Source organism: Capricornis sumatraensis, chromosome 5 (assembly GCF_032405125.1).
Source record: "Capricornis sumatraensis isolate serow.1 chromosome 5, serow.2, whole genome shotgun sequence".
NCBI lineage: Eukaryota > Metazoa > Chordata > Mammalia > Artiodactyla > Bovidae > Capricornis > Capricornis sumatraensis.
In genome coordinates this window covers 106,731,770-106,840,520 of record NC_091073.1, presented here as the reverse complement: position 1 = coordinate 106,840,520, position 108,751 = coordinate 106,731,770, and the positions used below count along the sequence as shown (strand labels likewise).

General features: G+C 41.0%; 2 protein-coding genes across 2 annotated transcripts; both read left to right on the top strand.

The window, feature by feature from the left end:
- Positions 1-10,963: 10,963 nt before the first annotated feature.
- On the top strand, positions 10,964-108,130 carry SVOPL (SVOP like). Its single transcript, XM_068972426.1, has 15 exons — positions 10,964-11,045; positions 11,222-11,313; positions 13,060-13,158; positions 15,078-15,149; positions 16,913-17,037; positions 37,081-37,144; positions 41,717-41,842; positions 42,924-43,052; positions 50,818-50,891; positions 53,717-53,922; positions 54,723-54,834; positions 55,632-55,713; positions 57,788-57,877; positions 103,702-103,815; positions 107,963-108,130. The coding sequence occupies exons 1-15, from the start codon at positions 10,964-10,966 to the stop codon at positions 108,128-108,130; spliced, it is 1,635 nt and encodes a 544-aa protein (XP_068828527.1).
- Positions 32,249-32,719, top strand: LOC138080445 (NTF2-related export protein 2-like). Its single transcript, XM_068973447.1, has one exon. The coding sequence runs from the start codon at positions 32,294-32,296 to the stop codon at positions 32,717-32,719; it is 426 nt and encodes a 141-aa protein (XP_068829548.1). The 5' UTR covers positions 32,249-32,293.
- Positions 108,131-108,751: the final 621 nt, after the last annotated feature.

Sequence of the window (108,751 nt, the reverse complement as noted above, 5' to 3'; positions counted from 1 at the left end):
CTTTCTTTAAGATTTTTTTTTAAAGAAAACTATTCTGTAAAATTTAGCACTGATAATGATAGGCCAAAGCTAAACAATAGAGTTATACAAACAAATCCTAGGGAAGGATTATGTTTTTTTAATTCTTCATTTCCTCCTTCCTCAAACACCTTCTTTTCCTTGTCTGGGGCTAAACTTTATAGGATTAGGAACTTTCTCATGAATTTTCACTCCAGGTGAGGAAGAACAGATAATATTCTCTGCTGAGAGGGAGGGCTGGCCCCAGTGTGGCTCTCTGAATCATTAAATCCTGTGGAATGAAGTGTGACAAACTTCAACCGTGATTTTGTTTATTTTCAATGCACGTTATGCTGGGGTAACTGGGGAAAGGGATCCGTAGGCTTCAGCAGGTTCTGGAAAATGGCTTGCAGGGAAGGAGATGGCCGGACAGCCTGTCCTGATGCTTTCTGGGTCAGTCGGCCCCTGGGTCATTTCTTAGGCACCCACACTGGCAAACTTCCAAGAGCCAGGTGTAGAATAATATGTGTTCTGTCAACTAGTCTCAAGGGCCTTTATCCAGGTTCATTACCGTCTTTATGGTGACTATGGGGTTCTCAGGTAACTCAGTGGTAAAGAATCCGCTTGTGAATGCAGCAGACGCAGGAGGTGTGGGTTTGACCCCTGGGTTGGGAAGATCTACTGGAGAAAATGCCAACCCACTCCAGTATTCTTGCTTAGAGAATCCCATGGACAGAGGAGCCTTGAGGGCTACCGTCCACGGGGTCACAAAGAGTCAGACACGACGGAGCACATGGTAACTCTACGGGAAGAATTAAGTGTCATTAACATCGGTGTCATGCTTTATAGTCTGCAGAGCACTTTTACATAGCATCTAACTCATAATCAGGTTTCAGAGGATCTGATCAGATGCCAAATCGTCTTTTGGACAGACCTTTTTTTTAAGCTCCCATCGGCCTCTCTGCACTGTGGGGTTGACTGGTGCTCATGGAAGTGTCCATGTCACCGTCCATGCCAAGCGTCACGACTTGTCCAGCACAATTTAAGGCCCAGTTAGGTGCTCAACAAGTATTGCTTTAGTGATTAAAACAGGCTGAGCCCAGGAATAATAGTTGGAGTCAGAAGATGTATGTCTGAGCTCCCACTCTGGTACTTCATCAGGTGTGCTCTTGGGCAGGAAATGGAGTTGTTTCTCTCACCGCCAAACTGTAAATAGCACTCTCCACCCCTGTGGGTTGGGGAGGGAGGTGCGGTCATAGAGCACCAGGTATGGACGAGGTGTTCGGCCAATGGCACTGGTGGAAGGAAAGGACAGACTGAAGCTGTGTGTAAGTGGCAATTGTAAGTCCATAAATCCCCGTGCTGCCAAGGTCACCAGATGGTTTAAAGGTTCTCAGTTCATCACTGCCCTTCTCAATGGCTATCTAAAAATATGTGATGCTTAGGTGAATCACAGTCTTTTGCCCTGTAATTCTAAACAGTGATGACTGTGAGAACAGGCGTGAAGGAGCAAAGCTGTCTCTTCTGCCCCTTGCCTGGACCCTTGCTCTTTCAGAAATTTGCAGTGTCCCTGGGATTGACATAGCAGTTTCCTCCAAGGATTGGCAGTCTCTTTCTCAATGAGAGATGTAATTTCCTCTTTAAAAAGGGATTGGGTGAAAGGCTGCTGAGAAGAGGGTGTGACCTGAATGTCACTCATTAGCTCAGGACGCAGGGTTGTTCTCCAAAGAATCTGTTCACAGAACTGAGCCGAAAGGAGGAGAGATGATCTGAGAGCCGGGCTTCTTGGAAAGGGAAGTCCAAAAGCCCAAAAGAGGCCATGCATGGTCCAGCTTCTGTGTAAGACTTGGCTGCACTAAGGTAGAGAAAAAGAGCTCGAAACAGTAAAGTTTTCCAGGAAGTATACAGAGGTAAGAAACTCTGATGGGCAACATAGTTCTGGGTTTTTTTCTGCTCTGGGGGGCTGAGGGAATTTGACCATTAGTGCTTGGCTGAATACAGATGGAGTATAAAAATTTTGCTCTTCTTACTGATGATATTGCCAAACAAATTACAGCACACACACAAGTTCAGTTTTTAAAAGCTCTACATGGCTCAATCATCTCTGGCTAAAAAATTAAGCACAGCAAAATGCAATAAAATAGAATGTCCTGAACTCCTTTTTTAATGAAACCTGAACTCCTTCTGAGTCCTGGAGTTTCACAGTGAATCCCCGATGTGTCAGTTCTTTGAAGGTGGGCAATGGTTACTTTCCATTGAAATTTTTCAGGAGTGATAGTGAAGGATGTGGAGCGTCTTCCCCACGTTAATCTATATTCTTTGGAATTGGTCTGACGGGTTGTCCATCCACCATGCATCCACCAGTCCCTCCATCCATCACTCCATCTCTCCCTCTATCCATCCATCTGTCCAACCTCTTCCTAGGCTAGAAGGGATTTAGAATGACTTAGGGAGCCAAAGAACAGAAAATGCCAACTCAGCTCTTCCAAAGCTCCATTTCAGCATTAAGATTACAAGCTCTATCTCTCAGTAATATGTCTCACTCATATCCATCTCTGAAACATTTTGTCCTGTTTATGAAAGCTTATTTTATGAAACTGGTGGAAACTCAAGAAAACAGAGAATACTTTCTTTATCTGTTAACTTCAAGTTAGTATTTGAGTGTCCTCTTAATGACTTGGAATGTAAGCCCCTTTATAATTCACAAATGTGAATACCAAACTCCTAAAAATATCCAATCAACACCCCTGCACTCCTCCCCCCCAACCAGCATGCCCCCGCCAAAGGAATCTTGCTGTTGAAGGCCTTGTATAACTTACTAGGGCAGGAATGAGGACTTTTTCTGTTTCAGGTAGTTGGTATATTTGGCTTTCTTACCCCCCAACCCTTTAGCAACCTCCAGTGACATAGAGAATGCATCTGAGCCTTGATCATCTTCAAGGGCTGTTCTTGCATTTGAGTCAAGACATCTTCAAGAGAGACTGATATTACAGTCGGTGAAACTGAACAGGTTCACTCCTTTGAGTGAGTCACACGTGACCGCCCACTGTTTTGTCCACCATCTTACCCCTGCAGCAGCTAGTTTCTTCCGTTTTCAAAAGATCTTTCTGTAAAATACACTGATTTTATAACTGAAAGCAATGTACAACAAGATCATTTTTAGTGAAAATCAATCCATTCTGTTTTGCCCTTCATAAGTGTAAGGTGATTGAAAAGGGTGGATGTTGTGTTAAATATCTGATTGGAGTTTTTTTGGTCTTATTTTCCAATAGGCATATGGCACACGTGAGGTCTTCCTATCACCACTTAAGTTGACTCTTGAAGTGTAATCAATCTATTTTAGGAAGCAAGCTACCCCTCCCCTCCAATTTGGATAGTTTTCCATTTGAGTCCTAGGTGTTCTCATGTTGGCTGAATATTAGAAATAATTGCCTTTGGAGAAATACAGATTTGATAACTCTGTAGATGCTTAACTTACCCTGAGTGTATTTGACTTGTGATTGTGGTGAAATTTTAGAAATTTTGTTAATAGTTTGATGAGAAACAGTACTATCACGAGTGCTTGTGTTGCAGTGGGCACTGTGTCATGTTACACAAGCATCATTTCATTTAATCCTTATAATGCACTTAACGAAGTTTATCAGCTAAAAGTCACACGTACCTGGCTGGTCCGAGTATACTGGTGTTTACGATTAATCATAGCTGGTTACAGACTTCTTCATCCCTTCCCTACTCCACTGCTTCACTTGACTAGCCTAAAGAAAACACACGGACACACAGACACACAAACCAAAGCAAGCTTCCTTTCATCCCCATGGAAAACACGTCTGCAGGTGAACAGGTCAAAGCTGTAGAAGAGCTCCACATCATGGTCGTCAGGTCCCAGGCTCTTTTCTAGCTTATGCTCAGACTTGGCTGAGAGTTCCCATCTTTCCAACTTCATATTTGTATCACCACCCAAAATGGCTGCTGAAGCACCAGCCATCATGTCTCCGTGATCCAGGGAGGAGACAGAGAGGCAAAAGAGGACTTTCTCAGAAGCCTTCCCCAGCAACCTCAACCTGTATCTCAGTGGCCACCCCATCAGCAAGGTTCAGGGACGACTTGTCACTAGGAGGGCAGCAGGCTGCTTCTCCTGAAGGTAGAGGGTATTATTTTTATTTTCCGGTGAGGGAACAGAAGAGTTTCAGTCGCTATGTCACCATGCTGCTGACTTCCGTTTCTCCCCCCCGCTTCCTCTCACCCTTCCTTCTCCCTTCTTCCCTCCTTGTCACCTCTAATTCCTCTTCTCCCCTTTTCTTCCTTCTCTCCATCCCTTTCCCCCTTCCCTTCCCTCCTTTATCCTGCCTTTTCTTTCCTCCTTCCCCCTTCTCTCCTTCTTCCCTCTCTTCCTCTTCTCTTCCTCCTTCTTCCTACGTTTACTTTATGGCTCAGATGGTAAAGAATTCACCTGTGATGTGGGAGACGTGGCTTCGATCCCTGGGTTTGGAAGATCCCTGGAGGAGGGCATGGCAACTCACTACAATATTCTTGCCCAGAGAATCCCCATGGACAGAGGAGCCTGGTGGGCTATAGTCCGTGGAGTCACAAAGAGTCAAACCAGACTGAGCGACTAAGCAAACATGCATGCATGCACACACACACACACACACACACACACACACACACACACACACACACAGAGGATACCTAAAGATTTTAATTTCTATAACTTGGTCAGTTATTACAGGTGTGAACAATTTTCCAGTTTTATTTGCAATTTCTCTTGGGAATTGCCTGGTTATATAATGTGCTCATTATTCCACTAGGATCTTAACATTTTTTTCTTGAATTTATGGTTTGTATCAACTGCAGACGTCTACTACCTATATAATGGCTCTTCTTATTCTTTTAATTTTTGAAATTGTGCTAAAAATACACATAAAATTTACCTTTGCAGCAATTATAAAGCAAACAGTTCAGTGGCATTAATTTTATAATTTAGTTACACAAAATTGTGCAACCACCAGCACTAGCAATGGGGGCTTTCTGTGCCAGGCCACCCTCTAGACTTGTGGCCAGTCAATGACTTGATTGTTTCCAGGTCAAGAGCCTATCCTGACCCAGGAGGTTAAGGCCAGTGGTGGAGGGCAGGTGGGGCTCCTGGCACAGGTGTCAGTGACTTAGGGAGCCCTATGACACATCAACTGGGCATTTTCATTGGTTCATTTCTTCCAGAACTTTCATGGTAACAGGCATAGCCTTTCTAAAAATTAAACAATGCAGAAAAGTATAAAAGGAAGAAAGAAAAAGCCACCCTAAATTCTACCAGCCAGGTAATTTTTTCCTCACCTTTTCCTCTTGGCCAAATTCTCGTCCTTCAGACCTCCTCAGTCCTTTAAGACTGGCTGCCCTAGGTCCCAGGACTGGGCAGAGCAGGGCCTCCCTTACGTTGCCAAAGCAACCTCTGCCTACCACCCCTGGACCACGTGGCTCCCATCTGAATACTTGACTTTGTCCCCCGTTTGTAAGTGCTTTGGGGACAGGAACCCTTTTCACTATATTTTATTGTCTGATACATGGTGGTGTTCCATAAATATTTGTTGAAAGACAAAACACAGTTTCAGACATATCTCCTGAAATTTCTATATGAGTACATATTTAAATGAAATTTTATGAACTGGGATCATTGTATATACCCTTTCAATTCAGTTCAGTTTAGTTCAGTCACTCAGTCATGTCCGACTCTTTGAGACCCCCATGAATTGCAGCACGCCAGGCCTCCCTGTCCATCACCATCTCCTGAAGTTCACTCAAACCCACGTTCATCGAGTCGGTGATGCAATCCAGCCATCTCATCCTCCGCCGTCCCCTTTTCCTCCCGCCCCCAATCCCTCCCAGCATCAGAATCTTTTCCAATGAGTCAACTCTTTGCATGAGGTGGCCAAAGTACTGGAGCTTCAGCTTTAGCATCATTCCTTCCAAAGAAATCCCAGGGTTGATCTCCTTCAGAATGGACTGGTTGGATCTCCTTGCAGTCCAAGGGACTCTCAAGAGTCTTCTCCAACACCACAGTTCAAAAGCATCAATTCTTCGGCGCTCAGCCTTCTTCACAGTCCAACTCTCACATCCATACATGACCACAGGAAAAGCCATAGCCTTGACTAGACAGACCTTTGTTGGCAAAGCAATGTCTCTGCTTTTGAATATGCTGTCTAGGTTGGTCATAACTTTTCTTCCAAGGAGTAGGTGTCTTTTAATTTCATGGCTGCAGTCACCATCTGCAGTGATTTTGGAGCCCAAAAAGTAAAGTCTGATACTGTATATGCTTTAGGTACATATATTTTGGGAAATGCTGTTTAGCACCAAATAGACTTTCACCTAAGAGGTTTTAAATGGCATTCTAAGAGTGTATTGTAGTACAATTTGTTTGGTCACTCCTCGACAATCGTCATTAAAATAACAGTGTGCTGAGTTTTCATACACTATCTTCATCTACCTTTTTGATTATCTCATAGGATGAACTCGAGAAGTGAAACTGCTTAGTTGACATTCTTTCATCTTTGCCCAACTGCCTTCTGGAAAGGCTGTAGCCGTGTACTCTCCTATCAATATAAGTGCCTATTTCAGTTACACTGGGTAGTGTTGTTTTTTTGTTTATTCTGGTTGCACCGCACAGCATGTGGGATCTTAGTTCCCAACCAGAGAGGGAACCTGCGCGCCCTGCATTGGAAGCACAGAGCTGTAACCAGTGGACCACTAGGGGAGTTCCTACACTGGGTATAATTGATCTTTTGTATTTTTTCAAATTCAATAGAGGAGAATGGTAACTTGTTTTAATTTGAGGGCATAGTTCTTGCTATATCATGGAAAGCAAATATTACGATTCTCTTCTTCAGTCAAGAAATAGATGAGGACTCTCCTGGTCATCCAGTGGCCAAGACTCTGTGCTCCCAAAGCAGGGGTTCGGATTTGATTCCTGATCAGGGAACTAGATCCAACATGCCACAACTAAAGATCCTGTGTGCTCCAATGAAGGTTGAAGATCCAGTGTGCTGCAACTAAGACTTGGTGCAGCCAAATACATTTAAAAAAATACTAAAAAAAGAGAAACATGAAATCACAAATGTGAATCTCCTTTCCCGCGATCAGCTTTAATTCAAGAGATCCTGTGAAGCAATTATCATGGACCTGACAGCTTTTGCCAGGCCGTCTGTGATGAATCACTTTGCTGATAAGAGAAGGGAAGTTTGTAGGGTGTTTATGACCCACAGAGCTACCTAATCAGTTAAAATAAACACATTAAATTAAAACTCGTCTACTTGGTAGTAAGTGGTAGATTTCCTGGGTTTCTCTTCCTGCCACTCAATATTTTAGTGAGCAGACTCGCTGAAAGACCGCTTTATTACTCTTCTAAAATGTAAGACTTTATGATCTTTAAAATTGTGAAACATGTTTAGATTGGTATGAGAAGTCATAAAACTCGACTGGCAGAGATTAAGTGTTGATTGAAGATTGAATTTACTGTTAAGCATTTTAGTTGTAACTGAACTTAAGATGAACTTACTGGGGTTTAAAAAAAATTATTTCCCCACCAGACTAAATTGTTTTATTCTCTAACACTGTGCTGTGCTTAGTCTCTCAGTCATGTCTGACTCTTTGCAACCCTATGTATTGTAGCCTGCCAGACTCCTCTGTCCATGGGGATTCTCCAGGCAAGAGTACTGGAGCGGGTTGCCATGCCCTCCTCCAGGGGATCGTCCCAACCCAGGGACTGAACCCAGGTCTCCCACATTGCAGGTAGATTCTTCCCTGTCTGATCCACTCTAACACTATAAATGGCCATACTCACTCTCAGTTTTTAAGTCTGCTGTCATGATATGCATGCCTGTTCTTTAGAGGAAAAAAATTGGATATAATTGACATATAATAAAATTCACCATTTTAGAGTATATATAATTCAGTGATTTTTAGTATAGTCACAAGTTTGTACAGCCATCACCACCATCTAATTCTCACTGAGTAATCTCATTGTCATATTTTGGTTAAGTTAGTACTTCATTTCATCTGGAAACATGATATTCAGTCATAGCTAATTTTTAATGTGTACTGAAGTCCTTTTGATAATTAACCAAAGGTGACTTTTCTCAAAAGTTTTTTAAAAGTTACCAGGTAAAGAACACCCCTCCAAAAGGTATTTGGACAACATTTGGAAAGAGAGCATTAGGTATTTCTGGAACATTCCATCTTTGTGAATTTCAGCCTCTCAGATGGTCCAAGAGACCAATTATTTTTACTTTTTCCACTCTGTGAAAATAACAGCCTTTTGTACTTTTCATGATCTCCTTTGGGAGAGAGGATTTTGTGAACTCATTTCTGAGCATTATTGATTTCGCTTCCATCTGGAATATTTGTGTGTCTGTGACAGAGTTTTAAGGAAACAAATAATATCTACTTTACAGTATGGTTGTTTTTTTGTGTATCTTTGGTGTCCCCAGCTAGATTAAAAGCTCCTTAGGGCAGGGAGTGTGTTGGACGCTCCTACAAACCCTCCCCAGGAGCCCACACAAAGATACAGAGGTGGCACTTGGCAAACATTGATGACCTTGACTTGCTTCTCTGCAAATGCTCTGCAGCTATTTATGTTCTGGGAAAAGGGGGTCTTTGAGTTCTGCTTTTGCTACTTAACTAGTGGTCTGATATTGGAAAAGTTACATACAAATCTCAGAACCTCCTTTTTGGAACCATTTATTTTGAAAAACGTCACACATCTGCAAAAGCAGAGGACAGTCAAACCCCAATGTACTCACTACCCTTCTTAAATAATTTTTACTATAAGGCCATTCTTTTTTCATCTACACATCCATTTCCTTCTGCACTCTATTCCTAACCCACCATTGAATTATTTTAAAACAAATCCCAAACATTGTTGTATCTAAATATTTCAGCATATATCTCTAAAATATAAGGATTTTTTTCTACCATAGTCATAATGTCATTGTCCCACCTAATGATGTCATCAGTAATTCTTTAATATCATCAAACTTCCAAACTTAAATTTCCCTGATTTTCTGTCATCTTTGTCATCTCATTCTCTTGTTGTTGTTGTTTTATAGTTGATTTGTTTGACTGAAGATCCAGGCAAATTAACTCATTTATTTGGTTGGTTTGTCTCTTTTCTGTTAGTCTATAGGTTCTCCTCTCCTTTTTTTTCCTTTCCACTTATTTATTGAAGAAGTTGGGTCATTAACCTGTAGAACTTCTGGCATTTTGGATTTTTCTTTTTGCATCCATGTTGTGTAGTTCAGCATTGTTTCTTCATTCTCTGTATAAAATGGTGTGTGTGTGTTAGTCACTCAGTTGTGTCCGACTCCTTGTGACCCCATTGACTGTAGCCTGCCAGGCTTCTGTCTTCTCCAGGCAAGAATACTGGAGTGGATTGCCATTCTCTTCTCCAGGGAATCTTCCCGACCCAGGGATCAAACTCTGCTCTCCTGTATCACAGGCAGATTCTTTACCATTTGAGCTGCAAGGAAGTCCTGTACTTCTGAACTACAGGAAGTATAAAATGGTAGGTAGAGCTAGAGGCTTAATCAGACTCACGGTCAGTTTCTTTTTATGAGACTGCATCACAGGGAATGTTGTATATTCTCCTTTGGGCATCTCATCAGGAGCCATGTTGCCTCTGATCATCTTCAGTGGCATGAGGGGCCAATGTCAATGGGGTCAGGGGTGTTATCAATCTTATCTATTTGAATAAAGTTCTCTATCAGCTTTTTACCTAGTTTATCAGCCATTGATGATCATTACCTGGATCCTTTATTTTGTTAGGAGTTGCAAAATCATTAACTTTAATTCCATCCTTATTTCTGTATGTTTTAGCTGAAATGAAGAATACTTTTCTTTCACAGACTGTTTGGCTACTCTAAAATACAGACAATTTGTACAAGAAAGGCAAGATTCTTACTAGTTTTCAGAATGAGTTGTTTTCTTAGTATTCTCCAAAGATGATCAGTGAGATTACCATTTTAGTAATCCTATGAACATTGGATTTTTATATCTTTGGGCTTTAATTCTTTGCAGCAATTTTTCTTTTTTATATGTATATATATGTGTGTATATATGTATATATATATGTGTGTGTGTCTATAATACATAATGAATTCATGGATATTTCCAATTCAAAATTATAAGTAAAGTGTTCACATAACTTTTGATTTTTGTATATTTTTTCTCTTACACTGAAATCTTGGTTCCTAATAATAATAACATAATTGCTTTATCCTACAATATGTAGGTATCAAAATAATGATACCAACATTATTGCTAACAGTATAATTAGTGAGAATAGATTAGGGTGTCTGTTTATTCTACCAGGGCTGTAGAATGAAATTACTATTATAAACCTATTTAAAATTTTTCCCCACTAATTTCAGCTTTCCTTGTTTTATTCTTGTTTTGATGTTTAGGGTTAATTTTTTTTTTTTTAAGGATTAAATACCCAAGGTGAAGGGATAAAAAGGAACTCTATGGGTTTTTGTCAGAATTAAATGAAAATAAGGTGAGAAAGCACGCCATAATATCTGATTATACTGTAAACCATAGCATTTATGGAGCAGTAAAGCATTGGCTATTGTGCTTATTTCTCTTTAGCAAAGCCCACCCTCATTCCCAGTCAGAGAACACTACTGGTTAAACTGTCAAGAGCTCACCTGGCCCCTGACTCCAGGTTGATTACTAGCCGCTAGGACTCAATTCTTTCATTTGGCCATTCAACCTCTCCATGATTTAACTCCTCCATGTTGCAGGTTTTCCACTTGTAAAATGGTGATAAATTACAATGCCAACTGTACTGATTTTCTTTGAAGAGTAAAGGAGAATATGCACGCGATTTTATTTCTTTCCTTCTTCCTTCCCCAGTTCCCTGCATCTTCCCTCTCCTGTCTCCTGCAGGACAGCCGTGTGGGGCATCCACACCGTTTGAAAGATGACAGCCAAGCAGACAGAGCCAGTCACGATCATCAGCCTTCGGGAGCTGAACCTAGCGACCCCAGAGCCACGGCCGAGAGGTAAGGGGACCACAGAAGTTTCCGGTCCTCAAGTTACTGCTGAATTCCCTCTCTTCTCTGTATTTACTATTTTTATAGCAACAAATTGGTTTTCCAACGTCCTCCAGAGTGAGTGATAAGCCATACACATTGCCTCCCCACAGAGGCTGTTCCTTTCACTTGTTTTTCCTTGTTAGAGTCAAAGACGTTCACCGTGGAAGAAGCCGTGGAGACCATCGGCTTCGGACGTTTCCACATTGCCCTGTTTCTGATCATGGGCAGCACAGGGGTGAGTGCTTAGAGCTGATTTACAGTTGGATATAGGAGTGTGTATCTGTTAATCCCAGACTTCTAATTTATCCCTTTCCTGCCCTTTCCCTTCTGGTAATCAGAAGTTTATTTTCTATGTCACGAGTCTATTTCTGTCTTGTAAATAAGTTCATTTGTCAATACTCACTTTTTAAAAAAGGTTTAAACACTGGAAAGAGAAAGAGAAGCCTATGGTATCATTCTAAGTCAAATTAGACGCATGGTTCTCAACATTTTATGCATAACTATAACCTGGATAGCTGCTGTGATTATAGATTCACCGACCCTGTAACTGGCACCCCTGAAGGTTTGTTGGTGCCACTGAAGGTAGCTGGAGTCCAGGGCCCCACATGTCTGGGATGTGTGTGTAACGGCAGCACGACAGTCTCAGCCATGACAAGGGCCCCTAGGTCTCAGGCGTCTCTAAGGTCTTCTGAGATCTTCTTTTGCAGGGCTGCTCCTTCATGACTGCCCCTAGCTTCTGGCTGGTCCTTCTCCCATATGGCTGTTAAATCAGAGTGGGACAGAGCCTTGTCCCTTATTGACTTATTTCCTTCTAAGACTCTTGAGAGAAGTGGAGTCCAGATTAATACTGACCTAACTGCTCTCTATTAGTAAAGGAGGTAAGTTTAATACCTAAGTTTTCTTCTGAGATCATCAGGCCACCTCTTACACATGATATTTTTTGGACTAAAACATACCAGCTATTTGAATTCTAAACATGACTATAATACTCTCCAAGGAGAATTGAGCCATTATGATATATTTCAAATTCCTGCATATTAGCTAACATTAGCCATGCCTGTTTCATCCCAGACCTTCAAGTTACACAAATACACGAAGTACCATAATAAACACCCCATACAGATATCCTGTTATTATTCATAGAATGTGTCTCAAACAAATGCACCTTTCCCTCCCTATAATTTCCCTTTTTTTCTCTTAATGTCCTTCAGTCCCTGTCAATCATATCATTATTCATCTCTTCCTCTAGGTAGAAAACCTCAGAATGATCTTGGAATCTTCCTTGTTCATTATTGCATTGAATTTTTATCATCTAGCATCTACTTCTTCCTTTCCCTGGGAGATAAACTCATCCTGGAATGAATTACAAGATATGGACAGAGGAAGATATTTCTTTCAATAGAAAATATAAATATTTAGTAACACATCTTACACTAATTTTACTAAGCAGTCATTCTTTCCTGATGATGAGCTCTTATTGTTTTGTATTCATTGCTTATTTTCCAACTTTCATGAATCTTGCCTCCCCATTGCAGCCTCTTGAAATCAGGGACTATTTCAACAATCCATTTGCAAAGGATATGCCCTGAGATCTCAAGGATGACAAGTATTCGACAGCAATGTTGGGTTGACGTGGATGCTGCTGAATAACTTGGGTCAGCTACCAACTAAATGGCCCCAACACAACACCCTCATAGTGTTAAATGCAAAAACATGAAATATCACAAGGGAATACATGTCATAAATTTTGAGGGAGCCTTTCAAAATTGTTCAAACCATAAATGCTACATCCGTGAAAGCCAAAGTTGTTCTGTACTTCTTTATCCAACCAGCAGGGCTGAGTGGGTATATAATAGGTAAATCCTCCCTAAGTGGGGGACAGGAAGGAGGAGGTTAGGACTAGAAGGATGACAGGCAGACATGGGAAGCACTGACAACAGGCTAGCACTTTGACACAGTGTTTTCCTTCCTTCTTTTTGAGGTTGCCGAGGCCATGGAGATCATGTTAATAGCGGTTGTGTCTCCTGTCATCCGCTGTGAATGGCAGCTGGAGAACTGGCAGGTGGCACTCGTGACCACAGTGAGTGCCTGCTTCCTGTGCTGAGAATGAAGCAACTGAGGACCCAGGGTTTCCGCTCCCCTCCCTCATCCCCCTGCCGGAGGGCCATGGAATCCCTCTCCACCTGCTGTTTTGGTTCCCAAACTAGCATTTGAGGCCTTTCTCCCTTTTCTCTTTTCCTCTAGGGAGGTAACCTTGAACTGCTCATTTTCCAGACCCTAGCAAGAGCCCAGAAGAGACACAAATCAGAGAAAGTGAGCCTTAGCCAAATTTGGGGATTCACAAACTGATATGAGTTAAAAAAAAAAACTCAAGTGGCTGACCTAGAGTTGACGTTAAAAGAGATACATATTTGACAAGGAAAGCCATTAGAAGAAGAGTAAAAGGGAAAAGGGGGCTTCCCTAGTGGCTCAGATGGTATAGAATCTGCCTGCCCATGAAGGAGACATGGGTTTGATCCCTGGGTTGGGAAGATTATCTGGAGAAGGGAATGTCTACCTACCTGAGTATTTTTGTCTGGGAAAACCGTAGGACAGAGGAGCCTGGCAGGCTACAGCCCATAAAGTTGCAAAACAGTGGACACGATATTGCAACTGAATAACAACAACCAAAAGGGAGCACGATATGTGACCCCAAAGTGTACTGCTTTGGCATGCGGGTTATTTTGAACTGAAGGCACTTGAGACCAAGCAGACTCAAGAGAAACTTTTACATTTCCCTTAACTACATAAAAAAATTTAGATAGGGAGCCTGGCTCAGAGAGAGAGAGAGTTATTGCCAGAGATAACTTTCATCTGAATGACCTATCCATGTGGCAGCACAGACATCTAATTACCAGACATCTGTTCTTCTCATTGTCCTGTGAATGACCCTCCTCCCCTTTGAAGTCCCAGGCGCCCTCCTGTTCCTCAGCTCAAAGTGCCATATAAGCCTCAACTGTCCAATGTGCCCTTGGGTCTTATATTTTTATGGGATTCTTGTACATATAAAATTAAACTTGCTTTTCTCCTCTCAAGCTGTCTTGCATGCTAAGTTGCTTCAGTTGGGTCTGACTCTTTGCCACCACATGGACTATAGCCCACCAGTCTCCTCTGTCCATAGGATTCTCCAGGCAAGAATACTGGAGTGGAAAAAAGAAAGAAAAGAATCTTGGAATGGGTTGCCATGCCTTCCTCCAGGGGATGTTTCCGACTCAGGGACCAAACCTGTGTCTCTTACATCTCCTGCATTGGCAAGTAGGTTCTTTACCACTAGCGCCACCTAGGAAGCCCCTCAATGTGTCAATTTATCTTAAATCAATTTAATTATTAGACCAGCCATAGAGTATAGAAGGGTGGAGGGAAAATTTTAACACCCCACCAAGAGGCAGAAAATCTTGCTATCAATGATCATCATCTTTCAAAAAAAAAAAAGGCCATGTGAATACCAATTATCAGAAAGAAAATTACTCCAGAGCAAGAGCCCTTCATAGCTAATGAATTTGGGTTTATGCAGACTGTGACACATTGTGTTCATTTTTGCCATGTTGCTGAGGATTAGATTTTGTCATGGTATGGCATTCGTCCCAGGCGTGGCATTGAAAACATTGGCTTTTCCCTTCTCAGTCATGTCCTAGAGAGAACAGTGCACAGAAGAAAAGGACAGCTTTTGTTTTTCAAGTATAAATATGAATATTTTCTTATTAGTTCCCTGTGGAAGAAATGCTTTTTTTTCCTAGGACCCCTGCTTCTACCTGGTGTCAACGATTTCAGGTGTGGCAATCATCAGCCTCTGACATCTTAAAGAGTCAGGGGAGAGTTTTGTGAAAGCCTGTTTTTCAACTTCCAACCCCACCCACATTTCCAATCTTCTTTGTTTAGATGGATGAATGCTTAATGCGGTAAATTAACACATTGTAAAAATGCTGCTTAGAGGATAACTTCTTCTCACCCTTCCTCCAGATGGTGTTTTTCGGCTACATGGTATTCAGCATCCTCTTTGGCCTCTTGGCTGACAGATATGGCCGCTGGAAGGTAGGCTGGCTTTAAGGGTTATCGGGAATTTTCTTTTGTGTATTCTTTTGTGGTGACGTGACCACTGTTTTTCTTTTTTTGGTATTTATTTATTTGGCTGCAGCAGGTATTAGTTGGGGCACACAGGATCTTTGATCTTTGTTGTGGTATGTAGGATCTTTAGTTGCAGTGTGTGAACTCTTAGTTGCATTATATGGGATCTAGTTCCCTGACCCAGAATGAAACCAGGGCCCCCTGCATTGGGAGGTTGGAGTCTTAGCCACCTGACCTCCAGGGAAGGCCTACCACTGCTTTTCTTTCATGGACGTTTTTCTATAACTACCCAAGTGAGAGAGTATGGAAATGTCCTCCGACAGCTTGTCCTTTTGCTTTGTCATCTTTCCCCAAGATATTTGTTCCCATAGCTGATCCCTGTAGCCCAGGTGTGCCACTGATGGATGTGCGTAGTTAGAACACAGCAGATAAAATGTGGGGACTGCATGTATAAACATATATGAAGCAGTTTCACGTTAGTTAACTTGGGTATAGCTTTGAAACTAACCCACTTGCTTGATATCACACATACTGAAATTGAACATCAAGACACAGAACTATGTTTTCTGATAATAAACCCAGATCTATCTATCTTGTCTGATTTTTGGTAGGGAAGACTTCTCTAGGTGTAAATACAAACGAGAGCAGTCATAGGCTTGGATGTGTGTTTCAAAGTGCACAAAATATCATAGATTTTGACAAGTGAATATGAAAACACAAATTTTGCAAAAAAAAAAAAAGTAGAGAGCACAAAAAGGCATTTTACAAAAGAAGACATACACATTGTCAAGAAACCTTGAAAAGCGTTCAATCACAGGAGTTATCAGAAGCAAAATTACATAGCAAGACAATTTTTTTTCATTGTCAAAGCCATATCAAACGTCAGATCCATAAGGAATTTTTCTTTTTCTTGAAGAACACTGCAAGTGTCCAGACACCCTCATGAACAATTGATATAATTTTTCTGACCCTCAATTTGGCAGCATAAACCAAGAATCTTGAGAATACCCATTCTCCCTATCTGACAGTTTGCCTTCCAGAAATCTATTCTATTTAGACCATAAGAGAATCCCAAAGATTTATGCACAGTGTCTCAGCTGATTTTAAGAGAAAATATAAAACTATCCCAACAGTCAATATAGGGGAAAGGTTTATGCATTTCATTATATTATGTGTGTTATGGTATGTCTTTTCACTGTAATATTTTGCAACTATTAAGGATATATTTTCCCTTAGAATCAGTGAAAATAGGGTAAAACTGTGTTAATAGTATTTTCTCTGGGTTGGAGAAGCATATCTTTTCTTTTTTCCATATCTTCTGCTATAAACTTTTATAATTACAAAAAAAGAAAATCCCTTAAAATTTCTCCTTGTACTCACTCTCCTTATATTCTCATACTCATGTTTTGTTGTGGTCCTGCCATCCCTGTTTGCTGGGAGGGTGAGTTTTGCATCTTGATTTACATGTTCACTTTCCTGCCACCTATGAGGGTGGACATCTTGAACGAGTTTTGATGAATGGTCTAAACTTAGAAACTTGGGGCTTTCAGACAATAAAATGATATGGATTATATTTTCTGATGATTATAAGAGATTAGTGAGTTCTCTAAAGTTTAGCTCCACAGAGAAGCAAATATTTGGATGAGATTAAAAATCACCTTCAGGAGTTAAGTGTCTTCCTGCCCTTCCATGGGGGCAGATCCAATTAACATCTCCTTTTGTTGCTTCAGATTTTGTTCATCTCGTTCCTGTGGGGAGCTTACTTCTCCTTGCTGACTTCATTCTCTCCATCGTACATCTGGTTTGTCTTCCTGCGAACCATGGTGGGCTGTGGCGTGTCTGGCCATTCACAAGGGTAAAGATTTTACCTAGAGGCCCCCTGAGGGAGATATTATGAACACCCATAGTCACATTCACTGTGGTTAAGAGACTAAGAACATCAGTAAGTTGCAAATGTATAGACTTCACTTGTACTAATCTTTTCGAGCTTTTTTCCCCTCTGGTGATGGCCGCTTATCCCACTGGAAGTTCTTTGCCCATGAAAATGATGTTTGATGGTGAGGCTAGCAGGGTATTAGATGGAGGATGTGTTAATTTCCTTGTTCCTAAGGCTGATAAGCATTTTTAAAAGATAAATAATATTTTTGTGAGACTAACTGCTAACAAAAAGTGCCATACAAAGTAGGTAACAAAAATGTCAACCCAAACATAGTTTTACTTCCTTTCAACCCAAACACAATTTCTTGAGAATTTCTGGGAGACTTTAGTTTGACCATAGGCCACTGTAACACTCAGGAATAACCATTTTAAAGGGCCATGGCCCTGTAACTGAAGACCATTGCAAAGTGAACTTGCAAAGCAGGTGAGACATATATTGAAATAGCTGGGCTGCTTTTGGCTTTTTCTCTGCCCTCGGTTAGTTGTGTAATGTCTCATCATACAAGGTGTGAAAGTTGTTATCAGTTCAGTTCAGTTCATTTCAGTTGCTCAGTTGTGTCTGACTCTTTGCGACCCCATGAATTGCAGCACTCCAGGCCTCCCTGTCCATCACCAACTCCCGGAGTTCACTCAGATTCACAGCCATCGAGTCAGTGATGCTATCCGGCCATCTGTCGTCCCCTTCTCCTCCTGCCCCCAGTCCCTCCCAGCATCAGAGTCTTTTCCAATGAGTCAACTCTCCGCATGAGGTGGCCAAAGTACTGGAGTTTCAGCTTTAGGATCATTCCTTTCAAGTAAATTCCAGGGCTGATGTCCTTCAGAATGGACTGGTTGGATCTCCTTGCAGTCCAAGGGACTCTCAAGAGTCTTCTCCAACACCACAGTTCAAAAGCATCAATTCTTCGGCGCTCAGGCTTCTTCACAGTCCAACTCTCACATCCATACATGACCACTAGAAAAACCATAGCCTTGACTAGACAGACCTTTGTTGGCAAAGTAATGTCTCTGCTTTTGAATATGCTATCTAGGTTGATCTTAACTTTTCTTCCAAAGAGTAAGCGTCTTTTCATTTCATGGCTGCAATCACCATCTGCAGTGATTTTGGAGCCCCCCAAAATAAAGTCTGACAGTGTTTCCACTGTTTCCCCATCTATTTCCCATGAAGTGATGGCCGGATGCCATGATCTTCATTTTCTGAATGTTGAGCTTTAAGCCAACTTTTTCACTCTCCTCTTTCACTTTCATCAAGAGGCTTTTGAGTTCCTCTTCACTTTCTGCTATAAGAGTGGTGTCATCTGCATATCTGAGGTTATTGATATTTCTCCTGGCAATCTTGATTCCAGCTTGTGCTTCTTCCAGTCCAGCGTTTCTCATGATGTACTCTGCATATAAGTTAAATAAGCAGGGTGACAATATACAGCCTTGACATACTCCTTTTCCTATTTGGAACCAGTCTGTTGTTCCATGTCCAGTTCTAACTGTTTCTTCCTGACCTGCATACAGATTTCTCAAGAGGCAGGTCAAGTGGTCTGGGATTCCCATCTCTTTCAGAACTTTCCACAGTTTATTGTGATCCACACAGTCAAAGGCTTTGGCATAGTCAATAAAGCAGAAATAGTTGTTTTTCTGGAACTCTTGTGCCTTTTCCATGATCCAGCAGATGTTGGCAATTTGATCTCTGATTCCTCTGCCTTTTCTAAAACCAGCTTGAACATCTGGAAGTTCACGGTTCACGTATTGCTGAAGCCTGGCTTGGAGAATTTTAAGCAGTACTTTACTAGCATGTGAGATGAGTGCAATTGTGCGGTAGTTTGAGCATTCTTTGGCAATGTCTTTCTTTGGGATTGGAATGAAAACTGCCCTTTTCCAGTCCAGTGGCCACTGCTGAGTTTTCCAGTTTGCTGGCATATTGAGTGCAGCACTTTCACAGCATGATCCTTCAGGATTTGAAATAGCTCACTGGAATTCTATCACCTCCACTAGGTTTGTTTGTAGTGATGCTTTCTAAGGCCCACTTGACTTCACATTCCAGGATGTCTGGCTCTAGCTGAGTGATCACACCATCGTGATTATCTGCGTTGTGAAGATCTTTTTTGTACAGTTCTTCTGTGTATTCTTGCCACCTCTTCTTAATATCTTCTGCTTCTGTTAGGTCCATACCATTTCTGTCCTTTATCGAGCCCATCTTTGCATGAAATGTTCCCTTGGTATCTCTAATTTTCTTGAAGAGATCTCTAGTCTTTCCCATTCTGTTGTTTTCCTCTATTTCTTTGCATTGATTGCTGAAGAAGGCTTTCTTATCTCTTCTTGCTATTCTTTGGAACTCTGCATTCAGATGCTTATATCTTTCCTTTTCTCCCTTGCTTTTCACTTCTCTTCTTTTCACAGCTATTTGTAAGGCCTCCCCAGACAGCCATTTTGCTTTTTTGCATTTCTTTTCCATGGGGATAGTTGTTATACAAAATGCATTTCTTTTCCAATGGGAAAGTTGTTATACAAAATGTTCAACAACTTGGAAGCCTCCCTTTAATTAACAAGGCTCCTCCAGCTATTCTCTCCTGGGTGCCTTGCAGAAAGTTGCCCTTAGAATATATTCAGTTCAGTTCAGTTCAGTCACTCAGTCGTGTTCAACTCTTTGCAACCCCATGAATAGCAGCATGCCAGGCCTCCCTGTCCATCACCAACTCCTGGAGTTCACTCAAACTCACATCCATCCAGTCGGTGATGCCATCCAGCCATCTCATCCTCTGTCGTCCTCTTCTCCTCACGCCCCCAATCCCTCCCAGCATCAGAGTCTTTTCCAATGAGTCAACTCTTTGCATGAGGTGGCCAAAGTACTAGAGGTTCAGCTTTAGCATCATTCCTTCCAAAGAAATCCCAGGGTTGATCTCCTTCAGAATGGACTGGTTGGATCTCCTGGCAGTCCAAGGGACTCCCAAGAGTCTTCTCCAACACCACAGTTCAAAAGCATCAATATGGCACCCCACTCCAGTACTCTTGCCTGGAAAATCCCATGGATGGCAGAGCCTGGTCTGCTGCAGTCCTTGGGGTCGCGAAGTCGGACATGACTGAGCAACTTCACTTTCACTTTTCACTTTCATGCATTGGAGAAGCAAATGGCAACCCACTCCAGTGTTCTTGCCTGGAGAATCCCACGGACGGCAGAGCCTGGTCGGCTGCCATCTATGGGGTCACACAGAGTCGGACATGACTGAAGCAACTTAGCAGCAGCAGCAGCAGCAGCAGCAGCAGCAGCAGCAGCTCTCTTCACAGTCCAACTCTCACATCCATACATGACCACTGGAAAAACCATAGCCTTGACTAGATGGATCTTTGTTGGCAAAGTAACGTCTCTGCTTTTGAATATGCTATCTAGGCTGGTCGTAACTTTCCTTCCAAAGAGTAAGTGTCTTTTGATTTCATGGCTACAATCACCATCTGCAGTGATTTTGGAGCCCCCCAAAATAAAGTCTGACAGTGTTTCCACTGTTTCCCCATCTATTTGCCATGAAGTGATGGGACCAGTTGCCATGATCTTCGTTTTCTGAATGTTGAGCTTTAAGCCAACTTTTTCACTCTCCTCTTTCACTTTCATCATGAGGCTTTTTAGTTCCTCTTCACTTAGGAGAAATCAAAGCACCTAATTATTACCCGAATGGTTTGGAGAAAGAATTGTTCTTCCCTGGAGCATAAATTAAACATCACTCTGGCACTCTAATGGAGTAGAAGTAGAATTTGAACACATCCCTTAGGAAGCAGCTCAATAAATATGTTGAAACTCCAAACCCTGGTTAATAACATCAACAGAGAAAAACAATTAGAAAATGGATGGGTTGGAAGTCCGTTTATTCTGCTGTTCAAAAAACTAATGTGGACTTAATTAGAAACCTGTGCTTTGACTGTCATCATTGGTTGGAAAAACTATTTACCTTCTCTTGGGTGTATTTTAATTTCCCACATATGTTTTAGAAAAGGGAATCAGGCTTGACAAAACATTTTGCCAGTGTTTCTTTCTCTTGGTGAAAGAAATAAGGCTAATATCTCTTAAATGGTAGAAGGCTTCAAATAACTTTGGGACTAAAAAATGTAAACAGAAGAGCACTTAGAAGTTTATTTTTTATGTTTTCTTTTATGGGTTAATGATTATATTTTGGTGTATCATTGCGTAGGGAAAGCTTCTGTTTCTCTTTACATACTCACTTAATACAATACTGCTGACACCAAATGTGTGGAATTTTTTTAAACACACCAACAAATCCTGCAGCATCAGCTGGGTGTCCTCCAACATCAGAACATCAACATTTAGTTCTGACCCTCACTAGGGTTAGTGGGACCTGACAGGTTTAAGGCTCAGTCCCAAAACACCCCTTATTTGACTTATATGCCAAGTACATCATGTGAAATGCTGGGCTGGATGAAGGTCAAGCTGGAATCAAGATTGCTGGGAGAAATAGTGATAACCTGAGATAGGCAGATGACACCACCTAATGGCAGAAAGTGAAGAGGAACTAAAGAGCCACTTGATGAAGGTGAGAGAGGAGAGTGAAAAAGCTGGCTTAAAACTCAGTATTCAAGAAATGAAGATCATAGCATCTGGTCCCATCACTTCATGGCAAATAGAAGGGGAAACAATGGAAACAGTGACAGACTTTATTTTCTTAGCTTTCTTTATAGTCCAACTCTCATATCCATACATGACTACTAGAAAAACCATAGCTTTGACTAGACAGGCTTTTATTGGCAAAGTAATGTCTCTGCTTTATAATATGCTGTCTAGGTTGGTCATAACTTTCCTACCAAGGAGTAAGCGTCTTTTAATTCCATGGCTGAAGTCACCACCTGCAGCGATTTTGGAGCCCCCCAAAATAAAGTCTGCAACTGTTTGCACTGTTTCCCCATCTATTTGCCATGAAGTCATGGGACCAGATGCCATGATCTTAGTTTTCTGAATGTTGAGCTTTAAGTCAACTTTTTCACTCACCTCTTTAATTTTCATCAAGAGGCTCTTTAGTTCTTCACTTTCTGCCATAAGGGTGGTGTCATCTGCATATCTGAGGTTATTGATATTTCTCCAGGCAATCTTGATTCCAGCTTGTGCTTCTTTCAGCCCAGCATTTCTCATGATGTACTCTGCATATAAGTTAAATAAGTATGGTGACAATATATAGCCTTGATGTACTCCTTTTCCTATTTGGAACCAGTCTGTTGTTCCATGTCCAGTTCTAACCGTTGCTTCCTGACCCACACACAGATTTCTCAGGAGGCAGGTCAGGTGGTCTGGTATTCCCATTTCTTTCTTTTTTTAAAATATAAATTTATTTATTTTAATTGGAAGCTAATTACTTTACAATATTGTATTGGTTTTGCCATACATCAACATGAATCCACCATGGGTGTACACGTGTTCCCCATCCTGAAACCCCTCCCACCTCCCTCCCCATACCATCCTTCTGGGTCATCCCAGTGCACCAGCCCCAAGCATCCTGTATCATGCATTGAACCTGGACTGGCAATTCATTTCACATATGATATTATACATGTTTCAATGCCATTCTTCCAAATCATCCTACCCTTGCCCTTCCCACAGAGTCCAAAAGACTGTTCTACACATCTGTGTCTCTTTTGCTGTCTCTCATACAGGGTTGTCATTACCATCTTTCTAAATTCCATATATATGTGTTAGTATACAGTATTGGTGTTTTTCTTTCTGGCTTACGTCATTCTGTATAATAGGCTCCAGTTTCACCCACCTCATTAGAACTGATTCAAATGTATTCTTTTTAATGGCTGAGTAGTACTCCATTGTGTATATGTACCACAGCTTTCTTATCCATTTGTCTGCTGATGGACATCTAGGTTGCTTCCATGTCCTGGCTATTATAAACAGTGCTGCGATGAACATTGAGGTACATGTGTCTCTTTCAATTCTGGTTTCCTTGGTGTGTATGTCCAGCAGTGGGATTGCTGGGTCGTATGGCAGTTCTATTTCCAGTTTTTTAAGGAATCTCCACACTGTTCTCCATAGTGGTTGTACTAGTTTGCATTCCCACCAACAGTGTAAGAGGGTTCCCTTTTCTACACACCCTCTCCAGCATTTATTGTTTGTAGACTTTTGGATCACAGCCAACCTGACTGGTGTGAAATGGTACCACATTGTGGTTTGATTTGCATTTCTCTGATAATGAGTGATGTTGAGCATCTTTTCATGTGTTTGTTAGCCATCTGTATGTCTTCTTTGGAGAAATGTCTGTTTAGTTCTTTGGCTCATTTTTTGATTGGGTCGTTTATTTTCCTGGAATTGAGCTGTGGGAGTTGCTTGTATATTTCTGAGATTAATTCTTTGTCAGTGCGTAATTTGCTATTATTTTCTCCCATTTGAAGACTGTCTTTTCACCTTGCTTATAGTTTCCTTTGTTGTACAGAGGCTTTTAATTTTAATTAGGTCCCATTTGTTTATTTTTGCTTTTATTTCCAATATTCTGGGAGGTGGGTCATAGAGGATCCTGCTGTGATTTATGTCGGAGAGTGTTTTGCCTATGTTTTCCTCTAGGAGTTTTATAGTTTCTGGTCTTACGTTTAGATCTTTAATCCATTTTGAGTTTATTTTTGTGTATGGTGTTAGAAAGTGTTTTAGTTTCATTGTTTTACAAGTGGTTGACCAGTTTTCCCAGCACCATTTGTTAAAGAGATTGTCTTTTCTCCATTGTATATTCTTGCCTCCTTTGTCAAAGATAAGGTGTCCATAGGTGTGTGGGTTTATCTCTGGGCTTTCTATTTTGTTCCGTTGATCTATATTTCTGTCTTTGTGCTGGTACCATACTGTCTTGATGACTGTGGCTGTGTAGTATAGCCTGAAGTCAGGCAGGTTGATTTCTCCAGTTCCATTCTTCTTTCTCAAGATTGCTTTGGCTATTCGAGGTTTTTTCTGTTTCCATACAAATTGTGAAATTATTTGTTCTAGCTCTGTGTAAAATACCGTTGGTAGCTTGATAGGGATTGCATCAAATCTATAGATTGCTTTGGGTAGTGTACTCGTTTTCACTATATTGATTCTTCTGATCCATAAACAGGGTATATTTCTCCATCTATTAGTGTCCTCTTTGATTTCTTTCACCAGTGTTTTATAGTTTTCTATATATAGGTCTTTTGTTTCTTTAGGTAGATATATTCCTAAGTATTTTATTCTTTTCGTTGTAATGGTGAATGGAATTGTTTCCTTAATTTCTCTTTCTATTTTCTCATTATTAGTGTATAGGAATGCAAGGGATTTCTGTGTGTTGCTTTTATATCCTGCAACTTTACTATATTCATTGATTAGCTCTAGTAATTTTCTGGTGGAGTCTTTAGGTTTTCTATGTAGAGGATCATGTCATCTGCAAACAGTGAGAGTTTTACTTCTTCTTTCCCAATTTGGAATCCTTTTATTTCTTTTTCTGCTCTGATTGCTGTGGCCAAAAGTTCCAAAACTATGTTGAATAGTAGTGGTGAAAGTGGACACCCTTGTCTTGTTCCTGACTTTAAAGTGAAAGTGAAGTCGGTCAGTCATGTCCGACTCTTTGCGACCCCATAGACTAGCCTGCCAGGCTCCTCTGTCCATGGGATTCTCCAGGCAAGAATACAGGAGTGGGTCCCCATTTCCTTCTCCAGGGGATCTTCCTGACCCAGGGATCGAACCCAGGTCTCCCACATTGCAGGCAGATGCTTTAACCTCTGAGCCATGGATAATGTTTGCTGTGGGTTTGTCATATATAGCTTTTATTATGTTAAGGTATGTTCCTTCTATTCCTGCTTTCTGGAGAGTTTTTTTTTTTTAATCATAAATGGATGCTGAATTTTGTCAAAGGCTCTCTCTGCATCTATTGAGATAATCATATGGCTTTTGTTTTTCAGTTTGTTAATGTGGTGTATTACACCGATTGATTTGCAGATATTGAAGAATCCTTGCATCCCTGGGATAAAGCCCACTTGGTCATGGTGTATGATCTTTTAAATGTGTTGTTGGATTCTGAGTGCTAGAATTTTGTTGAGGATTTTTGCATCTATGTTCATCAGTGATATTGGCCTGTATTCTTTTTTTGTGGCATCTTTGTCAGGTTTTGGTATTAGGGTGATGGTGACCTCATAGAATGAGTTTGGAAGTTTACCTTCCTCTGCAATTTTCTGGAAGAGTTTGAGTAGGATAGGCGTTAGCTCTTCTCTAAATTTTTGGTAGAATTCAGGTGTGAAGCCATCTGGACCTGGGCTTTTGTTTGCTGGAAGACTTCAGATTACAGTTTAAATTTCCGTGCTTGTGATGGGTCTGTTAAGATTTTCTATTTCTTCCTGGTTCAGGTTTGGAAAGTTGTACTTTTATAAGAATTTGTCCATTTCTTCCAAGTTTTCCATTTTACTGGCATATAATTGCTGATAGTAGTCTCTTATGATCCTTTGTATTTCTGTGTTGTCTGTTGTGATCTCTCCATTTTCATTTCTAATTTTATTGATTTGAGTTTTCACCTTTTGTTTCTTGATGAGTCTGGCTAATGGTTTGTCAGTTTTATTTATCCTTTCAAAGAACCAGCTTTTGGCTTTGTTGATTTTTGATATGGTCTCTTTTGTTTCTTTTGCATTTATTTCTGCCCTAATTTTTAAGATTTCTTTCCTTGTACTAACTCTGGGGTTCTCCATTTCTTCCTTTTCTAGTTGCTTTAGGTGTAGAGTTAGGTTATTTATTTGACTTTTTTCTTGTTTCTTGAGGTATGCCTGTATTGCTATGAACCTTCCCCTTAGCACTGCTTTTACAGTGTCCCACAGGTTTTGGGTTGTTGTGTTTTCATTTTCATTCCTTTCTGTGTATATTTTGATTTCGTTTTTGATTTCTTCTGTGATTTTTTGATTATTCAGCAGCGTGTTGTTCAGCATCCATATGTTGGAATTTCAAAATAGTTTTTCTCCTGTAACTGAGATCTAATGTTACTGCATTGTGGTCAGAAAAGATGCTTGGAATGATTTCAATATTTTTGAATTTACCAAAGCTAGATATATGGCCCAGGATGTAATCTATTCTGGACAAGGTTCCATGTGCGCTTGAGAAAAAGGTGAAATTCATTGTTTTGGGGTGAAATGTTCTATAGATATCAATTATGTCTAACTGGTCTATTGTATCATTTAAAGTTTGTGTTTCCTTGTTAATTTTCTGTTTAGTTGATCTATCCATAGGTGTGAGTGGGGTGTTAAAGTCTCCCACTATTATTGTGTTATTGTTAATTTCCCCTTTCATACTTGTTAGCATTTGTCTTACATATTGTGGTGCTCCTATGTTGGGTGCATATATTTTTATAATTGTTATATCTTCTTCTTGGATTGATCCTTTGATCATTATGTAGTGTCCTTCTTTGTCTCTTTTCACAGCCTTTGTTTTAAAGTCTATTTTATCTGATATGATTATTGCTACTCTTGCTTTCTTTTGGTCTCTATTTGCATGGAATATCTTTTTCCAGCCCTTCACTTTCAGTCTGTATGTGTCCCTTGTTTTGAGGTGGGCCTCTTGTAGACAACATATATAGGGGTCTTGTTTTTGTATCCATTCAGCCAGTCTTTGTCTTTTGGTTGGGGCATTCAACCCATTTACATTTAAGGCAATTATTGATAAGTATGATCCCATTGCCATTTACTTTATTGTTTTGGGTTCAAGTTTATACACCCTTTCTGTGTTTCCTGTCTAGAGAAGATCTTTAGCATTTGTTGGAGAGCTGGTTTGGTGGTGCTAAATTCTCTCAGCTTTTGCTTGTCTGTAAAGCTTTTAGTTTCTCCTTCATATTTGAATGAGATCCTTGCTGGGTACAGTAATCATGGCTGTAGGTTATTTTCTTTCATCACTTTAAGTATGTCCTGCCATTCCCTCCTGGCCTGAAGAGTTTCTGTTGAAAGATCAGCTGTTAATCCTTATGGGAACCCCCTTGTGTGTTATTTGTTGTTTTTTCCTTGCTGCTTTTAATATTTGTTCTTTGTGTTTGATCTTTGTTAATTTGATTAATATGTGTCTTGGGGTGTTTCACCTTGGGTTGATCCTGTTTGGGACTCTCTGGGTTTCTTGGACTTGGGTGATTATTTCCTTCCCCATTTTAGGGAAGTTTTCAACTATTATCTCCTCAAGTATTTTCTCCTGGTCTTTCTTTTTGTCTTCTTCTGGGACTCCTATGATTCAAATGTTGGGGCATTTAACATTGTCCCAGAGGTCTCTGAGATTGTCCTCATTTCTTTTAATTCGTTTTTCTTTTTTCCTCTCTGATTCATTTATTTCTACCATTCTATCTTCTACCTCACTAATCCTATCTTCTGCCTCCCTTTTTCTACTATTTGTTCCCTCCAGAGTGTTTGTGATCTCATTTATTGCATTATTCATTATGTATTGACTCTTTTTTATTTCTTCTAGGTCTTTGTTAAACCTTTCTTGCATCTTCTCAGTCCTTGGCTCCAGGCTATTTATCTGTGATTCCACTTTGTTTTCAAGATTTTGGATCATTTTCACTATCATTCTTAAGGCAAGAATACTGAAGTGGTTTGCCATTCCCTTCTCCAGTGGACCACATTCTGTCAGACCTCTCCACCATGACCATCTTGGGTTTCCCCTCGGGCATGGCTTAGTTTCATTGAATTAGACAAGGCTGTGGTCCTAGTGTGATTAGAATGACTAGTTTTCTGTGAGTATGGTTTCAGTGTGTCTGCCCTCTCATGCCCTCTTGCAACACCTACCATCTTACTTGGGTTTCTCTAACCTTGGGCGTGAGGTATCTCTTCATGGCTGTTCCAGCAAAGCACAGCTGCTGCTCCTTACCTTGGATGAGGGGTATCTCCTCCTGCTGCCCTTCCTGACCTTCAATGTGGGATGGCTCCTCTAGGCCCTCCATGAACAGTATGAAAAGGCAAAATGGTAGGATACTGAAAGAGGTACTCCCCAGGTCAGTAGGTGCCCAATATGCTACTGGAGGTCAGTGGAGAAATAACTCCAGAAAGAATGAAGGGATGGAGCCAAAGCAAAAACGATATCCAGCGGTGGATTTGACTGGTGATAGAAGCAAGGTCCGATGCTGTAAAGAGCAATATTGCATAGGAACCTGGAATGTCAGGTCCATGAATCAAGGCAAAGTGGAAGTGGTCAAACAGGAGATGGCAAGAGTGAACATCGACATTCTAGGAATCAGCGAACTAAAATGGACTGGAATGGGTGAATTTAACTCAGATGATCATTATATCTACTACTGCAGGCAGGAATCCCTCAGAAGAAATGGAGTAGCCATCATGGTCAACAAAAGAGTCCGAAATGGAGTACTTGGATGCAATCTCAAAAACGACAGAATGATCTCTGTGCGTTTCCAAGGCAAACCATTCAATACCACGGTAATCCAAGTCTATGCCCCAGCCAGTAATGTTGAAGAAGCTGAAGTTGAACGGTTCTATGAAGACCTACAAGACCTTTTAGAACTAACATCCAAAAAAGATGTCCTTTTCATTATAGGGGACTGGAATGCAAAAGTAGGAAGTCAAGAAACACCTGGAGTAACAGGCAAATTTGGCCTTGGAATGCGGAATGAAGCAGGGCAAAGACTAATAGAGTTTTGCCAAGAAAATGCACTGGTCATAGCAAACACCCTCTTCCAACAACACAAGAGAAGACTCTACACATGGACGTCACCAGATGGTCAACATCAAAATCAGATTGATTATATTCTCTGCAGGAAAAATGGAGAAGCTCTATACAGTCAACAAAAACAAGACCAGGAGCTGACTGTGGCTCAGATCATGAACTCCTTATTACCAAATTCAGACTGAAGTTGAAGAAAGCACGGAAAACCGCTAGATCATTCAGGTGTGACCTAAATCAAATCCCTTATGATTATACAGTGGAAGTGAGAAATAGATTTAAGGGCCTAGATCTGATAGATAGAGTGCCTGATGAACTATGGACAGAGGTTAGTGACATGGTACAGGAGACAGGGATCAAAACCATCCCCATGGAAAAGAAATGCAAAACAGCAAAATGGCTGTCTGGGGAGGCCTTACAAATAGCTGTGAAAAGAAGAGAAGCAAAAAGCAAAGGAGAAAAGGAAAAATATAAGCATCTGAATGCAGAGTTCCAAAGAATAGCAAGAAGAGATAAGAAAGCCTTCTTCAGCGATCAGTTCAAAGAAATAGAGGAAATCAACAAAATGGGAAAGACTAGAGATCTCTTCAAGAAAATTAGAGATACCAAGGGGACATTTCATGCAAATGTGGGCTTGATAAAGGACAGAAATGGTATGGACCTAACTGAAGCAGAAGATATTAAGAAGAGGTGGCAAGAATACACAGGAGAACCGTACAAAAAGGATCTTCACGACCTGGATAATCACGATGGTGTGATCACTCATCTAGAGCCAGACATCCTGGAATGTGAAGTCAAATGGGCCTTAGAAAGCATCACTATGAACAAAGCTAGTGGAGGTGATGGAATTCCAGTGGAGCTATTTCAAATCCTGAAAGATGATGCTGTGAAAGTGTTGCACTCAATATGCCAACAAATTTGGAAAACTCAGCAGCGGCCACAGGACTGGAAAAGGGCAGTTTTCATTCCAATCCCAAAGAAAGGCAATGCCAAAGAATGCTCAAACTACCGTACAGTTGCACTCATCTCACATGCTAGTAAAGTAATGCTCAAAATTCTCCAAGCCAGGCTTCAGCAATATGTGAACCATGAACTTCCTGATGTTCAAGCTGGTTTTAGAAAAGGCAGAGGAATCAGGGATCAAATTGCCAACATCCGTTGGATCATAGAAAAAGCAAGAGAGTTCCAGAAACACATCTATTTCTGCTTTATTGACTATGCCAAAGCCTTTGACTGTGCTGATCACAATAAACTGTGGAAAGTTCTAAAAGAGATGGGAATCCCAGACCACCTGACCTGCCTCTTGAGAAATCTGTATGCAGGTCAGGAAGCAGCAGTTAGAACTGGACATGGAACAACAGACTGGTTCCAAATAGGAAAAGGAGTATGTCAAGGCTGTATATTGTCACCCTGCTTATTTAACTTATATGCAGAGTACATCATGAGAAACGCTGGACTAGAAGAAGCACAAGCTGGAATCAAGATTGCTGGGAGAAATATCAATAACCTCAGATATGCAGATAACACTACCCTTATGGCAGAAAGTGAAGAGGAACTAAAAAGCCTCTTGATGAAAGTGAAAGAGGAGAGTGAAAAAGTTGGCTTAAAGCTCAACATTCAGACAACGAAGATCATGGCATCCGGTCCCATCACTTCATGGGAAATAGATGGGGAAACAGTGTCAGACTTTATTTTTGGGGGCTCCAAAATCACTGCAGATGGTGATTGCAGCCATGAAATTAAAAGATGCTTACTCCTTGGAAGAAAAATTATGACTAACCTAGATAGCATATTCAAAAGCAGAGACATTACTTTGCTGACTAAGGTCTGTCTAGTCAATTCTATGGTTTTTCTAGTGGTCATGTATGGATGTGAGAGTTGGACTGTGAAGAAGGCTGAGCACTGAAGAATTGATGCTTTTGAACTGTGGTGTTGGAGAAGGCTCTTTAGAGTCCCTTGCAGTGTAAGGAGATCCAACCAGTCCATTCTGAAGGAGATCAGCCCTGGAATTTATTTGAAAGGAATGATGCTAAAGCTGAAACTCCAGTACTCTGGCCACCTCATGTGAAATGTTGACTCATTGGAAAAGACTCTGATGCTGGGAGGGATTGGGGGCAGGAGAAGAAGGGGATGACAGAGGATGAGATGGCTGGATAGCATCACTGACTCGATGGACGTGAGTCTGAGTGAACTCCAGGAGTTGGTGATGGACAGGGAGGCCTGGCGTGCTGCGATTCATGGGGTTGTAAAGATTCGGACACGACTGAGCGATTGAACTGAACTGAACTCACTATCATTATTCGAAAGTCTTTATCAGGTAGATTCCCTATCTCTTCCTCTTTGGTTTGGTTTGGTGTGCATTTATCCTGTTCCTTTACCTGCTGGGTATTCCTGTGTCTCTTCATTTTGTTTATTTCTTTATTGCTGTGTTTTGGGTGGCCTTTCTGTGTTCTGGCAGTTTGTGGAGTTCTCTTTATTGTGGAGTTTCCTCGCTGTGGGTGGGGTTGTACGGGTGGCCTGTCAAGGTTTCCTGTTTAGGGAAGCTTGTGTCGATGTTCTGGTGGGTGGAGCTGGATTTCTTCTCTCTGGAGTGCAATAAAGTGTCCAGTAATGAGTTATGAGATGTCAATGGGTTTGGAGTGACTTTGGACAGCCTGTATATTGATGCTCAGGGCTATGTTCCTGTGTTGCTGGAGAATTTGCATGGTAGGTCTTGCTCTGGAACTTGTTGGCACTTGAGTGGTGCTTGGTTTCAGTGTAAGTATGGAGGCATTTGATGAGCTCCTGTGGATTAATGTTCCCTGGAGTCAGGAGTTCTCTGGGTGTTCTCAGGATTTGGACTTAAGCCTCTTGCTTCTGGTTTTCAGTCTTATTTTTACAGTAGCCTCAAGACTTCTCCATCTATATAGCACCATTGATAAAACATCTAGGTTAAAGATGAAAAGTTTCTCCACAGTGAGGGACACCCAGAGAGGTTCACAGAGTTACATGGAGATGGAAGGAAGGAGGAAGGAGATAGAGGTGACCAGGATGAGATGAGGTGGAATCAAAAGAGGAGAGAGCAAGCTAGCCAGTAATCACTTCCTTATGTGCCCTCCACAGTCTGGACCACTCAGAGATGTTCACGGAGTTATACAGTGAAGAGAAGAGGGAGGAAGGAGACAGAGGTGGCCAGGAGGAAAACTGGGGAATCAAAAGGGGCGAGACAGATCCAGCCAGTAATCAGTTCCCTAAGTGTTCTCCACTGTCTGGAACACACAAAGAGATTCACAGAGTTGGGTAGAGAAGAGAAGGGGGAGGGAGGAGATAGAGGCGACCTGGTGGAGAAAAAGGAGAATCCAGAGGGGGAGAGAGCAGTCAAGCCAGTAATCTCACTCCCAAGTAAAAATGGGTACTGAAGATTGGGTTCTTAAAGGTACAAAATTGATAACAAATACCAAAAACAAAGATTAAAAATCTAGAGTAGAACATCGGACCGAGGAGAGGGAACCAGGGACAGGAAGACGTAGTGACGTCGCCACTGAAGGAAAAGGACAGTTCGGACTCCCCGATGGCCATGGCTGTGGAATTTAAAACTTATGTAGATCAGGCATGCAGAGCTGCTGAGGAATTTGTCAATATTTACTATGAGACAATGGACAAAAGAAGACGGGCACTAACCAGGCTGTATCTGGACAAGGCCACTTTAATATGGAATGGAAATGTTGTTACAGGGCTGGAAGCCCTAGCCAATTTTTTTGACATGTTGCCTTCTAGTGAATTCCAGGTCAATATGTTAGATTGCCAGCCAGTTCATGAACAAGCTACTCAGGTCCAGACCACAGTTCTTGTGACCAGTGGAACTGTGAAGTTTGATGGCAACAAGCAACACTACTTCAACCAGAACTTCCTGCTGACCGCTCAGACTACTGCTAACAATACCGTGTGGAAGATTGCAAGTGACTGCTTCCGTTTTCAAGATTGGGCTGCTATTTAAAGGGGGCAGAAGTCCATTCTTTTTTGGTCCATTAGTTCCAGCAACAGAAATTTATGTGAGTTATTAATTCATTTCATTGTAGAAGCATTAAAAACTAGTATGTGCTGAAACTAAAAAAAAAAAAAAAAAAAAAATCTAGAGTAGAGGTTAGATTTTCAAAAATTCAATATTAAAGAAAAAAGTCACAAAAATTATAAAATATATATATATGAAGTTTGCTTTAAAAATTAGGGTCTCTTTTTTTTGCAAAGTAATAGTAGGTTATAAAAATGGAAATTAAAGGAGTAATAGAGGACTTAAAAATAAAAAATTAAAGAATTATAGTATAAATAGTAAAAATATATCTAGGACTTTCTCTGGTGTTGCTGTGGGCAGTGTGGGGTCAGTTCATTTTCAGATAGTTCCTTGATCCGGCTTATATTTCTCAAGATCTATAGGCCCCTTCTTATGTAGTCTGTACTAACTACAGGGTTTTAATCTATTGCATCTGTCACTTTCAAGGAGGTTCCAAACTTCCTCTGTTTTAGCTTCTTCTGTTTGCTGGTGTCTTCAGTGTCTAATTTCTGCCCTGATGCAAGGGGGTGGTGGTGGACACCTTTTTAGGCTCACTTGTTCAGTCGTGCTGTGGGGAGGGCGGGACGCTGCAAACAAATAACACTGGCGTGTGCTTGCAGTGTCTTGGCCTCACTGGCTTTGCCCCTGCTCAGGGTGTGTGTGCGTTCCCTGTCTACACTGCTTAGGCTCTAGGTTACTCTGCTGGGAACTGTATGAGGCCTGCCCTGGGTTGTATGCACTTCCCAGGTCTAAGCCGCCCAGGTTCAGGAACTTGGGTAGTCCTCAGAGGCGCAGACTCGGTTGGGCCTGCATTTTGTGCCCTTCCCAGGTCTGAGCAGCCCAGGTGACCAGGTGTTTGGCGAGCGCGGTCGCTGTGACTTATCGCCTCCCCTGTCCCTGTTGCTCGGTTTTCTGGGTGTACAACCTGCTCACCTTCTCAGGCGAATGTTGACCGTCCAGAATCCCAAGAAGTCTTGGTTAGCAATGAAGCCTGCTTGCAGTTTGGTAGATAATGCCTCTCTGGGGCCATGATTGTCCCCTTCCGGCTCTGGCTGCCCTCATCTGCCTGTCACTGGAAGGGAATGGGCTGGTCTGCAGGTGGCTAGCTCTGCTCAGTCCTTTGTTCTGTGAGCGGGCCTGGTGATATCTTAGGTTAGGGCTTTTTGCGAGGTAGCTATCCCACAGTCTGGTTTGCTATTCCGAGTTAGTTCACTTAGATTGCCCTTGGGGCATTCAGGCCCGGTCCTTACTCTAAGCAATGCAGCCCGTGCCTCCCTGCCCAGCCACCACTTGCTAGTGGCAGATGTGGGCATCTGTGCTGCTTCTCCACTGAGGGAGTTACCGTTGGGCATGTAATCTGTGGGTTTTAATTATTTATTTATTTATCCTCCCGATTATGTTGCCCTCTGTGGTTCCAAGGCTCGCCACAGACTCGGCAGTGAGAGTGTTTCCTGCGTTTGGAAACCTCTCTTTTTTAGACTCCTTTCCTGGGACGGAGCTCCATCCCTACCTCTTTTGTCTCTCTTTTTATCTTTTATATTTTTTCCTACCTCCTTTCGAAGACAATGGGCTGCTTTTCTGGGTGCCTGATGTCCTCTGCCAGCATTCAGAAGTTGTTTTATGGATTTTTCTCAGCGTTCAAATGTTCTTTTGATGAATTTGTGGGGGAGAAGGTGGTCTTACTGCCCTATTCCTCTGCCATCTTCTGGTATTCCCATTTCTTTCAGAATTTTCCACAGTTTATTGTGATCCACACAGTCTAAGGCTTTGGCATTGTCAATAAAGCAGAAATAGATGGTTTTCTGGAACTCTCTTGCTTTTTCTATGATCCAGTGGATGTTGGCAATTTGATCTCTCATTCCTCTACCTTTTCTAAATCCAGGTTGAACATCTGGAAGTTCACAGCTCATGTATTGTTGAAGCCTGGCCTGGAGAATTTTGAGCATTACTTTGCTGGCATGTGAGATGTGTTCATTTGTGCAGTAGTTAGAGCATTCTTTGGCATTTCCTTTCTTAGGGATTGGAATGAAAACTGACCTTTTCTAGTCATATGGCCACCACTGAGTTTTCCAAATTTGAGTGCAGCACTTACACAGCATCATCTTTTAGGATTTGAAATAGCTCAACTGAAATTCCATCACCTCCACTAGCTTTGTTCATATTGATGTCCTAAGGCACACTTGACTTCACATTCCAGGATGTCTGGCTCTAGCTGAGTGATCATACCATCATGATTATCTGGGTCATGAAGATCTTTTTTGTATAGTTATTCTGTGTATTCTTGCCACCTCTTCTTAACATCTGCTTCTGTTAGGTCCATACCATTTCTGTCCTTTATTGAGCCCATCTTTGCATGAAATGTCCCCTTGTTATCTCTAATTTTCTTGAAGAGATCTCTAGTCTTCCCATTCTATTGTTCTCCTCTATTTCTTTGCACTGATCGCCAAGGAAGGCTTTCTTATCTCTCCTTGCTCTTCTTTGGAACTCTGCATTCACATGGATATATCTTTCCTTTTCTCCTTTGCTTTTTGCTTCTCTTCTTTTCACAGCTGTTTGTAAGGCCTCCTCAGACAGCCATTTTTCTCTTTTGCATTTCTTTTTCTTGGGGATAGTCTTGAGCCCTGTCTCCTGTACAATGTCACAAACTTCCATCCATAGTTCATCAGGCACTCTGTCTATCAGATCTACCTAGTCCCTTAAATCTATTTCTTATTTCCACTGTATAATCATAACGGATTTGATTTAGGTCATACCTGAATGGTCTAGTGGTTTTTCCTACTTTCTTCAATTTAAGTATGAATTTGGCAATAAGGAGTTCATGACCTGAGCCACAGTCAGCTCCTGGTCTTGTTTTTGCTGACTGTGTATAGAACTTCTCCATCTTTGGCTGCAGAGAATATAAGCAATCTGATTTTGGTGTTGACCACATGGTGATGTCCATGTGCAGAGTCTTCTCTTGTGATGGTTAGATAGCATCATCAAATCAATGGACATGAATCTGAGAAAATTCCATGAGACAGGGAAGGAAATGGGAGTCTGGCATGCTACATTTTGTGGGGTCACAGAGTTGAATACAACTTAACAACTGAACAATGCTCCTAGGACATAGCTGTGTTCACCAGCCTGGAAGCTCTCTAACCCTGTTTGTTAGGGATTTTTATGGAGGTTTCCTCATGTAGGCATGATTGATTATTAATTAGTTTTCCAGCCCCTCTCTTCTATTCAGAGGAGGGGGGATAGGGCTGAAAGTTCCAAGATTCTAATCATGCCTTAGTGTTTGAAGGCCAGCCACCATCCAGGATGCGTCAAGCATCACCTCCTTAGAATAAATGATGCTCCTATCATCCAGGAAATCCCAAGGTTTTCAGGAACTCTGTGTCGGGGACTGGCATCAAAGACCAAATATTAGCAGGAACCAGGGCTTCCCGGGGGCTTCCGTTATAGCTCAGTTGCTAAAGAATCTGCCTGCATTGCAGGAGGCCTGGGTTCCATTGCTGAGTCCAGAATATCCCCTGGAGGAGGAAATGGTGACCCATTCCAGTATTCTTGCCTGGAGAATCCCATGGACAGAGGAGCCTGGTGGGCTACAGTTCATAGGGTTGCAAGAGTTGGACACAACTTAGTGACTAAACTGCCATCAGGTCTTCCCTAGTGGCTCAGATGGTAAAAAACCTGCCTGCATCTTGGAAGACCTGGGTTCAATCCCTGGATCAGGAAGATCTCCTGGAGAAGGGAGTGGCAACCCCCTCCAGTATTCTTGCCTGGAGAATCCCATGGACAGAGGAGCCTGGTGGGCTCTGGTCTGTGGGGTTGCAAAGAGTTGGACATGACTGAGCATCTTTCACTTTCAGGGACAGAGATCAACATATGTATTTCTTATCATTTTACAGTGATGATTTTTTTTTTTCTGAATTCTTTATCAAAGAAACAAGAAAAATTATGATTTTTTTTTTTGGTTAAAGAAATGTTTATTTATTTATTTTTTGCTGTGCTGCGTCTTCATTGCTTTGTGCAGGCTTTCTCTAGTTGTGAGCAAGGACCACTGTTTGTTGCATTGCTCGGGCTTCTCACTGTGGTGGCTTCTTGAGTTGCAGAGCATGGGCTCTAGGCACACAGTAGTTGTGGCACGTGGGCACAATTGCCCTGCAGCATGTGGAATCTTCCTGGACCAGGGATTGAACCTGTGTCTCCTGCATTGGCAGGCGGATTCTTATCCACTGTACCACCAGGGAAGTCCAATGACTGTTTTATAAGAAGAGTTATTTGGTTTTATAAAAGCATAATTGTGTTTCCCCCTTCCTGTTTAGGCTAATCATAAAGACTGAATTCTTGCCTACAAAATATCGAGGCTACATGCTCCCCTTGTCTCAGGTGAGTGAAGCCAAATTCCACCCATTCTTCAGATCCCAGTTTTTCTCCTGGTTGGTTGATGGTCCTTTGATCAGCACACTCCTGGAACTTGGTACCAGCCAAAAAGCATTAAGAATGCTGGACCACAAAGGTCATTTCCAAGGCTTTCTGAGCCAGGACTTCTATCATCCATTAATCCACAGCAGCATTTAGAGCACAGTAACCCCTTCCCCAGGAAACAGTCCACTGGCTGGTTTCACTAGAATGACAGTCGCTCAGGAATGCATCTGGGATGAACATTCTCTCCCCATTGAGTCTTAGTGGAGTCACACTCTCAGCACCCCTTCTAGAGTCTCCCTTGTGGACAATAGTGTCCATAACTGGCCTGTACCTGTGAGTGCTTTTGTAATATCCTCCTCCCAGCTGAGCCGTTTCCCCAGGTGAAAAGATGAGGATGTTTCCCACCCCTCCTCAGACCCCTGCTGGCTGCTGACTAGAGGTTTTGCATCCAGAAGCTCCATCAGTCTAGGTGCCCTTGTACATCTTTGATGTCATCTTTATCCTAAAGCCCTGACTTTCAGAGGACCCAGGAAGGTGATGACCCTTCCCACCAAAAAATATATTAATATATTTGGCAATGAATAAAGCAGTAGGAGAATATTTAAATTTTTATTATTAATTTTTCTGACACTAAATTTAGACAACAACAATAAAAAATGTAGGCAACCAAACGTTAACTCTTTATATCCCTCCCAGCTTTCTGCTTATCTTTGTCAACATAAATGCCCACACTTTCAATAGTTAGGGGTTGGGTTTTACATGGAATGTTATTTAATAGACATGATCTGGTTCAGGCGCATCTGTGAACATTTTCTCTTCCATCTACTTCCATTGCTTTTGTCATGATCTCATGTCATGACATTGTTTTATCTTCTCATTGCTGGTTTTATTTTCCAGGTCTTTTGGGGTCATCTAATTGATGAATCCAATGGTTTTAGGTGGCTAATGAGTTGGCCAAAAAGTTATTTTGGGTTTCCCATAACATCGCAAGGGATAAACTGAATAAACTTTTTGATGTTTCTTTCCACTGCACCCCCAAAATATTTATCTACAACGAAGAGCATCTTCTTACTACTGAGCCACCACAGAAACCCTGGTGCAGTGTGTAACAGCAAATCCTGTGGCTTTTACCTCCAAAATATGTGCCAAATCCATTAAACAGGAAATAAAAAATTTTTTCTTATCATTTCACCACTGAAATCCTTTTCAGTGCCGCATATACTGTTACCCAGTCTGCTACAGTGGCTTCTTACTGGCCTTCTTGCACATTGCTTCTTCAGAAAGATCATCCCTGATCACACAAGTCATTTTCACATTACTTCTTTCTTTCATACCTCTTACCACTTTCTGAAATATTCTTGCTGTTTTAAAAATAGACTCCCTTGGTGATGAAATAGTTACCCTGTAAGTGGCCCCCCAAAAGGTCTTTTAAAATATTATCTTCTCACCATCTCTGTGAGGTGGAATGGAGTTATCATCTATTCTTCATCTTCCACTGGGAAAATAATGCTCACAATAACACTTGGACATGTTTTAATTCCCATCTCATGAGGGTGGCTGCCATGCTCTTTGTTGATATGAAATAATCTCAAGATAAATTTTTCAGGACAGAAAGCAGTATTGAGAAATATTTATGCAATGTTACCATTTTAAGCAAAGAACAAAACATATCCTCATTAGCTTGTATATGTTTAGAACAGGAGAGGTTCTTGACATTGTACAGGAGACAGGGATCAAGACCATCCCCATGGAAAAGAAATGCAAAAAAACAAAATGGCTCTCTGAGGAGGCCTTACGAATAGCTGTGAAAAGAAGAGAAGTGAAAAACAAAGGAGAAAAGGAAAGATGTAAGCATCTGAATGCAGAGTTCCAAAGAATAGCAAGAAGAGATAAGAAAGCCTTCATCAGGGATCAGTGAAAAAGAAATAGAGGAAAACAACAGAATGGGAAAGACTAGAGATCTCTTCAAGAAAATTAGAGATACCAAGGGAACATTTCATACAAAGATGGGCTCAATAAAGGACAGAAATGGTGTGGACCTAACAGAAGCAGAAGATATTAAGAAGAGGTGGCAAGAATACACAGAAGAACTGTATAAAAAAGATCTTCACGACCCAGATAATCACAATGGTGTGATCACTAATCTAGAGCCAGACATCCTGGAATAGGTCTAAGGTCAAGTGGGCCTTAGAAAACATCACTACGAACAAAGCTACTGGAGGTGATGGAATTCCAGTGAAGCTATTTCAAATCCTGAAGGATGATGCTGTGAAAGTGCTGCACTCAATATGCCAGCAAATTTGGAAAACTCAGCAGTGGCCACAGGACTGGAAAAGGGCAGTCTTCATTCCCAATCCCAAAGAAAGGCAATGCCAAAGAATGCTCAAACTACCACACACTTGCACTCATCTCACACACTAGTAAAGTAATGCTCAAAATTCTCCAAGCCAGGCTTCAGCAATATGTGAACCATGAAGTTCCAGATGTCCAAGCTGGTTTTAGAAAAGGCAGAGGAACCAGAGATCAAATTGCCAACATCCGCTGGATCATGGAAAAAGCAAGAGAGTTCCAGAAAAGCATCTACTTCTGCTTTATTGAGTATGCCAAAGCCTTTGACTGTGTGGATCACAATAAACTGTGGAAAATTCTGAAAGAGACGGGAATCCCAGACCATCTGACCTGCCTCTTGAGAAACCTATATGCAGGTCAGGAAGCAACAGAACTGGACATGGAGCAACAGATTGGTTCCAAATAGGAAAAGAAGTATGTCAAGGCTGTATATTGTCACCCTGCTTATTTAACTTATATGCAGAGTACATCATGAGAAATGCTGGGCTGGAAGAAGCACAAGCTGGAATCAAGATTGCCGGGAGAAATATCAATAACCTCAGATATGCAGATGACACCACCCTTATGGCAGAAAGTGAAGAAGAACTAAAGAGCCTCTTGATGAAAGTGAAAGTGGAGAGTGAAAAAGTTGGCTTAAAGCTCAACATTCAGAAAACGAAGATCATGGCATCCGGTCCCATCACTTCAATGGAAATATATGGGGAAACAGTGGAAACAGTGGCAGATTTATTTTTTGGGGCTCCAAAATCACTGCAGATGGTGATTGCAGCCATGAAATGAAAAGACGCTTACTCTTTGGAAGGAAAGTTATGACCAACCTAGATAGCATATTCAAAAGCAGAGACATTACTTCACCAACAAAGGTCCATCTAATCAAGGCTATGGTTTTTCCAGTGGTCATGTATGGATGTGAGAGTTGGACTGTGAAGAAACCTGAGTGCCAAAGATTGATGCTTTTGAACTGTGGTGTTGGAGAAGACTCTTGAGAGTCCCTTGGACTGCAAGGAGATCCAACCAGTCCATTCTAAAGGAAATCAGCCCTGGGTGTTCATTGGAAGGACTGATGCTGAAGCTGAAACTCCAGTACTTTGGCCACCTCATGTGAAGAGTTGACTCATTGGAAAAGACCATGATGCTGGGAGGGATTGAGGGGAGGAGGAGAAGGGGACAACAGAGGATGAGATGGCTGGATGGCATCACTGACTCGATAGACATGAGTTTAGATGAACTCTGGGAGTTGGTGTTGGACAGGGAGGCCTGCAATGCTGCCTTCATGGGGTCGCAAAGAGTCGGACACGACTGAGTGACTGAACTGAGCTGAGAACAGCTTTGGAAGGATGGAAGAAACTGGTGATACTGGTTTCTTCTGAGAAGAGGAACTGGATGGAAGGAAACTGGGAGAAAAGAGGAATATATTCACAGTGCTCTCTTTTGTACCTTGAGTTACGAACCAGTGACTGTATTGTTTAGTCAAGAAAAGAAAGTCTATGTCTTGGGCCTGAGGTGTTTTTAAACTTTGATGGCGTTGCTGTCTCCCTGTCTTGCTGAGCCTCCTACCTGTAGACAAGCAAATGGAGTTGTGGAGAACTGAATAACTTCGCCAATTCATCCAGTCCTGGAGGTGGTGCCGCTCCTCAAGCAAAGCCTCTGTCCCATCTCCTCCTCTTACAATGCAGGTCAGGGTGCTCCTGGAGTGGGGGTATGGAGTGCATTCAATCAGTTCAGTTCAGTTGCTCAGTCGTGTCTGACTCTACGATTCCATGGACTGCAGCACACTAGGCTTCCCTGTCCATTACCAACTCCCTGAGCTTACTCAAACTCATATCCATCAAGTTGGTGATGCCATCCAACCATCTCATCCTCTGTCATTCCCTTCTCCTCCTGCCTTCAATCTTTCCCAGCATCAGGGTCTTTTCCAATGCATCAGTTCTTTGTATCAGGTGGCCAAAGTATTGGAGTTTCTGCTTCAGCATCAGTCCTTCCAATGAATATTCAGGACTGATTTCCTTTAGGATGGACTGGTTGGCTCTCCTTGCTGTCCAAGACACTCTCAAGAGTCTTCTCCAACAGCATAGTTCAAAAGCATCTATTCTTTGGAGCTCAGGTTTCTTTATAGTCCAATTCTCACATCCACATGTGACTATTGGAAAATAGGAGGGCTTTAACCTTCCTTCTCTGTCCCAGGTTTTCTGGCTGGCTGGATCCCTGCTCATCATTGGCTTGGCCTCTGTGGTCGTCCCCACCATCGGGTGGCGCTGGCTTATCCGCATTGCCTCCATCCCTGGCATCATCCTCATCATGGCCTTCAAGGTGACGAAGCTCGTGGGCTCCGTCTTGACCTTCCCTCTGGTTGGCCCAGTGGCCTTCTTGGCCTGCAGAGATCTTTCTCACGCCCGGGACCTTTCTCCTTTATTTAAGTATCTGTCTCTGTCGGTTTCCGTGAAAAGGGTGTTTTGGCAGATTTAAGGCACAAGCCCAGTCATGAAGCTGTGAATGCAGGATATGTTTGGGGGAGATCAGGCAGGCAATGAGTTGTAGAGTGAGGGGTGCTGGGGGAGGCCGGCTGGAAAGACAGGCCTGTGTCCAGGTTACAAAGAGCCTGGAGGACCAGGGGCCCTGGTGGTGTGAAAGGGGTTGCATACTGGGGAACAGGTACTTGGTTATGTGGAAGCTGGTGGGAGGGAAGACGGAAAAGGTCAGAAAAGCAGTTCGAAACAATCAGATTACTCCTGGTGGGTGATGAGGATGACCTGAACTGCACTCTGGCCGGGGAATGGGGAAGAGGATACTGCTGGGGGAGATGTTTGCTGATGAAGAACCCACTGGTCTTCATTGGGGGAGGCACCAAGGGCAGGGGGCCCTTCAAGTTGATTTTCAAGGTCCTCATGTCAGTGGAAGGCTGTGCTGTTTTCTGAGTGTGGTGTTCAGAGTATGCCACTATCAGTGGGTCAAAGGCCTCTACAATTGGGGTGGTTCCTCTACTCATGGTTCCTGCACTGTGGAGAGTTCTGGGGTTCCTGGGGAGGGCCTAGGTGATGGAGCAGTAGAAAGAGTAGAAAATCAGCAAAAAGTAAAGCAGTAGAAAGAGCCCTGAAAGGCAGCTCTTTACAGATCGGCTGTAAGAATTTCATTGTATTAAGTTGGTTGGGCCAAGCTGGTGTGAAGCTTAGTATGGATCCACTGTCATCCTAGATGGGACCATGATAAGGCGACGGCAGCTTTTTGTTCTAGCAGGACTGCACTAGTGCGCCTGCTGTCTTGTTGCCGCAGAGCTTGCCACGTCCTTACCTTCTCTGGACACTGGGATGGTGTAGCGTATGGAACTGCGATGGTCATATCTCTGGGGTCCACAGCAGTTGCAGCTCTGATGTTCTTTGTCACCTATGCCCAGTTTATTCCTGAATCTGCGCGGTTCAATGTCTCCACCGGGAACACTCAGGCTGCCCTGGCTACACTGGAACGGATCGCCAAGATGAACCGCTCAGTCATGCCGGAGGGGAAGCTGGTGGAGCCCATCCTGGTGAGTCCTCCAACCAGGGGTCACCAGAAATCCCCTTAGTGGTGGAAGGTGAGAGGAAAGGGGACCTGAGCCCTCCAGGGGCAGGACTAGGAAAAGAATGGAGGAAAATGAGCCTAAATCCAGCTCTACCTTGAGCCTGGTAGAGCCAAGTAACGCAATATCACTTTTTTTTTTTTCCCAAATCTTATTGAAGTATAGTTGATTTACAATGTTGTGTTTAATTTCTGCTGTACAGCACAGTGACTCAGTTATATATTCTTTCATAATTCCTTTCCATTATGGTTTATCATAGGATATTGAATATAACTCCATGTGCTAGACAGATGAGGCAGTCAACATCCGCTAATCCTGGATTTCCAATCCTCCTTGCCCCCTGCCACCCCTCAACAACCACAAGGCTGTTCTTTATATTTGTCCGTTTCTGTTTCATAGATGAGTTCATTTGTGTCATATTTAGATTCCGCATGTAAGTGATATATGATATTTGCCTCTGACTTCACTTCACTTAGCATGATGATGTCCAGGTCCATCCATGCTGCTGCAAACGGCATTATTTCAGTATTTTTAATGGCTGAGTAGTCATCCACTGTGTGTGTGTACACACATATTTATACCACATCTTCTTTATCCATTCATCTATCAGTGGACATTTGGGTTGTTTCCACATCTTGGCAATTATAAATAGTGTTGCAATACATTTTAGGGAGCATGTATCTTTTTGATTTATAATTTTGTCTGGATATATGCCCAGGAATGGGATTGCTGGATCATATGGCCATTCTATTTTTAAAGTATTTTAAGGAACTTCCATACTAATTTCCTTAGTGGCCACACCAATTTACATTCCCACCAACAGTGTAAGAGGGTTCTCTTTTCTCCACATCCTTTCTGGCATTTATTACTTGCAGGCTTTTTATTGATGGCTGTTCTGCCTGCCTGCCTGCCATCACTTTCCTCGTCAACACAATGGAAATAACAGTACCTGTCTTACAGAGCTAGTCACATGTTATCGCCACACTGTTTATAGCCAAGAGATTGTATTATAATTTTATTTTCCTTGTATTGGCCTTGTCTTACTGATATCAACTGTATAAACCTCATAAATGATTTTTTCAAAGCAAAATTTGGCATTTAAATTCTATTTTTAGGGTCATTATCTATCAAGAGTTATCGATGTTTTTTACTTTTTCATTGTTGTCAAACTCAATTTTTACAGTTCTTTTTTTGTCTCCCTCCCCTTTGTGTTGGGTTAATTTGGTTTCTTATTTAATATGTAAATGCTGGATCTGTGTGTGTTTAATTGGATATAAGAAGCATGGAACGGATCTAGCTTTGCCATATCCAAATAACTAACACTGATGTATTTTTATTGAGTAATCCATCCCCTATGTATTTACATTTATTGCTGAATATTATGTTCTAAACAAGCTTCCCATGTGGTGCTAGTGGTAAAGAACCCACCTGCCAATGCAGGAGATTCAAGAGATGTGGGTTTGATCCCTGGGTCAGGAAGATCACCTCGAGAAGGAAATGGCAACCTGCTCCAGTATTCTTGCCTCGAGAATCACAGAACAGAAGAGCCTAGTGGGCTATGGGCCATAGGGTCGCAAAGAGTTGGACACAACTGAAGCAACTTAGCAGGCATGTTCTAAATATTAGGTTTGTTCAAATATAAATGGGATTTATTATATACTAGAACATTAGTTGTTGGACTAATATAACAATTATAGTATTTTATAATAAGTTTCATACTTATAAAGTATGTACTTGTTTTCAAAGTTCTTTTTCAGAATTTTTCAAGCTATTTTCTCAGGCCTAGTTTTCATTGTCATTGCTGTTTTGTTCAGTCACTAGGTTGTGTCTGACTCTTTGTGACCCCATGGATTGCTGCACACCAGGCTCCCCTGTCCTTCACTGTCTCCTGGAGTTTGCTCAGACTCAGGTCCATTGAGTCAGGGATGCTATCTAACTATCTCATCCTCTGCAGCCCCCTTCTCCTTTTGCCTTCAATCCTTCCCAGCATCAGGGTCTTTTCCAATGAATTGGCCCTTCACATCAGGTGGCTAAAGTATAGGAGCTTCAGCATCAGTCCTTCCAATGAATATTCAGGGTTGACTACCTTTACAATTGACTGATTTGATCTTGCAGTCCAAGGGACTCTCAGGAGTCTTCTCCAGCACCACATTTTGTAAACATCAATTATTTGGCATTCAGGCTTCTTTATGGTCCAATTCTCTACCATACTTGACTACTGGAAAACCATAGCTTTGACAGTACAGACCTTTGCTGGCAAAGTGATGTCTCTGCTTTTTGATATGCTGTCTAGGTTTGTCATAGCTTTCCTTCCAAGGAGCAAGCGTCTTTTAATTTCATGGCTGCAGTCATCATCTGCAGTGATTTGGGAGCCCAAGAAAATAAAACCTGTCACTGCTTCCACTTTTTCCTCTTCTGTTTGCTGTGAAGTGATAGGACCAGATGCCATGATCTTATTTTTTTGACTATTGAGTTTTAAGTCAGCTTTTTCACTTTCCTCTTTCACCTTCATCAAGAGGGTCTTTAGTTCCTCTTCACTTTCTTCCATTAGAGTGGTATCATCTGCATATCTGAGGTTGTTGATATATTTCCTGGCAGTCTTGATTCCAGCTTGTGATTTAACCAGTTCAATATTTCATGTGATGTTCTGTGTATATAAATTAAATAAGTTGGGTGACAATGTACTGCCTCTTTGTACTCCTTCCCCAATTCTGAATCAGTCAGTTGTTCCAATATCTGGTTCTTAACTGTTGCTTCTTGACTTACATACGGGTTTCTCAGGAGACAGGTAAGCTAGTCTGGTATTCCCATCTTTTGAAGAATTTTCTACAGTTTTCTGTGATCCACACACTTAAAGGCTTTAATGTAGTCAATGAAGTATGCTGTAATTAGTAATGCAGTAATGTAGTCTGTAGTAAGTAATTAGTAAGTAATGTAGTCTGCTTTAATGAAGGAGAAGTAGATGTTTTGCTTTCTCTATGAGCCAACAAATGTTGGCAATTTGAACTCTGCCTTTCTAAACCCAGCTTGTACATCTGGAATTTCTCAGTTCATATACTGCTGAAGCCTAGCTTGAAGGATTTTGAACATAACGTTGCTAGCATGTGAAATGAGCACAGCTATACAGTAGTTTGAACATTCTTTGGCATTGCCTGTTTTTGGAATTGGAATGAGAACTGACCTTTTTCAGTTCTGTGGCTACTGCTGAGTTTTCCAAATTTGCTGACATATTGAGTGCAGCACTTTCACAGCGTCATCTTTTAGGATTTTAAATAGCTCGGCTGGTATTCCATCACCCCCACTAGCTTTGTTCATAGTGACGCTTCCTGTGGCTCACTTGGCTGCACACTCCAGGATGTCTGATTCTAGGTGAGTGGCCACATCATTGTGGTTATCTGAGTCATTAGGATCTTTTTTTGTATAGTTCTTTGTATTCTTGCCACCTTTTCTTAATCTCTTCTGCTTCTGTTAGGTTCTTACCATTCCTGTCCTTTATCATGCCCATCCTTGCATGAAATACTCCCTTGATACCTCCAATTTTCTTGAAGAGATGTCTAGTCTTTCCCACTCTGTTGTTTCCCTGTATTTCTTTGCATTGTTTGTTGAAGAAAGCTTTCTTATCTCTCCTTGCTATTTTCTGGAACTCTGCATTCATTTGGGTGTATCTTTCCCTTTCTCCCTTGCATTTCACTTCTCTTTTCTCAGCTATTTGTAAAGCCACCTCAGACAACCACTTTGCCTTCTTGCATTTCTTTTTTTTGGGGATGGTTTTGGTCACTATCTCCTGTACATTGTTACAAACCTCCATCCATAGTTCTTCAGGCACTGTCTACTAGATCTAATCCTTTGAATCTATTCATCCCCTCCACTGTATAATCATAAAGGATTTGCTTTAGGTCATATCTGAAAAGCCTAGCAGTTTTCCCTACTTTCTTTAATTTAAGCCTGAATTTTGCAATAAGCAGTTCATGATCTGAGCCACAGTCAGCTCCTGGTCTTGTCTTTGCTGACTGTATAAAGCTTTTCCATTTTCAGCTGCAAAGCATATCATTAATCTAATTTCAGTATTGGCTATATGACAATGTCCATGTGTATAGTCGTCCCATGTGTTGTTGGAAAAGGGTGTTTGCTGTGATGTGTGTTTTCTTGACAAAACTCTGTTAGCCTTTGCCTTGCTTCGTTTTATACACCAAGGCCAAACTTGCCTGTTACTCCAGGTATCTCTTGACTTTCTACTTTTGCATTCCAATCCCCTATGCTGTTAATTTGTTTTTTTGGTGTTAGTTCTGGAAGGTCTTGTAGGTCTTCATAGAACCACTCAACTTTGGCTTCTTCTGCGTTAGTGGTTGGGGCATAGACTTGGATTACTGTGATGTGGAATGGTTTGCCTTGGAAATGAACCAAGTGAACCAACCAAAATTGAATGATTTTTTTTTTTAGAAGAACTTTAAAGTGAAATGGGAGTGAAGATATCTTTAAGCCCCTATATTCATTTCCTTTGGATATATACCCAGAGGTGGGGTTGCTGGATCATATGGCAGTTCTGTTTTTAATCTTCTGAGGACTGTCCATACCACTTTCCACAGTGGCTGCACCAATCTATGGCAGAGCCTGATTGTGACCCGGCTCTTCCTCCATGCCTCAGATGGGTCCAGGGCAGCAACAGCTCTCCCCACTCACCTCCCCACATCTTACTCCCTCAGGCATTGTATGACCACAACAGAAAGGTGATGTTAAGGGTACAGTCTTCTGTGTCCAGCACACAAGTCAAAGGTGGGCTTTTCTAGGTGTTCCTGACTTTCCCAGGACATCACTGATGACAAAAGCATTGTAATCTCACGGCCACCTGACCTGGTGCTGGATGTGTTGTGAGATAGAATGTGCTTGATAATAATGCAAAAATTAGAATTAAATGCCCCAAACTTCCTCACATTCAGTTTTCATTTGGTAAGGTGTTCTAACTTTGCTTTGTGGAGTTTTCCCCCTATTTATTCCCACTTGTGAAACAGGAACCTTGAACTTTCTTCCAAAGAATTAAGGATGCTTCTGTTATTCTAATTTATTTTCTGGATTTTGGAAATAAAAATTCGTGGTTCACAGGTCAGGACCCTACTATTAGGCAGTATCAGCTCTCCCCTACCTTTCTACCAAGATACTGACAATTACATCTTATCATGCAAAGCATGGTGGGAAGACTAGTTGCTAGGCAACATGGATTAAATGAAAGAAGCTATTATGCTTTGTAGAAATTGGCACATAATCTCTAACTGGCTGTGAAATTTTGATTGTCAACAGCATAAAAAGTAAAATTGGGTTCAGAGAGAAAAAAATTTAGAGACAAAACCATGGACAGCTGAATGATCCTGAGGGTCTGATTGTAGAGTTTTTTGATGTGGACCATTTTTTTAAAGTCTTTATTGAATTTGTTATAGTATTGCTTTTGTTTCGTGTTTTGTTTTTTCTGGCCATGAGGGCATGTGGGATCTTAGCTCCCCGACCAGAGATCAAACCTGCACCTTCTGCATTGAAAGGTGAAGTCTTAATCACTGGACTATCAGGGAAAGACTCTGACGTGTATTATTATTATTATTTTTTAACCCAGTAGTTGTTCCAGGACTGAGGAGCACTGAGGTCCACTTCTTTCCTCTTTCCTTTTTCCCTCCTCCCTCTCCCACCCCTCCTCCTCCATCTCCTGTCCCACTGGGTGTTAGTTCACTTGGGCTGCCATAATAAAATAGCACAGACTGGGTGTCTTAAACAACAAATATTATTTTCTCATAATTCTGGAGGCTTATCCAATGTCAAGGTGTTGCAGAGCTGGTTTCCTCTGAGGCTCCTTTGCCTGGCATTTTAGATGTCCATCTTCTCCCTGTATCTTCATGTCATCTTCCCTGTGTGCATTCTGACCTCATTTTGTAAGGACATCGGTCATATTGGATTACAATCCACCCTAATGACCTCACTTTAGCTCATTTAACTCATCTCCATTCTCAGTCATCTCTACAACCGCCCCCTACCCTCCTTCCTCTTACATCCTTCTCTTTTCTCCCCCTTCCTTCTTTTTCCCCATTCATTTCTCTTGACTTCAGCTTGCTGCCTCCATGCCTCATGCCCATTAAATGATCTTGTTCTTCTCCACGGTGGTCTATTGAGCAAGGCCTTGTGAATACAGAGCTGTAAGCAAGGGACCCTGCCTTCAAGTCTCCTAAATCTGGTTAGAGAGGTGAGACTTACATAGGAAAGTATCAGTAACATAACAGAACCCAGATGCCTAGAACCAGGCGAGTGGCCCGGGCAGCAGGGTGTGGAGGATCAGAGCAGAGAGGTGATTGTGAGCCAGGTTGGCAGAGCCACCTGCAGGGAGAAGTGGGGCAGACATTGCACACTGAGAGGAGAGGCAGCCTTGGGGAGGAAAAAGGCCAGGCAGGAGGAATGGTGTGAGCTGAGACCAAAGGTAGAGATGAGCAGTGAATTCGGTCACATAGGTGGTTATTAGGATGCTGTGGGCGGTGAAGCCTCTGCAGCTTCAATCCCGAGATGCTTTGGGGACTGTCTGAGGAGGGGCCATTCCATGAAGAAGCTGAATAAGTCCACCCATTTGGATTGTATAGCCAAAGGTTCAGAACCAAATGACTTATTAGGATAAAATTTATATGTTTATATATAACTTGGCTTTCTGAATCTCCAGTGACACTTGGGGAGGTGAGGGGACCATAGTTGTGTCTAAACCCAGGGGCCATGGCAGAGAGGCAGGTGGGAAAGACCCAGATGGGCTCTGTCTTCAAACAGCTATGTGATCTTAGGCAAGTCACTTACCCTTTCTGGGCCATATATTCTGTGTTGGAAAATATGAGGATAGGGCTGGATCAGAGGTTTTCCAAAGATGAGTGACCAGAGTCCCGAGATATAAAGCAGATGAAAGTGGAGTGCCAGTTGCTCGAGTCCACCCCCGGTGAAATCTAGGAGCTGAGCCTGAAAGTCACGGAGGCAAAGGACCTCTGAGTTCTCTGGAAGCTCTTCCTGTGACAACAAAATCCAGGACTCCCAGACCATACATCTGGTCTCCTTGGTCAGGGGGCCAAGGGTGGGATGCTGTAATCCCAGGTGGGTTTGTGAGAAAAGAGTAGTTGGTTTTCAGCTGAACACCCTCCACCTGAAATATTCCTAGCTTTACATAAGAATCCATTACTGCCTAATCCTGTATAACTCAGCCTTATTTTGATCCAAACATACTGAATAGGCACTGGCTATGTACAAGAACTTTTACTAAAGGCACACAAAGAAATTGGACACTGTATCCTGTTTCCAAATTTAGGCCACTTATTTTTTACATGAGTCTTACACTTTTTTAATATTAGGGTTTTTTCATCTGAATGTTAAAAGAATCTCGATCAGTTTCATATTTGTTTTTGTATCCTCCTATTTTTTGTATGCTAGTCTACCTCTTACCAATACTGGTGAGAAGGAGAAGAATGAAAGGGTTAGAATCTTAAATTCAGTGGGTCTTGGTTCTTGCCAGTGATAATAAAAAGTATGCAGAGACTGATTGAGACAAATGTGTTAAAGCCAGTATTTATTGGTTTGGGTGAAGGGTATTCAGGGAGCGGAATGGCTGTCTTTCTGCACTACATTCCCACATTGTTCTTGCTTTCTCTGATCTAAAATATTAGAGTCAACTTGGCCCATTCTTAACCCACTTAATCTGTCCTGTCTCCCCCTTTCACTACCCCAGGAAAAGAGAGGAAGATTTGCAGACTTATTGGATGCTAAATATTTACGGACCACGTTACAGATCTGGGTCATATGGTAAGAATGGTATTATTTCAAAATTAGGTTTAGGGAGGTTCAAGAGGGACGGGATATATGTATACTTACAGCTGATTCACATTGTTGTACAGTAGAAACTGATACAACATTGTAAAGCAATTATACTCTAATTAAAAAAAAAACTAGGTTCAAATAAACAAACATTTTCAGTGGGAGAAAGTCCACTGAAGTAAACTCTCCTGAGTGCTCTGGGGAGAAAACACAAGGCAGACACCAGGAACGCCTTATCTTTTTGCTTAACACCACAGACCAAAAAAATAGATATAAAATAACAATACAAAAAGAGGGAAAAAAATCCAAATCATCTATAACCAGTTTTTAAAATTTTTTCAGTTGAGTTCTTTACTAACCTTTTGCAGCCTGGTCTCTTCCACTTATAGAAAGATTCAGAACAGTAGAAACAACGATAGTGGTTGAATTCAGGAAATTGGTTGTCTGCCTTTCCCAGATATAATCACTAAAAGTATGTTGACGTGTCTCCTTTTGAGACTTTTTAATTTTTAAAATACTCTCAGTATTTGGAAATTAAGCAAAATTTAAAGCTACCTTAATAACAAGGTGATTAATGCCTTCTTTTCAAATATTTCAATATTTCATGATGAGAGTTTCCAAGCTCACAAGAGAGCAGAGAGGATACCATGATGAAGTCTGATTTACTTGCCACTTAGATCTGACAATCACAGATATTCACCCATTTGCTTTGGCTGTTTTTCCTGTTCTGAATTATTTCCAAGTAGGCCCAGCACTTCATGCCGTTTCATCCCCAGGTACTTCATTAGGAGTCTCAACTACTTGAGGACATTTTCTTAGGTAATTCCAACCCTATAATCACACCAACAAGGTTAACAATTGTGGGACTGGCTGGTGGTTCATTGGCTAAGACTCTGCACCCCTAATGCAGGAGGCCTGGGCTTGATCCCTGGTCAGGGTTCTAGATCCCATGTGTCGCAATTAAAGAGCCGCAACTAAAGATATCATTTACCACAACTAAGATCTGGTGCAGCCAAATAAATATGAAAAAATATTAACAATCATCACTAGTATCATGCAGTGTGCAGAATATATGTAATTTCCCCTAATCGTCCCCATATGTCTTTTACCTGTGGCTTTAATAACCATTTCCATAAAACAGGCATGAGTGGGGCTTCTAGGAGGCTGACTTTACTCTTTTTCTTCAGTTTGATATATGAACTTTTCTGTATGCTATGTTTATATTTAAATAAAATAAATTTTATTTTAAATATATAAAAATTTATATTTATTTTAAATATATAAAAATATTTAAGACTAGACCAAAAAAAAAAAAAAAAAAAGAGAGAGAGAGAGAGATGAAGGAAATATAAAGCAAAAGCAAAAAACCTTGCATGGCTTTCTGACCTCCGAAAGGCAGAATGCTAAAGATGATTCCCAAGATTTCCAACACCTGGTGATTTAATGAAATACTCACTTGACTGCGGGTGTGAAGGCAGCGCATGGATGTCCTAAGTATCGTTATCAGACCTAAAACAGGGAGCGTAACCTGGATTAGGCAGGTGAGCTCAATCTAATCACCCGAGTCTTTAAAAGTAGAGAAGTCTCTCCAGCTGGAATCAGAGCTGCAGCAGAAGAGAAGTGTGAGGCAAGGCAGGCGCACGAGAAGGACCCGACTGCTCTTGCTGGCTCCGCAGACGAGGAACAAGCGGAGCCTGCAGAAGCTGAAAACCACTGGTCGGCAGCCGGCGAGGATGTGGACATGAGTCCTTCAGCCTGTGCAGCTGGGTTCTGCCAACCATCTGGATCAGCTTGAAGATGGATTCTCCCATAAAAAGTGGAGCAGCCCTGCCTACACTGGCGTTTCTGCCTCCTGAGACACCGAGCAGAGAAGTCAGCCAGACCCACTGAAGTGCTGACCTCCAGGACTGTGAGATAATAGCTGTGAACTGTTTAAAGCACTAAGTTTGTGCTCGCATGTTGGAGTAGCTGCAGAGAAGGAAACTATTACCCAGTCTAAGCTTGCGCTGCTTGCCGCATGACAGGCAAGTAGAAGACAAGGTGTTGAGGCAAATTATGGCGACTTTATCCAGAATGCCAGCAGACTGAGAGGATGGTGGACTAAAGTTTCAAAGAACCATCTTAATTTAGAGTAGCCTTCAGGCTGCTCTTTAGCTGAGAGGAAGATGAAGGTGGGAGGGTTCGAGATGAAAGGGTGACGATGGGTTGCAGACTTCTTGGAGTCACTGGCCTTCAAGGGAAGCTTAACATTTCTTTGTTCTTCTGTTTGCTTACAAGGTTTCTGCAAAACTGCAAATCAATATTGGTTATTTTTACTCTACCGCCCCTATCTGCTTATTTGCAAGGTTTCTAGGCTGAAAATGAACTTACTTACAAGTAGTAGCCATAACAAACCCGGGACCACCTGGGATGGGAACTTAATAAGTTTTTAGGGCACAAGCAATGGTGCTCTGATAGTTAACTCTGTGTATTCAGGGCTAAAGTAACAGAGTACATGAGCTAAAGAATGAGAGGGGCAGTTTCAACGTGGTGTTAAAACTCTGTGACAAAACTGTCTCCTGGCCTGAGGGGTCCTCTGGGCCCTTTCTGCTTTTTCTTGCAAATCCGTTTCTCCCCGTGCAGTCTCTGGTGAAGGCCACCCTCCTTTCTCCCCCCGAAATGTGACCCCACTTTCCCCTCCCCTCCTTTCCTCTCCCACACACCGTGCCTTCCACCTGTAAAGCTCTCCCTGCTTCTCCCCACCTCTCACGGGGCTACCCCTTCTTCAGGCCTGGAGACAGCCTTTCCTGATGGCCATCTTTTTTTGCTTCCAGGCTGGGCATCTCTTTTGCCTACTACGGGGTCATCCTGGCCAGTGCCGAGCTGCTGGAGCGGGACCTAGTCTGTGGCTCGCGGTCTGAGTCAGAGGTGGCCGTGACCGTGGGGGTCTTGGAGGAGAGCCAGAGCCCCTGTTACTGCCACATGTTCGCCCCCTCCGACTACAGGACCATGATTATCAGTACCATTGGCGAAATTGCTCGTAAATGTCTCTCTGTTGGGTGGCTCTATGTTTTGGGTGGGGGACAGGCAACTCAAAGCCTCACAGAGAAGGGTGGCCTGTCATACACTTGGCTCCTGCCTGGTAGGACTAGACGAGTCCCCAAATCATGCTGACGTGTCTCCAGTGTGGATGCATGTAGGGAGGACAAGTCTGGAGCCATAGAGCGCTGAATAACTTTATCCAATCAATTCTAAGATGCATTCCCCCACATTGTAATATCTTTGCAACTGGAATATGTCTTACAGTGACTTGTTAGGTTTCCCTTTGGAAACACTGTTTCTGCTTTAATAGGCATAAAATAATGGTACTTAATCATTGGCACCTTGGACTTCCCTGGTGGTCTAGTGGGTAAGACTCCATGCTTCCACTGCAGGGGCTGTGGGTCTGATTCCTAGTTGGGGAAGTTCCACATACTGTGTTATATACCACCCCCCAAAAAAAAATTCATGGCATTTTGAATTTGAAAAATAGCATAAAATATTTATAGATAGAACACGTGGGCAGTTTACAATAGGCCTATATGCAGTAATACATATCCTGGGCATAAAATGTACTTCGCATACACCAATACTTGTTTTTCTCAGACCCACATGGGAAAAGGATGTGGAAAGAGCATGATGTTGATGACAGTGTGACTGTGTCTTGGCTGCAATGCCCATGAGGTTTGGATTAAGCTGTTTCTTTATGAAATGACAAGGGGGAACCCATGCCAGTGTGGATACATGCCATTTGCTGTCAAAGTTTTGAAAATTGTCTTTGTTTTCTTTTTTTTTTTCCAGTGAATCCTTTAAACATCCTGGGCATTAATTTCCTTGGGAGACGGCTGAGCCTTTCTATTACCATGGGATGTACGGCTTTATTCTTCCTGCTCCTCAATATTTGCACCTCAAGGTATTTGCTCTCTTTTTGCTTTGGAACAATCTAGTTTTGAGTGGTGGTTTTAAAATGAGGTCTCCTGGGGACTTCTCTGGCAGTCCAGTGGTTAAGACTCTATGCTTCCACTGCAGAGAGTGCAGGTTCGATCCCTGGTTGGGGAACTAAGATCCCACATGCCCCATAGCCAGAAAAAAAAAAAAAAAAGTAAAATAAATAAAATGAGGTCTCCTGACCCATGGCCTTCAGTGCACGTCAGGAACAAGTCCCTCTCCCTAGGAAAGTAGAGTACAAGCTGCCTCTGCCCGTCCTACTACTTTTTTGGCCCTGAAACAGGACTAGTCTGGGGGTATTGAGTATGCTCACCAAGATATTTAGGATCTTTATACAAAGCTTCCTTGAGAATGGGGACTCTAGTCGCTGACCAAATGAGCTGCACCATTGTCAAGACAGTGATGTAGGCAGCATACTTGTGGTGGGAAAATTCACTGCACTCAATTTGTGACTCTAGGGGGGCCTCATTCATAAAATGTATGACTTATTCTGCACACTGTACTATTTTGCAGGAGTGGTCACAGAGGTGTGCTCATACTGGGGGGAGGACAGGCTGGAACGGCACACTTTGGGGGAATGGGATTGAAGGTCTGAGTCAGGCTTTTGCTTTAGGACCCCACGGTCTGGCCAGCTGATGAGCCGCACCCTGGGGACTTGGTCTCCACGGGTGTGTGTGTGTTGGCCGCTGTAATGCACCGGGATGGGGGCCCCGGAAGGTCCTCCCATACTGCCTTTGTAATGTCTCCCTTCCGGTTCCCTAGTGCCGGCCTCATCGGCTTCCTCTTCATGCTGAGGGCTCTGGTGGCAGCCAACTTCAACACCATCTACATTTACACTGCTGAGGTTAGTTTTGGGGAAGGGGTTGCTTGCTTACATCAAGGTGTTCCTCTATAGATAACGCATCCCTGGCTTCTGCTGACTTTTGATGAGTTTCTGAAAACATCCTATTAAAATGACACCAGAAGGTATATTTGATGTGGTCTTTCTCCTGCCCCATGGGGTCTAGTGAAAGCCAGTCTCTGAGAAGAAAGATAGGACCTTCTCCCTTTCTCAGTAAATCACATTCACGTTAACCCCCCCCCCAAAAAAAAAACCCCTCATTGCCTGCTTACCCTGCTTCCTGAAGAAATAGGGCTGATACCTGCTTGTTGCTGATAAAATGTAAAGCACCCTATTTCTCTCTCTTTTTGAAATTAGAATGTATTTTTCAACTTTTTTCTTTTGAAAGATCACATCCCACTCTGCTGTTTGTTGTGTGTGGCTTAAATTCAAATATAAGAATAATTTATCTTTAATTTATTGAATTATTCCATATACTTAATACATCTACTTCTGAGGGGGCTCCTCAGAAAGCCCCAGTTTAAAGAGCAAACATTCCTAGAAATAAGCAATGTCTGAATAGGAAACAGTATTTTAACTAACTGGCTTTGTCTTTCATTGAGCTCAAGAAAGTGGTGCTGTAGGGACTGCTAAGGCTGCATTCATTTTCATATCAGGAAAGGTAAAAGTCTGTTCAGAATACAGATATTACATATCAAAATCATTAAAGCCACAGGAAAAAAATATTCTTTTCCTCTCATGCAGATTAAAAATAGGATATTATAACATATTGAACATATATCAATACATAATTCTTCATTTAGTTCCATTGACAAAATCTAAAATTATTGTGAATTTGTGAACTTAAAGGTCTATATGTATTGTGATGTACCTCTAAGGTTATATTTGGAATATTCAATTTAACATATTTTGGAACATGTTCATATAAAGGGTTGCTTCTAAGTATTTTTTTCCCCTGATACTTATGGCTTAAAAAAGATCAAAGATGTGTACCAAAAGATGATGGTCTTGATTATTTCATCTCTTAGAATTGTCAAAAAACAAAAATATTGATATGAAAGCAAAGATTGTCTCTGTGTATCTGAGCCCATTGTTCTCAATAGCCAGTAACCTCATTTTCCACAAAAAGAAAAGAACTCCATGAAAAGGCACTCAGCCCCCAGGTCGCCTTTTATAAATACAGTGGTTTCCCCTGGGGCAGGATAACATCTTGTTGCATCTGACTGATGGTGTGTAGAGAGCTCACATGCTTTACTTTGGTGAATTGATAAAAACTGATCAGTATTATATAGCATTCAGAGAAAAATTTCCAAAATTAAGAAGTATTCTTTCATATATTCTCCCTATATATTCTTCCTATAAATATTTGCCTAACAAGAATTCTGAATCAATGAAGTACAGATTTTTGGTGGTGGTTTAATCAATAAGTCATGTCTGAGGGTTGTGACCCCATGGACTATAGCCTGCCAGGCTTCTCTGTCAATGGAATTTTCCAGGCAAGAATACTGGAGTGGGTTGCCATTTCCTTCTCCAGGGGATCTTTCTGACCCAAGGATCGAACTTGGGTCTCCTGCATTGCAGATTAATGAGGTCTTGCTATAAATGAAAGAAAGTAGACTGTGCCATATGGTTTTAAAATGCAAACATGGGGGATGGTGTGGTATGTATCTGACACTTCAGTCAGTGCCCTATATCTATATTAAAGATTTGCTTGGATTGTTATTATTTGGGGTGTATTTTCTTTCCATTCAGTAGAACCACCTTATATGTTTATAGCTCTAAGGTGGAAGTCTATCTGATTCCAAAGTTTAGCTTTCTAAAATCACATTTGGGGTATTAAACACGTATTTTGGAATTTGCTCACTGAAAGGATAATTTCTAAATGTTCATTATCTGATACTGTTAAAATTCAAAGTTGTGTACCTGAGAAAATGAACATCTTCTATTCTTATCCTATCTATACAGACTATTTGGCCTTTTATATATTATCAAAGCCTGACCCAGGGAGGGAAGGACAGAGGACTTGGGAAAGGAGGAGTCTAAACTAACGGATGCTTTCTGCACTGCCCCCATCCAGGTCTACCCCACGACGATGCGTGCTTTGGGGCTGGGGACCAGCGGTTCCCTGTGTCGCATTGGAGCAATGGTGGCACCATTTATATCCCAGGTACAGCCCAGCAGTCTCGGTAGGGAGGATATGTCTAAGGGAGGTGTGGGAAGAGCAGCCTGGGTCCCTTCAGGTTAAGGGTTTAACCAAAGATTTGTCTGCTTGTTTCCTTGAGGTGCTGTTTTCTCATTGTCTGGTGAATTTGGTGGAAAAAGAGGCTAAATCCATGCTTCCAGTCAACAGCATGTATTGTGTCATGTGAAGGGTTTGGATTTTGCTGGACATTGTTGGCGAAAGATGCAAAGGACGCAGATGACACGGGGAGTTGGAGCCGTTGAGTGACAGTGGGCTCCAACTCTGCTGTCAAGGGTGCAACTGAGAAGCAGAACACAAACATGCAGGGAGGCTGAACCAGGGTGCAGGGAGGTGGCCCTGGGAAGGGCAAGTCTAGCACTCAGGCAAACCAGCTGCAGGCTGGGAGAAAATCCAGAGGTGATAGGGACCATGGTAGGGGGACCTTGTTTCAGGAGGGAATCAGAGGCAGATATGGTAACCCACATGGTCATGGTTCCTCAGAGGGACCAAACGGCTTGCCCCTCTGCACTGGTCATTCTGTTTTGGCCACAATAAATGAAAATCCACCTGCCCTGGCTGCAGCCAAAAACAAGAGTGAGGTTGAGCACTGGGTGCGCCTGATCCAGGCTGTGAACATTGTTGGGGACCCAGGCTCTGCCTCCTCACATTTGTCTAGGGCCTGTGGTCACTGAGCATTCAGACTGTGTGCCCTCAAGACCAGTGTGTTGTGCTTGCCCATGGACCTTGCCGCCTTACAAATCCCAGACATCTCTCCTTAGATCCAGCTACCAGAAGATACCAATGTGCTCTCTACATCCCAGAAAGTTGCTCTCCCTGCATCCCACTGGCCAGGCCTGGTCAGGTGTTCATACTTGAGCTACATCAGTTGCAGCCAAGAGTCTGGCTTATGCACAGAAGCAGCTGGGCAGTGGGGGGCAGCAGGAGGGGGGGCAGTTTTTGGAGAAAGTTTTGGATTGGCGTGGGCTGAGCATACTGTCATGTGTATTTCCTACAATTTAACAGGATTTTGCTACCCTTTTTCTTAAGACTATCTTGGCCATGTTTTGCCCTCTCATCTTTATTTATTTAAAAGTTTTTTTATTTTTGGCTGCGTCGTGTCTTAGTTGCAGCACTTGGCATCTTTCACTGTGGCGTGAGGGCTTCTATCTAGCTTTAGAGCACAGGCTCACTAGTCCCTCAGCATGTGGGATCTTAGTTCCCTGACCAGGAGTTGAGCTCAAGTCCCCTGTTTTGGAAGGTGGAGTTTTAGTCGCTGGGCCCTCAGGGAAGTCCCCCCACCTTGTCTTAATTTAAAATGAGGGCAGGTTTGGTCTTGCAATTTTGCTTTTCAGAGTTCTTTTGTACTTAGTATTTTACCATTTCAGAAAAGAACAAAATGGTGAACGGCAGCAGTAAAATATTGATCCTATTGATCAGACTGAGGTATAGTTGGTTTTCCAGACTTTAGAAATAGTCTCTTGGGCTTACCTGGTGGCTCAGAAGGTAAAGAATCCACCTGTAATGAGGGAGACCTGGGTTTGATCCCTGGGATGGAAAGATCTCCTGGAGAAGGAAATAGGCTATCTACTCCAGTATTCTTGCCTGGAGAATTCCATAGATAGAATAGTCTGGTGGGCTACAGTCCACTGGGTCGCAAACAGTCAGACACAGCTGAGCAACTAACACTTACTCAAGGCCTCAGTAAGTGTTAGCTAATAACAGTAACAATGATCAATAACAATCAATGCAATGTCATGGTCTTTATAGACTGGGATCTAGGGACTGGAGTCGACAAGAAGAAGGATGCAGGGGACCCAAGTCTTGAGTGAAACAAGGGTGCTTTATTTGCAGAAACTCATGTTCATATATCTTCATACAAGGCAGCTTTAGGCAGTTAAAAAATTGAGCAAAAACAAAGCCAAGCAAATAACAATCTTCAAAGGGCCAGAAAGCATTCCATATCCTGAGTAAGAGGGGCATAACTGAATAGATTACCTTTAAGAAAAAGGTCACTGAAGGGAGCTGTTGAAGGGAGTCACTGAAGGGAATCCAAGCAGGTGCGCTTTCTCATGATCTCAGTCCTGAGAACTGCATGCAGCTCTGCTCATTCCTGTTTCCAGGAACTGATAAGGAATAGAGAGTCCTTGAGAAATGGCACACAAAAGAAGAAAATAACATTGGATCCCTTAAGTTGAACATCCCCTGACAGTTCCCCCTTTTTTATTTTTTCATAATTGGGGGTGACTGTAGATACTTTGTGAAAAGTATCTGACCAATTGAGTTTGTTTAGTTTGAACAATTTTAGTTGAAAGGCATTGGTATATTACAAATATAATCACCAGGATAATTATCAGCATTATAGTTCCAGATCCAATACTATGTGTAATGCTTTGAAACCGTCTTCGAAGGTCTAGCCCAGATAATTGATCAGCTAGCTGTTCAGCTAAGGTTTCCAAGTTGTTGGAAAAGGGTAGACTCTTAGAGAAGATTTCAAGGATTTCCTTTTGTAAGAATTGTACATTTAAGGAAGCGTTATTATGTGTATCTTGCAAATGAAATTTGATTTGTTCCCAGTTATAAGCACTATGGTTGAACCTAAAAGGAGTGATACAAAATTGAGTAGAATTCCAATCACAATTTAATAATACTTGTTTTTGTAAATCTATTAATTGATCTCAAACCCATTGGATGGCTGTTTTTAATTCCTGAATTTTATCTTGAACTTTTTCATCTGTCTGAACCTGAGTAACCCATATAGTATGAGCATCTTTAGTCCAATTTTGAATAAAGTTTTGTGTTTGAAGTTTGTAAAGCAACATCTGCAACAGCAGCAGTGGTGCAAATGGCTATTAACCCCCAAAAAACAAGAATCAACCATCCAATGAATTGCTTAGATCGTCAGAGTAATTTAGTAACCGGGAGGCAAGTCTTGCCATGGGAGCCTCTTTCCAGGGTCAGTGGAGATCTACTGGCAACCACAGACTACGTCGAGATAGAAGAATCAAAAGGGATTTGTTTTTTAGAGAAATAGAGGAATTAAGACAAGTATACAATTTGCAATCTATACAAGTCACAGAACGTAAAGTCTTATTAAACTGTAAGTTTCCTATGGCTATAACAAAAGGAAGGGGAACACAGCTTGTATAAAATATGAATGATTATAATGGAAGGAATAGTTACTATGACTATGACTGGTTCCTGTGAAATATCTAGTCCAAGTTCCAAGTTTTTTAGTACTTGTAGCAAGCTTCCAGATGTCCCATTGTTCAGGCCCAATTCGTTTATTGAGGATGATTTGAGGGCAAGGAGGTGCCATTCTGCCATCAAGCCAGCCAAGGAGTCCTTTGTCATGGAAGTATTCCACTGAACTGTTGGTAATTTTCCATGTTACTTGAGTAACATAACCACACACAGTACTATTAATATCATCTGAGCAGTTAGATAACCACATACCATAGGGTCTCCAATCAACAGTGGTGTAATTGGCCACGAACATTAAGCTTGACATGTATCTCAAACAGGAGTATATTTAAAATCCTTATAAGTAAACCCCTTACATTCCAACTTTTGTCCTTTTCCTAGAGTTTTGGTAGTATTGACATGGTTCTCATAAAAGGACAGGGCAGTAAACAGTCTAAACAACGTGGAAGTTCTTTTTTGGAGGCAGGACGAAAGCCCATGTTTGTTGACTAACATTAATACATAATTCTGCTGGGCCCATACATAAAGGAAGGATTTCATAGCCTAGAGAAGTATTAATTAGTCTTCCTTCTTCCTCAGGATGAGAGGGCCCCTCCAAGCTCCAAGGAGGGGGCATACGTACTGAGTCATTAGTGGATACGATTGGTACTGTATCTGTCCATTCTATAACCTGCAATAAAGGGGGTTTAAGTATATAAGCCCAATAAGTGTGATGAATCAAGTCAGCCTGAGTGGAGGAAGCAAAAGCAAGCATAGCGACAAAAATGTTTTCAGGATTCCGAGGCATTCCCTGTTGAGAAACCAGATTTTCAGCTTGATTAGTAAAGGTTTTTATCTGTCCCCAAGTAGGGAGATCATAAGGTCAATGACATCAAGTGCGGCATTTCTTAGAAATTTTTAAAGCCACCGTGGCTTGCACTGGAAACTTCTCCTCCTGGGGATTTTGCCGTTTCTTCTCTATCTTGAATGCAGGTGGCTCCCCTGGGGTGGATCTTCCGAAGAGGGAGCCAACTGATTTTGTTGGCTCCATCTGGAGAAATACAAGCATACCCCTTTCCCTGTAATATTAATTCTCCAGATTTCCATTGTTTAGTCAACCTGTCTTGATACCAAATGGGCAGAGGAAGGGAGGTATCCTTTAATGCCTCAAAATGTTTTTCTGCTTTTGTCAAACTATCTCCTTGCAGTAAGTTTAAAAAATTTAAAACAAAGCTGTATTAACAATAGTTATAGGAATAAAGAATATATTGCATTGGAATCTAATAAAGTCTGCTCTGGATAAGGAAGATAGAAGTGTTCCTGTGTGTTCCCTCTTTAAAAATTTTTTTATTTGTAGTTTCAGTGTGTGATGTGCTCGTTCAACTATGCCCTGTGCTTGTGGATTATAAGGAATACCTGTAATATGTTTAATAGAAAATGATCACAAAAATTGTTTGAATTGCCTAGAAATATAGGTAGGGCCATTGTCTATTTTTATAGAACTAGGTGTTCCCATTATTGTAAAGCAAGTTGATAGGTGAGTTATAACATGTTCTGTAGTTTCACCTCGGGGAGGTGTGGCCCATATAAAAGAAGAATTTATACTGAGACAGGGAAGAAGGAAGAGGGAGAAAACTCAGGGCAATGAGTTACATCCATTTGCCATAGTTCATTGGCTTGTAATCCTCGAGGACTGATACTTTGTGCAATGGGTCAAAGATGTAGGGGCCTACAAGTAGAGCAATGTCTAAAGCATGTCGGTATGGAATTTTCCAGATTTGATGTAATGAGCCAGGATTATTGTGTAATAGAGCATGTTGCTCTTCAGGAGTAGCAAAAGAGACAAGTTTGTCAGCTTGTTCATTGCCATGAGCCATAGGGCCAGGAAGAAAGAACGTGTTTGAATATGGGTAATATAAATGGGGGAAGTGTGGTTCTTAACAATAGATTGTAGCTCAAGAAGAAGTTGTTGGATAATAGATTGATTTGAATTTATGGTAAAAGTTTCTATATTTCTTAGTACAAAAACTGAGTATAAGGAGTCAGAAACTATATTAATAGGGTAAGAATGTAGGTGAATAACCTGAATGAGAGCATATAATTCATTTTGTTGAGCAAAGTGAAACTTAGTATAAAAGGCTTTATATTCTTTGAGAGACCAGAATGAGGCTTTGGCATTTTTAGTCCCATCTATATAGAAGACATCAGTTTGAGGTATAGGTTGTGATGTGACAATGTGAGAGAGAATAAATTCAGTATTTTTAAAGAAATTCCAGAGTTTGTTAGAAGGATAATGAAATGGAATTTCTCCAAAATATTCCAGAAAGGCTATTTGGAAATCGGTAGAAGTTTGTAATGCGTTCTCAAATTGAAATTTATTAATATGAAGAATTGATGCTTTTGAAGTGTGGTGTTGGAGAAGACTCTTGAGAGTCCCTTGGACTGCAAGGAGATCCAACCAGTCCATTCTAAAGGAGATCAGCCCTGGGTGTTTTGGAAGGAATGATGCTAAAGCTGAAACTCCAATACTTTGGCCACCTCATGTGAAGAGTTGACTCATTGGAAAAGACTCTGATGTTGGGAGGGATTGGGGGCAGGAGAAGGGGACGACAGAGGATGAGATGGCTGGATGGCATCACCGCCTTGATGGACGTGAGTTTGAGTGAACTCCGGGAGTTGGTGATGGACAGGGAGACCTGGCGTGCTGTGATTCATGGGGTCGCAAACAGTCGGACACGACTGAGTGACTGAACTGACTGACTGACTACAATTTTATGAGGATCAGAGCCAATTAGAGTCTTAGGTCTATTTCTTCATTGATAATGATTAGAGTGATCAAATCAAGATAGGGTGTAAGTGACTGTCCCTCTAACATGGGTATAGAGCCATTCTACTGGGTATTCTTGTTGGGTAAGAAGTCCTATGGGAGAATGGAGAGAGGGGAGTATAAATAATTCTAGAGGTAAATCAAGTCTAATACGAGTAAGAAATTGTTTTTGCAATTTATTTTGTATTAGAGTTTTTCTCATGCCTATTGTGAAAGTGAACGAGGGTTATTTAAATTGGGATCTCTTTTTAAAGTGTTAAATTAATCAGTTGATAATCTGTAATATCTAAAGAGGGTCTAATCCAATTTATATCACCTAAAAGTTTTTGAAAATCATTCAAGGTTGATAATTTATTAACATGAGTCTGTGTTAGTTGGGGAGTAATATGTTGTCTATTAACAACAAATCTTAAGTAATAGTAAGGTGTAGATGTTGGAATCTTTTCAAGGGCAATGATTAATTTAGAAGCTTTTAAGCATTGTTGAGCTATGTCAAACATCTGTTGAGTTTCTAAAATAGATGGAACTGAAAACAATATATCATCCATATAATGAATAAAAAGAAAGTCAGGAAATTGTTTTCTCACAGGTTCAAGTGCTTTGGCTTCATAATATTGACACATGGTGGGAGAATTCATAATTCCTTGAGGCAACATAGTCCACTGATACTGTTTATGAGGCCCGATATGATTATGATAAGGAAAAGAGAAAACAAATCTCTCTTGGTCTAGAGGGTGTAAAGGTATAGTAAAAAAGGAATCCTGTATATCTATAGTAATAATATGCCAGTTTTGAGGAATAGCGGTAGGTGATGGAATTCCTGGTTGTAATGCACCCATAGGTTTCATAGATGTATTAATTTTTCAAAGATCTGTTAAAAGATGCCATTTGCCAGATTTCTTTTTTATTACAAAAAATGGGAGAATTCCAAGGGGAACAAGATTCCTCAATATGTTTTAATTTCAATTGTGTATCTATAAGTTCCTTAGCAGCCTCTAATTTCTCTTTTGTAAGGGGCCATTGCTCTGTGCAAATTGGCTCATCATTTTTCCAAGTTATTTTAATAATTGTATTGTTTGTTAAATGAGCAGTGGCCCCTAGGAAAAATGTGGAATATATATTTGAGTTTGCCATTGCATAAGTAAATCTCTTCCTATTAAATTAAGGGGTGCATCTATCACATAAGGTTGTAAGGCTGCAGGCTGGCCTTCTGGTCCCTCGTATGGATATATTTGGGCATTTTGATAAACCTCTTGTATTTTGGTTTGAGAAATTCCTGCAATTTGGCAAGAAATTCTCTGTATAGGCCAAGATTTGGGCCATAAATATTTGGAAATAATGGTAATGTCGGATCCAGTATCAAGAAGATCAGAAAATCTTTTGCCATTAATTTTGCTATTTATATTTGGTCATGCATATTCAGATACTATTGATGTCCATAAGGATTGCTTTTGATCTGTATTACCAAATCCACCTGTCCATATACCATTAAAGGAGTTAATATAAATGTAAGGTAAAAGAAGTAATTGGGCAATTTTGTCCCCCTTTTTAAATTGTCATAGTATCTGAGATGACATAATTTGAATTTTTTTTCTTATAATCTGAATCAATTATTTCAGGATGAATAGTAATTTCTTTAGAAGTCAGACTAGATTGGCCAAGTATAAGGCTGAAGGTTTGTGGGGGTAGGGGTACATAAAGTCTGGTAGGTATTTTAGAAGTGATTGCTTGAGGAAAAAGAAGAAAATCATTTAGGGCTGGTATATCAATGGCAGCATTGCTGGATGTTGAAGCTTTGAGGAAAAAGATGGAGTTTGCCCCTGTTTTTGTTGATGGGGACCCGGGGAGTCCCCATCTTTGAATTTCCCAAAATAGGGTTCCCTTCAACATCATACTTAGATAGACATTTTTTAGCCCAGTGTACCCCTTTATGACATTGAGGGCAGACTCCTGGAGGTTTTTTAGTAGTTTTAATTTTTTCTGTGTGTTTTTTAGGGTAATCCTTTTTAAAATGGCTTTTATCTCCACAAACAAAACATCCTTCATCCCCTTTTCAAAGGCAGCAGCCATTGCTTCAGTTAACATTTGCATTTTCTGAGTTTCTGATCCTAAGTTGCGACAAGCCTTCGAATAATCAATAACATTCCCAGTCTCACGAATTGGAGTGATGGCTCTTTGACACTCCTGATTCTCATTCTCATATGCAAGCAGTTTTTCTAATTGTACTCTTGTCTCTTCTCTGACAATATTATGGGAAATAGAAACTTCCAGTCTAGTTAAAAAATCAACATAGGTTTCATTAGGCCCTTGTAATATCTTTGTGTAGTTACTTTTAGGTTCCCCTTGAGGAGCAATTTTATCCCAAGCTTTAAGGGCACCTTCTTTCAATTGTTCATGCAACAAAGGAGGGCATTGTATCTGAGCTTTCACTGAATCAAATTGCCCCATACCGGTTAACATTTTTAAAGTAGTTTGGTTTGGGGAAGTGCCAGCTTGAGCATTAGAATTGGCGTGATCTTGGGTCACATCATGAAAGCACATTATCCACTGAAGATATTTTTCTGGTTTAAGAAGAGCTTTTATCAAAATTCGCCAATCATAAGGAATAAAATTTTCGGTAGAAGATGCCATAGAGTTGAGAAGTTCTTTAGTAAAAGGTGAATGAGGGCTGTATATAGTTACAGCCTTTTTCATCTGTTGCATGTGAGAAAAATCAATGCCTTCGTATTGAGGTATTAGTTGCCCTTGAGCATAAACATTTCCTAACACAGGAAAGGCAAAAAGATCATCGGCCTCAGAGATTCGAGATTGCAAAGCCTTCATTGTGAAGGAAAATGAGTGGATCATCTGTTTTCATAAATATGAGTGTGTGTTAGGGGCTTATCATTTTCATCAAAAAAAGTATTGTTGGCTTTAGTGTCAAAGAGAGCATCAGAAGAATCATCAGATTCATTTTGTCCTCTAATTGAGGGGACCTTCAGTTTCGTGACCATTAAAAGAGAATGAGGAGGAGTGCTTGGGACAGCCGGAGCAGGGATGGTGGGAAAGTTTTGAAACATTTTATGTTACTCTAATTGGGCCTTCTGTAAAGTCATCATCTAATTTATATTCTTATAATGAGTGTTCTGCTTGTTGACGAATATCAGGGGGGCTAGAATTGCCTTGAAATGGCAAGATTGTGGCTTTAATGAGGGCCCACAAGGGCCAGAAATTTATTGGAATATTTTCTCCCCATCTTGCGACTTGTTCAACATTTTCTTTAACCCGGTTTCAAATTTCTAAATCAAAACTGTCTTCATCAGGGAACCAGGGATTATATTTAACCACTGTTCGGAGACAAGCCTCTATCTGTTGATGCAAAACCAAAAGTCCTTGAGCCTTAAATAAATGATGAAGTAAAGTAGAAAAGTGGTGGGGCTTTCCAGCTGTTTGTACTATATCCCCACCCTTACCGACCTCCGTAGGTCCTAACAGTCACTCCGCCCACTTGCCAAGGGTGTTCACCAGGTCCCTGTTCGGGTGCCACCTGTCACGGTCTTTGTAGACTGGGACCTGGGGACTGGAGTCAATGAGAAGGATGCTGGGGACCCAAGTCGCGAGTGTAACAAGGGTGCTTTATTTGCAGAAACTCATGTTCATATATCTTTATACAAGGCAGCTTTGTGAAGTCGCTAAGTCGTGTCCAACTCTTTGCAACCCCGTGGACTGTAGCCTACCAGGCTCCTCTGTCCATGAGATTCTTCAGGCAAGAATACTGGAGTGGGTTGCCATTTCCTTCTCCAGGGGATCTTCCCGACCCAGGGATTGAACCCTGGTCTCCTGCATTGGAGTCAGATGCTTTAACCTCGGCAGCTTTAGGCAGTAAAAAAAAAACTGAGCAAAAACAAAGCCAAGTAAATAATAATCTTCAAAGGGCCAGAAAGCATTCCATATTCTGAGTAAGAGGGCATAACTGAACAGATTACCTTTAAGTAAAAGGTCACTGAAGGGAGTCACTGAAAGGAATCCAAGCAGGTGCCCTTTCTCATGATCTCAGTCCTGAGAACTGCATGCAGCTCTGCTCATTCCTATTTTCCAGGAACTGATAAGGAATAGAGAGTCCTTGAGAAATGGCACACAAAAGAAAATAACATATTGGATCCCTTAAAGCTGAATGTCCCCTGACAATGTAAGATATTAAATATTCAAACAAGTATTTCTCAACAACAAAAATACTTTCCAGGTCTAGTTGAATTATTTTGATCACAATGAAATTGGAATGTTTTTCTTTCCTTACCAGGTTTAGAATGGGAAGTTAGAATCTAGGAAGATTTGATCGCTTGTAGAATATTTGCCTTGAGTTTGGGGTGGAGTAGACTGTTCCAAGGAGACAGTAGAGCTTGGTGTCACTCTCATAAGTTCATTAGTCAGTGTACACTTGGATGTGGTTGTCAGACTTCGGTGCCTATCAGAATTACTAGGGTAACTTGATAACATGAAGATTCCTGGACTTCACCCAGAAATTCTGATTCTTAATATGAGAGTCATCACCTATAGTTTTAACAGAGGGAATCCAGTGTCATTGGTCTGTGGACCAGTGAGAGGTGTGGCAGTCAACGAGGAGTTTGGCTTTACTTTCACTTTTCTTTCTATTCCTTTCTCCTCTTCCTTCCCTTCCAACTCCCCTTCCCTCTCTCCTCCTCTGTCTTTTGTCTTTCATTTGCTTTGGTGACTCATTTGACAAGTTATTTTCAGAGTAATTCTCTACAAACTCTAGACACTCACTTCATAGTTTGGCATTTAGAATGCAAAAAGGACTCCATAAGCTACAATTTATAATTGATAGAATAGAAGCAAGGATTTATAAGGGACTTCTGTCCTTCCTCTTCAGGGAGCATAGGTTTAATCCCTAGTCTGGGTACTAAGATCCTGAATGCCATGAAGCTCAGTCAAAAAAAAAAAAGAGAGAGAGAATTTATTCCAATTTAATATTCAACCAACATTTGTTGCATGCTTACTCTATGCCTGGCATTGTTCTCTTTATTTACAGCAGTAAATAAGCCAGACCATGTTCCAGTGGTGTGCCAGAACTGGCCTGCCCTGGCTTGTGAAAACTGTTAAATTTTTAGGGAGTAATTTTGCAATCTAGTTGATGTCACATTGCAGTTCGAAATTAGCATGGTGGTGGTATTTATCCCATGTCCACAGGCAAATACTATATTAGGACTGTTTTTGGAAAGCCTGTTAAACATTTGGCAGCACGCCACCACAAGATTCTTGATCTCAAGAGGCATAATTTCAAGAGGGTCTTTATAACTGGGGTTCCTAGGTGGCTCAGATGGTAAAGAATCTCCCTACAATGCAGAAGACCTGGGTTCGATCCCTGGCTTGGGAAGATCCCCTGGAGAAGGGAATGGCTACCTACTCCAGTATTCTTCCTGGAGAATTCCATGGACAAAGGAGCCTGGCAGGCTACAATCCATGGAAATGAAAAGAGTTGGACACAACAGAATGAGTAGTGCACACACACTTTACATATATGAAAAAAATCAAAATGAGTCAAATAAATTATTGGTATATCTTAATTATTTGCATAGCTGTAAAGCACTCAACTGGAAAGTAAGTTGGAGGCAATGATAAGGAATGACAGGCCTTCCCTTCCCCAACACACACTCTGTCCTTTGGCTCAAAATTACTTTCCTGAAAGATAAATTGAATTAAAATCCATACATTCCATTAGGGACAGTCCCTTATAAAAGTCAAGGCTTCATATAGCCAATATTATATAGTATGTATAAGTGTAGCCTTTAAAAATTGTGCACCTGTACCCTAAATAGTATTGTACATCAACTATACTTCAATAAGACAAAATTACAGGAACAGACAAGGCCTCTCTAGGGAAATGACATGGGAGTTGAGACCTGAAGTGTGAGAAGCTAACAGCTTGTAAAGCATAACAGCAGTCAAGTGAGATAAAAGCTGGTCCAAGGTCCTGGAGCAGGAAGAGCTCAGTGTGTTCTTGGAATAGAAGATAGCTATGGTGAACAAAATGCTGAGATATGGGAGAGTCAGGGCTTCTCTGTTGGAGTGAGTGGTAAAGAACCCGTCTGCCAGTGCAGGAGATGCAAGAGACGCAAGCTTGATCTCTGGATCCGGAAGATCCCCTGGAGGAGGAAATGGCAACCCACTCCAATATTCTTGCCTGGAGAATTCATGGACAGAGGAGCCTGGCAGGCTACAGTCCATAGAATCGCAGAGTCAGGTATGACTGAAAAGACTTAGCACCTGTCTCCCAGGCATACTAAAGACTTTGGATTTGTTTTTGTAGAAGTGAGAAGTAATTGAAGGGTTTTAAGCAGCAATGTGACCAGCTTTTGTATTTTAAAAAGAGCACTCTGGTTGCTAAAGGGTTAATTGACAAGGGATTGGGAGAGGGCAAGAGGGGAGCAGACTTATCATAAGGTACTCATCTGAAATAGGAGATTACAGAATTCTGGAACACCCTTTTTCTGATAGTGTAGAAAGACTATGTACAAATTTAAAAGTTCTGTCCAAGGAAAAAACAAAAAAACCAAGATGAGGATGAAAAACAAACCTTTACTTTTTAAGGGTTTCAAAAAAACCCTAATTGAATCGTCACAATTCAATGATTTTTATTGGCCTGTTGAATACCTGACACTCCAGAGGCATGAAAACACATTGAATCAACACATCAGATGATACATGGAACTTCATCAGTTAATGGGGATGAAAAATCTATCAATTTTCCAGGTTCATAAGTGATTCCTCGGTTCAATTCAATGGCTCAGTCATGTCTGACTCTTTGTGAACCCATGAATTACAGCACTTTAGGCCTTCCTGTCCATCCCCAACTCCCAGAGTTTACTCAAACTCATGCCCATTAAGTCGGTGATGCCATCCAACCATCTCATCTTCTGCCGTCCCCTTCTCTCACTTTCAATCTTTTCCAGCATCAGGGTCTTTTCAAATGAGTCAGTTCTTCACATCAGGTGGTCAAAGTAGTGGAGTTTCACCTTAAGCATCAGTCCTTCCAATGAATATTCAGGATTGATTTCCTTTAGGATGGACTGGTTGGATCTCCTTGCAGTCCAAGGGACTCTCAAGAGTCTTCTCCAACACCACAGTTCAAAAGCATCAATTCTTCAGTGCTCAGCTTTCTTTATAGTCCAACTCTCACATCCATACCTGACTACTGGAAAAACGATAGATTCGACTAAACGGACCTTTGTTGGCAAAGATGTCTCTGCTTTTTAATATGGTGTCTATAACATAGACATAGAGTTGGACTATAAAGAAAGCTGAGCACTGAAGAATTGATGCTTTTGAACTGTGGTGTTGAAGAAGACTCTTGAGAGTCCCTTGGACTGCAAGGAGATCCAACCAGCCCTGGGATTTCTTGGAAGGAATGATGCTAAAGCTGAAACTCCTGTACTTTGGCCACCTCATGATAAGAGTTGACTCATTGGAAAAGACTTTAATGCTGGGAGGGATTGGGGGCAGGAGGAGAAGGGGACGACTGAGGATTAGATGGCTGGATGGCATCATGGACTCGATGGACATGAGTCTGAGTGAACTCCGGGAGATGGTGATGAACAGGGAGGCCTGGAGTGCTGCAATTCATGGGGTGGCAAAGAGTTGGACACGACTGAGTAACTGAACTGAACTGATATTGGTCATAATTGTTCTCCCAAGGAACAAGCATCTTTAAATTTCATGGCTGCAGTCACCATCTGCAATGATTTTGGAGCCCCCCAAAATAGTCTGCCACTGTTTCCACTGTGTCCCCATCTATTTGCCATGAAGTGATGGAACCAGATGCCATGATCTTCGTTTTCTGAATGTTGAGTTTTAAGCCAACTTTTTCACTTTCACTATCGTCAAGAGGCTCTTTAGTTTGTCTTCACTTTCTGCCATAAGGATGGTGTCATCTGCATATCTGAGGTTATTGATATTTCTCCCAGCAATCTTGAGTCCATCTTGTGCTTCATCCAGCCCAGAATTTCGCATGATGTACTCTGCTTATAAGTTAAATAAGCAGGGTGACAATATTATAGCCTTGACGTACTCCTTTCCCGATTTGGAACAAGTCGATTGTTCCATGTCCAGTTCTAACAGTAGCTTCTTGACCTGCATACAGATTTCTCAGGAGGCAGGTAAGGTGGTCTGGTATTCCCATCTCTTTCAGAATTTTGCACAGTTTGTTGTGATCCACACAAAGGCTTTGGCATAGTCAATAAAGCAGAGGTAGACATTTTTCTGAAACTCTCTTGATTTTTTTTGTGATCCAGCAGATGGTGGCAATTTGATCTCTGCCTTTTCTAAATCCAGCTTGAACATCTGAAAGTTCACAGTTCATGTACTATTGAAGGCTGGCTTGGAGAATTTTGAGCATTACTTTACTAGCATGTGAGGTGAGCGCAGGTGTACGGTAGTTTGAGCATTCTTTGGCATTGCCTTTCTTTGGGATTGGAATGAAACTGACCTTTTCTAGTCCTATGGCCACTGCTGAGTTTTCCAAATTTGCTGGCATATTGAGTGCTGTACTTTCACAGCATATCTTTTAGGATTTGAAATAGCTCAACTGGAATTTCATCACCTCTGCTAACTTTGTTCATAGCGATGTTTCTTAAGGCCCACCTGACTTTGCATTCCAAGATGTCTGGCTCTAGGTGAGTGATCACACCATCGTGATTATCTGAGTCGTGAAGGTCTTTTTTGTATAGTTCTTCTGTGTATTCTTGCTACCTCTTCTTAACATCTTCTGCTTTGTTAGGTCCATACAATTTCTGTCCTTTATTGTGCCCATCTTTGCATGAAAATTTCCCTTGGTATCTCTAATTTTCTTTTTTTTAAGATTTTTTTTTTTTTTTGGTAATAATTTTTTTTCCTTTATTTTAATTTACAATACTGTATTGGTTTTGCCATACATTGACATGAATCAACCACGGGTGTACATGCGTTCCCAAACATGAAACCCCCTCCCTCTAATTTTCTTGAAGAGATCTCTAGTCTTTCCCATTCTATTGTTTTCCTCTATTTCTTTGCACTGAACATTTAGGAAGGCTTTTTTTTTAATTATCTCTCCTTGCTATTCTTTGGAACTCTGCACTCAGATGCTTATATCTTTCCTTTTCTCCTTTGCCTTTGCCCTCTCTTCTTTTCACAGCTATTTGTAAGGCCTCCTCAGACAACCATTTTGCCTTTTTGCATTTCTTTTTCTTGGGGATGGTCTTGATCACTGCCTCTTCTACAATGTCACAAACCTTCATCCATAGTTCTTCAGGCCCTCTTTCTATCAGATCTAATCCCTTGAATCTGTTTGTCACTTCCACTGTACAGTCATAGGGATTTGATTTAGGTCATACCTGAGTGGTCTAGTGGTTTTCCCTACTTTCTTCAATTTAAGTCTGAATTTAGCAAGAAGGAGTTCATGATCTGAGCCAGTCAGCTCCTGGTCTTGTTTTTGCTGACTGTATAGAGCTTCTCCATCTTTGATTGCAAAGAATATAATCAATCTGATTTTGGTATTGACCATCTGGTGATGTCCATGTGTAGAGTGTTTTCTTTCATTGTTGGAAGAGGGTGTTTGCTATGACTAGTGCATTCCCTTGGAAAAACCCTGTTAGCCTTCGCCTGCTTCATTCCATATTCCAAGGCCAAATTTGCCTGTTACTCCAGGTATTTCTTGACTTCCTGCTTTTGCATTCCAGTCCCCTATAATGAAAAGGACATCTTTTTTGGGTGTTAGTTGTAGAAGGTCTTGTAGGTCTTCATAGGACCATTCAACTTCAGCTTCTTCAACATTACTGGTTGGGGTATAGACTTGGATTACCATGATTTTGAATGATTTGCCTTGGAAATGAACAGAGATCATTCTGTCATTTTTGAGATTGCATCCAAGTACTGCATTTCAGACTCTTCTGTTGACTATGATGGCTACTCCATTTATTCTAAGGGATTCCTGTCCACAGTAGTAGATATAATGGTCATCTGATTTAAATTCACCCATTCCAGTCCATTTTAGTTTGTTGATTCCTAAAATATCAGTGTTCACTCTTGCCATCTCCTGTTTGACCACTTCCAATTTGCCTTGATTCATGGACCTAACATTCCAGGTTCCCATGCAATATTGCTTTTTACAGCATTGGACTTTACTTCCTTCGTCAGTCACATCCACTACTGGGTGTTGTTTTTGCTTTGGCTCTGTCTCTTCATTCTTTCTGGAGTTATTTCTCTACTGATCTCTAGTAGCATATTGGGCACCTACCAACCTGGGGAGTTCATCTTTCAGTGTCCTATCTTTTTGCCTTTTCATATTGTTCACGAGATTTTCAAGACAGGAATACTGAAGTGGTTTGCCACTTCCTTCCTCAGGGGACCACATTTTGTCAGAACTCTCCACCATGACCCATCTGTCTTGGGTGGCCCTACATGGCAAGGCCCGTAGTTTCATTGAATTAGACAAGGTTGTGGTCCATGTGACCAGACTGGTTAGTTTTCTGTGATTGTGGTTTTCAGTCTGTCTTCCCCCTAATGGAGAAGGATAAGAGGCTTATGAAAGCTTCCTGGTGGGAGAGACTGCTTGAGGGGGAAACTGCATCTTCTTCTGATGAGTGGGGCCATGCTCAGTAAATATTTAATCCAATTTAAAGATTTGATTAAATTAGGTTTAAAATCAAACCCCATACCTGCCAGAGATACTGGGAAGGCTGAAACATACCTTGTGTGCACCAGGACACAGGGACCCTACAGAGACTGAGACAGAACTGTGTTTGTGTGTCTCCTGAGGAGGTACACGTCAGCAGTGGACTGCTGCAGTGGCAGGCGCTCTGGGTGCAGTAGATGGGGTATGGCATAAGCCCTCTTGGAGGATGTCACCATTAGCCCCACCATAGAACCACCAGCACTTACACAGGACAGGGGAAACGGACTCTTGGAGGGCCCAAACAGAACCTTGTGCATACCAGGACCCAGGAGAAAGGAGCCGTGACCCCACAAGAGACTGACTCAGACTTGCCTGTGAGTGTACAGGAGCTTCTGGTGAAGGCATGGGTCAGCCATGGCCTGCTGCATGGTTGGGGGCACTGAGTGTAGCAGTGCGTGCATGGGATCTTTTGAAGGAGGTTGCCATTATCTTCATTCCCTCCACCATAGTTTGGCCTTAGGTCAAATAACAGGGAGGGAACACAATTTAATCAAATCTTTAAGTCATTTCTAGTAAGCAATAAACTTACTGAGAAACTATGTTGTCAAAGATACAAAAGCGAATTATGCATTCATGCAAGTGCAAGGGTTAGTTGCTCTGTTGTGTCTGAGTCTTAGCAACCCCATGGACAGTAGCCTGCCAGGCTCGTCTGTGCATGGGATTCTCCAGGCAAGAATACTGGAGTGGGTTGCCATTTCATTCTCCAGAGGATCTTCCCAACCCAGGGATTGAACCTGGGTCTGTTACATTGCAGGCAGTCTCCTGCATTGCAGGCAGTTTCTTTACCACTGAACATCTAGGGAAGCCTGGTTCATAAATATGTTTGTGTTTATTGTATTTGGTCCCATCATTTCATGGCAAATAGATGGGGAAACAGTGACAGACTTAATTTTGGGGAGCTCCAAAATCACTGCAGATAGTGACTGCAGTCATGAAATTGAGACAGTAGCTCCTTGGAAGAAAAGTTATGACCGACCTAGACAGAATATTCAAAAGCAGAGACATTACTTTGCCAGCAAAGGCCTGTCTAGTCAAAGCTGTTTTTTTCCAGTAGTCATGTATGGATGTGAGAGTTGGACTATAAAGAAAGCTGAGCGCTGAAGAACTGATGCTTTTGAACTGTGGTGTTGGAGAAGAGGAAACCAGTTCTGAATATTCATTGGAAGGACTGATGCTGAAGCTGAAACTCCAATACTTTGGCCACCTGATGTGAAGAACTGACTCATTGGAAAAGACCCTAATGCTGGGAAAGATTGAAGGCAGGAGGAGAAGGGGATGACAGAGGATGAGACGGTTGGATGGCATCGCTGACTCAATGGACATGAGTTTGAGTAGACTCTGGGAGTTGGTGTTGAACAGGGAGGTCTGATGTGCTGCAGTCCATGGGGTTACAAAGAGTCAGTCATGACTGAGCGATTGAACTGAACTTATGGTATTTTCAGTGATTTAAGAGATTTCAGCAGCAGTTTTGACCATATGTGATTTTTTTCCTTCTGCTTTGAAAACACAGAAAGTACAAAGAAGAAATAAAATATTACTACCTAATATTTTAGTAGCGATAACAAATATAAATATGTTAATGAAGCCCTTGCTATATGTATAAGTGTGTATATATATAAATATGCATATACAGTATACTCAAATATGATCATAGTTGGTATACTTTTTATATCTTAATGTTTTTAAAATACTTTAGTGGAATAATTCTTCAGTTGTTAGCATGCTATTTATGATGGCATTATTCATAGGATGATTCTACATTGTGAAATCTATATTTTTAAATTTTATTGAAGTGTAGTTGAATTATACTATTCTTAGTTTCAGGTGTACAGCAAAGTGATTTGGTTATATATACACATATATTCATTTTCAGATTTTTTTCATAATAACTTAATCAGTATAGTTTATTACAGATTGAGTAGACCTCCCTGTGCTACACAGTAGGTCTCTATTGGTTATCTATCTCATGCATAGTAGTACATGTGTGTATGTTAATCCCAAATTCCTAATTTATCTCTTCCCTCCATATTTCCTCTTTGGTAACCAAAAGGTTGTTTTCAAGATCTGTGAGTCTGTTTCTGTTTTGTAAATAACTTCATTTTTAAAAATTAGGTTCCACGTACGATATTTATTGTCTGCTTTCACTAGTATGATAATCTCTAGCTTCATCCCTATTGCTTCAAATGGCATGTTGTTCTTTTCATGGCTGAGTAGTATTCCATTGTCTATATGCACCACATCATCTTGATCCATTCATCTGTAGATGGACATTTAGGTTGTTTCCGTTTCTTGTTTACTGTGACTAGTGCTGCTATGAACATAGAAGTACCTGTATCTTTTTGAGTTATAGTTTTGTCTGTATATAAGACTAAGTCTGTATACTTAGATTGGGATTGCTGGATCATATGGTAATTATATTTTTAGTTTTCTGAGGAATCTCCATACTGTTTTCCTTAGTGGCTGCACCAATTTTCACCCTGGGTCAGGAAGATTCCCTGGAGAAGGGCATGGCAACCCACTCCAGTATTCTTGCCTGGAGAATCCCACGGACAGAGAAGCCTGTAGTGCTAGTCCATTGGGTCACAAAGAGTCAGACATGACTGAAGTGACTTATCACAATAGTGTAAAACAGTTCCTTTTCTCCACACCCTCTCCAGCCTTGATTCTTGTGGACTTTCTGGTGATGACCATTCTGACTGGTATGGGGTGGTACCTCATTGTAGTTTTGATTTGCATTTCTCTAATAATTAGTGATGTTGAGCATCTTTTCATGTGGTTTTCACTATCTGTATCTTTTCTTTGGAGAAAGGTCTACTTAGATATTCTGCCCTTTTTTTTTTTTTTTTTTTTGGATTTGGTTGTTTGTTTTTTTGACATAGAGCTGTGTGAGCTGTTTGTATATTTTGGAGATTAATCCCCTGTCTATCACTTCACTTGCAAATATTTTCTCCCATACTATGGGTTGTCTTTTCATTTTGTTTATGGTCTCCTTTGCCATGAAAAATCTTTTAAGTTTAATTAGGTCCCATTTGTTTATTTTTTATTTTCATTACTCTTGGAGGTGGATCAAAAAGTTATTGCTGTCATTTGTGTAAAAGAGTGTTCTGCCTATGTTTTCCTCTAGGAGTTTTTATAGTATCCAGTCTTAAATGTAGCTCTTTGATCCATTTTGGGTTTATTTTTGTGTATGATGTTAGAAAATGTTCTAATTTTATTGTTTTACATGTAGCTGTCTAGTTTTCCTAATACCATTTATTGAAGAAACTGTCCTTTCTCTATTGTATTTTCTTTGTTTATTTCTTTTTTGGCTGTGCCAAGTCTTAGTGGTGGCATGCAGGATCTTTGGTCTTTGTTGAGGCATGTGGAATTTTTAGTTGAGGTGTGGATAATCTTTAGTTGTAGTGTGTGAACTTTTTGGGGCATGTTGGATATGGTTCCCTGGCCAGGGATCAAACCTGGTCTCCTATATTGGGAGCCTTTGAACCACCAGGGAAGCCCCATCTATTGTATAATCTTACTTCCTTTTTCATAGATTAGTTGACCAAAGGTGTGTGAGTTTATTTCTAGGCTTTCTATCCTGTTCCAATCATCTACATTTCTGTTTTTGCACCAGTATCATCTGTTGTGATATTTGTGGCTTTGTAGTATAGTCTGAATCAGAGAGCCTGATTCCTCCAGCTATAATTTTCTTTCTCAAGATTGCTTTGGCTATTCAGGGCCTTCTGTGTTTCCATACAAATTTAAAATTTTCTTGTTCTGTGAAAAATGCCATTGGTAATTTGATAGAATCTGTAGATTTGATTGAATTCAGTTTGATTGAATCTGTAGATTGCCTGAGGTAGTATAGTCATTTTAACAATTGATTGTTCCAATCCAAGAACATAGTATAACTTTCCATCTGTTTGTGTCATCTTTGATTTCTTTCATCAGTGTCTTATATTAATAGTTTTCAGGTTTTTTTGCCTCCTGAGGTAGGTTTATTGTTAGACATTTTATTCTTTTTGATGCGATATTAAATGGGATTGCTTCCTTAATCTCTCATTCCACTCTTTTGTTGTTAGTGTATAGGAATGCAAGAGATTTTCTTTTGTTTTTAATTTTGTATTCTGCAAGTTTACTGAATTAATTGAGTTCTAGTAGTTTTCTGGTAGTATCTTTAGGATTTTCCATGTATAGTATTGTGTCTTCTCTGAACATTGATAGTTTTACTTCTTCTTTCCTAATTTGGATTCCTTTTATTTCTTTTTCTTTTGATTGCTGTGGCCAGGACTCCCAAAACTATGTTGAATAAAAGTCATGAAAGTGGATATCATTGCCCTGTTCCTGATCTTAGAATGCTTTCAGCTTTTCACTTTTGGGAATGATGTTAGCTGTGGGTTTGTCATGTATGGCCTTCTTTAAGTTAAAGTAAGTTCCCTCTATGCCCACTTTCTGGAGAGTTTTCATCCTAAACAGGTGTTGAATTTTGTCAAAAGCTTTTTCTGCATCTCTTGAGATGATCAGATGGTTTTTATTCTTCAGTTTGTTAATATGGTGTATCACACTAATTTGTGGATATTGAAGAATCCTTTGAATAAATCCCACTTGATCATGGTGTGTGATCCTTTTAATGTATTGTCAGATTCAGTTTGCTAGTATTTTGTTGGGTATTTTTGTGTCTGTGCTCATCAGTGATATTGATACATAATTTTTTTTTTTTTGTATCTTTGTCTGGTTTTGGTATTGAGATGATGGTGCTATCATAGAATGTGCTTGGGAGTGTTCCTTTTTTCTCTGGAATTTTTTAGGAAGAATTTCAGAAGGATAGGTATTAATTCATCTCTAAATATTGGATAGAAATCTCCTGTGAAGCCATCTGATCCTGGACTTTTGTTGGAAGTTTTAAAATCAGTTTTAATTTCAATATCTATGATTGGTCTGTTCATATTTTCTATTTCTTTCTGGTTCAGTCTTGGAAGGTTGTACTATTCAAAGAATTTATCCATCTCTTCTAGGTTGTTCATTTTATTGGCATATAGTTATTTGTAGTAGTTTCTTATGATCCTTTGTTTCTGTGGTGTCCATTTTAACTCTTTTGTGTCCATTTTTGATTTTATGGATTTGAGTTCTCTCTCTTTCGGGTGAATCTGGCTAAAAATTTGTCAATTTTGCTTATCTTTTCAAAGAACCAGATTTTAGTTTCATTGATCTTTTGTTTTCTTCATTGCTATTTATTTATTTCTGCTCTAATATTATTTATTTCCATTCCTCAAAAACTTTAAGATTTTTTTTTGTTCTTCTTTCTCTAGTTGTTTTAGGTGTAAGATTAGGCTGTTTATTTGGGATTTTTCTTGTTTCTTGAGGTAAGATTGTATTGCTGTAAACTCCTCCCTTAGAACTGCTTTTTCTGCATTCCATAGGTTTTGGATCATTTAATTTTCATTGTCATTTGTCTCTAGGTACTTTTTATTTTTCCTCTTTGATTTCTTCAGTGATCCATTGATTGTTTCATAACATATAGTTTAGCCTCCATACATTTTTGATTTTTACAGTTTTTCCCCCTTTTAATTGATTTCTAATCTCATAGATTTTGGTTAGAAAAGATGCTTCTATTATTTTCAATTTTATTAAATTTACTGAGGCTTGCTTTGTGGCCTAATATGTAATCTATCCTGAAGAATGTTCCATGTGCACTTGAGAAGAAAGTGTTTTCTGCTGTTTTCAGATGGAATGTTCTATACATATTAAGTCTGTCTGGTCTAATGTGTCATTTAAAGCCTGTGTTCCCATATAGATTTTTTGTCTGGATGATCTGTCCATTGGTGTAAGTGGGGTGTTAAAGTCCCCCGCTATTTTTGTGTTACTGTCAGTTTCCCCTTTTATGGATCTTAGCATTTGTCTTATATATTGAGGTGCTTCTTTGCTAGGTGCATATATATTTAGAATTGTAATAACTTCTTGGATTGATCACTTGATCATTATGTAATATCCTTCTTTGTCTCTTATAAGTCTTTATTTTAAAGTCTATTTTGTCTTATATGAGAATTGCTACTCCAGCTTTCTTTTAATATCCCTTTGCATGGAATACCTTTTTCCATCCCCTCACTTTCAGTCTGTATGTGTCCCTGGATCTGAAGTGGGTGTCTTATAGGCAGCATATATACGGGTCTTGTTTTTGTATCCATTCAACCAGTCTATATCTTTTGGTTGAAGCATGTAATCCACTTACATTTAAGGTAATTATGATATGTATGTTCTTAGTGCCATTTTGTTGATTGTTTTGAATCTGTTTTTGTAGGTCTTTTTTCTTCCCTTCTTTTCTTCTCTTCTCTCGTGATTTGATATCCATCTTTAATGTTGTGTTTGGATTGCTGTTTTTTGTATGTGTATCTATTGTACATTTTTGGTTTATGGCTCCCATGAGGTTTTTGATATAGCCATCTCTCTCTCTCTCTCTGTATATATATATATATATATACACACAAGATATATATATATATATAAGATATACAAGATTGTTTTAAGTTGCTGGTCTCTTAATTTCCATGCATTTCCAATATTCTGCATTTGTATTCTCCTCTTCTCACAATTGTTGGTTTTGATATCCTATTTGTGTGTGTGGATGATTTCCTACTTTTACTTTAAGTTTGACTTTACTGGTGAGCTTTCCTGTTTGTAATTTTCTTATTTCAAGTTGTGGCCTTTTCTTTTCCACCCAGAGAAGTTCCTTCAGGGTTTGTTGTAAAGCTGGTTTGGTGGCATTGAATTCTTTTAACTTTTGCTTGTTTGTTAAGCTTTTGATTTCTTGGTCAAATCTAAATGACAGCCTTGCTGGGTAGAGTAGTCTTGCTTGTGGGTTTATCCCTTTCATTACTTTAAATATATCATGCTCTTCCATTCTGGCCTGCAGAGTTTCTTTTGAAAGAATAGCTGATAACCTTTTGGAGATTCCCTTGTATCTTATTTGTTGCTTTTTCCTTGTTGCTTTTAATATTTTTTCTTTGTCTTTAATTTTTGTTAGTTTGATTAATATGTGTCTCAGCATGTTCCTCCTTGGGTTCATCTTATTTGAGACTTTCTGTTCTTCCCAGACTTGAGTGTTTCCTTTCTCATGTTGGGACTCCCAGGCGGCTCAGTGGTAAAGAACCTGCCTGCCAATGCAGGAGACACAGGTTCAATCCCTGGGTGGGGAAGATCCCCTGGAGGAGGAAATGGAAACCCACTCCAATATTCTTGCCTGGAGAATATCCACAGACAGAGGAGGCTGGCAAGCTACAGTCCATGGGGTTACAAAGAGTCGGACATGACTGAGCATGAACGTACCATGTACCTTTCTCATGTTAGGGAAGTTTTCAGCTATAATCTCTTCAAATCTCAATATTGTCTCAAACTCTTTCTCTTTCCTTCACATAATAGGCTGAAGGATGTAAATGTTGGTGCATTTAATATTGTCCCAGAGGTCTCTGAGAGTATCCTCATTTCTATTTATTGTTTTTTCTTTATTCCTTGGAAGTGATTTCCACCACTGTGTCTTTCAGCTCACTTATTTGTTTTCCCCCCTCATTTATTGTGCTATTGTGCTATCCTTCTACTTTTCATTGTATTCCTTCCATTTTTCAGTGTATTTTTTCATTGCAGTTATTGTATTCTTCTTCTGTTTATTTTTTAAATCTTCTAGCCATTTCAGGCAAAGATGGGCTCAATAAAGGACAGAAATGTTATGGACCTAACAGAAGCAGAAGATATTAAGAAGAGGTGGCAAGAATACACAGAAGAACTGTACAAAAAAGATCTTCATGACCCAGATAATCACGATGGTGTGATCACTCACCTAAAGCCAGACATCCTGGAATGTGAAGTAAAGTGGGCCTTAGAAAGCATCACTATGAACAAAGCTATGGAGGTGACAGAATTCCAGTTGAGCTATTTCAAATCCTAAAAGATGATGCTGTGAAAGTGCTGTACTCAATATGCCAGCAAATTTGGAAAACTCAGCAGTGGCCACAGGACTGGAAAAGGTGTTTTCATTCCAATCCCAAAGAAAGGCAATGCCAAAGAATGCTCAAACTACCGCACAATTGCACTCATCTCACACACTAGTAAAGTAATGCTCAAAATTCTCCAAGCCAGGCTCCAGCAATACGTGAACTGTGAACTTCCAGATGTTCAAGCTGGTTTTAGAAAAGGTAGAAGAACCAGAGATCAAATTGCCAACATCTGCTGGATCATGGAAAAAGCAAGAGAGTTCCAGAAAAACATCTATTTCTGCTTTATAGACTATGCCAAAGCCTTTGACTGTGTGGATCACAATAAACTGTGGAAAATTCTGAAAGAGATGGGAATCCCAGACCACCTGACCTGCCTCTTGAGAAATCTGTATGCAGGTCAGGAAGCAACAGTTAGAACTGGACATGGAACAACAGACTACTTCCAAATAGGAAAAGGAGTACGTCAAGGCTGTATATTGTCACCCTGCTTATTTAACTTATATGCAGAGTACATCATGAGAAATGCTGAGCTGGAGGAAGCACAAGCTGGAATCAAGATTGTGGGGAGAAATATCAATCACCTCAGATATGCAGATGACACCACCCTTATGGCAGAAAGTGAAGAGGAACTCAAAAGCCTCTTGATGAAAGTGAAAGAGGAGAGTGAAAAAGTTGGCTTAAAGCTCAACATTCAGAAAACTAAGATCTTGGCATCTGTTCCCATCACTTCATGGGATATAGATGGGGAAACAGTGGAAACAGTGGCAGATTTATTTTTTTGGGCTCCAAAATCACTGCAGATGGTGATTGCAGCCATGAAATTAAAAGACACTTACTCCTTGGAAGGAAAGTTATGACCAACCTAGATAGCATATTGAAAAGCAGAGACATTACTTTGCCAACAAATGTCCGTCTAGTCAAGGCTGTGGTTTTTCCAGTGGTCATGCATGGATGTGAGAGTTGGACTGTGAAGAAAGCTGAGCGCTGAAGAATTGATGCTTTTGAACTGTGGTGTTGGAGAAGACTTTTGAGGGTCCCTTGGACTGCAAGGAGATCCAACCAGTCCATTCTGAAGGAGATCAGCCCTGGGATTTCTTTGGAAGGAATGATGCTAAAGCTGAAACTCCAGTACTCTGGCCACCTCATGTGAAGAGCTGACTCATTGGAAGACTCTGATGCTGGGAGGGATTGGGGGCAGGAGGAGAAGGGGATGACAGAGGATGAGATGGCTGGATGGTATCACCGACTTGATGGACATGGGTTTGAGTGAACTCCAGGAGTTGGTGATGGACAGGGAGGCCTGGCGTGCTGTGATTCATGGGGTCACAAAGAGTCGGACACAGCTGAACGCCTGAACTGAACTGAGCCCTTTGTTAAGCATTTCTTGTATCTGCTTAATGTGTGCCTCCATCCCCTTTTTGAGATCTTTGATTATCTTTACTGTTGTTATTCTGAATTCTTTTTCAGGTAAATTGCCTATGTCTACACTTTTTAGTTTTTTTTGTGAGTTTTTTATCTTGTTCCTTCATCTGAAGCATATTTCTCTGCCAGGTCATTTTGTTTAACTTGCTGTGTTTGTGGTCTCCTTTTCCCAGACTGCAGAATTGTAGCTCTGCTTGCTTCTGGTGTCTGCCCTCTGGTTGGGAAGGTTGGTCATGGGGTTTGTACAGGCTTCCTTGGTGGAACGGACTGGTGCCTTCCCACTGATGTGTGGAGCTGGATCTTGTCCTTCTGTTGCACAGGGTCATTTCAAGGAGTGTGTTTAGAAGTGCCTGTGTGTTCAGTATGGCTGTAGGCCATTTGTCTGCTGATAGGTGTGTTCCTAACCTGCTGATTGTTTGGGCTGGGGTGTTCCAGCCCTGGAACCTGTAGGCTGTTGGATAGGGCCAGGTCTTGATGCCAAAATGGTGACCTCCAGGAGAGCTCACACCAATTAGTATTCTGTGGGGCCTCTGCCACAACTGTCCTAGCCCACTCCCACCTCCCCAGGAGACCCTCCAAGACTGGTGGGTCCAGCCCTGGCTCCTATGGAGTTACTGCTTTGTGCTGGGTCCCAGTGTATGTGAAACCTTGTGTGTGCCTTCCGAGGGTAGAGTCTCTGTTTTCCCCAGTCCTGTGGAGCTCCTGCACTCAAGCTCCACTGGCCTTCAAAACCAAATTCCCTGGTGGTTCCTCTGCTCATGGATCTCCTAAGGGTGACTGTGGTTCACACACTCCTGGGTTAGTGGGGGCAGTCCTTGGTGCCTGCTCATGGGTTTCGTAGTGGAAATCCAGTTGTAGCGGTTCCATGCCCACATCTGGAGCCCATGATGGTAGCAAAGATTCATGCTCAGCCCTGGAGCTCCTGTAGGTAGTAGCCTATTGCCTGAGAATGCTCACGGGGAAAGAAGCTCTTATGGTGGTCCTGCCCCCTCACCTCTTATGTCCCCCAATAATGGCACTTTGCCTCTATGGCAGGACTAGTCTTCTTTAAGGGTACACCCTCAGTTGCAACAGTCTAGCCTCTTCAGGCCGTCTCTCCTCATCCATCCCCAGTCCTCTTCCTGAAGCCTGAGCTTCAGCATCCAGCTCTCACTTTCACTGACAGATGAGCATCTCAGCCTGGGAAGCATAGGGCAGCAATACTGACCTTCTCTGCAGGTTGCTCTCAGTTTTGCCTTCCATGACCAGTTTCTGAGCTCTCCTCCAAGGCTCCAAGCTCTCCTCCAGTCCAGGCTGATCTCCCCCACCATGGAGGGGGCTTCCCAGGGAGTAGGAACCTTTTCTCCTTCACAGCTCCTTCCATAAGGTGCAAGCCCCGCCCAAATTCCTTTCTTTCTTTTCCCTTTTGTCCTACCTGGTTAATGGAGGTTTCTTGCCCTTTTGAAAGTCTGAGGTCTTCTGCTGGAATTCAGCAGATGTTCTGGGTGAATCCTTTCACTTGTAGATGTATTTTTAATGTTTTGGTGGGATAAGGTGAGCTCCACGTCTTACTCCTCCACTATCTTGATCCCATCCACATGAACATTTTAATTGAGGTATAATTGACATATAATGTTATATTAATTTAAGGTGTACAAACATAGTGATTCCATATATGTATTACAGAATGATCACAATCAGTTTAAAATCCATCACCACCACCATACATATACATTTTTCTTTTCTTATAATGAGGACTGTTTAGATTTATTCTCCTGGTAACTTTCAAGTATGTAATACAGTACTAACTATAGTTGCCATGCTGAACTACACTTATTTATTCTACAGCTGGAGGCTTGTACCTTTTGATCCCCTTCACCCCTTCCAATCCCAAAGAAGGGAAGTGCCAAAGAATGTTCAAACTACTGTATAATTGTGCCCATCTCACATGCTAGCAAGGTAATGCTCAAAATCCTTCAAGCTAGGCTTCAGCATTCTGTGAATTGAGAAATTCCAGATGTACAAGCTGGATTTAGAAAACACAGAGGAACCAGAGATCACATTGCCAACATCTGTTTCATCATAGAGAAAGCAAGGGAATTCCGGCAAAACAACTTCTGCTTCATTGACTATTCTAAAGCCTTTGACTTAAAAGAGTTCCAAAGAATAGCAAGGAGACATAAAACAGCCTTCCTCAGTGATCAGTGCAAAGAAATAGAGGAAAACAATAGAATGGGAAAGACTAGAGATCTCTTCAAGAAAATTAGAGATACCAAGGGAACATTTCATGCAAAGTTGGGCTCAATGAAGGACAGAAATGGTATGGACCTAACAGAAGCAGAAGATATAAAGAGGTGGCAAGAATACACAAAAGAACTGTGCAAAAAAGATTTTCACAACCCAGATAATCATGATGGTGTGATCACTCACCTACAGCCAGACATCCTGGAATGTGAAGTCAAGTGGGCCTTAGGAAGCATCACTATGAACAAAGCTAGTGGAGGTGATGGAATTCCAGTTGAGCTATTTCAAATCCTAAAAGATGATGCTATGAAAATGCTGCACTCAATATGCCAGCAAATATGGAAAACTCAGCAGTGGCCACAGGACTGGAAAAGGTCAGTTTTCATTCCAATCCCAAAGAAAGGCAATGCCAAAGAATGCTCAAACTACCACACAATTGCACTCATCTCACACACTAGTAAAGTAATGCTCAAAATTCTCCAAGCCAGGCTTCAGCAATATATGAACCATGAACTTCCAGATGTTCAAGCTGGTTTTAGAAAAGGCAGAGGAACCACAGATCAAATTGCCAACATCCGTTGGATCATGGAAAAAGCAAGAGAGTTCCAGAAAAACATCCATTTCTGCTTTATTGACTATGCCAAAGCCTTTGACTGTGTGGATCACAATACACTGTGGAAAATTCTGAAAGAGATGGGAATCCCAGACCACCTGACCTGCCTCTTGAGAAATCTGTATGCAGGTCAGGAAGCAACAGTTAGAACTGGACATGGAACAACAGACTGGTTCCAAATAGGAAAAGGAGTATGTCAAGGCTATATATTATCACTGTGCTTATTTAACATATGCAGAGTACATCATGAGAAACGCTGGGCTGGAAGAAGCACAAGCTGGAATCAAGATCACCAGGAGAAATATCAATCACCTCAGATATGCAGATGACACCACCCTTATGGCAGAAAATGAAGAACTCAAGAGCTTCTTGATGAAAGTGAGAGAGGAGAGTGAAAAAGTTGGCTTAAAGCTCAACATTCAGAAAACTAAGATTATGGCATGTAGCCCTATCACTTCATAGCAAATAGGTGGGGAAAAAATGGAAACAGTGAGAGACTTTATTTTCTTGGGCTCCAAAATCACTGCAGATGGTGATTGCAGCCATGAAATTAAAAGACTCTTGCTCCCTGGAAGAAAAGCTATGACAAACCTAGACATTAAAAGCAGAGATATCACTTTGCTGACAAAGGTCCATAGAGTCAAAGCTATCATTTTTTCAGTAGTCATGTAGGGAATTTGCGTTTTGGACCATAAAGAAGGCTGAGCACTGAAAAACTGATGCTTTTGAACTGTGATGCTGGAGAAGTCTCTTGAGAGTCCCTTGGATGGCAGGGATTCAAACCAGTCAATCCTATAGGAAATCAACCCTGAATATTCTTGGATGGATTGATGTTGAAGCTCCCATGCTTTGGCCAACTGACGTGAAGAGCTGATTCATTGGAAAAGACCCTGATGCTGGCAGGAGGAAAAGGGGACGGCAGAGGATGGGATGGTTGGATGGCATCACTAACTCAATGAACATGAGTTTGAACAAACTCCAGGGGATAGTGAAGTCCAGGGAAGCCTGGCGTGCTGCAGTCCATGGGGTCACAGAGAATCATGACTGAGCGACTGAACAACAACCCATTTCACTTTTACCTCCTACCCCTGGCGATTACCAGTGTGTTCTCAGTATCTGTGAGAGTGTTTGTTTTTGATTTCACATAAGGGAGATGATACAGTGTTTGTCTTTATTTGGCTTATTTCACTGAGCATTGTGCCCTTCGGTCCATACATGCTGTTCCAAGTCCCAGGAATTCCTTCCTTCCCGCCTTTATTTATGTATTTGGCCATGCTGGGTCTTTGCTGCTGCACACAGGCTTTCTCTAGTTGCAGCAGGTGGCGGGCTACTCTTCGCTGTGGTGTGGAGGCTCACTGCTGTGGCTTCTCTTGTTGCGGAGCACGGGCTCCAGGTGCGTGGGCATTGGTAGATGCAGCAAGTGGGCTCAGTAGCTTTGATGCATGGGCTTTGTTGCCCTGAAACATGTGGGATATTCCCGGACTGGGGATTGAACTTGTGTCTCCTACATTTGCAGGTGGATTCTTAACCACCGAATCACCAAGGAGGACCCAGGTTCCTTGATTTTTATGGCTCAATAATATCCCACTGTATATATACATACTACATTTACTTTATATGCTCATCCACCGGTGGATACTAGGTTGTTTCTGTATTTTGGCTATTGCAAATAACGCTGCAATGAACATAGGAGTGTAGATATTTCTTTGAGTTAGTGTTTTTGCTTCTTTTCGATAAACAGAACTGGAATTGCTGGATCATACGGTAGTTCTATTTTTAATTTTTTTGAGGAATTCCTATACTGTTTTCCATAGTGGCTGCATCAATTTTTAGCCCCACCATTGGTGAATATAGGGTGTTAAAGTTCAAAAGTATTCCCTTTTCTCCACTTCCTTACCAACTCCTGTGATCTCTTGCCTTTTTGATACTAGGCATTCTAACATGTATGGGGTGATATCTCACTGTAGTTTTAATTTGCATTTCTTTGGTGATTAGTAATGTTGGCTATATTTTCATATACTTGTTGGCCATCTGAATGTCATCTTTGGAAAAATGTCTATCAGATCCTCTGCCCATTTTTAAATTGAATTGTTTCTTGTTATTGAGTTGTATGAGTCCTTTTTATATTTTGGATATTCTTCATTCATTGGATATGGGGTGTTAAAGTCCCCTGCTATTTCTGTATTGCCATCTATTTCTCCCTTTAGATCTGTTAGTATTTGCTTTGTATATTTAGGTATTCCTGTATCAGGTACATAAGTATTTAAGATGTTATATCCTCTCATAGGACTGACACCTTTATTATTATGTAATGACCTTCTTTGTGACTTCTTTTTTGTCTGATAAGAGTCTAGCTGTCTTAGCTTTGGTTTTTCAATTAGCATGGAATACCTTTTTTGCTTTATGCTACGATGAGGCTTACATAAGACATCTGAGAGGTACAACACTTTATCTTTGTTTGATCGTGATTTTGGGTCAAATGCTTTCCAAAGCACTACATTTTTTACTCCCACCCACGCTTTGGTTTTGATATGACAGTGTATGTATTTCTGTCTTGTGTATCCACTAACACATTATTGTAGTTACTTTTTATTACTTTTGGAGTGGGCAGAGGGAGAGCAGGAAGATGTGCCAGCCAGCCTCTAAGTCTCTGGAGAGGATTATAGTTGGTCCCTAGATGTGTGTTTAACTGGAAGCCTGCCGCTCAGGTTGCAGCTATGAAGATAAGCTAATGGCCCTCTTTCCAGAAAGATGTTTCAGTCTGCCGAGTCTCTGCTGCTGTGCCCTGCGGTGTAGGTAGTTAAGAATTCTTTCTCTGCTTGTTATAATCTTGTGGGACATAGAAACAAACTCTGCTGGCCACCAGAGCCAGGGAATCAAGTGGTGTCCCCTGGGCAGTAGCCACAAAACTGGGGCATGGTACATGCCTCTTGAGAAACCTATATGTAGGTCAGGAAGCAACAGTTAAACCTGGACATGGAACAACAGACTGGTTCCAAATAGGAAAAGGAGTACATCAAGGCTGTATATTGTCACCCTGCTTATTTAACTTATATGCGGAGTACATCATGAGAAACGCTGGACTGGAAGAAACACAAGCTGGAATCAAGATTGCCGGGAGAAATATCAATCACCTCACATATGCAGATGACACCACCCTTATGGCAGAAAGTGAAGAAAAACTCAAGAGCTTCTTGATGAAAGTGAGAGAGGAGAGTGAAAAAGTTGGCTTAAAGCTCAACATTCAGAAAACTAAGATCATGGCATCTGGTCCCATCACTTCATGGGAAATTGATGGGGAAACAGTGGAAATAGTGTCAGACTTTGTTTTTCTGGGCTCCAAAATCACTGCAGATGGTGACTGCAGCCATGAAATTAAAAGACGCTTACTCCTTGGAAGGAAAATTATGACCAACTTAGACAGCATATTCAAAAGCAGAGACATTACTTTGCCAACAAAGTCCTTCTAGTCAAGGCTATGGTTTTTCCAGTGGTCATGTATGGATGTGAGAGTTGGACTGTTAAGAAAGCTGAGCACTGAAGAATTGATGCTTTTGAACTGTGGTGTTGGAGAAGACTCTTGGGAGTCCCTTGGACTGTAAGGAGATCCAACCAGTCCATTCTGAAGGAGATCAGCCCCGGGACTTCTTTGGAAGGAATGATGCTAAAGCTGAAACTCCAATACTTTGGCCACCTCATGTGAAGAGTTGACTCATTGGAAAAGACCCTGAGGGCAGGAGGAGAAGGGGATGACAGAGGATGAGATGGCTGGATGGCATCACCTACTCGATGTACGTGATTCTGAATGAATCTGGGAGTTGGTGATGGACAGGGAGGCCTGGAGTGCTGCGATTCATGGGGTTGCAAAGAGTCGGACACGACTGAGCGACTGAACTGAACTGCACTGAACATGTACACAAGCTCCTTTCTGGGAGATACCAGCGATCTGGAGCAAGACAGAGAAAGCACAGAGATGGCACCTGCCAGCCTCCATGTTTATGGAGTATCTTTGCAGAGTAGGCTCCTAGATGGATGTTGTTAAATTATCTCTGTGTGAGCTTCAGGTGGATAGCTAGGGAGCACTCTAACAACAATGCTCAGTTTATGATAGCCCGGTCTCATGTGCCTCGTGGATGCAAGCCCTTTCGGCTTTCAAAATTAGATGTTTTGGGGGCTCATCTCTCAGGTGCTGCTCTTAAAAGCTGTGGTGCCAGATGTGGGGTTCAAACCCATCACTCCTCATGGAGAAGCTCAAACTTGTGAGTTCTCCTCTTATCTTGCCTGGGAAATCCTATGGACAGAGGAGCCTGGTAGGCTACAGTTCAAAGGGTCGCAAAGAGTCAGACACGACTGAGCGACTAAGCATGAACTGGGGGAGGGTTCATGGTAAGACTGTGTCTCAGCCTGTCCTACCCATTTTGATGTGGGTTTTTTTCTTTGCTTGATGTGTAGGAGTCATTAAGCTACTTTTGGGGTTTCTTTCAGAGGATATTGTTTTGCCTGTAGTTGTAGATTCAGTGTGTCCATGAGAGGAGGCGAGTTCATCTTGAACCCAAACCTTCATGAACTTTTTATAGCCTACTTTTGGCATGCAACAATATGTTACAGTCATTTTTCATGCCAATGAAAATAAAAGTCAAGCCCTTTTTCATGCTGAAAAATGTCATTATATGTGTACTCCAAATGTTACTTTAAATCACTTTATCAGTTCTGTGTAAATGTCTAGACTATTTGATATCTATTATAAACAAGTTATAAGCTCCCTTGTGCTTACATTTTTATCAAAGTATGCAATTATCTCTTTAGGATAATTCTTAGAAATTGGATTGGTAGGTCAGGGGGTCTGCTCATTTTCCATTTTGATACACTGTGCTAAAATTCTCTTTAGGAAGACTGTGCCAAAGTGGTAGGCCCCACTGTTTCACATACTTGCCAACTGGTTTTGTTCATCTTTTTCATCTTTGCCAACCTTACCGACAATAAATGATATCCCTTTGTTATTATAATTCATATTTCTTCAGTTAGGAATGAAACTGAATGTTCCTTTCATATTTTAATTGGGTGTCTGCTTTAGCTTGCCCACTCCTTGTCTATCTTAAATTCAGTTTTAAAACATTGATTTGTGACAGTCCTTCATATCTATAAAGTATTTCACTTTTCTGACATACTGCAGATATTCCCTCCAATTTTTCATTTGTCTTTCACTCCTATTTATGCTCCCCTTTCTTTGTATAGGAACTTAAAGTTCATAGGCACTCAAATATATCAATATTTTTATTTGCAGTGTCTGGGTTCTGTGATTAGAATGGTAAGGATACACATCTCTTTTCTTCCAGTCTTTCTTTGGCCTTGTGGTTTTTCTGGGAGAAAGGGTGTGTAAGCCTACAAAAATTTTTTTTTGCTGTATTGCATGGCATATGGGATCTTAGTTCCCCCACCAGGGATCAGACCTAGGCCCCCTGCAGTCAAAGCACGAGTCTTAACCTCTGTACTGCCAGGAAAGTCTCTAAACTTTTTATTGAAGTATAACAATACATGAAACATAAACTTCTAGATGTTCAAGGTGGCTTTAGAAAAGGCAGAGGAATCAGAGACCAAATTGCCAAAATCGCTGGATCACTGAAAAAGCAAGAGGGTTCCAGAAAAACATCTATTTCTGCTTTATTGACTACGTTAAAGCCTTTGACTATGTGGATCACAACAAATTGTGGAAAATTCTGAAAGAGATGGGAATACCAGACAACCTGACTTGCCTCTTGAGAAATCTGTATGTAGGTCAGGAAGCAACAGTTAGAACTGGACATGGACAACAGACTGGTTCCAAATAGGAAAAGGAGTACGTCAAGGCTGTATATTGTCACCCTGCTTATTTAATTTCTATGCAGAGTACATCATGAGAAACGCTGGGCTGGAGGAAGCACAAGCTGGAATCAAGATCATCAGGAGAAATATCAATAACCTCAGATATGCAGATGACACCACCCTTATGGCAGAAAGTGAAGAAAAACTAAAAAGAGCCTTTTGATGAAAGTGAAAGAGGAGAGTGAAAAAGTTGGCTTAAAGCTCAACATTCAGAAAACTAAGATCATGGCATCTGGTCCCATCACATCATGGCAAATAGATGGGGAAACAGTGTCAGACTTTAGTTTTTTGGGCTCCAAAATCACCACAGATGGTGATTGCAGCCATGAAATTAAAAGACGCTTACTCCTGGGAAGGAAAATTATGACCAGCCTAGACAGCATATTCAAAAGCAGAGACATTACTTTGCCAACAAAGGTCCCTCTAGTCAAGGCTATGGTTTATCCAATAGTCATGTATGGATGTGAAAGATGGACTATAAAGAAAGCTGAGTGCTGGAGAACTGATGCTTTTGAACTGTGGTGTTGGAGAAGACTCTTGAGAGTCCCTTGGACTGCACGGAAACCCAACAAGTCCATTCTAAAGGAGATCAGTCCTGAATATTCATTGGAAGGACTGATGCTGAAGCTGAAACTCCAATACTTTGGCCACCTCATGCGAAGAGTTGACTCATTGGAAAAGATCCTGATGCTGGGAAAGATGGGAGGTGGGAGAAGAAGGGGATGACAGAGAATGAGATGGTTGGATGGCATCACCAACTCAATGGGCATGAGTTTGAGTAAACTCCAGGAGTTGGTGATGGACAGGAAGGCCTGGCATGCTGCAGTCCATGGGGTCGCAAAGAGTCGGACACTGAGCGACTGAACTGAACATACTTATGTGTGCTCAGTTGTGTCTGACTCTCTGCGACCCCGTGGACTGTAACTCACCCGGCTCCTCTGTCCATGGGATTCTCCAGGCAAGAATACTGCAGTGGGTTGCCATGTCCTCCTCCAGGGGATCTTCCTGACCCAGGGATCGAACCCGTGTCTTCTGCATTGGCAGGCAGATTCTTTACCACTGAGCCACCTTTGAAGCCCCCACAACATAAAATGTAAAAGTTTCAAATCATTAAGTCTACAGCTTCATTTTCACAAAGTGATATGCATCCCAGATTCTAACCCAGAAATCCCTGATCTGATGTGCCCTCTTTCAGGCCATTATAGTATCAAAGTGTGAGGTCAAATGCAGGAAACAACTTTATGATTTCCTGCATGGCAGCCCAGTTGTCCCGACACTATTTATTGAATACCCTATTTTTTATTCGTGGATTAGAACTGTCTACTTATATTCCCACAATTACTTGGTCTATTTCTAGCTTTGCTATTTTAGTCCATTGATCTGTCTGGTTTCATCATTGTCATATTCTTTTCATTAGTCAGGTGGGGTTTATAGTATATTTTCAAATCTGGCTGTGTACGCCCCATCTCACTGCTATTCTTTCTCAGATAACCTTTAGAATCATTTATTTGCAATGTGCCTCCCTTGTCTGCCCAAATCCTATTAAGATTCTAATTGTTAATTCATTAAATGTATCAGTTAATTTGGGAAAATTTGACTTTTTTCTCTTAATGTTGCCTTCCCATGTAAAAACAAGGTTTTTCTCTCCATTTATTCCATGTTCCTTGCAGGGATTTTATTGTTTTCTTCAAATAGATCCTGTACATCTTGTTATGTTTATTCTTAGGCATTTTAAGGCTTTTCATTATTATTGGAAATAAATGATTTTTTTTTATAACTTCTAGTCTAACATTTTAATTAGTTAATTGTAGTTAGAGAGGCAATTAAGTTTTTTGTCTATGGATTTTCAAACAGCTTACTGAACTCATTCCAATGGGTTTTCATTTGATTCTCCTGAGTTTTTCAGGTTTATCATTATACGTGTCATGTGATTCCAATCTATCCCTCCACATTGAATCTTTGGTCAGCATGTTAAGATTCCATAGCTTGCAGACTGTAAAACTCCATTTCCTCTTCTCTCCAGCCACACTACTTCTTTCTCTTCACTGTATTCATTTCTTTCCCCCTGCTCACTCCTCCTGTCCCAACCTGGCTGCAATCATCCTGACTCCACCAAAATGCTTCTTGCTATGGTCTATCGGGTTCCACATCTGCAAATACAATTGTCATTTTAACCTTCCATCTCACGGGATGGCTCTGTCTCATAGATTCTGATGGCCACGCCCTCATGCCCTCCCCTTTCCGTGGCACCCATCACCTGCAGTCTTTCTCCTGCATCTCTGCTGCTCTTTCTGAATCCATGGTACCCCCGCCTCTGCAATTTATTATTGAGAATTCTTATTGCTCAACATTAGACCCTCGTCTTTTCATATTTTTACTCTCTACTTAGGTGATTTCACCCAGTTTTGTGGTTTTAATTACCAACTATGTGCACATGGCTCCCGACTTTATATCTCAGGATCAGGGCTTTCCTCTGAGATGCACATTCACACATCCATTTGCCCCTCAACATTTCTGCTTGAATATCTCAAGCTCATCTTAAATTCACCAAGGCCAGCATTAAAAGCATAACATCTCTCCCCAGATCCACTCCTCTTCACAGTTTCCATCAGTGCCTGGCATCTGTATCTACCCTGAAAACCGTCCTCCGTTCCATTCTCTCCCATTGTCATAGCCAGTCCCCAAGCCACTGGGTTTTACATCCTAACAGATGCAAAATTCTTAATCATTTCTCCTTTTGCACCAGTACCACTCTGGTTTGGACTACTATCACCTTTCACTGGATGGCTAATATAGCAGCCTGCCTGGTCTCTCCATGCTCTTGAAAGTGAAAGTGAAGTCACTCAGTCGTGTCCGACTCTTTGCGACCCCATGGACTGTAGCCTATCAGGCTCCTCCATCCATGGGATTTTCCAGGCAAGAGTGCTGGAGTGGATTGCCATTTCCTTCTCCAGGGGATCTTCCTGACCCAGGAATCGAACCCAGGTCTCCTGCATTGCAGGCAGACACTTTACCGTCTGAGCCACCTCCTTCATTTTCCTCCCTGCATCTGTGCAGATCTTATGTTGTTCTTATGCTTTAAACCCTTTGTCATTTTGCCCTTGCCATTCCTCAGTGATAAATACCAAAATCCTCAACCGTGGACTGCAGGACTCTAGCGGTGAGACCCCCATCTGTACTCTTCGCTGCTTGTAAAATTTCAAATACAGAAATGTGTAACTGAGAAAAGAAAAATTCCCTGTAATTCTATCAGTAGAGATAACTGCTGTATCTCTTAAACAGTTTGGGGTGTATTCTTCCAGATGACTTTTTAATGGATATATTATATCTCTTATCTGTTATTATATCAGTTTATATGTGTGCATCTATAAACTTATTACATATGTATTATACATAGATACTTGTATATATGTAGACAGAAACATGTCATAAATATCTACATCTTTCTACATATCTACATGTTGTGGTCACCTGCAGACACAGATGGAACTCCACCCCCACCCTCCAACTCTGCCCCCCATAACAAGGCTGATGACACATACATATACCAAGAGGGTATGAAAGGTTTATTGCTTAGTTACATAGTTGAGGTCTCTGAGGGAGCAGGCAAGGCGATTGGTTGGAGTTTATTTTGCAGCCAGATTTGAGGGTTCCCATGTGAGGTCAGGGGCTTGTGTGCCTTGAATCTCCTGTTAGCACCAAAGATGAAGCACCCAGTCTTTCTTTTCAGTTTGTTCAGAAGCTAGAGTACAAGGGAAGTGAGGAGGGTGAGGCTTAATGGCTGTCAGCTGTCATGAAGTGGAGTCAGACTCTTCTTTACACTATATATTCTCATCTGTGAGTACACATGTAGACAGGTTCATGTTCAAACATTATACACAGCTGTCCATCCATCAGTCTATCCACACACATCCATATACAGATCTCCATATTGCAACTGTCTTTCCTCGTTAATTATGTTAGTATGTGTAGACCAACTTCATTCTTTTATGTAGATGTGTAGACTTCCATTGCAGAGATGTGCATAATTAGATGGCCATTATCTTGGTGATGAAATTGTCTCTAATGTTCTTTCTTTCTGCTTTTACAAACAACGGGGCCCCTGAACATCACGCAAACCTTTGTTCCTGTGTAACCGTGTTAGTCGTTGAGCTCTTTTATGTTCCAAATATCGTAAAAACTGTGTCTAAGATTCTTTGAAGTGATATTCTAGAGGCAAGAGACAGTTTGCTAATATATAAAATATGTATATAAACACAAAACAGAGGAAAGAGTTGGTGGTGGGGGTGGTCTGGTGTGTAGTGTTGTTCAGTTCAGATCAGTTCAGTCACTCAGTTATGTCCGAATCTTTGCCACCCCACGGACTACAGCACGCCAGGCCTCCCTGTCCATCACAAACTCCTGAGTTTGTTCAATTCATGCTCATTGAGTCGGTGATACCATCCAACCATCTTATCCTCTGTCGTCTCCTTCTCCTCCTATTTGCGATGAAGTGATGGGACCAGATGCCATGATCTTAGTTTTCTGAATGTTGAGCTATAAGCCAACTTTTCCACTCTCCTCTCTCACTTTCATCAAGAGACTCTTTAGTTCTTTGCTTTCTGCCATAAGGGTGTTCTCATCTGTATGTCTGAGGTTATTGATATTTCTCCCAGCAATCTTGATTCCAGCTTGTGCTTCCTCCAGCCCAGCGTTTCTCATGATGTACTCTGCATAGAAATTAAATAAGCAGGGTGACAATATATAGCCTTGACATACTCTCTTTCCTATTTGGAACCAGTCTGTTGTTCCATGTCCAGTTCTAACTGTTGCTTCTTGACCTGCATACAGATATCTCAGGAGGCAGGTAAGATAGTCTGGCATTCCCATCTCTTTCAGAATTTTCCAGTTTGTTGTGATCCACACAGTCAAAGGCTTTGGCATACTCAATAAAGCAGATGTTTTTCTGGAATGTTCTTGCTTTTTCTTTTGGCTGTCCCATAGTTATGTTTAATTTGGTTTTTAAATGATGACACTGCTGGAGACAATAAAATGATGTAAAAATAAATCAACAGAGAAAACTATTTGTCATGCTTTAGAATGATTCAGAACTGGTACAATAAAATTATTTCCTTAATATCTGAATTTTGGTTTTCCAAGTAGGTTCACCTTAGGACTATTGCTTAATACATGTTCTTTTTTTTTTTTTAATCTATTTTTATTTAAATTTAAATTTATTTATTTAAATTGGAGGCTAATTACTTTACAATATTGTATTGGTTTTGCCATACATCAACATGAATCCGCCATGGGTGTACATGTGTTCCCCATCCTGAACCCCCCTCCCACCTCCCTCCCCATACCATCCCTTTGGGTCATCCCACTGCACCAGCCCCAAGCATCCTGTATCAAACCTAGACTGGCAATTCTTTTCTTATATGACATTATACATGTTTCAAATCCATCCTCCCAAATCATCCCACCCTCTCCCTCTCCCACAGAGTCCAAAAGACTGTTCTATACATCTGTGTCTCTTTTGCTGTCTCTCATACAGGATTATCGTTACCATCTTTCTAGATTCCATATATATGCGTTAGTACACTATATTGGTGTTTTTCTTTCTGGTTTACTTCACTCTGTATAATCAGCTCCAGTTTCATCCACCTCATTAGAACTGATTCAAATGTATTCTTTTTAATGGCTGAGTAATACTCCATTGTGTATACGTTCTTGCTTTTTTGATGATCCAATGGATGTTGGCAATTTGATCTCTGTTTCCTCTGCCTTTTCTAAAACCAGCTTGAACATCTGGAAGTTCACAGTTCACGTACTGTTGAAGCCTGGCTTGGAGAATTTTGAGCATTACTTTACTAGTGTACGAGATGAGTGCAGTTGTGCAGTAGGTTGAGCATTCTTTGCCATTGCCTTTCTTTGGGATTGGAATGAATACTGACCTTTTCCAGTCCCATGGCCACTGCTGGGTTTTCCAAATTTGCTGGCATACTGAGTGCAGCACTTTCACAGCATCATCTTTCAGGATTTGAAATAACTAGAATTCCATGACCTTCACTAGCTTTGTTCATAGTGATGCTTTCTAAGGCCCACTTGACTTCACATTCCAGGATGTCTGGCTCTAGGTGAGTGATCACACCATCATGATTATCTGAGTCGTGAAGATCTTTTTTGTATAGTTCTTCTGTGTATTCTTGCCACCTCTTCTTAATATCTTCTGCTTTGTTAGGTCCATACCATTTCTGTCCTTTATTGTGCTCATTTTTGCATGAAAAGTTCCCTTGGTATCTCTAATTTTCTTGAAGAGATCTCTAGTCTTTCCCATTCTATTGTTTTCCTCTATTTCTTTCCATTGATCACTGTGAAAGGCTTTCTTATCTTTCCTTGCTATTCTTTGGAACTCTGCATTCAAATAGGTATATATTTTATTCTCTCCTTTGCCTTTGGCTTCTCTTCTTTTCACAGCTATTTGTAAGGCCTCCTCAGACAACCATTTTGCCTTTTTGCATTTCTTTTTCTTGGGGATGGTCTTGATCACTGCCTCCTGTACAACTGTCACGAAACTTTGTCCATAGTTCTTCAGGCACTCTATCAGATCTAATCTCTTGAATCTATTTGTCACTTCCACTGTATAGTCATAAGGGATTTGATTTAGGTCATACCTGAGTGGTCTAGTGGTTTTCCCTACTTTCTTCAATTTAAGTCTGAATTTAGCAATAAGGAGTTCATGATCTGAGCCACAGTCAGCTCCCCATCTTGTTTTTGCTGACTGTATAGAGCTTGTCCATCTTTGGCTGCAAAGAATATAATCAGTCTGATTTTGGTATTGACCATGTGTTGATGTCCATGTGTAGAGTCTTCTCTTGTGTTGTTGGAAGAGGGTGTTTGTTATGACCAGTTCATTCTCTTGGAAACACCATGTTAGCCTTTGCCCTGCTTCATTCTGTACTCCATGGCCAAATTTGCCTGTTACTCCAGGTATTTCTTGACTTCCTGCTTTTGCATTCCAGTCTCCTAAAATGAAAAGGACATCTTTTTTGGGTTAGTTCTAGGTCTTGTAGGTCTTCATAGAACTGTTCAACGTCAGCTTCTTCAGCATTACTGGTCACAGCATAGACTTGGATTATTGTGATATTGAATGGTTTGCCTTGGAAACAGAGATCATTGTCATTTTTGAGACTTCATCCAAGTACTGCATTTTGGACTCTTCTGTTGACTGTGATGGCTACTCCATTTCTTCTAAGGGATTCTTGCCCACACTAATAGATATAATGGTCATCTGAGTTAAATTCACCCATTCCAGTTCATTTTAGTTTGCTGATACCTAGAATGTTGATGTTCACTCTTGCCATCTCCTGTTTGACCACTTCCAATTTGCCTTGATTCATGGACCTAACATTCTAGGTTCCTATGCAATATTGCTCTTTACAGCATTGGCCTTTACTTCCAACATCAGTCACATCCACAACTGGGTCGTGTTTTTGCTTTGGTCTTTTCATTCTTTCTGGAGTTATTTCTCCACTGATCTCCAGTAGCATATTGGGCACCTACCGACCTGGGGAGTTCATCTTTCAGTGTCCTATCTTTCTTCCTTTTCATACTGTTCATGGGGTTCTCAAGGCAAGAATACTGAAGTGGTTTGCCATTCTGTTTTCCAGTGGACCATGTTTTGTCAGAAGTCTCCACCATGACCCATCTATCTTGGTTGGCCCTACATGGCATGTGTCATAGATTCATTGAGCTATACAAGATGTGGGCCATGTGATCAGATTGGTTCATTTTCTGTGATAAGGTGTAGGGTGGTTAGGGAGGGCATTTATAATAGGGCAGAGTCATGTGGGAGTGACCACAGATGTCTAAGGAAGAGTGTTCTTGTGTAGAAAAAGTGTATTGAATAATTTTTAGGTCAAAGGGTGTGTATATTTTAATTGCAATGAATCTTGTCAAATTATTTTCATTTAAAAAATTTATATGCTCTTGATAAGTAACACACTCTTAAAGCATCTGTTTCTTTCCATCACTAACCCCTCCCCCCCTTTTTTTCATGTTGAGTGTTTTTTTGCTTCTATTTTTTTAATTGGAGGATAATTTCTTTACAATATTGTGTTGGCCTCTGCCATACATTAATGTGAAATCAGCCACAGGTATACATATTCCCTTCTCTCCTGAACTCCCCATCTCCTGCCCCATTCCACCCCTCTAGGTTGTCATTGACCACCGTCAAATCCCCTTTTTAACCTTTTTTGATATTGGTGGACAATAAATTATATCATGTCTTAATGTGTACTTTATTAGTAAGGCTGAGCATCTCTCCTCTGTTTATTATCCATTTGTATTTTTTTGGGGGGGTAATTTTCTTATTTATGTGATTTGCAGAATTTCTGCAGGCCATGAACTAATTATTATACTAGAGATATTTTTTCTTTGTTCATGGTTTGCCTTAAGATGTTACTAGTCAAGTTTTTGACATATAAAATTAAAACTTTTTTTGTCAACTTAACAGTTATTTTCACCTAGAGAGTTAGTGTTTTGGGTCATGTTGAATGGCCTTCAGCACCCACTAAACCATATTTCTAAAAACATTTCTAAAACAGCAAAGCCTTTCAGTGTTTCATCTAAAACATTAATTTCTTTATTTACAGTTTACTAATGCTTAAGCTCTGAGCTAAAGATCCAGCTTTAAAAAGCAACACAATGCTTAGCTGCTTTCCTGGCCCATAAGCATTTGTCTAGTTCAATTGATTCACGTGCTTCTACTGTGGCAATTCAATTTCCATAGATCCTTGGTACTATTTTGTGACTCACTGCTTTACTGATCTATTTTGGCATCAATATCATATTTCTAATGATTGGAGTTTGTTTAGTGACTCTTGGGTTAATCACCTCAAGATTCCCTTACCCACACATGTTTTCAGAAGTTTCTTGAGCTTTTAAAACATGTTAATGATTAGAATAAATTTTTTTTCCCCTCCAAATTGACTCAAAAATCCTATTGGGATTTTACTTGAGATCCATTAGAGTTACTACAGATTACCTTGAGAACTACTTTTTAAAACAATAGTGTTTTTCTATTTAAGAACAAATTTAGTTTTCATGTCCCTTAGTAGAGTTTTAGTCTTTATGTCTTACACATTTCTTAAGTTTATTTCTAAATACTTTATTTGTATTCCTATTAGCTGTGTCCAACAAACTTAATATGCTGGATTTTCATTCCCCTCAGTGTTACTTTTTTTCTTAATGTTTTGATGCATGGATTGTTTAAGAGTTTGGAAATTTTGCTGTTATCTTTGTTATTTCTAGCTTTGATAGCATTTTAGTCAGAGAACACATTCGATGGTTGCAGTTCTTCTAATTCCTTTGAGGTTAATTTTATGGCCCAGAATGAGGTCTTTCTTGGTGAATATTTCATGGTTAGAAAAGAATATGTATTCTGCTGTGTGTTGGGTGGGGTGTTCCATAAGTGTCAGTGAACTCCTGTTGGTTGATGGTATTGTAAAGTTTTTTATCCTTGCTGATCTTCGGTCTAGCAGTTCTGTCAACTGTGGAGAGTGGTTTTTTACTGAAAAATCACCACAGTGGCTTTTTCAGTTTTTACTGAAAGAATGTAATCTGAAGCTCTTCAGTATATCAGCCTTTAGGAGTGCTGTCTTGTTGGACTGAATCTTTTATCACTGTGTAATATCCCTCTTTGTACCTGGCGTGTGCTGATTATTAGAAGTAGGGATTTACAGATCTTTGTTTTTATTTTTTTTATTTTTACTTTACTTTACAATATTGTATTGGTTTTGCCATACATTGAGAGATCTTTGTTTTTAATACAGTGAATCTGGAGTGAAGCCTGAAAAGACTCATTTCTACAAAGTTCCCAGATGATCTTTAGTATTTTTCACTGTTTGGTGGTGTTTTTTGTTTTGGATATATATCAACAATATATTGCTGCATCATATGGTAGTCCTAGTTTTAGTTATCTGAGAAATCTTGATACTGTTTTCCACAGTGGTTGCACCAACTTATATTCTCACCAACAGTGTACGAGAGTTCCCCTTTCTCCACATTTGTGTCAACATCTGTTATTTGTGTGCTTTTTGAGGCTAGCCATTCTGATAGGTGTGAGGAGATATCTCACTGTGATTTGATTTGCATTTCCCTGATAATTAGTGATGTTGAGCATCTCCTCATGTGCCTGTTAGCCATCAGCATTTCCTCTTTGGCCATTTTTATAATTAGGTATCAGAGTTCGTGCTTGCTAACAATAAAAATTGACTTGGGTTAACTTAGGCATAGAAGACTTTATTGAAAGAATATCTAGTAACACTGGCTGGATTGCTGGAGTCCCACTAGCAAACAGAGCCCAAAACCCTCTAGGGAATTGCTCTCCCTGATCCTAGCTGTGGAGCACAGTTCTGTGACCTCAACTGAACCCAGCAGGGTCTCACACCATCTTGGACTTTGAATCTGGTGCAAAGGATATGAAGTAGAGCTAGTTTAGAATTATTCAGGAGGTGGTAGGAATTTTGGTGTTAAAATAGAAGTGGCAGTAAAGGCAGGACCTAGACACTACATCTATTCCCAAAAGACTTCCTCCTGGTTCATCCTGTCAGAACTGAAGAGGGCAAGTTGACTTTCAGCAGAGGGGGTTATTACAGGAAAGGAGAGGGTTACTGGTTAAGCGAGCTGAATTGGTATGAGAAGGGGTAGGAAAACAGGCAGCTCTCTCATCTTCCCCAGGTATTGGTTTTTCCAGTGATAGCCAAGGGGTGGGTGCAGGGAGAAGCCTGACCTGGCCGGTGCATGTTAACATCACTCCCAGCTTCTGGAAGAGTCACACAAAATGCCTACAAAAGCTTGGCCCAAATAAATACTAGATCTAAGATGTCAGAATTGCACAATTTACAGAATGGCTGCAAAGCCTTTCATTTATGTATTTGGTGGGATGAATCCTTATTTTCCCTTAGGCATGAAGATCAGTTGAAAAGTGACTGGGGTGCAGTATATTGAGTTATTCCTTGTGCTTTTCAGGTTCTTATGAGTGCATCGTTCCTGGGGGCCCTGTGTCTCTTCTCATCTGTCTGTGTGGTATGTGCCATTTCTGCATTTACTCTCCCCATTGAGACCAAAGGTCGGGCCCTACAGGTAAGTGATGTGGGAATCTAAGGATTCTCCTTTTTACCAAAGGAAATGAGCCTGGAGTATGAAAATTCTTTTAAGTAGAGGTGATAATGCCCAAGCCTGTGCTCACACAAGGGTACATTTGTTTAGCAGGTTCCAGCAGAAAAATTGGGTATCCAGTGTTCTTCCATGTAACTTTGAGCAGCATACTGATTATTCACTTCAAACCTTTGCTTCCTGTAAAGCTTGAACTGGGACTAAATGAGTATTACTGATACTTCAGCATTCTACCCTTTCCACTTCTGTATAGAAGCAGTGCTGCAGAGCTAAATGTGGCCATAGGGTCAGAAACAGCTGTTTGCATTGCCTGTAGGATCACAGAGTCTTTACTGTCGGTCCCACTATCTTCCCCCCCGTTTTATCAACTGCCGCTGGTAAGAGTAGAGGCAAAAACTTCCACACAGCACCAGTTGCCATCCAATACTGACAGTCAGACAAAAAGTACATAAAAAGATATCCCAGAAGTATAAAGTGTGCTCCTGGGGGCAAAGTTGTATGAGAGACAGCTTCTCCTAGCCCTCTGCCCTTACAGTTGGCTGTTTCCCTGCCTTAAATACAAAGCTTATTGCTTGCAGGCAAGGGCATGTGTGTACACGCACACATGGGAAAGGTGGGAGAACAGCTGAAGTTAGTGTATACAGTTGACCATTGAACAGGGGTTAGGACACCAACCTTCCAGGCTGTCAAAACCTGCAGTATTAAAAACTTAAGTCTTCAGTGTCCACAGTTCCTCACATCTGCAGATTCAACCAACCATGAACTGCAGATTATACAGTACTAGAATATTTACAGTTGGAAAAAAATCCACGTAAAAGTGGACCTGCACAATTCAACCCCATGCTGTTTGAAAGTTAACTGTAGTTTGGCTGAATGCAGCCTGCCCTCTCTCCCATATGCTATTTATAGTGAATCATGTGCACATGTTAATTATTTGTCCTGGTACAGATGTGTTTTGTTGTCTGAGTAGTTGGAAAACACTATTGAGTAAAGAGAGGGAAAGCACAACACGCTAGTGTCAATTTTTTCTTGTTCTAGATTCAAGATGTGTTATTCTGTTTTCCCTTTAACTTTTAATCCTTAAGGTAATATGCATTTTAATCACAGATTAGATAACTTGCTAAGTAATTAGAAATTTAGGGCTTCGTTTAGGTTCCTTACTTGGAAAGGTGACCTAATCACTGAATCCTTAAAACTAGGGATTGTATTGGGTGATTCAGATGATTCCTTTTAATCTTAAATAATAGGATTATCACACTCTTCACACAGTTGAGGAAAGTAGGCAAGGGAAAGTTAAGTAACTTGTATAAAGGTGAAAGTGAAGTTGCTGAGTTATGTCCGACTCTTTGCGACCTCATGGACTGTAGCCTACCAGGCTCCTCTGTCCATGGGATTTTCCAGGCAATAGTACTGGAGTGGATTGCCACTTTTTTCTCCAAGGGATCTTCCCAACCCAGGGATCGAACCCGGGTCTCCTGCATCATAGACAGATGCTTTACTGTCTAAGCCACAAGGGAAATCCAAAACTTGTATAAAGGAACATGCTAAATACAGAGGGACTGGAATTTAAACTAGATTGCAAAATTAAGTGGTGCTAAATCTTATGCTAATTTTCTATGGTGGTGGTTTTTTAAAGTAATAATATATATAAAATGAAATCTGGCTCATCATCTCACGTGCTTTATGGATTTCCGATTCAAGTCATATGAGCTAGTGACAAAAACCATTCCCTTTTCTGTTGATTGAAATGATATTATTTTACATGTCTGTTTATAAGACTTAATATCAGTTCCTACAACTTTCATATGCAGATCCAATAAATATATTTGTGTGGGAATATAGCCTTTGATGGCTCTGCCACTCAATGGCTGTATGTCTTCAGGCCAATCTCAGAAGGTGTATGTCTATATCTCAGTGTTGTGAGCACTTAACATATGAAGCTGTCTAGTAACCAATACAGTAAAACTTCTAAAAATGTTTAAAACATGCCTCAAATTTTACCTTTCAACAGCATCCCAAATAATTTGAATGAACCAACCTGGCCAATAGTTAATAGTAGTAATTTCACTTTAGAATTACTTTAAAAACTTATTTTGATGAACCTAGTAAACAATTAAAAAAAAAAAGGTAAGTATAATGTGATTTTTTTTCCCTAAATGACATTTGTAGTTGAATTATAAAAGTACTATTGCACTGTCAGGTACACAATGCAATAGTGTACCTGTCAGACCCTTAATTCCTTATTAAAGCTTTTAGTGCCAGATAGCTGAATGTGAAGACTTAAAAAAAAAATTAAATGTATTATCTATTATTTCTCCAGCAAATTAAATGAAGATCTGCAAATCTGTGTCTACCAAAGGAGAAAAATGTATTTTCATCTTCACAAAGAATTGTGGCACATTTAAAAACACCTGGTTTAATTTTGGTATACTACTTGGTAGTTAAGAAATTGATCATGTATTTTTGAAAAACAAGAGGATGAAATAAGTTAGCTGTATATATAGTCTCTTAGGGAAGACATCAATACAGAAGTTTCATAAAATATACATTAAGGTTGGTGAGGGATATCTAGGGGAGGGAGAAGCTGGCTTTCATTGCTTGGCATCAAGTCTGTTCATGTTTATATGAATAAGTAATAAGTATCAGACAAAACCTATACTTGATATTCTCCCTGAGGTATACAGCAAAAGCTGTATTAAAATTTTGTAGCTAACAGTGTCAGACTATTTTTCTGGGCTCCAAAATCACTGCAGATGGTGACTGCAGCCATGAAATTGAAAGACACTTACTCCTTGGAAGAAAAGTTATGACCAACGTAGACAGCATATTCAAAAGCAGAGACATTACTTTGCCAACAAAGGTCCGTCTAGTCAAGGCTATGGTTTTCCCAGTAGTCATGTATGGATGTGAGAGTTGGACTGTGAAGAAGGCTGAGTGCCGAAGAATTGATGCTTTTGAACTGTGGTGTTGGAGAAGACTCTTGAAAGTCCCTTGGACTGCAAGGAGATCCACCCTGGGATTTCTTTGGAAGGAATGATGCTAAAGCTGAAACTCCAGTACTTTGGCCACCTCATGTGAAGAGTTGACTCATTGGAAAAGACCCTGATGCTGGGAGGGATTGGGGGCAGGAGGAGAAGGGGACGACAGAGGATGAGATGGCTGGATGGCATCACCGACTCAATGGACGTGAGTCTGAGTGAACTCCGGGAGTTGGTGATGGACAGGGAGGCCTGGCGTGCTGCGATTCATGGGGTCGCAAAGAGTCGGACACGACTGAGCGACTGAACTGAAGACATGAGTTTGTGGTATCATTAAGCCTTTCAAAACAAATAGAAGTCATCAAATTCACAATTAGCATACTTAAATTGTGACCTCCATACTTTATAATGAAAATTACTTATTCATAAAAGAATGTGCTTTAATTCATTGCAGTCTTGTGTATATAATAACCAAAGTAGCTGGGAATAAACTTTTTCCCAGACATTCTATTTTGACTCTAATTTTATTACAGTATAGCAAGCTTTTCTACATGATGTAATTATATGCCATTTGGAGAACAATCACGTGCATGCATATCATACCTGTGCACACAGGTATGCTGTGGAAGAAAAACACCCATGTTTTTACATTTAGTCTTTTGTTGCTCTTTGGATTTATGGTAGACTTCTTAAAAGAGGAATCGATACCCAATGACTTGACTGCCCTACTCCTTCCACCTCCATTTTGCAATGGAAAAAAGAAAGAGAATTTCTTGCTACAATGATGAAGTGTCCCTGCACTAGTGAACTATGTGTATGCAAATCATTCCTATTTGAACTACAGGCACAAATGGCTTGAAGTCAGGAAACTGACTATAAAGGGCCAGAGAATAAACATTTCAGACTCTGAGCTACATATGGTCTCTGTCAACAGCCCTCGCCAGCCTTTAAAAATGTTATATCAGCTCTCAGGCTGTATAAAAGGAGGCCATAGGCTGAATTTGGCTAACAGGCCATAGTGGTTTTTTTGAAGTAAGTTTGAAGGCTCAAGATGGAGCCAATCCTGCCCAGGTGCCATGTCAGCAAACCAAAACTTAAATAACCTTCATGTCCCTGTATATGGTCTGCTTGACCAGAAACATGGTACAGCCAGTTGGCCAGACACCAAGCCAAGTGTGGCTCTCTACTTACCTCCTTATTCCTTAATTTTATCCTCCTGCCTTCAGCTCCCCTTTGCAGTATTTTGGGCCCCTGCAAGTGGAGAGTGCCTGCTTCAAGTGTCAAAGTTTGTTTGGATTGCCTAAATCGTCTTCTTTGATCGTCTGTAATGGTCTTTGGAGGGGAGGATGGAATCCCAAGCTGACTTCCAATGGCCTGTGGGGCAAGATGCATAGGCAAAGAGCCCACTGAACCCTTTGTGTTGTTTTTCTCATCATAACCAAGGGCAAGCCACTTAGGGATTTGAGCTCCGACCCCTTGTACACAGTTCTGATCCAAACAAACTTTATGTAAGGGGAAAAAGAAGTGTGTGTGTGTATACTTACTTCTCAGAAAAGTTCCAAGACAGCTATATTGGGAACCTACAATGGGTGGTAGCAGTTAGGAAATGCATAAAGAGAAGTCCACAGCAAAAAGTGTGGGGAGACTTGGAAAATAAGAAATTACAACTGTTTGAACTAATGGAACATCATCATCTAAGCAGCACAAGTCATACTATTAAAAGTCATTAGGGCGACTGCTGCTTTTATAAAGAAATCTTCTCATTTAAAGATTAAATAGATCAATTGTTAAGGGGAATCTTGAATCCAAAGATGTAAAACTGGTAAGCATGGATCAAACACTTAAAAGATTTTAGAGTGCTTCCCACCTAAATCTAAGACTCATGTGCTAAGATGGTCATAGACTGGGTTAGATTGACAGTGGGC

What these genes read in the sequence shown, in the direction of transcription:
- SVOPL (XM_068972426.1), top strand. Translation starts at nt 10,964, where the DNA reads ATGACAGCCAAGCAGACAGAGCCAGTCACGATCATCAGCCTTCGGGAG. An exon ending in CCCAGAGCCACGGCCGAGAG is followed by an intron (nt 11,046 to 11,221) that starts GTAAGGGGACCA and finishes TTTCCTTGTTAG; the next exon opens with AGTCAAAGACGTTCACCGTG. An exon ending in ACATGCTCCCCTTGTCTCAG is followed by an intron (nt 37,145 to 41,716) that starts GTGAGTGAAGCC and finishes TCTCTGTCCCAG; the next exon opens with GTTTTCTGGCTGGCTGGATC.
- LOC138080445 (XM_068973447.1), top strand. Translation starts at nt 32,294, where the DNA reads ATGGCCATGGCTGTGGAATTTAAAACTTATGTAGATCAGGCATGCAGA.